Raw genomic sequence first — 144,179 nt, forward strand, 5'->3', positions numbered from 1 at the left:
CCCCCTCTCCACCAAAACCCTTCCCCAACCCTTGCCGAAACGGCTCAGCTGAGTGCATCCAACATGGCCCAGCTATGCGCCATGCTGGCGGCAATGAACGAAAAGATGAATGCGAAAATGATCGAAAAAATGGATGCAAACGCAAATGAAATGAAAAACGAAATGAAAGGCATGAACGAAAAGATGGATACATTCACAAACGAAATAAAACGCATGAAAACTAAAATGGTAACAAACATGAAGGAAGAAACGAAAAAGTTCCGGGGTGAGACGCAGAACATGGGCCGATGCCTGCAGGCGGGCATGAAGGCCGTGACCAGGGAGCTGGGAATGGCGACTCCACGTGTGGGAGCAAACGAGCTGGAAGGGGTGCAACGGCTGACAGGCCCGCGGTGGAGGCGGGTGAAAAAATAATTCGTGGAACGTGTTGGGCGAGGGTCGTGACGATGACCGAAAGGGAAAAATTAAATGGGGAGACCAAAACGTGTGAGACGAGACACGAGGTGACGACAACGGAAATAATAGTTGAGACAAGGGAGGTAAAGGGTGAAGAGTTGGCAGAGACACGGGAGATGGGAACGATAGAGGGAAGACTACACGATGAAGACGGGGTAAGTGACGCGCACGCACACACGGAGGTAGTGGAGGACAATGGGGGTGAGCTCGCGGAGCGTGTAGGGACCCGGTGCGAGCAGCGGGATGGCCTCCTCCAGGAACGAGGGGAGGGAGTATGCCCCCTTGAGGCGAGTCACGACCAGGTGAGTTCGGTCGTGTTTTGCGAGGTTGAGGGGACGAGTGCTGTGGACGGGTGCACGGAGAGCTTGGGGGTATAGAGGCCCCGGAGACCCTTGTGGGGACACGAATCCCCAGTGTAGTTGTCCCTGTGTGTGTGGTGCAAGGCGTGAGTGCGTCCCCGTGTGTGGAAGCGACCCCGTGTGTGAGTGGTGTGGTGGCGATGGTGTCGGAGTACGTGCTTCCCAGCACGCCATGTGTGGATGAGGCACCGTGTGTGAGTGTCGCCGTGTGTGTGAGTGAGGAACCGCGGGTGTGTGCCCCCGCGTGTATGAGTGAGGCACGGAGTGTGAGTGAGGCACCGCGGGTTAGTTCCCCCGTGTGTGTGAGTGAGGCACGGAGTGTGGATGAGGCACCGCGGGTGAGTGGCCCCGCGTGTGCAAGTAGTATGGTTTGTGTGAGTAGTGAGGCACGCGTGAGTGAACGGCCGTGTGCAAGGTCGCTGTGTGCAAGGGAGACCGTGTGTGTGAGAGAGCGGTATGTGAGGGAGATGTCGGTTGGCATGCGGGAGCACGCAGCCGCATCTCCCGGTGTGAATGTGATGGTGTGGACTGTGTGCGTCGTAACACGCAGGTGTGCGTGGGTTGGATGGCGACGACGAAGGCGACATGAGAAGAAAGAAAGCCGAGTAGCGGCTGTAGTTGTTTCGCGGACCGTGCCGGGTTCACCCAGCAGTGAGCACGCGGTTCGTGCTGTGCAACGCACGAGACCGCCACGTGCTCGCTTGCGAGAGTGAAGTCCCGGTCCGGAAACGCACGCGGTGGATTTGCCGATCCCGCGGACGGACAAAGTTTAGGCAGGTAAATGGATTTGGACCGGACGGGTTCTCCACGCGATTGTGTGTGTTCAGCTCCAACGGGCAAAGCACATGTGTTCGCGTGGGAAACCCCTCGAGACGTGGGGCTTGTTTTTTTTTGCGCACGGTGACGTCATGGCTGCACGTGTGGTTGGAATCCGGCAGGAGGGGTATCTCTGCCGGATGGTCCCGTCCAAGGAGGGACGAGGAACACGTGCAGCTGCATGACGTCACGGGCAGGTGCAAAGTGCGCGAGCTCTGAGTTGCCGCGCAGGTGCTGCGCATGAAAAAAAGAAAAAGCAAGCCTCACTTTCGGGTGTACAGGATTCCTGGGCAAGGGGTGAAAGACCCCCTTACCTGGGCACAGGATGGAAACTAGTTAGGGGGAAGGGTTAGCTTAGTTAGACCGACTTCATGGGGCAGGGGTAAGTCCTCATGGAGTCCGTGGAATGGATTAGTTAGAGGGATTGTAGCCAGATTTAGGTTGGGAAATAAAATGATTTATTTGGGGACATGGACAGACTTGTGAATGTGTAGTGGGGATGTAGCTTAGCTACGTAGTGTTAAAAGGAACGTGCTGTAGTTTAAGGGACGACGTGGGAGCACGAGTTAGTTAGAGGATGTAGTTAGAAGGATGGCAGAGTTCAGCGGTGTGTGTGTTGAAGAGTTGGTGAGTTGTGAGGTGAGTACTTGTTGAGTGAGTGAGGCCAGCGGGTCTGTGTGAGTGGAGTGAATGGGGAATGCATGGTGCGATGAGTGATTGGGGGGAGGAGTGACTCCCGCCCAAGGGACCCCGGGGTCAGAGTAAAGTGAGTTAGCTGGGTTAGTCAAATTGAAAAATGGAGGTCGTTTTGCTGTTGGTGGGAAAGTAGGCTCGAGACCCATTTGGAGGGGTGCAGGAGCCCTGTTGACGGGCTTGGGAGCGTGGCTGCGAAAGGTGAGTATCGCTGAGTGCGTACCCCGGGCACCAGGCTAGTCGGCCGCGGTAGGCCATGGGCCCATGGGGGGCCGGGATAGAGTAGTGGGCACGGGTGCGCCTGCTTGGTGCGGGGGCCCGGGGCGCCATTAGCCGCGTGGGCAGTGTTGTGGGCACGGGTGACCCTCGGAAAGGGGCCCGGGAGGCCGGCCTGCCACGTGTGCGTTTCAGGGGAGGTGCCATGGCGGGCACTCCCCGGTGTTAGGGAGCTGGTAGGCTCGGAGGCAGTGTAGTGCCCGGGGGTGCCATAGCGGGAGATTCGGCAGAGGGTCGTGCCTGCCAAAGGGAGCCACGTGTCCCAGCCAGGAGACCGTGTGAGGGCACGGAGAGAAAATTGGGGGGCGAGGCCCGAAATTGTGAGGACACCAACACAGGCGACGGGAATCTGGGTTGTTAGAACCAATACTTTAAGCGAGAGGCGCTTGTTGAAAGCCCCGGGGTAGTTTAGCAGTTAAATGGATAGGGTAGATTAGGAGATGTACCCCTCCGCACCATCCATCCCCTCGCTCTCGTTGTGGGCCGCTGGACCCACTTTGGGTTAGATCGCCGAACTCTGGGGAGGCCATTCTGAGGCTTCGTTGGGCCTCGACACAGGACGTTAGCTCTCCCTTGTTCCCCTCCGGGAAGGGAACGTAGGGGTTGGGAGTAGGCTAGGTGACAGGATAGGTTAGCCGAACAAGGACGATAAAGGGGGTTAGGGGACGATTTATAGTGGGGGAGTAAAAATAAAAACAACAAAAAAATAAGTTGGGGCTAAATTGGGGTTTGACAAATTAAGGGAGTGGGTATGTACAGTGACAGGCAAAGGCGATAGGTTGGGAGGGAGACAGGTAGGTAGGTCCGAGCCCGCCTTCCAAGTGGCCAGCACCACCGCACTCCCTCCACCAACCTCCATTGAACGGCAAAGGCTGGCCAACTTCATCGGCTGGCCGTGTTTTGCTTCAAGGCGGAGGCCGGCCAACTTCATCGGCAGCTGTGTGCTGCAAGGCCTGTGCCGGCCCACTTGATCGGCAGCTGTTGTGTTGCTGCAAGGCCTGTGCCGGCCGGATCATCTGCAGCTGTGGTACTGCAAGGCCTGTGCCGGCCAGTTCATCTGCCCGCTGTGTTTGCCTGCAGCGGCCTTCTTCTGCGGGCTGTGTTTGCCTGCAGCAGCCTTATTCTGCGGGCTGAGTTTGCCTGCTCACCTTTGCCATGCCATGCCCACTGCCCATGTTCACCAGCCCCGTTCAATTTTTGCTTTGCCCCCCCTGTTCATTTCCATGTGCGCCAGGATCCGCAAGGCAACAGTTTGCAAGCTGCAAGAACTGCCCTGTTGGCAGCTACAACACGGGCCTGCAGTGGCGGCCCGTGCACCGTGTTTGCGTTCATGCATCCATTCGTTGTGCTCATTGCGTGTGCCACTCGAGCTGGCACGGAGACTGCGTTGTGCAGCCCAAGCACCGTTGTGGTTCACTGAGTTCAGTTCAAAAGGGAAGGCCTTGGACTGCGTGTGAGCAGCCAGCCACGTTCCCTGTCACCTGCATTGTTTTGAGCCAGAGACTGCATGCGGGCAGCCTGGCTCCCTGCTAACTGCTTTCTTTTTGCAGAGTTCATTGATCCTGGGCCATGGTTTAGTGTAAGATTTGTAAGTTAAGGTAAGATGTACTGTACATATGAGTGCGCCCCCGGCATGTTTGTCTTAGCGCCGGCAATTTTATTTAAGTCGTCCGTGTGAGTGAGTTTGTTTAGATAGTTACGCAGCCCTCAGGTTATTTATTTTGGGGACACGAATACCATGAATGTCGCACTCAGGGATCCGTAGGTAAAGTGTACTAGGGGAAAACTACACATGATGGCACACGAAAATTTGACGACTCGGGACGAGTCTGTAAAAAGGGAAGGGGGTAGTGTTGTGGTTACCAGATTCGCAAACCACCATTCAGGTCCCTTAGGTGAGGTATCTCGGTAAGTGCATGTGTAGTTAGGCCCAAACCCGTTGTCTAGTGGGAATACATGTCATTTATGCGAGCTGCGACTCTTCAGGATAGCCGTTTTTCTTTTACTATCTTTATTTTGGACCAACCGCCATGATCACAACCACAACATCAACCACCGACCACAACCACCGCTTCACCACAACCTTCACGCACACCTCACAACCGTAGCATCGCCACCGTTCTTGCCCCGCTGTGGGTACCGGTGTTGGACTCATGCAGAACGCGCGTCGAACAGCGTGTACAAAATCACGGATTTTCTGCTTCAAAAACGGATCAAAAACGACACACGCCCACTTTTTGCCGTCCAATCGGTGAGCGAGGGGCGATTTGGCCCCGCCCCCAGGGCGATCGATATATGCAAATTTGTGGATCAAAAAGCCTTCACGCCCACTTTTTCTCGGGCCAATGGGGAGCGAGGTGAAAGGTCAAAGGGAGGGGGTCAAAGGCGAAGTTACGGGGGGATAAAAGGACGGTGTTCGTCAGTCAGGAGAGAGTCAGCAGAACGAGAGTCGGAGTCGCAAAAGGAGAGAGAGTCGCAAACAAGAACGGGTCGGAGAGTCAAGAAGAGGAGAGTCGGAAGCAGAGGGTCAAGACTTCGCGGGCGGTGGAGCTGCTCGTCGTGTGCGTTGGAGTCGGAACGGAGGGGACGGAGCTGTGGAAAGGCGGCGACACCAGACGAGGGGGTGCTCGCGTCGTGCAGGAAGCTGCACCCGAGGGAGGCCGACCGCGACCTGGCCGAGGTGGAGACGCTCGTCGCACATAATAAAGATCCTCTATACCCCGAGCATCAGCAACCCCCTCCTGTTTCCCCCCGCGCTGAGATAGTGCGACCAAGGGGGCCCCGTTCCCACCCCCTGCCAGGCACTGTCCACGAGGCCCGCGGAGAGAGGCGCCATCGCCGCTCCGCGTCTCATCACCAGACGGGTAGGCCCGACCTGGTCTCGGCCTCAGGCCTACCTCATTCTTGAGGGTATTTCTTTTCCTTGGTTTTGGGTATGTGTTGTCGGCGCCGTCTGTGAAGTAGAATTGTATAAGTGTTGCCGTGTGCTCGGTAGTCGGTATTAGCTCTGCACTGTGTTTTCACTTTTATGTTTGCTTTTTGTGTAAATGGAATTGTGTTTTCTTTTTTTTGTGTGCATTTGGTGGAATTGTATTTGTGTGCTTCCCGTGTGCCGAGAATAAATGTGCTTTATTGTTGAACTGTTCTCCCGCTTCGCTTCGTCTTTTCCTCCATTGAACCCTCATCTTGCTTCACGTAAAGGGTTGGTAGTGGGCTGAATACGCCCGATAATTAATCGAACCGTCGAGGTCGACGATAACACCGCTCGGTTATTCTGATAGTACGGAACGGGTCGCTTAAGTGGCCCGTGTCCGAAGTCGACCTGCGGCGAGGTGCGATCGCCCGGTCTACCCTCCGCGTGGGTACTTAGGTAGTTCGAATTTGGCGAGCAACCCTATCCCACGCGGGGGCTGATTGGCTCGATCGCGGTGAGACCGAAAGGTCCACCCGTGACTGGTTCCCGGCGTTAGTCCGAGAGGGTCACGACTGGATTGTCCGTCCGGTGGGCGACGTGCCGCGATTCGAGTTACGTGGCCGTCCGCACGCCGGCGGGCGCGAAGACCGCAACAATATATATATATATTTATATATATATATATATATATATATATATATATATATATATATATATATATATATATATATATATATATATATATATATATATATATATATATATATATATATATATATATATATACACACACATATTGTTGCGGTTGTGGAAATTCACAAAACATCATACAGGTTCCCTGGAGATCAGTTATTTCGATAAGTATGTGTTTCAGGTTAGAATCCCCACCGATGTGTAAAGGGGATTGTTCGTGTGCCAGGCTGTGAATCTTTGAAGTCGCCATTATTCTTTTTCTATATTTTATTTTAAAACATCGCAACACCATCATCTCCTACAACGCGAACAGACAACAACAACCGCCATCTCCTCATCCTACACCAACAACGTGAACAAACAACGCCACCTCCGCACCAACCGTCATTATGCGCCGATTGCCATATTCAGATCACAGGATGGCTTCCCGAAACAAACCAGTGACGTCAAACATGGGGTTTCCAGCGAGGCTTTCGAGGGGTGAGAGGTCGAAGGTGAGGAATGGGCAGAGCCCCGGCCTCGGGTGAAAGTTCAATGGGGTGGCTCGCCTAGCCCAATAAAAGGGCGGAGCTCGACGCAGTCGAGCAGAAGCAGTCACCGGGCGAGGAGAGCCAGTCGGGCAGAAGCGGGCGAGGAAGCCAGTGTCGGAGAAGAAGTCGCAGAGTGTTGGAAAAAAGCACTCGCTGGGCAAGGAGAGCCAGTCGGGCAGAAGCAGTCGCAGGGCGAGGAGAGCCAGTCGAGAAGTCACCGGGTGAGGAGAGCCAGTCAGGTTGAAGCGGGCGAGGAAACCAGTGTCGGAGAGGTCGAGTCGCAGTGTGTGTGTCGAAGCTGGAGAAGCGAGAGAAGGAGTGGTCGTCGCAGAGAAGCAGCCAGTCGTGGTGAGAGTCGTCGTCTCGGGGAGGAGAGCCAGTCGGAGGCACTTGGGACGACAGTCGACGGGACAGCGGTGGAGCTTGGTGGTCCGGGCGAACGGCCCTGAAGGCGGTCGAGCGACGTCGCTGAAGTGGTGGACGGGTCACAAATAGCATCAACTCAAAGAGCAAGGACCCATTCACTCCTTCAAAAGCATCGCCGGCTAGGCTCGACCAAAGGTCGCGACGAAAGCCGGGCCACCGAGGAGAACCAAACAGCCGCTCAAGCCGCTCTCACAGCTGCTTAAGCCGCTCCGCCGCTCAAGCGACTGGCGCATTGCGACACGAGGGCCAGGCAGAGACACCACGGGTCGCAGACCCGAAGGCCTTCGAGCCGTCACCAGGGGCGGCCAGGTAACCAGCACGGCCTCTCGCGAGCCTTCGGTCATCCAGGCTCTGGGTTCGAATAAAGGCTCATGGGCCCGTTTCTTTTCTGGGTTTTTGTATGAAAGTCTGTTCTATGGCGCCTTGTCTTTGTAAGTAGAAATGATGGTTAAGTGCATGCCTGTACATAAATGAATATACATCGGCTGTAGGCTTTTCTCATGTCATGTCCCCTTCCCCCATTGATTGCTTGTTAAGTGAATGCTCCATTGTTTGAATGTAAACGGCTCATTGCGTCCATTCCTCCCATTGACTTCCACGGCGCGCTCGGGAAATTAGCAGGCTGTTAAAGCCAATAAAAGTGGTCATTTGGTCCGACGGACCTTGGTGATCTCCGCTTGGGTCACGCACAATGCGGGCACGGTAACGGCTCGCCCCGCTCAAGGTGGGTTGAGCTATAAATTCTCAGTACTTCTGTCTGCGTGGATAAAGGTATATCGAGATTCGGCGATTAACCCTAAACTGCGTGCACAGAATATTGGCATGTTATGGTGCGTTACGGCACCCGCAGCAGGTTTCCGGAGTTGTCCGGAAGCTACGACTGAATTCTGGTTTTTAGCGGACGCGCGACTGCTGTTGGGCCGTAAGCGGTCATGCGTGGGTGTCGAACCGGCGGAATTCGTAATATATATATATATATATATATATATATATATATATATATATATATATATATATATATATATATATATATATATATATATATATATATATATCTTCTTCTTCTTCCTCTTTCGGCTTGCTCCCGCTAGGGGTCGCCACAGCGGACCAACTGTCTCCATTTTGCTCTATCCTCCACATCTTCCATTGACACTCCAACCACCCGCATGTCCGCCCTCACCGCATCCATGAACCTCTTCTTTCCACCTTTCTTCTCTCCATCATATCAGCCAACTCTCGCCCTTTGCCAGTCATCGTCCCAACATTCAGAGTTCCAACTCTCACCTCCACACTTCTACCCTTCCCCCTCTCCCACTGCCTCCGGACTCGCCTTCCCCGTCTCCTTCTCCTCCTTCGCCCAGCAGTAGCACAATTTCCACTGGTACCCTGCTGACCACCGGTACCGGTGGCGGTCGTTGGTAACCCGGGCCTCGACCGATCCGGTATGGAAATTCGTTTTGTTGTCCGCATAATGATTTGGCATAGGTTTTTACGCCGGATGCCCTTCCTGACGCAACCCTGGTCGCCTCTTACGACACACAGGGATATGGTACACCTATTCTAACCGGGGCATACACCGGGCCCAGTACAACTGGTGCTCATTTCGCCGACCTCGGAAGGATGGCAGGCTGAGTCAACCCCCTGGTGTTTTCTACTTGGTTTATATATTTATATATATATATATATATATATATATATATATATATATATATATATATATATATATATATAGATACATATATATATATATATATATATATATATATATATATATACACATAATATATATACACATTATATATATATATATATATATATATATATATATATATATATATATATATATACACATATACATACATATATTAATTCAGTGTCCCAACGGGGCTTGAACTCAGGACCTCTTGGGTCCCAAGCCACTGCCCTTACCACTGCGCCAACACCAGGCTTTATATATATATATATATATATATATATATATATATATATATATATATATATATATATATATATATATATATATATATATATATATATATATATATATATATATATATATATATATATATATATATATATATATATATATATATATATATATATATATATATATATATATATATATATATATATATATATATATATATATATATATATATATATATATATTCATTAATCATGGGGTGTAGCTTGTTCATGGAACAGGTGCAGGACAAAGACATAAGCAGACCTCAGTATACCTTTACATAAATTACATGGACATTCGTAAACAATGGGCAAACACAGAAGGTAAATATGATTTGAAGCTGAGTTCTCTGCATCCAAAGCCAAAGGATCCGTTTGGAAATACAAACTGACAGACTCAAACACAACAGGGTAACAGATGTTCATGAAAAGATTGTCCAAATCGCAAATGGTATGATAAGCCTTTAATTGACGTCATTTGGCGAACAAGAATACGCAGCCATGGAATCAACAGCAACTTTAATTTCAGATTTGAAATCTTTCTTTTTTCGCCCCTCCAAGCTGTTGCTAATTTTCCACGTGTTCCATTTACTCTCGTCTGATATATTGATTTGTTCATTCGAATTGACTTTCGGCATTTGGAGGTTTACTGAATGTTGTGATGAACTTTTAAACATTGTTAATTAACATGAACTTCAATCCAAAGTTGCATTAATTCATTTCTTACAGTTCTTTCTTGGATGCCAGGTATATCATGTATATAATTGATGAAATCATGTCTCTTTGCACCTCACCATAACCTCCCAAGTGTTGTCTGCTTCTGCTTCATGTTTGCTAATCATCTAATGTATAAAACAGTGCAGTGACTGTAGTGTTGGTGCGGGAAGCAATAAGGGTTAGAGGGTGACGTAGTATAGTTATTTCATTCATAAATATTCAGCATAAGACCTACAGTATTTGTATACAAAGATCACAACGTGTGGATGTATGTCGAGACAGATTTAATTGTGATATTTCCAATTGTTATGTGTCTGTGGCCTGATTATCTCTTGTTAAGCCGTTAAATCTTTTCCTCTGTTATTGTTTGTTAATGTTAATGTTTCCTGTGTTAATGGCCCTTAAATGTTTCTTTTTAAAGCACACACACTACACACACACACGCACACGCACACGCACACGCACACGCACACGCACACACACACACGGCCTTGAAGTGCAAGGTGCTTAATGCATGGCATTTAGCATCACTGCATAGCAGGGGGGGGCACGTGGAAAAGTTCATTATGGCACATGTGGCTTTTTGCAAAAGCCATTGGTCACATGATGAGCCATTAAAAAAGGCAGATTGTGCAGAGCTAATAACACCCAGAGGAGCCACCAAAGAGATAGAAGTTTTTTTAAACTCAGATCACAAATCGAATCGATGATTGCGATCAGAGGAGGAGTTTTTAGATCCTCGTGGAGGATCTCTAAGTCTGACTGGCGTTGTTGTTCTTCATCTTCTTCTTGTGGACTTTTTTGTTTCACAGCCTACAGTTTTTATTGAAACTTCCTGAAACTTGGCGTATATATTGTTATGAATTCGTGCCCGCCAGTGTGCGAACTGCCGCTTTCCACTAATAGCAGCAGCTCGCCCACCGGACGGACAATTCAGTCGTGACCTTCCGGAGGTCAGGTCAGGTATGGGAGCATGTGCCAGAACAGCGCGTCGCTGCGTCCACTTTCCGCCGGTACTCCAGGGGCCTCCGTCTGGCCATCCCCCAGGCAGATGCCAGGCCCATCCCCATCTCCTTGAGATGATGGTCAACCTGCTGCAACCATGAGGCACGTGGTCGGCCCACTGGCCTCCTCCACTCATGAGACTCCCTCGCTGAGAGAATCTGGTGAGCAGGATCAGCGTCAGGAAAACGAGCCACATGTCCATACAGCCGCAGCTGACGCTCACGGACTATGCAGGTAACAAATCTCATCCGAGTCTCTCTCAGCAACCGCTCGTTGGACACAAAATCCGACCAGCGATAGCCAAGGATTCTCCGAAGAGACCTGGTACCAAAGGAATTAAGTCTCCGTCTCAGATCCTTGGTCAAAGTCCAAGTCTCGCACCCATAGAGCAAGACTGGAAGTACCAAGGACCTGAAGACTCGGACTTTCGTCCTCCCGCACAGGTACCGGCAGCGCCACACCCCATGATCCAGTGAATCCATGACTCCCCAGGCCCGACCCAGACGTCTATTGACCTCCGGCTCACAACCTGCGGAGACAGGAATATCACTGCCAAGGTAAGTGAATCTATCCACGACCTCAACATCCTCACCACAAACAGACACAGACAGGACAGCAGCATCCAAGATGTCACCGAAAGCCTGGATCTTTGTTTTGACCCAAGAAATCCGTAATCCCAACGGCTCCGACTCCTCATTCAGCACCTCGAGGGCCCCCAAGAGGATGTCTAAAGTCTCCGCAAAGATGACTGCATCATCTGCAAAATCAAGGTCCGAGATCTTGACATTGCCAAACGATGCACCGCAACTTGATCTCTCCGACATCCTCCCAAAAATCCAGTCCATACAAGTGCTGAAAAGTGTGGGGGCAAGTACACATCCCTGACGAACTCCAGTAACAACTGGAAATAAGTCAGAGGCGGTACCACCACACTTCACAGCACTCTCAGTACCAGAGTAGAGTTCAGACATCAGATCGATCAGTTTCGGTGGCACCCCACGAAGACCAAGAATCCTCCAGAGGACATCCCGATTCACTGAATCGAACGCTTTACAGAGATCAACATAGGCTGCAAGCAGCCCCTGCCGAAACTCTCGTCTGCGTTCAGTGAGGACACGAAGAGCAAGGATACGGTCAATCGTTGACCTCTTTGGTGTAAAGCCTGACTGCTCTGGACGCTGGTGCTCAAGCAGATGGTGGCCAACCCTATCAAGAATTATCCGAGCAAAGACCTTGCCCGGCACTGAGAGCAGCGTCACCCCTCGGTAGTTGTTGCAGTCTTGGCGATCACCCTTCCCTTTCCAGAGAGGGACAACAAGGCCCCTCTTCCAGTCAGTTGGGATGATGCCTGTGTTCCAGGCAGAGCACAAAACTGCATGCAACGACGCGAGTGCAGCATTTCCACCAGCCTTGAGAAGTTCAGCATGGATGCCACAGATCCCTGGAGCTTTGCCCCGTTTCAACTGGTTCACCGCAGCCCGTGTTTCCACAAGCGATGGTGGACCACAGTTGATTCGAGGGTCAGCAACAGGGATTGTAACACCCTTGACGTCCAACTCGACAGCTGGGGGATCAGCCTGGTACAACCGCTCAAAGTAACCGGCCCAGCGGGCCTTCACTTCAGACTCCTCTGTCAAGAGCCTACCACTCTCTGCTCGAACTGCAGTGCTCCGAGGGATGGGCTTGGATGAACGTAATGCGCGAATTCCCCTGTAAGCGGGATGAGAATCACCTGTCCACAGGTGATGCTCTTCCCCCTCACAGATTCCTCGCACATCGGCCTCCTTGTCCACCCTCAGTGCACGTACAGTTTTACGCCTCAGCTCCCTGAACAGCTCAGCTCTGCCATTCAGCCTGGCCCTGCGACTCTGGTCAATGGTATCCAGTGTCCCTTGAGAGACAAAATTCTTCTTTGCCCTGCGGTGAACTCCAAGGCATCCACCGGCAACATCAAGGACGGTGGTCTTGAAGGTGCTCCACAACTCTTCAGGACCCCCCAAAGCACCCAGACCCCCCAAGTGTCCACTCAGCCTGTTCGCAAACTCCTCAGCTACTCTCTCATCCCTGAGCTTGGCAACATCCAGCCTAGGCTGGGATGGTACCATTCTCCAGGATTTAAGGTGCAGCTTTAGAGTTGCTACAACAAGCCTGTGGTCAGTATTGAGGAACTGAGCACTCCGGTAGACCCTGCAGTTCTGGATCATCCTCCAACGACCGTCAATGAGGACATGGTCAATCTCCTTTGCCACACCGCCGGCGTTGGAATACCAAGTCCAGCGATGAGCTTGCGGGCGCTGAAACCATGAACCAGCCACCCTAAGTCCATGACTTCTTGCAAAGTCAAGGAACTTAGTGCTATTCTGGTTCATAGTTCCTGACCCATGGGGACCAACACACACCTCATAACCATCCCTATCAGTTCCAGTCGATGCATTGAAATCCCCCAAGACTAGAAGTGTATCTCGTCTGGGGCACTGATCAACCACAGACTCGAGTGTGGCGTAGAATGCATCCTTCACGGTAAGATCACTCGCCTCCGTCGGAGCATAAATAGAGACCAGGGAAATGACACCTAAGGAGTGACGAATCCTTAATCTCATAATACGCTCGTTGACCGGTGTTACCTCAATTATCATTGGGGTCAGCTTATTGGACACAGCTACAGCAACTCCTTGGGTATGGTAACCATCAGAGCGACCAGACCAATAGTAGGTGTAACCACCCACCATTATCTCCCCGCAATCCGGTCTCCGAACCTCAGAGAGAGCTGCAATCCCGATGTCCAAACGCTTGAGCTCAGATGATAACAGAGACAGGTGATCATCCTCTCTTAGGGATAGGACATTCCAGGCACCCACCCGAAGGGACCGCCTCAGGTTAACCCAAGGAGACCGCCGTCTTGTGGACGATACCTCAGCACCACTCCGACACACTCTCCCGCAATCTGACCCAGGGATGTTACCCCGTGGTTTCCCTCCTATCAAAGATTGGGGGTCCCGAAGGCTTTGCCCCAATCCCATCATCCGGTGAGCTGCCCTGCGAAGGGAAGCTGCACAGGAGGTACTCCCACGGAGTGGGTTTTCAGATTTTTTTGCGTTTTTGCGTTTTTGCGTTTTGCGGAATGAAGCGTTTTACGGTGGCTGGAGTGCAAATCCTGCCACCAACCTCCTAATAAGAAGTAACCCAACTGCAGGAGGACGTCCGCAGACACAGTTGGGCACTAGATATGGATGGCCGTTGGCTCACAAGGAGCTCCTCCGCCCTTTGACAGGTTTTGTTTTTAATCCTGCTGGGTGTCCATATCCAAACACCCTCCTCACCAGAAAACCTGGTGGGGGAGACGGTTTAGTCGCCGACAACCCGACCATGGAACAGGTTAGTACAGGTTTACATGGTACCTGTAGCAGGTCACAGATCGAACCTGACCTGACCGTTATCTTCCGGAGATAACGCCGGAAACCAGTCACGGGTGGGTTTCCAATCCCCACCACGGCCGAGCAAATTGTCTACCCGCGCAAGATAGGGTCACTCGCCGAATTCGATATACCTAAGTACCTGCGCGGGCAGCCGACCGGACCTTGACGCAAGTCGGCTTGGGACACGAACCGCTTAAGCGGTCCGTTCCGTTCTGCAGTGATAACCGAGCGGGTATTATCGCCCGACCTCGCCAGATCCGATTCGATTGAACGGGTGTTTAAAACCCAACTATTTATTCCACGATGTATTTCCAATATGGTGAAAGGAGGACGCGACGAACGGGGTACATGTGAACAAAGCACATTCATTTTACACATGCACGTATGTACAGCCAACACGTATACAGGCAAACAAAAGCAAGGGAAAGCACTACGACCGAATATGGTTATTATTAATGGTCACTTAACAGCTTTTACTTGTCAGGACACGGTGCCACAAGATTCACTCAAAAGGAAGGAAAGGGCCACTCTCATAGACGAGAGTGGCAGACAGGGTCCGTGGACCTTTATAGTGCGTGAGCCTTGGTTGACCGAATGGGCTCGCGAGACCGATGCGGCATACCCGCACCCTCGTGGTGCGACGAATGGCAGGTCGTGATGTCTGCTCCCCACGGCCACTAGGACAGTCGCGTCTGATTGCGGCCTTGCGATGATGGGCAGGTCATGACGTCTGTTTCCCACGGCCACTAGGACAGTCGCGCCTGATTGCGGCCTTGCGACGATGGGCAGGTCGCGACGTCTGTTTCCCACGGCCACTAGGACAGTCGCGCCTGATTGCGGCCTTGCGACGATGGGCAGGTCGCGACGTCTGTTTCCCACGGCCACTAGGACAGTCGCGCCTGATTGCGGCCTTGCGACGATGGGCAGGTCGCGACGTCTGTTTCCCACGGCCACTAGGACAACCGCGCCTGATTGTGGCCTTGCCAAGGCGAGGTGATCCAGGACCCGGCCGGCAACATGGTTTGAGAGGAACGAACGGGTCTTTTAGTGCTCTGTCAGAGTTGATGCTCTCGAAGAGTAGATACTCTGACAACCCCGTCCACTCCTCAGCGATGCGCGAACTGTGCCGAGGTCCGATCACCTCGGACTGCCTTGGCGCTGGCAAGCTCTCCCCAGCTGTAATCTCCACGCAGCTCCTTGGCTTTCCCCGACTGACTCTCTCCAGACTTCGGGCTCCACTCGGCTCTCCGACCCCTCCAGACTGCCGCGAAGCTCCGTTCTGCTCGCCCTTATATAGGGCCAGGGAGACGAGATTTGGCCTTTGCTCTCTGACCCTTGACTCTGCGTGGAAAGCGGACGTGGTAGAGATCACCGGCCCTCTGGATCCGATTCTCCGAGAGTGAAGCTTCCACACAGAGCGGACGTGGTGGAAATCAACACCCTTCGACCCCCACAGGCCCCGCCCCTTTCTCTCCTGTGATCCGTTTTTCGAGGCGAAGCTTCCACACAGAGCGGACGTGGCAGAAATCACCTGACTTGCACTCACAACGAAACCTCCCGCGTCGGTTTGCAGCGACGCTGTTCACTGGGGACTCGCCGCGGCTGGTGCAAAGATGGCATCGTTTCGGAGACGAAGGTGAGGCGATGTTTGTGGCGTGGAGATGTTGATGATGACGTGGTTGTTGAGAGGCAGGTGTGGTTGTGGTTGGTGTTGTGGTTAAGGGGAGCGATGTTGGTTGTTGTAATGGTGGTAGAGATGTGGTTGGTTCAAAATAACGATAGAAAAAGAAAAACCTACCTCAAAGGATCACAGCCCTGTGACACGAAGAATACCCATTGAACAACCGTGGGGAAATCTAACTGAACACAGACTTATCAATCTAACTGAACTACGGACCTTTATGGTGTTCTGCGAATTTCCACATCCGTAACAGTATTTACAATTAGAATGTGAGTACGTGTCTAAAGTATTACAATTAGAATGTGAGTACGTCTATAAAGTATGTACTATTAGAATGTGAGTACGTGTATAAAGTATTACAATTAGAATGTGAGTACGTCTATAAAGGATGTACAATTACAATATGAGGACATCAAAAAGTATTACAATGAGAATGTGAGTACGTCTATAAATGATGTACAATTAGAATGTGAGGACATCTATAAAGGATGTACAATTAGAATGTGAGTACGTCTATAAAGTATGTACTATTAGAATGTGAGTACGTGTATAAAGGATTACAATTAGAATGTGAGGACATCTATAAAGTATTACAATTAGAATGTCAGGACATCTATAAAGTACTACAATTAGAATGTGAGTACGTCTATAAAGGATTACAATTAGAATGTGAGTACGTCTATAAAGGATGTACAATTACTGGCTTCGATGTCCATCAGCACGCAAAATTTCAGCCTTCTACGTCACTTGGAAGTGACCAATCATTAATATCAGTCAGTGAGTCTGTCAGTGGTTAGAAAGAGTTTTATATATTAGATAATTTGGTAATTGTAACTATATCGCTGTCAGAGTCAACTTGGTGAGCAGAAAACAAGGCATCTCCAATTTCCTTCTTGAATAATAGTACTACCCCATATCTACTTTTATTAACTTCAGATTAAGCGATTTATGCAAGAATCTTTTCTTTAAGTCTCATTGGATTAATCATGCTTGATATGTCACTTCTGAGTTGTTCAAGCCGATCCTTGTAAAAATTAAATAGATATGATAACTTGAATATGCGGTTGGTACCATCATCCATCCTTTCAATATCTTCTATGTGGGAGATTAGCTCTGTCAGTGCCATTGACTCTGGTCTTATGTCGTGATTCAACGTGCTTGCATCTCGTACTCTTACATGTGATCTGTACATTGTGTAGAGAGCTGTCAAACAGTTGTTTTGCGACACGGTATCTAATGTTGTCAAATCTCCAGATGACAGTTTTGCAAGTAGTTTTGTCTCATAACTTGGTGGGCATTTTTAGGTACCTTAGTATCCAAGTTCATAGTTGCAGCTTGATAAAAAAAAAAATCGTGTTTTATTAACTGGTCACAGAACAAACAGGTATGCAGCTATTCCTGTTCTTGACTATCCATTGAAGGAGAGTTGAAGCACCCTCTGAGCATGCGTTTAACTGGTGAAGGTCCCATCTCAATGTGCTGATCATGGGCTTTTCACTTCTGAGTTCTTTCTACTTGAGTCTGATTGCACAACATGTAACATGTTTGTACCACTTTGCATTACTGTTGATTAAGGTTTCCTCAATTCCAGGTCCTTCATCTGGCCTCGATATGTTTATACACAGTGGAAGGGCATGCAATTAATTGAAGGCTTTCAGATTTTCAGGTAATGTTTAGTATGCATTTGGTAGAGCTTCATTTTTAGCCTTTCAAGGGTTCAACAATGGTGCTTTCGAAGCCTGCTAACAAAAACAGATGGAGTCCAGTCTGTGGGTTGGACACAAGTTGCTAATGGAGGTGCAAGTTTAGTCGTCTTTGAGGACTTTGTGAAACAGTTACAACATGGTAAAGTTTATTTTTTATTTTTTCATTGGTTTATAACTGGACATCAACCAGTAAAGTACTGCTGCCATGAAGACCACCACCAAGTTCTGAATATATATAAAAGTTGAAATGGTCAACACAAATTAATTTTTGCAAAAATAAGTAATATAATATGCAGAATCATACTTAAGTCGAAGTGAAAATATTTCAAACTTTAATGTTTTAATGTACATATTTAAATGTGACTTTTCATCAGAAATGCTTGGTTTAACAACTTGTTTCCATATTTATTTTTTGAAATCGGCTTATGTTAAAACCTTTATGCAAATGCGTGCTCTATCGTTTTTAAGTGCCGAGCATCAAGCAAGGAAGCAACACGTAACATTTGAAAAGTAGGCTTCCAACCGCTGACCTCCCAGAGAGCAGATAATAACCATTATGCCATCAAGTCTTCCAAGAGTTTGATTTGTTTTTTTTTTCAGGATAACATCTCATTTTCAAGTAATTCTGTCCAGCAGTGCAGAAGTGCATTAGTATGTTTAATAATTGACCCACATCTGTGATGGCATTGGTTTTCCAAGAATAATCCCCCACTTTCATGTTATGGTTGAGGTCACCAACCCAGCTTTGCAGAACATTCCCATGCATGCCCTGAGTATAACCACCAAGTTTCAGCACACTTTGTCCCACAAACAAACACGTAGGTTTTAAGAAAAGAGATTGGCTCAGCCGTGATACCGGGCGTAGTGGCGTGCGCCTGTAATCCGGCTACTCGGAGACTTGGGTTGGAGGATCGCTTGAGGACGGGGGCTCTGCGCTGGGCCACTCTATGAGAGGGCGTAGGGCAGCCCGGAATCATGGCGAAACCCAATCCTTATCCCTGTGTCGTCAGAGGTGACCAGGGTTGCGTCAGGAAGGGCATCCGGCGTAAAACCTATGCCAAAATCAGTATGCGGATCATAACGGATGATCCGCTGTGGCGACCCCTAACGGGAGCAGCAGGAAGACGAACAACAACAGATTGGGCCAGCCGTGTTTTTTTCTATGATTTTCAGACGTATACACACCATTATCTAGTTTTCGAGTTTTGTCTAGTCGCGGCCGAATAGTGATAATCATGATAAGATTTCTCCAAACATCCTTACCCTGCACTGCTTCCCAAAGCTCTGGCAGAGACAGCTTGGTGCAACCATTACCTCCATCCACCCATGATGCCAGACTGTATCAAAAGCAAGAGCTATGTCCAGAGAGATGGCCCTGATCTAATGTCTGACATTGAGGGCCTCCATCCATTGTTAGGAGAGTAAAAGCGGCATGTCAAAGGTAGAGTGAGTGACCTGGTCTGAATCCAAATTGGTGATCTGAGATGAGGCTGTTGGAGAAAATGACGAATTTCATATCAACTGCGATGATGGATTCCATCACTTTGCTGATGATTGGAAGTAAGCTGATATGTCTATACTTAAGGGGATTGGTTGGACGGGGTGGGGTGAGGGGATGCTGAAGAGAGGGACATGTAGAAGGGGTGGGGTTGGAAGGACACAGGCTTGTAGGAATTGTGAGGGAGGGTACTGACACAAAGGAGCTTGATGCCATAAAAGAGTCTGAAGAGGGTTTGATTGTTATGCACAGACAACCTCTGCAAAATAGACTTCTCAAAATTACCAAATGTAACATTCTGTGATCACGATCATGGGATGGGTGGGAGGATTTTTGTTGGAGGCATGGAGAAAAGTCTTGCTGTAGGAATGGGAGGATTGATGGATCCAGCACTTTGGTGAAAGACAGGTTTGCAAAAAATGTCATGTGAAGACGAAGAGGACAAGTAGATTGTGGTGAAATAGTGTTACCAATTTGGAAACCTATCGCACACAATATTCAGGTCCGATAGATTAGTTATATCGGTAAGTATGTGTTTGATCGATAGCTTCCTTTCCCTTGTCTAATGGGTAAATAAACGTTCATGCGCTGTGATTTATCTTTATAGTTAGGATTTCCCTTTATTGGAAAACCTCATCTTCCGCAACGACAGCAACAAAATGACCGTTGGTTGCGGCAGTGCTGCAGAGAAGGAGAACAGCCCCGGGATTCTCCGCGGACCGAGTGGGGGAGGGGCACGACAACAGAAATGACCGTTGGTTGCGGCAGTGCTGCAGAGGAGAGAACAGCCCCGAGATTATCCGCGCGTTCAGTGGGGGAAAGGTCAAAGCCCCCACCCACTGATACGCTGGGGAGCGTGCCGAGTGGGGGAGGGGTCACGCGGCACCGGAGAGTATAAAGAAGGAACAGAGCATCCTTGCAGAGAGAGGTCTGGGCTGGTCTTGTCGTCGTCATCTTAAGCGTCTTCCTCCTCCTCTACTGAAGATTGAGCTTGAGAAAGACCATCCACCGCCGGAGCTGGAAGGGTTGCGTGTCGTCTCCGGAGGAAACGGAGTCGAGATTTGGTGGCCAGGACGGGCGCAGAGCAGAGTCAAGGAGGCCGGGTTCGTCTCGCCTCCCAACGGACCGACCGACTTGAAGACCGACAAGGCGGACAGGTCCAAGTTAGACCCTGGTCTTCAGCCCGCCTGTCCCTCGAGCTGAAGGTCCTAATAAAGACCATTGGTCCGATTATTTGGGTGTGTGTGCGTGTGTGTGCGTGTGTGTGTCAGTGGGCCCATCTGATAAGTAGTGATAAGTATTTTCTTCTTTTTAATGAGTGAGGGGTGATGGAGGGGCAGGATAATGTCGAAGAGGACAAAAAAATGTTGGGGTAAAAAAAGAAACAGAAGGATAAGCAACCTCAAAACCGAGACTATTTTGCTCCAGGCTATCTGAAGAGTAGGTCTGAGTTTCACGAAAATTAATTTGACAATACAGACAACAAGGAACGATTTAACTCGATGAAAACACGGAAAATTCGGCGAAAACATAAGCAGCAATATAGGGAAGAAAATATAACAGAAACAAGTATAAGTACATTCAAAGTACACCGCCCCCATACTAAATAAATAAATAACAAATCCTCCAGCGATGACGCCACGCCGCACATAGAAATTGGGAGGCAGCGGTGTACAGTAATTGATTGATTAATTGGGTAATTAAAATAAATAAATATTAATCGTAAAATAATTAATTTCTTCATCAATTGCCTAATAGCATACATAAACCACCAGTTTCATCAAAACCTGTAAGTTTGAAAATTAAGTAATTAATCGAAAAATTGAAAAATTAATAGATTCATTGATTTATCGATAAATCAAAAATACACTTAATAGCCAAATCACTTGTTCGCTGTTATGTCGAAATATCAGCTTCTTTGCTCAAAAGGTGCCTGAGATATTGCTCAGATGAAAAAGAAAATAAATAAGGAATTAATAAATCGATAATAATTAAGGAATTAATCGATTTATTGAGTTATCAAAAAATACCGTTTTTACCCAAGCACTTGTTGACTATTTTGCCAAAATTTCAGCTTCCGCGCTCAAAGGATGGCTGAGATATCGCCCAGACAACCAAGAAAGAAAATATAACAAATGGAGTATGTCCTTTCGGCACACGTCATCGCCGGGCGCGAATGCCTTTGGTGCACAGCGATGACCTTGTGCAGCACCCAGAGATGGAATCGGGAAGGGCCGTGTGTAAAACACAACGGGTGAGTTTCAGAAAACTTCGCTTTGATTGAAGTGGAAGGAGCAGGCTGCAGAATCGACTCACTTGTGGAGTAACCCAAACCAGAATCCTCTCTGTTGACAAGATTTTAGTCTTTTTTTTTTTTTTAAAGACCAGCTGTTTCACTTTCCTTATTCACTGTTTGCAGCAATTTCATCAAGACCTCTTTAATTCCCGCCAACATGGTCGTACCAACAGCATATCTCAGATTGTTGATATCTCTCTTCTCTTCTCTTCTCTTCTCTTCTCTTCTCTTCTCTCTCACTTTGCACAGCTGTTGCTCGCTTGGCACGTGCGTGCAATCGCGAAGGCCTGTTGCTCAGTTCCTGGCGGTACGCGCGGAGCCTGTGTTGCTTTCTCCTTTCCCTCTTCTCATCGTCTAAATGTTTTAGTTTTCGTTTTCTCTTGACCCCTTTCTCCTTGTTTTCTCTTTTCCATTGAGCGAGAGAGAGAAAGAGAGCGCGCACGGTAGGTGGAGTTCGGGTTTCTCAGAACCCCTCCTGGTTTTGAGGCCTGGTTTCCATCCGATGTGTTTTGTTAGTTTTTGACAACGTTTTGGCTCCTTTAAACGATTCTGGGACCGCGTCCATATTATTATCATTAGTATCATTATTATATTCCTCCATTCGCCAGCGTCGCTTGTGTATTGTTTTTTTTTTTTTACCCCGAGGCATTGAGTGTTATTGCGCCTAAATCATGGCGACCGTTGAGCTGTTAGAGTCTTTAAGTCGGAAAAATGGGTTTTCGTGTACGCCACCACCTGAAATCTCAGTTGAAAAAGTTGTTTTGTGTGTCGGAAAATTGATCGGCATGCATCGTGTAATAGCTGCTTCGAGAATGAATCAGCGTGTTGTTATCTTCGTCGCTAAAGAGGAAATGGTGGCGCAGCTTGTGGAGTCAGGACTGACTGTGGAGCCGGATATATTCCTCTTCATATCACCCCTCGATGTTCCATCGATGAAGGTACTCCTGTCAAATATTCCTCCCTTCATCAAAAACGAGCAGGTGAAGGCTGCTTTAGAGCAGCATGGCACTGTGGTTTCAAAAATAACTTTCATTCCTGTTCGGTTTAAGGACCACAGTACAAAACATATTCTTTCCTTTCGACGTCAACTATTTATTATTCCGATGCCAAACATTCGTGAGCTCGACGTGATGTTAAAAATTGAACATGAAAAGTTTACTTACCGCATCTTTGCCACATCACAGACTTTAGTGTGTTACAAATGTGGACAGTATGGTCACATGAAAAATGAATGCCCAAGGGGCATTGAAAAAGAATCAAGTAAAGTTGAAAATGTAAATGAACCTGAGGTCACTGGGGTGTCGACTGAGGCAGGGGAAAACTCTGAAAATCAAACAAATGCAAAAAATGAGTCTGGTTGGGTGACACGAGGAAAACGGAGGCACCAAAGTGCAGTTTTAGTCGAACCTTCTTCATACGCGGAAGCGGTCGCTGTGAAGAGGGTTTCACTCAATCGGAATGAGAGTAACCAAAATCCTTCAGATGTTTATGCCTGCCCTCTCACATGTGATGACGAGGAGACTATGGAGCTTCAAAACAAATAATCAGTAGATGTCCCAGGCAGAGACGAAATTTGTTCTGGACATACAGAAGGTAGTTATACACTGAAGCAGGACGTTCATGCGGAGATTGTGTCTAACACCGAAGAACCAACTGTTGAAACCATAGTCGTGCCTAATACCTCGGAACCAGCAGTTCAGACTACAGTAGAGCCTAATAACTCAGAGCCATCTGTCCAAATTATAGTTGTGCCTAACACCACAGAACAATCTCACCAAACTGTAATTTCACCGAGTACTATAGAACTGCCTGTCACATCTACAGCCACACCCATGACCTCAGTGACTTTGAAGCAGACACCTGGAAAGTTAGAAGGAAATCTGCTTCCTGAGGATTCCTTTTTCGTGAAACCATTTCCAATGTCTGCTATGTCTGTAAAGAAAAAGGATGCTGAATTTGAACACGAGTCGTGTGATTCCGATGATACTTGTTCAATATCAGATTCTTCTGAGTTGGATGGTGCAGCTGGAGATTCACAAGACCACAAGGGCTTAAATGGCCCTGCTCCTGCGAAGGTGATCAAGTTCCTCCACAACACCTTTCGGAAAAAAAATTAAACTAACCGATTTCTTTACGGAACTCGATAAATTTATGCTTACCGCATCCCTTATTACTAAAAATCCGGCAGCCTATGGCGCCAATGAATCCCACGTACACAGATTGAGGAAATATGTAACTCTGGCAAGGAAAGAACTTCAGTAACCAGTACCCACCTATAAAATACGAAAATGGTTCTGTCTCTTGCTTGTTTAAACATAAATGGGGGCCGCGCCCCTATACGTAAAACACACGTTCGACTGTTACTTGATCAAAAGCATATTGATGTAGCTCTTCTTCAGGATGTGCGTTGTGGACCGACTTGTTCTGCAGAGTGGCAAACCACAATAAGGGGTTCTTGGTTTTTCAGTTCCTTTGATTGCTGCAGTGCAGGAGTTGCTTTCTGGTTTGGATCAAGTCTTTCATCGGACCAAATTGTTTTTCACGAATTCATGCAAGGTCATTTGGCTTTTGTGGTTTTTTCTTATGGAGGCTATAAAATCACACTATTAAATGCTTATGTCCCAAGTAATCCTGCAAAAAGAAACGAATATTTTTCCATTCTTGATGATTGTTTATCCCAGATTGATTTTAGTGGTCTCGTGTGCCTCGCTGGTGATTTTTAATTGTACCTTGGAGCCAGCTCTGGACCGTAATGGCTTAGAACCCCACCCTGAGAGTGCAAAAGGGTTTGCGACCATTTTAGCAAAGTATAATTTGGTTGATGGTTGGAGATTGTAGCACCCCAAAGTTAAACAATATTCGTGGTGTCAAGCTTCCAATAACAGGGTATTGTTTGCTCACTTAGATAGATTTTATGTTAATAATGATTTTCGGAACTTCATATTGTCTACGGCAATTTCTCCCTCTGGCTTTTCGGATCACCACCGAGTTTCTTTAAAATTAACTTTTCCCTATCTTCAACGTAGGAGTGCCTATTGGGCTCTAAATGTTAGTCTTTTGGAAGACATTGTTTTTTGCAATGCTTTTAGAATCTTTTGGACTTCTCTTTACGGAAGGAAAAATACATTTCATAGCAAGCTACAATGGTGGGATATTGTAAAAATCCACATCAAAATCTTTTGTCAGCAGTATAAACTTCATCACTCTCGGGATAGTCTTTCAAGGATAACGATTCTAGAAAAAGAGGTTTTAGAATTGCAAAGAAATCCTCTTGAGTTTAACAGAAATCAAGGATTACGTAAAAAATTTATAACTAAAAAAAGAGCTTCTTCACAGTCTTGTCAACGAAAGGGCTAAAGGGGCTTTAGTGCGGCTTAAGATTAAAAATTTGAGTCTTTTTGACACTTCATCAAAGTTTTTCTTCTCTTTGGAGAGGAAAAGTAAAGCTCAACAACAACTATTATCTGTACAATCACCTGAAGGAGAGATAGTAAGTGAACCTAAGATGATTAAAAGAATTGTAGTCGATTATTTTTCTTCTTTATTCTGTGCAAAAAAGATTGATTTGAATGTTGCAAAAGCCTTTATTGAACCTTTACCCAAGTTGTATGAGTCGCAGCGAGCCTCTTTGGAGAGGTTCATCACGCTGGAGGAGTTGGGTCTTGCTCTTTCCAGTATGGCGTCCGGGAAAGCTCCTGGTCTGGATGGAATCCCCTGTGAATTCTACAAAACCTTTTGGGACATTATCGGACCCAAACTTTTGGAAGTACTCAAGGAAAGTTTTCAAGTTGGGGAGCTCCCCCTAAGTTTCCGGCGAGCCGTTGTTTCCTTGTTACCAAAGAAGGGAGACACCCAGTTACTCAGAAACTGGCGTCCTGTCTCCTTACTGAACACCGACTACAAGATTTTTTCAAAGGTCCTTGTCTCTCACTTAAAATTTGTAGTCCAATCTTTGGTGCATCCTGATCAAACCTGTTGTGTGCCTGGACGATCAATATATGACAATCTTGGCGCTGTTTGTGACATTGTTGATGTGTGTGATCTTCTGCATAAAAGTACTGGCTTAATTTTTATTGATCAAGAGCATGCCTTTGATAGTATAGATCATAGTTATCTATTTGCTATCCTAAAGGGTTTTGGTTTTGGTCGTATTTCTGTATCATATATTCAGTTGTTGTATCACAATATTTATAGTTTATTCAAAATAAATAATGAGTTGATTCCTCCCTTTACTGTTACCAGAGGAATAAGGCAAGGGTGTCCCTTATCCGGACTCCTTTATGTTCTTTCCATTGAACCCCTTTTAGTTAAATTGCGTGAGAAACTTGTGGGATTCTCTGTCGCTCCGGACATACCTGCTATAAAAGTTGTTGCTTATGCAGATGATATCTGCACTACAATTCAATGTCAAGAAAATGTATCTGAGCAACTTAAAACTATAAATAATTTTACCCTTGCTTGCTCAGCCAGAGTAAACTGGACAAAGAGTTTTGCCTCCTTTTTTGGATTAGCAATGCATTTTTCCTTCCCAACACTACCTGGCAATTTATCCTGGAAGAATAATAGTGTTTACCATTTGGGTGTACACCTTGGTGATGCTCAAAGTATTCAGAAAAACTGGGATGGACTAACAGACAAAGTCTACTCCAGACTTCAGAGATGGAGGGGCCTTCTGTGCAAATTATCATATCATGGAAGTTTTAGTTATTAACAATTTGGTCTCTTCCATCTTGTGGCACAGGTTTATTGTGTTGCAGCCACCTGCGTGGCTAATTAAAAATATTCAAAAACACTTGATCGATTTTTTTTCTGGGGTGGTATGCACTGGCTTCGACCAGGTGTGCTCAGCCTTTCTCGGAATGAGGGGGGTCAAGGGCTTGTTGTCATCACCAGCAGGATCATGACTTTCCGCATTCTTTTTGTGAAAAAGTTGCTTTATAACCACATGCCTTGGGAGAGTTTGACCCTTTGTTTGCTAAAGCAAGCGGGCCGGCTAGGATATGGCCGTGAGCTTTTTTTGCTCGACCTCCTGAAGATCGACGTGTCACCACTTCCTCTGTATATGCAGAGTGTGATCAATGCTTGGCAAGCTTTATCACTGCAATGTGAGGTCACTTCCTTTACTGCCTCGATGTTCTTAAATGAACCAGTTTTCTACAATCCCTGTTTTACAGGAATCCCATCCTCTAGGGCTTTTGTGCAACATTTTGTGGGGTCCAATATACTTCTTGTGCACAATCTGCTGGATTTTTCAAAAGAAAGATGGAAATCTGGTCATGAAATCTCCACCATTACTGGGTTGAAATCAATTCGGATAATTGGTCAGCTTTTTTCTGCTATCTTAAAGGCATTAATGAGTTTTGGAATGGGTTTCAGGAGTCTTTTTGATATTGTGGATTTGCCCAATCAATATGCCTTCCCTGTTTTGCTTTTGGACTGGGATGGCAAATCTGTACCTTTAAATTCCATTGAGAAGGGGAACCTGTATTTCTTTTGTATTCAGTATATTTTTGCTGATTCAATGGAAAGAACATTTGCCAACTTCGACCCCTCTTGTCCCTGCATGGAGAGGTTTATATACCCCCCCCAATTTCTAAACGTTCGGGCGACCTGCAATGGAGATTAGTGCATTGCATCCTCCCTTATAATATCTTATTGCACAAGTTTTCCAATGAGATCCCGGAATTGTGCCCATTTTGTGAAAACAATGAAACGCTTTGTCATGCATATGTAGATTGCATAAGACTTGTCCCTCTTTTTCAGTTTTTGCATGATATTATTTTAAAGATGGGTCTTTCTTTTTCCTTGGTGAAATTTATTTATGGTTTCCCTATTTCCTTGAGTTTCAAATCTGAGACTGGTTTGGCCAGGTTTTTGGTTGCTGAAGAAAAAATGGCAATTTATAAGACAAGGAAAAAGAAGGTGGAATCTGCGGATGCTTGTTCTTGTGTTTTATTAACCTTTAGAACTTTAGTTGTGTCTCCCATTCAGCTTGATTTCTTTTTCTGTTGCAAGTCTGGGAGAATGCAGGATTTTGTTGACAAATGGTGTGTAAAAAATGTTCTTTGCTCTGTTGTAAATGAATCGCTTGAGTTTCCTTTCTGATTTAAAATGTATGAATCAACCTAAAATGTTTTTTTTAATAATTGGTTGTTCATCTGTTTTGGTAAAATATTTTTTTCTACCTTTATAAATACCCTCTTGTTTGTTTAAATATATTTTGGTTGCTTGCTGTGAAAAACAGTTAAGTGTTGTGCTGACGCCTTTGTCTCATTGGTGAGACACCTTTTTATACTTTTGTAATAAAAGAATATAAAACTCAATCTAGCTCTATCTCTTTCTCTATCTCTCTGTCTCTCTTTGTCCGATCTCTCTCTGTCTCTCTTTCCCGGTATCTCTCTGTCTCTCTTTCCCGGTATCTCTCTGTCTCTCTTTCCTGGTATCTCTGTCTCTCTTTCCCGGTATATCTCTGTCTCTCTTTACCGATCTCTCTCTGTCTCTCTTTTTCCAATCTCTCTCTGTCTCTCTTTCCCGATCTCTCATCTCTCTCTGTCTCTTTCTCAATCTCTCTTTCCCGGTATCTCTCTGTCTCTCTTTCCCGATCTCTCTCTGTCTCTCTTTCTCAATCTCTCTTTCCCGGTATCTCTCTGTCTCTCTTTCCCGATCTCTCTCTGTCTCTCTTTCCTGATCTCTCTCTGTCTCTCTTTCCCGATCTCTCTCTGTCTGGGCCTCACTGGGGTCTGAAGCCGCCATGTTTTTTGGCCTGTTCAACCATGGCTTGACTTGGAACAGGCTGCACTGCTTTCTTCACGATGATTTTTTTTTTCACTTTCTTCACTCAGATTATCGAATGCCTGTTCATCATCACTACAAATCGTTGGGTATATTGCAATGCTTATAAACGCCTGGAGACGCCAGCGTTAATGGCTTTATTTCCTTTGTGCATATGAATAACTGAGGGAATCTCTTAAATTAGCCAGAATTACAAAATGTAAGCTCCAGATTTGGAAGTAACAGCAGTTCTGACTCCCCAAAAAGTGTTGATTTGTCCAATTCGGATATTTCATGGGTGTTTCCGGATGCATAATCGCGTGGACGGAAATTGGTAATCGCTTGCCAAGCCAGGCATTCCATTAGAGTGGTTCAGCCACTTACTGAGCTGTACAGTACCGTTCGTGTCCTGATCGGGATGTACAGTCGACAGTTACTACAAGGTAGAGGTAGGGGTTACAGCAACACGTGTACGTGGTACATATGGATAGATTTGGATCTGTACGGACTCTCCGTGAGTGTGTGGACATGCCATGCCCGTTACGGGTGGCGTGGTGGTAAAGTTTCATCCCGTATCACATGGAGGTTCTTTCAGGTTTTCCTTTGTCCTCGTGCCTGTTTCTAAAACATTTGGGTTATCGGATTTGCTTTACAAAGGCTAAATGTTTCCCTTCAGGCGTTATCAAATATATTTTGTTTTGAAACTCACAATTTCCAAGCCGTTTGCAGCATTTACGTGTTTTCTGAATAACCGAGACAATTTCTTTTTTCCACCCATCACACACAGTTGTTTAAAAAGAATAATGTTTGTGAACATATCTATAAATGTAACATTGTTTTTCGGTGAAAGCTGCTCAAGGTTTCTGAGTTGTATTCAGGGTGTACTGTCGTCAGTAATCAAACTGACTCCAACTTGCCGATTCCTGAAAAATTGCCGATATCGGTCGTGTGTGTGTGTGTGTGTGTGTGTGTGTGTGTGTGTGTGTGTGTGTGTGTGTGTGTGTGTGTGTGTGTGTGTGTGTGTGTGTGTGTGTGTGTGTGTGTGTGTGTGTGTGTGTGTGTGTGTGTCTTCAGGATCGTCACTGAACCCCGGACAGCTTCCAACTGTAGTTAGTTTGCAATAATATTCCCAGGAATGGTTTTTCGCTCACCTGTAAAATAGTTCCAGGGAGCTTATGGGATAGCACGTCGTCCATCCGTCCATCAACAAATATTTGCATCTTCTTCCCAGAAACTACACACGATTTCAATGAAATTGACCACAACCTTCATCACCTGTGATGGCATAAACAAACACAAAACTGGGTCTGAAGGGGTTTACAGACGGAGTTTATGGGGGGGGGGGGGAGTGGGTTGCCTCCCTAAAGAGGTATTTGCTTTCTTCTGAAACGATGCACACAATTCTGATGAAACTTCATGACAACCTTCATAACCCATGATGTACCAAAGTTTGTTCACAACATCACAAAAAATTGGTGTCAAGGAGGGTCTATGGGGAGAGGGGGTTTGCCCCCTAAAATATGTATTTGCTTTCTTTTCTGAAACCACACACACAATTTCGATGAAACGTGACCACAATCTTTATCACCCGTGATGTCCCAAGGTTTGTTCATAGCGTTAAAAGAAATCCACAGGTATTTACTTTCTTCTCCATTATATATTTTGTGGGTTATCCATGCCTACCAGTGGTTGCCTGGTTATCTTATCCAGCCACTACCAGATGAGCACCCAGGGGTACTGCCCCTATGTTTAATATCTCTGAGGTTCTTTGTCATCATTCCTGTCGGTCCATCTATCACTGGTCCAACTTTGACATTCTTCATCTTCAAGAATTTCTCACTTCGTTCTTGAGGTCTTGGTGTTTGGTCATTTTCTTGATTTCTGCATCGTTTTGTCCAAGCTATTAACACCTCAATAAGCAACACCTTCTTCTCGTTTTTTTGTACCTAAGTATGATATGTGGTCACAACGCTTTGTTTTCGATGTTCACCCTCGATGGGATCATTAGTTCGTACGTGAGTGGAAGGTACTTCCATGTTTTCAGTGATTACTTCTGCTTCATGTTCCCACAAATTTTCTCGAACTGGGACATCAAAATTTTTGGAGATGTGCGAGCGGATTACTTTACAAAGTCTGTTGTGTCATTGTGTGTTCAGCTGTTCTGACATGTTTGTTTGAGTGTGTGTGTGTGTGTGTCTGTTTGGGTGCGTGCAGTCATTAAGCATAACAAATCATTCTCTTTACTAACCCCACCTCCACCCCTCACCTTTCTCTCTTCTTTTTTTTTTTCATACTCCTCTCACCCTCTCCTCGCATCCCTCCCTCTCGTGGTATAGCAACGTTTGGTGAGGCATAGCTCTCCCAACCTCCCCCCACCACCAACTACCTCGCTCTTCCCCCCTTCCTAACTTCCCCTCCTTTCTTCCTCCTCTCTCAACCCCCCCCCTCCTTAATACCCCCCCTCACCGGTTAACGAAGTGGCGGGTTGTATTTGCTAGTAATAAATAAAGAGGTTTCCAAGTATTGTATGATGGGAGATTGTCACATTCCCTTTGGGATTTGGAGCTATGTGCTTCAATTCTGATGTAGGTATACCATACTCTGGTGTAGAATGTTGGTGCTGTCGAAGTAGTTTGTTGGCAAGGGTTAAAGTGGGTGGTTTGCCATTGCCCTTCCAGTAGTAGATTAGGAGAGGAAATTTAGAATTTGGTTATGGTGCCGGCGGTAGCGTGCCGACTGTTTGTGAATTACATCATGGGATCTCTAACATCCAACTGATATTAGTAGACAGGACACTCAGTTTCACATCCATCCGAGGGACGCCATACACATTTATGAATCAACCTCCCTGAGAAACACTGGGATGGCAGTTTATAGCTGGATCGAGATTCAGACCCAGGCTTGACAGTGTACAGGTGAGTGTGTACACATGCAGACCATCCAACCAGCCCAGACCTACATTAGGATTCCCCAAATTCAAGTGCAGCAGGCAGCCTGCACTTGAATTACAATCAAGGAAATGTCCATGAAAACGAGAAATTCTAATTCAGGCGTGAGCAACCCTGGCACAGCAACATATGATCCTCGCTTTGGGAACTCCGAGAGATGCCTTTTGTAGCTAATTCCGTTTAGAGAGGACAAAACCAGGATTGACTGTAATGATGCATTACAGGAACAAAATTAATTATAGATAAGTGAGGTGTGGTTGGTCAGCACGACACAAAGATGTTGAGAAACAGAATGAAATGAAAGTACCAGCATTTAATCTCAAAGCCATCACTTCAAAGTGATATATTGACTTTCCCATTCACACAGGCAGCCATATTGTCACGGTGGTGGGAGGTGAGGCTGCCATTAAGTTGGAAATGAAACCTTGAACCCCCGAGTCCAAATCGGACACATGCCCCACTGAGCTCCACACACACACACTGAGAGACAAAGAGAAAACAGACATGGCGTAGGAGTGATTACGCACAGCAGAATGAGATCCCTATCCGTTATGGAAAACTGGTGGAAGAGGGAGGGTTAGTGTGAGAAAAAGTGTGCAGAGGAGTTGAATATGCTGAAGGCTGGGGGAAGCAGCTATACCTCGGAATTCGAACCAGCAAGTGGGGGAGTCGAAGAGAGTGTTTGGTCCAGCGGGGGGGGGGGGGGGACAAAGATAATGTTTAGCCCATAGGGCTAGTGGAGGGCTCCAAGCGAGGGCTTGCCACAGAGGCGATGGGGGCATGAGGAGGGGGTGTTCCAATAGATGGTCTGGTCGAGCGTAGGAGTGAAGTCGAAAATCCATGACTCATCCGCCTTGGCTCTTTTGTCACGTAGGTAGCAGAACCTCACTCTGAATTGCTTTGTTTGGTTTGCTCTGGTTTCGTGCGCTGTTGTTCACGTTACATTTTAGATTGGTTCAAATCGGTGTGGCTTCTTTCTTTCTTTCACATGTCGCCTCATTTTAACACCTATTGATCCTCCAAGAACAAGGACAAATCCAAATACAAACATAAGTTTTGCAAATTCAAGCAAGCATTTTTGTTGGAAAGGTGGAGATGGAGGAGTTTGGCAAAGCCTTATTTTTTTTGGCTTCCAAATATCAGAAAAACAATGGACGTGGCCAATCTTCGAGCATCAATAACAATAGATAAGCACGTTGTTGGCTTGACGGTAAAGGCAGCTTGGCTTAAGATCTTAGGGTCATGAGTTAGACCCCCTATATCGTGCGGTTAAATAAAAGCAGGTAGGTTGATTCAGCCTGTCATCCTTCCAAGGTCGGCAAAATGAGTACCAGCTTACTGGAAACAGGGGTCTGCATCAGCAGCAAAGCCACAATCCCAGAAAACGATGCAACCAGCAGCCACAGGTTTCACATGAAATCAAACAACAATACACAGGGCCAGTCTTCAAGTCTCAAAAACAATGAATGGACCAGTCTTAATGTATCCCAAACAAGGGTTTTGCCAGTGTGAAGAACTAAAGTATTGGAAACAATGGATTGGCCAGCACTAAGAACCAAGGTATTGGAAACAATGGATTTACCAGTGCAAAGGACGAAGGTATAAGAAACAATCAATTTGCCAGAGCTGAGGACCAAGGTATTGGAAACAATGGATTTTCCAGTTATAAGGACTAAGGTATTGGAAACAATGGATTTGTCGGTGCTAAGGACAAAGGTATTGGAAACAATGGATTTGGTCACTCTTAAAGTGCACCAAACAGTAGTTGGAAAAGATTGTTGATCTGGATCCATCATTTCAAACTCCAGGTCTTCAAATCCTTGTAACGTGCAACCGCCCCCAGCAGTCGACCTCATTCAGAGACTGCTGCTGCCTTGCGCCTCGAGTCGATCCTTCAAAATGTCACCGTTTTTAAAGTGTGACGCACTGCCCTGCCTAATCGTACCCACAATACTGTGCACAAATTTCACGAGCCTGGTGTGACGTCACTCAACTTTCCCTGTGACGCAGTTACCTTTTACCACTGCTGTAAAAATCATGATTTACTGCGTCGTGGTCGGGATTAAAAGGAAAATCAGTGACTTGAACAAAATACACAAGCAACTCAGTGTGAGGATAATACATATATAATTTTTAATAGAAAACATCTGAAGAAAAGAACAAAACAAAGTTTATCATGTCAATAACGAGATCATATTTGTTCCTCCGTAGATTCATGAGCGACGCACAATTGGTTGAAGGGGTTGGGAAATGCAGTTGAGGATTCCATTTGTATTCCATCCTACAAAGGATTACATGATCATTATATCAGTCATTTCGTATATGATTAAGTTAATTATGTCCATTGCTGCAATCTATTTTCTCTGTATCAAACACAATCTCAAGGTCATAATAGTGTTCATACATTTTTTTTTAAAACGTCGAAAATGGCATTCTTTCTTCATTCCCATCACAAACGCTACGGTATAGTTAATTATACTAAAAAAGGCTATTAACCACTCCACAGCAGGGCTTCCCAAACATTCACAGCACAGTTTACAGGTCCAGACAGATAAATCTCTGCTTCGATTGAACTCCAACACCAACGACAGTACAATTGCCGGTGCAGGAAGAACAGCATTGACATTCCAAGTGATTCGCATCACTATACGAGAGCGATCCCGGCGAAATGGGACACGGACGACCCATATCCACGGACCAGGGAAGAGCAAACTTTTCTTCTTATTTTTATTTAACTAGTGTGCTCTGCCCCCTCCCTGCAAGCCCCGCTTCTTCTTGCCCATCACTTACACGTTGTCCCTCACTTCAGCAATCAGAGCGTGACCCGTCATGTGCAGATACAATATACACAGCACGTGCTACAATATTATACACAGGAGATTATTGTGTTCACAGTTAGTATTAATAGCTAGTTATCGTCCAGGTACGGGTCTGTATAATCTTGGAAAGGAACTCCAGCTGTCCCATTATTTCTGAACCTGCATTATCACCGTATATCAGGCGCATTGTTCATGCCTTTCACCGCAAATTGCATCGTCATCATCGGTGGAAGTTGTGCGAATCCATTAGCGTAACTAAGGTGTTGTATACGTGATCATTATTCTGGGAACACATTTTACCACTGATGGAATTTCAGATATTTATCTTTTCTTTTATAAAAAAAAAAAGCTCTCAGCATTATATTTCGCTCTGATTCTTCCACCAGGCAATCTACCAACGCCGCACACCTACACATCGCTCATCAATTTCTATCATTCTAGTAATAACCACACACCACTGACTTTGTAATAATCACTTACATTCCAAACAAACGACATAATTCGCATGTTCTCCCAAAACTGTGCGTCATGAGACATTACAAAAGTTGAGAAATGAGTGGTGATGACAAATGCAGAATTGACGGTCGATCGTTGGTCCTCGTTTGTGACGTACTTAAAAACAAATGCACTCGTACAAATAAATTTATGCAAAGTTTGAATCCCAACACAAATCCTGCTGGCAAAGTAGAACCCGAAACGATCTCGTGTGTTTTTTATGGAACTTTTCACTTCATAACAAGTTTTCGTACGTGCACACACTTCCGCATTCCCTTCATAATTCCTCACAACACTGTATGAGCATGTCACGTGATGCACTGTACCTTGTGTCAATGACCCACATTCAGGGGCTCCTATTTTGGATTATAGTGCGTTTGTATGCATACATACACATATGTGTAGGAATCAAACCCAAGTCCGCGAGTGAACCGAACTGGTACTGGTACGGTTCATAAGAGGACCTGTGTTTAATTCCCGGCCTGGGCGCATAGTTTTCCTCCATACATGAGGTGTGAAGGGACACAGGAATAAAACGAGCACAGACGGGGAGGAGGAGACATACAAACATCTACAACACATCTGCAAGACCCATTGTTCGAAACTAGACACGCCACATAGTATTCGCATTGTTTGGTAATAAGATCGAGGTCTCGGACACCGCATAATCCAGCTGCTGGACCTATAAGAGATTGTGCTTTCGTTGTGGATGTCCTCGATACAGATTAATAAGGGTCCGATGTGGATGTCCTCGAATCTCGACACAGATTGATAAGGGTCTATACCACCGCCTTGGATTTTGGAAGAGCCACCAGAACCAGAGCTTTGGCAGTGACGTGAGCATCGTTTGTGACGTCATGGTGGAACAGCTTGCAACCAACGGAACATGATCCACCGAATGAGAAGCGAAACCGAAGTTTGGATTCACAGCTATATATTATTGGACGCCCGACGAATGCATATACTGTACACATAACTTATGGACGAGCATATATAGTTGTGTGAACTTGCAGTATCATGCCATGATCGATCCTTCATGGAGCAAACATAGCTGTAATTTTCACGTGGAGTCTGCTGAACATCACATGATGGCACCTGGGGTCCGTGACACATTGAGGGGAATCAATCCCAGCCATTTACATATTACCACATAAAATGGTGCTTTAACCTCACCCTCTCACCACCGCCCCCACATGCTGTGGATATTTCCCTTACTCCCCCCGCCCCACCCCCAATACTCTCACCAAATTCCAACCCCCATTCTATTTTTTTTCGAAACTTACTGCCACCTCACCCTCCTTGCATATGTACTATGTATATTGTCCCCAATTTGAAAAAGGAGGGATATTTAGACCATCTGTATGAAAACGCCAGCTGGTAAAACTGCACTTGGATGATGAGCACAGGCTGGCTGTTTGTGAACGACAGAAACCATATACGCAAAGTGAGCTCGGGGAGGATTAGGGAAAGCGCATTAAACTTAGGGACAAGTATATTCATTCGCCGGTTGTTTCAACTGCCTGTAGATCTAGCTGTTGTGTGCATGTCACCAACACCGTCATCTGTGGCTGTTACCGAAGCGAGGACATGCATGGACCCCGAACCAATCCGTGAGTTCTATCTCCCTGTGCAAACGCTGCTGCAAGTATCGCAGCAGCCCAAATTGGGTGTGAGTACCCATAGGTGTGATTATTTATTTATTTGTTTGCTTGTTGGCATGACATCACCGAAGGCAAGCTGAAGCCAGCGATGGGCAAATGATGAGGGAAAGGGGGGGGGGAGGTGGTGCATCTGTCCAGGACCATTATCGTCGTCAACACCATCATTCGGACTTGCTGTCCCACGTCCATTGCTCATTGTCCAGCTCGCCTGCAAGCTCCGGGTCGCGTTACTCCCTTTCCGATTGCTTCTTGTACTCCGAGCAGAATCACGAAAAAAAATTTGAGGTTTTCTTTTGCAACATCCCACCTACCCAAGGATTAAACACACCGCCGGTAATTTGGTTGCTCCCAATATTTCAATGGAAATCCTTGCAAATAAACACGCAATGATGGTCTTTAAAGCAATGGGCTCTGCTCCAGAGGACCTTGCATTAAGATGGAAATGGTTCGCCAGCACTGATATCCCAAAAAGGAAGATACTCCTGGATGACCATGTCGATGGTGTATGGAACGATCAAGGATGGGGGTTGAAGAGATGAAGCAGGGAGGAAAGCGTTGACTATTTGAAATAGTCACCCGTCAGATGCAGTAGACACGGCCATTTGCACACTCTTTGCTACCACCCGTCTCCACGGTTCTTTTCAAACTTATCTGGGTCCATTAAGCCAGTGTCACGAACTTCGCTCTACATGTAATGGATCTCCTCACATGAGCGAGCACTTCCCACGGAGTCGCTCCCTCTTTCTGTCCTGCTTTGACTTGCTTCCCTCCACGTGCAGGCTCATGGTCCTGTGCTTCTCCAGGTTTAGAAGCTCCTGAAACAGCTCCTTCACGTTGTGGTTCATCTTGGCTGAGGTCTCCATGAAGGCGCAGCGCCAGGTCTTGGCTTGGGCATCCCCGTCACCAGCGGCGACCTCACGCTGGGTCTCATCGCACTTGTTTCCGACCAGCATGATGGGGATGCCTTCGGTATCGCCCTTGATCTGGCAAATCTGCTCGAAGATCGGTCGCAGCTCCTCCAAGGACTGCCGGCTGGTGACGGAGTACACGAGGATGAACGCATGCCCACGTGAAATGGACAGGCGCTGCATGGCAGGGAACTGGTGACTGCCCGTGGTGTCGGTGATCTGCAGTGTGCAGATGCTCTTATCGCAGCTGATCACCTGGCGGTACGTGTCCTCGACTGTGGGGATGTAGCTCTCGCGGAACGTGCCCCGCACGAAACGTAGAACTAGTGAGCTTTTCCCCACACCACCTGCGCCGAACACCACCACCCGGTAGTCGTTGCTTTGCTCCGGCATGGCTTTGATGACTGCAATGGAGGCACAGCTAAAGGAGGTGATTTGGAGGAAATGAGGATGTGATCAGAAAGAAGGACAGACACAAGAAATAGCTTAAGATAACAACACACACACACACACACACAATAAGAAAAGAGTGGAGAAACAGGTAGGCCATGAATCCAAATAATTATGATGATGACATCAATGATTAAACAGAGAGGGGAAGCAAATCCTATAAACAAACACCATTAACAGACACAGGATACGAATCAAGACAGACCTGCGGACAGGTAGAGCTCCTTGCCTTGGTTAGTACGTGCGGGACTCTTTGTTCTCGGTTCGATGGTCTGCCTACTCTCCAGCCCACCCAACCGCCGTACTGCCCGATCCCGAGCTTGCGGACCGTTCAGTTCATCCACCCCCGCAGCATCAAGAACAGCGGAGCTTCTGAACTTCCCACCACTGCCGCATCATCGCTCGAGCTGCGTTCAACCTCCTTCAAAGGGCTACCATTCCTCCTCATCGACCTCCCCCGCTCCTAGCCACACCGTGTCTAACATCCCTGGGCAAGGAGACGACGCGCCTTGTTCACGGGCGTGTCTGCCGCGCGATGTCCAACCATCCGCCCCGGCACCTGCCAACAACCGGCCTCAGAGCTCTCCTTAGGGGTCACGGAGCCCCTCTTCGAATGTGCTGCCAGGTAAATGGATTACGGTATATATTTATTCGACCACCCGCCGTTCTGGCTGTCTATTTACATTCAAAAATGGAAACCGTATATTATTAAATGGTCTCGCGCGAAGGGGGGAGGGATGGGGCTGATAATACCCAGAAAAGAGGCACTATAGACACTTTTGTTTCGATGAATACAATCCTGCTCCGGATGAATAGGTATAAATATATGAATCACAAATTACTCCCCAAACCGATTGAAAATGGAAATATCCATCGGACCATATATGGCAAATGGAACGTCATTCGGTGCTTCCATTTTGTCCCGACAAGGGGGTGGAATGTTTTGCCTTTTCCTGCAGGGAATGGAGGCTCGTGAAAGAACAAAAGGAAAAGATGAATGAATAGAAACTGACGGGGGAGGTCAGTGGACATACACATATCAATTGGGAATCTCCATAATCTCACAAACCTCAGTTGGTCATGTTTCTTTTTTAATATATAATTTTTTTTTAACTATAAATGATGTCATCCACAAGCGTGATCTTAAAAAAAAAAAAACACCTTTTGTTAAACGAGGTCGTCAGGTGCAAATTGGTCTTCATTTAAAAGTAGCGAGTACGAGGTGTCCGATGATTTTCTTTTTCAATTGCAAATGGTTCTTGAGTCCAGACATCTGAACCGCTGGGTGATGATCCATTAAACCCAGGTTCAAATCCCACATTTGGCTATTGTCTACCGTTTTAATCCCACAAAACCATACGTATTTGTCCATTGTCGACTAATGCCTTTGTGAACTGTACAGAAGTGCACTAACATCTCCAAATGTCTTTGTCCTGCATATAAAAAGAAAAAAAGAAAAAAAGGTCAAGCTAGACTCTGAGCCTAGATTAGATCAAGACAAAAAAAAGAAAGTCATTCCATCAACCACTTTTTATTATTTAACGAATTCAAACATGATCCTGCAACTGGAGATAAAAATCAGATTCATTGTTTTTAAAAATTGCGACGAGTCTTACTGCTCATTCGAATGCATTTCATTCACCGAAAATGTCTGGTCCATGACCCAACGGATATCATCCAGCACATGATTACACGATCACAACCATTCGGTGGACGACGAAAACCATTCCCTCGGGGCGCTGTCCGTGGTGCTGTACCCAACCTCATGATGATAATCCTCACAGTGGTGTACCTGGGTTCCATTCTTGGCCCAGCTATAAACTGGCATCCCAGTGTTTCGCAAGTAGGGTATGGCATTTATATGTGCGCCATCCGTTGGAAGGACATGAAGCCGCAAGACCCACTGTACTGCTTGTTGTTGGACGTTAAAGATTGCACGGGATCTTCTGCGAAGTGGAAGCGGGTCATGACCGGTACCCTGTACGAATCGCAAAATTAATGCTCCAATTTACAGAGGGGGCACTGCTTCAGCGGCATACGAGCCAAACTCTCAGGAAATGAAGTAAACCAGCGGCCACGTGCCATAATATGACTGAACGGATCTCCTCCGCAACGGATCCGGCTCTGAAGTTCGAGCGAGCCGGATTAAAACTAGACCGGCAGCAGCCATGGTCCATTGGGAGTGCATTACGTCACAGATACAAGACCGAATCATCGTGCCACCAAAAGGACAATGATAAAGCATTCCTCAGCAGACGGTCGCAGATCGATCGTGTTCCAAGCGTTCTCGTGGCATCCCCATTCCATGAACCACATGTGACTTCTCCATGTGTATGTACGACCCTTTCTATTGAAATAACGCACTCGTAGCTCTGTACCCGTCTCGTTTGGTTTTGCTCGCTGCGGTTGCAAATTACGAGTCAGGCCAATCGTGTCAACAAAGTGGTTAAAAACATTGACGCAAGGAGGATGAGGAGAGGGATGGGGAACATGGGGGCGTGTGGGAAGGAAGGAAGACGTAGAAACCTGAAGTCGCATCGCATATGATGTCAAGATCCACCCAACATTGCACAGCTTTCCCACCGAGCAATCTAATCTCCACGCTGTAATACAAGGAGCAATCTCTCATCAGACGGGGAGGATTAGAAAATATCACGTAAACCCGATTCACAGGAAACCAACACCAGGGAGGAATTCAAAATGTACATCTTGCATTTATAAAATAGATCCTTGGATACAATTTAGATCATAGACCACAGAAGTAAAAATAAAGCACCGGGGGTGGAAGGATGCATGTGCTATGCTGTCCAAAAGGGACATGTCCACACGTAAGAGTGCTGGCGGTGTGGGACATGCAGCACAGCACCAGCAGGCACAACCATTCCCATGAGATCATGGCCACGGTGCATTAGCAAATGAAAACTCACCTATCACCATGAGCTATTGTGGAAAGAATGCGAGGGGGTGGAACGTGGGATGTTTCTATTCTTGATCAACTCCCCATGCCAAAAAAATCCCTCCCCCTCTCGAAAGCCAAACCGGCTGGGCTTCAAAAATGTCCAAAGCAGCAGAGCTCAGCGGACGGCAATATTCACTATGCTGATGTCCTCGTAGGGCTTGTCTGTTTTGGGGTGTGTCTTGGTGTTCGAGATGGCCTGGACCACCTCCATGCCCTTCACGACACGCCCAAACACCGTGTGCTTGTTGTCCAACCATGGCTGCAGACAAGGGACGGGGAATACACGAGATGAGCTTTAAACCTGAATAAATGGCAGAACAGCTACAGGCATGTCAACGTGTTGAAATTTGTCCAACAAACTCACACTCATCCATCTGGCGAACTGCGTGATGAACCTCAAATTGTAACTATAAAAAGAATTCCCTTTGCTCCACACACACACACAGACACTCCATGGTCGTTTGGCATCCAAGTGTTGCAGCATTCTCCAAGCAAAGTTTGCTTCCACTTTTGGGATGCTCACGGTGATGCTGGCAAGCCCGAAGGGCATTCGGATACAGCACATAACAAGTGGCGATTACGGGTACAACTCAAGGTTTTGAGCAACAAGCCCCCAAATCGATATGTTTGAAGGAGATTATTGGACACAACACATTAACAAACGATTGCATTCAATTTGACTCATCCTTTAAGGAGGGCACATGTGCAGCAACCAAACAAGGTAAGCCTGGTGTTGGCTTGGTGTTTTGGGTGGCTGGCTTGGGATCTTAGGATCCTGAGTTTGAGCCCCATTTTCCACTGAATCAACACCAGGTGAGGTTGACTCGGCCGGTCATCCTTCTGAGGTTGGCAAAATGAGTACCAGTGTACTGGTAGAGACGCACAGCATCAGCGGCACAGCTGCGCTTCGAAGAAATGAAAGCGACGCGGCAGCTAAGCTGCCAGACGCAAGAACAGAACCAAACAAGGTGGTTCGATTTCAGTTCACAAGCAACACACCATTACAATCGATGCTGCTACAAACCTAATTTTGCACAGATTTATACTCAATGTAAATTGAAATGCAAGTCATAATTTCATTTATACTCGCACAGAGAGGGAATATAAATTAGAGTTCGTTCTCACAACTTGTCCAAATTGATTAAATGCATTTCCTGTTACTCAGCATTTGCAGTGAAAGAAAAATTCTTACATTAACAGTCCAAAGAACTTTAATTCTTCCAGCAGTTTAGAAATGAAGGCAGTAAAATCAAGGTGGAGCTTGTACTTGTGCAATCAAGGTGTACAAGGCTGCGGGGTAGCATCACTGGCTGAGGGTGCGGTTCTGCCACTAGTGCAGTGCCCTCTAAGTTAGGACAGGAATTTGTTTTACATCAACAAACCAATGCAGGCAGATGGGACTCCTGTTTAATGTTGCTCGGATGGACGGTACACACACTGATGAAACACTCGACTTGTGAAACGCCGGGATGATAGTTTATAGCTGGGCCGAAATTCGAACACAGGCGAGACAGCTTAGAGTCGAGTGCGCGTACTTCTAGGCCATATTACCAGCTATTTTAGTGGGGTAGGCCAGGGGGTTCTGATCCAAGTCTTTCTGGAACCAGCAGGCCCGGCCTGACATTAAACACGATTTTGTAATTTGTTCAGGGTGCCAGCGATAACTCGCCCACTCTTTATGAAAGTCAACAAAGGAACTTTAACGTTGACCAAAACCACCAGTGTTGGCAGACATGTCCTCTGGCTCAATATTATTCCGATGGACGGCCCACACCTTGATGCATTGCCCTGCATATAAAACACCAGGGTGACAATTTATAGCTGGGTCAAGATTCAAGCCAAGGTGAGAGAAATCAGAGACAAGTGTGCATACTTCCAAGATATTCCTCAAGCACACAACCCAATGCCTGATAGTGGGGTGCCCAGACCCTCAGCCATTTCAAGTTCGTGCAAAAATTTACTTTTCAGTATCGGCTTGTAGGTTTGGGTTTGTAGAACATTTTTGGTCCAACTGGACAACGATCTGCCCCCATAGGGACAATAGAGGGTACCCGACCCCATCGGGTGAAGGTAAAATCTCGAAACTGTTCCAACTTTTGCACTGATGATATGACCTGGACATATGAGATGTCTATGGATTTGAGATGAGTGATAGCAAATTATATATTGTTGCGAATTTGCGCCCGCCGGCGTGCGAGCGGCCACGTGACTCGAATCGCGGCACGTCGCCCACCGGATGGACAATTCCGTCGTGACCCTCTCGGACTAACGCCGGGAACTAGTCACGGGTGGGCCTTTCGGCATCACCACGATCGTGCCAATCGGCCCCCCGCGTGGGATAGGGTTGTTCGCCAAATTCGACCTACCTAAGTACCTACACGGAGGGTAGACCGGGCAATCGCACCTCGCCGCAGGTCGACCCTGGACACGGGCCACTTAAGCGACCCGTTCCGTACTATCGGGATAACCGAGCGGTGTTATCGTCAACCTCGACGGTTCCGATTAATTATCGGGCGTATTTAGCCCACTACCAACCCTTTACGTGAAGTAAGATGGAGATTCAATTAAAGAAAAGACGAAGCAAAACGGGAAAAACAGTTCAACATGAGGCACATTTATTCCGCGGCACACGGAAAGCACACATATACAATTACAACAATTATGCACCAAAAGCAATTGCAACAAAAGAAGCACAACAATGCAGATCTACTACCGACTACGCGAGCACACGGCAACACTTACACAGTTTAACTTTACAGACGGCGCCGACAACACATATACTCAAAGGCAAAAGAAAAAGGGCCACCCTCAACGACAAGGGGACAGACGGGGCTGTGGGCCCGAGACCGGGCGGAGCCTACCCGTCTTGTGATGAGCCGCAAATGGCGCGGCGGTGCCCTGACTCTGCGGGTTTCGTTGACACTGCTTGGAATGGGGTGGGAACGGGGCCCCCTTTCCGCACTATCTCAGCGCGGGGGGGGGGGGGAAAGGGGGGAATTGTTGATGCTCTGGGGAAAGAGGATAGCTGGCTTGCTTGGGTCCCGCGACGAGCGACTCCACTGCGACCTCGACCGCGCTCCCGGCTTCCCCTCTCTGCAGCTCCCCGACAGGCTCCAAACCCCGACAGACTCCGACTCTCCTCCAGACCCATCTTGACTGCTGCTGCCACACTACGCCGCCGCCACACCTCTCCAACTCGCCCGAGCCCAAAAAACTGACTGAATGACAGGAGAACCCATATGCAAATTTCCGGATCAGGATAGGCTCGGGGGCGGAGCCACGCTCGCCCATTGGAAGGAGGAAAGTGGGCATGAACCTCCCCTGATCCTCGAATTTGCATATATCGATTCTACTCCGACGCGCCTGGAGGCGGGGCCAAATCGGCCCACGCTTGCTGATAGGACGGATCGGAAGTGGGCGTGTATCATTCCTGATCCGACTCCTCCTCGGAAAGGCCGCACTTTGTACCCGTGGCTCGGCGCGCGCCCTGTAGGAGTCCAGGACAGCCTGACGCTCGGCGCCAACAAGCGGCGCGGGAACGGCCGCAGAAGGAGAGGTGAAGGTGGTGGAGGGCCAAAAGTGGCGGTGATGGCCATGGCGACGCTTGGAATGGCGGTGATGCGATGTTTACGGGAGCGAGCCGTGACGGTAAAGGTCGTGGCTGTTGGCGTTGTTGTTGTTGTGAAGCAGCGTTGCGGTTGGTGGTTGTTGTGTGATGGCGGTTGAGACGTGGTTGGTTCAAAATAAAGATAGAACAGAAAAACGGGAGGTCCTGCGGGAAAACGGGGAAAAAAAATAAAGATCGCAGCTCGAATGAATCACATTTATTCCCTCTAAACAACGGGTTTGGGGCTAACTACACATGTACTTACAGAGATATCTCACCTACAGGACCTGAATGGTGGTTTGCGAATTTCCTCAATCACAACAATATATATATATATATATATATATATATATATATATATATATATATATATATATATATATATTGTATGTACTAGAAAAGTACCCACCCATGGGCGGGTACAGTTATCTGTTGAATGGCGTTGGTCCCGTTTCGATCGGATGAAAGAGAAATTGACGTTATCCGGTGACCTTGATCCCGTTACCTTTGACCTTGACCTTGACCTTGATCCCCTTATGTCCGTTCCCAAGGATCACATATGCCAAGTTTCATCTCATTCTATCCAACGGTTTGGCCGTCTATAAAGGACAAACAAACATGAAAAATTGACGTTTTAGTCTTTACAGACGTGACCTTTTAGTCTTTACAGGACGTCATAACTCGAAAACCGGAAGTCGGAAGTGAATGTTGTCAATCAACTGTCATTTAATTTTGATTATCTGTCGAACGGCGTTGGTCCCGTCTCGATCGGATGAAATTGAAGTTACCCGGTGACCTTGAACTTGACCCCCATGTCCGTTCTCATGTCCCAAGGATCACTCATGCCAAGTTTCATCTCATTCCATCCAACGGTCCGGCTGCCTCGAAAGGACGAACACACATATATATATATATATATATATATATATATATATATATATATATATATATATATATATATATATATATATATATATATATATATATATATATATATATATATATATATATACAAACATATTCTGTTTTTTTTTCGTATAGTAGATATATTATATAATAAAAATAAAAACGATCTCTTATAATGCTTCATCTTCCTCTTTCACATGTGTGGTTCTCATTACTGTATCATAATTCACTACTCTTCTTCTATTTCCACAGACTGTTCTCAATTAGACCTTTCATTCATACCTTGTCTAAAAAAAATCCAACTGTTACGTTTCTTCTCTCCATTCTCTTAATTCGCCTTTATTGCATCCTCAAGGAATGTCTAAAGTTGCATTTCTGAACTAAAAATAAAAAAGAACATTTTCCTATTAATATTCACTTTCCATCAACCATTCTTCTTTTTTTCAACTTCAGTGCCAATTCACCCCTCTCACCCCTCCCTCTCAAAGCAACAATCACACTCTTCCTCCTCCAAGATTCTCTCTCACCTTTCTCAAAAACCTCCCCTCACTTTTCTCCCTCAACTCTCCCTACTCACCCTTCTCCCACCATTCACCCCCCTCACTCACCCTTCTCAAAGTTGCCCCCCCCCCACTCATCCAGAAAGCAGCCTCCTTCCCCTGTCCGCTCTCCTCCATCTCATCACTCGACCACCTCAAATCCTCAACTGCCTTCTGCCCCCTCTCAGATTTCTCCCTACTGTACCTCAACCCAGCACCACATAGCCATTTCTCCTCCTCCTCCGACCCCCTCCCCGAGCTCTTCTGCAATCCCCCACACTCTTTCAACAACTCTCCTTAACTCTCCCCCTCCTCCCTTGTCCTACTCTCCCCCTCCCCTCCCATCCCCTGCACACAAAGCCTCTTCCCCTACCTATTCATTAACAGTGTGGACTTCAAATATTTGGGGCCTTCGCTGAAACCTTTCAGATATTTCCACACAGGTAGCCACTGACAAACCAGACATAATCTGCCTCACAGAAACTTTTCTCCCTCAAGACTTCTATGACTCCCAAGTATCTTTCCCTGGTTACACCCCCCTCCGATATGACAGACCTGAGCCTCGTTCTGGTGGAGGACCCGCTCTCTTCATCAAAGACTCTATTCCTCACTCTCCATGCACTGCCCTCACTCCCCCACACCCCAGGAATACCTCTGGCTACGGCTTCCACTCCACTCCCACCTCATGTTTATATGTGTACTGTACTGTCCACCAAACAGTGTTGACTCCATTTACACCTCACAATCCAAAAACATGGACCAATTTCTATCCTCTCATCCCAACTCTCTCTTCTTCATATGTGGCGACTTCAATTGTCATCATGCCAGTTGGCTAGGTGTGGGTACCTCTCTCACCTGTCATGGCACTTCAGCAAAAGACTTGGTGCGACTCATTGGGACTGACTCAATCAGTCAACTTCCCAACCCGTATCTCAACCAATGGTCCTCCATCTCTTCTGGATCTGACTTTGACAAATTTCCCTGAAAATATCTGCTGTTCTTCCTCCGCTCCAATCAGTTCTTCTGACCACGTCCTTGTCAAAGTAAACATCTCTCTTGCTGTTATTAGAGAACCACCTCAGCGCCATTGAGTCTGGCATTTCACTCAGGCTGACTGGCAGAGTCTCCTAGCAGCCCTCAAACTTATAGACTGGTCTCCTATCGCTACTTTCTCCAACATCAACTCATCCTGGGAATTCTTTCAACGAAATTTGCTCTCCCTCATGCACAGATTTAAACCCCGGTCGTCTTCAGTTGTCGAACCCTCCTCCCGCCCATGGTTCACTGAAGCTTGTGGTGAGGCAGTTGTCCTGAAACAACTTGCCTTTGCCTCATGGAAAGCAAACCCAACTGAGGGTAATCTCAGTTCCTTCCATAAAGCTCAGAGTAAGTGTGTGTCTACCCTCAGGAGAACAAAAAAGAATATCTTTCAAATCTCAAGTCTGAACTCTCAAACTTCTCTCCCTCCTGCAATTCCTGGTGGCATCTAATCAAATGTGTTTCTGGTGTATGTTCCCCCTCCATCTCCTCCCTTACCTCAAATGGCCGCACTGCTGATACCGCTCGTGAAAAGGCTGAATGCCTAAACTCGGTGTTTGCATCTAAATCTTGTGTCCAAGACCTATTGCTTTCTGTACCAACCATACCCAGTCGCACCCAACTGTCCCTGGACTCTGTGTCCTTTTCTCCTGACAAGGTGGAGAGCTTGCTGTCAAACCTAGACTTAGATTCTGCAACCGGTCCAGACGACATCAGCCCACGTGTCGTAAAAACTCTATATATATATATATATATATATATATATATATATATATATATATATATATATATATATATATATCACACACACACGCACGCACACACGCACGCACGCACGCACGCACGCACGCACGCACGCACGCACGCACGCACGCACGCACGCACACACACACACACACACACACACACACACACACACACACACACACACACACACACGCACACACGCACACACGCACGCACGCACGCACGCACACACGCTTGCTCAAGATCATCTGCTTGGAAATCAGCAAACATTACTGCTCTGCATAAAAAAAGGTGCAAAAACAGATCCCTGCAACTTCAAACCAATCAGCCTTCTCCCAATCATCAGGAAGGTTGTGGAATCCATCATTGCTTCAGACATTAAATCCTTCCTCTTCTCCAATGGCTTGATTTCCGATCATCAATTTGGCTTTCGACCAGGTCACTCTACCCTGGATATGCTGCTTCTGCTCTCCCAACAATGGATGGGGGTACTCAATGCCAGACATGAAATCAGAGCCATATCGTGTGCTTTGAAAAGGGTCTGGCACCCTGCCCTGCTCACCAAACTCTCTTCCCATGGTATCCAAGGCCATCTCCACTCATGGCTCGCACACTTCCTCTCCTGTCGCAGTCAAAGTGTGGCCCTAAATGGAGTTCTCTCATCCCCTCTTCCTGTCCAGGCTGGAGTTCTTCAAGGTAGCGTTCTGGGCCCTGTTCTTTTTCTGGTCTTCATGAATGATCTCTCCGACTCTGGAAAATCCTCTTTATCTCTTTGCTGATGACTTCACCCTCTGCTGTACCATCTGTCATCCCTCAGACCGGCAAGCAGCAGCTTCTTCGCTCTCTGTAGATCTGGATAAAATCACAAACTGGTCCAACACGTGGAACATGTCTTTCAATCCGGACAAATCTCACACTCTCACTATGTCTCTCCGGAAGGACCATTTGGAAACCCCCCACATCCACTTTCTCAACAATCCTCTGGAAGAAATCCTTTCTTTCAAGCTTCTAAGTCTCACTATCTGCCATGATCTCTCCTGGGAAAGCCACATTTCCAACCTGGCCTGCAAAGCCAATCGCCGACTGGCAATCCTCCGTCGTGCAGTCCTTCCTAAGCTCCTGACCACATTCAAGGCTTTTGTCCACAGCCTGATGGAGTACTGCTCTCCCCTCTGGCCTGGTGCTCCTGCCTCCCACCTTTCTCGGCTTCACGCTGTGGAAACCAAGGCATTTTGGATCATAGGTATCTCCCGCGATGAGGCTGAGTCTTTGGGCCACTCACTCTCACCGCAGGCTGGTCGCTGGTCTTTCTGTCTTCTTCCATCTCCTTTCTGGTCTCACCCCCCCTTGCTTTGTCTGTGATATATCCCCACCATATTTCCGCAGTGCGCTTAAGGTCCGCCAACAACCCCCTTCTGGTAAAACTACCAAAATCACGAATCACTGCTCACCTTCACTCGTTCATTCCTTTTTTTCCTGCCTTTGGAATAAACTCCCACACTCTCTTCAATCCCATTATTCCCTCCAGGCCTTCAAAACAGCTGTTCACCACCACCTCTTATCTTCCCCCATCCAAAACCTCGATCTTTTCTACCCCGGTTAATCCACCTCAAACCCACCTCCTTCAAATTCCCTACTTTCTTTCCTGAAAGTCCCCATAATGTCCATCTTGTATACCCCGTGTTCCCCACCCCATCCCTCTCCCACTGTTTTGTTTTCCCTTCTCCCGCCCCTCTTGTCTCATGCCTCCCCCCCCCCGCCTTGCTGTGCGTTCTGTGGGAGCTCTCACACGAGCCTCCACAATATATACAAAAAAAAATGAAGAACTTGTCTGTCCCTTCATGAACCCAGTTTCTGTATGTAAAAAGGGGCCTACATGGACATAATCAGCCTTGTGGGTCAATCCAGAGTCGTTGGTGCTGCCCCCCACCCAGACGTGGAACTTCCAGATGAAGCGTCCATGCGGGAGAATTATGCGTCCTGGAAAAAGACCTGTCATCAGCATTACAAGAGGTAAGCACTTGACCATGCAAAAGGGTGTTATTCTCAAGGGTGGTCTTCTGCAAGAAAAAGAATCAAAGGAATCTGGTGAGGAGTCAAATGCAGCAAACCAATTTTTCCAGAAGTTTAACCTCACCAAAGACAAAGACATTCATGACAAGGCGGTTTCGTTGGAGCAGGATCGTCTTGTGGTGCTCCTTACGGAAGGCGATTTGGTGAGATCAAAGGAGGGCAATCTGGTATCATCAGAATTGCAGCACAAGATTCCGCTGATGGCATGATGCGATGACCCAGAGTCGTGAATAAGTCAAAGCCAACGACAATATCAAGGTCACAATCCAGAATGAGCTACTCCAATTAATCAAGGAAGAAGTCACTGGAGGCCTTAGAATTTTGTGCTGCAAGATTTGACGGATATGATGACTGACATATCGGAACAGCATGGAATCGAGAAGACGGTGAACCGCACATGCTTGAAGGAAGGAGTACTTGAACACTTCACAATTTTGACAGAGGAGAAAAGGATCCGAGATCGAGTATTCCTCGCTTGCTCAAAGACGGCTCGGAAGATCAACTCAAATGCAAGTCAAACCCCAGAGGAAGAATCACGTACCCTACTTTTGCCAGCATATATTCTCCATAAAGCAGTTTTTTTAAATCATGATGCTGCTTTGAGTTTCCAAGTGTCATTCCCCAACGTTGGTGAAGAATCAGCTGTTCCAACACGGATGAAGTATTTCTTTCATCAACTCCTCGCAGGACCTAAATTGTCACTCATGGAAGACATTTCCTGGAAGACCTCTCTGTCAGCCAGATGGCCATGCTCAATAAGACTTCTCTTTCTATGAACCTGAAGTGTGAGCCTCCCCCTGCAGTGTTGTTGGCCCTCAAGTTGTACCACTAGTCCAAGAGCATTAGGGTTTAACCTGGACATTTTTGGTAACAAGCTGATTTTTTCAGGAAAGGTCCAGGAATGTGTGTGAAATAACATACTAAAAGTCCTCATGAATCCTCCTTGAGCATTTTCCACAATCCAAGATGGCGTCCAAAATGGCCGCCATTTCATGTTTTTCTCTTAACTTTGCAAGTAGGTTTCCCCAAAACGCACTTTAGATGTCTAAATATATGTTTTGAAGTACAAGGAACTCAATAGAATACATTATAAGAGATGTAGAAGCACACAAGTGCCAATGCCATCACATGATTGCCATCACATGATTCTGCAATTTCTATAACACATCACAATCACAGTACTCTATAGCATGTTTACATATTGATACCTGTGAAGTTAAATTACGGATGAATCAACTCATTGTGGGGTGCCAGAATGTCTGGTAGGAATTGTATTGGGCAGAGAAAATCTCGCAAGGAAACCCGAGAGGAAAATGATGATGATAGTGGCTACTCCACAGAAATTCACTGCCATGTAATATGTGACTTGAAGACTAACTTATTTTGTTATCCCGAGATGTGCACTGCACTTGTACTGTCGCAGCCTGGTAATATATTTTATCTCCTATGACAACCAGGGATGACATCTCATAGCACTTTGTATCCAATGGAAAAGGCACTTTAAAATGTCTGCTATTATTAATAATGAATGTATACTAGCATATCACAATATATGTGATATGCTGTGACACACACAAAAAAGGAACCTTTTATACAAATACTGCATACATGTACCAATAGGAAGGAGTGTCATACACTCTCTGATTTCTATCATACTATAATTCTTTTCATCTGCATGAAACAAATAAAATGATTCAATACAATGTTTTAGGTGTAACGATAGACTACTCCACAGAAATTCCCTGTCAAGTGATATTACACAGTACTGTGTAGTACATGCATGAAGACACAAATTTTGATCATGCATTTAGTCTGGGTACCAAAAATAATAGTTTTACTTCCTTAATGATAACGGAATGTTTCAAATAGAACTCACCTCATGGTAGACATCAACTGCATCTTGTTGGTAAAAAAAGGTTAGCACCAAGTTTTCAATTTCCGAGCTTTAGGTGACGAAAATGGACCATATGGCAAATTTATGTCGCCCTGTCTGTTTAGCATCAAACTGATGGTACAATGTTTCCCTCGTAATGTCATAAGTGATTAAGGGCACACTTCTAGACTTTAACATTCAAATTGATTTGAATACTGTATGCACAGCAACCACATTTATAATTGAAATCTTTGTTGAATATTTTCAGGATGAAATATCACAGTTAATTAAATAATGATAAATATTTAAACAATTTTGAGATAAAATTGTTAATGACGGCCATTTTGGACACAATTTTGGATTTTTGGAAGAGCTCAAACAGTTTTATTGGTACTTGCGTGCTTCAACATCTCTTAAAATGTATTCTATCGAGTTCCTTATACTTCAAAACATATATGTAGACATTTAAAGTGTGTTTTGGGGAAACCTGCTTGCAAAGTTATGAGAAAAACAGAAGAGGCGGCCATTTTGGACGCCATCTTGGATTGCGGAAAACGCTCAAGGAGGATTTATGAGGACTTTTAGTATGTTATTCTAGACATATTCCTGGACCTATCCTGAAAAAAATCAGCTTGTTACCAAAAATGTCCAGGTTAGGGCCTATTTTGACCTAATGCTCTTGAACTACACCTTGTTGCTCCGTGTTTGGGAATACAACCAAGACACGAGTATTGTCTGAGCATGTCGTATAAGAGAGTCCTCAGCATTGAAGTTAGCTTTGCACAGGCTATCGCTGACCAAGCAAGGGCCTACGCCAATATAATTTGTCCTATAAATCTGCGTTAGCACATCTTTAGGGTTGCGGCTCTTGACAACCTGCATCGTAATCCCACATCCAGAACAGCTGGATGTGGGATTACGATGCAGGATGTGAGATTACGATTACGATTACGATGCAGGATTACGAACAGAACCTCTTTTCCTAGTATGGGAATTTACAATTTTCAGTCTCCTTCATCAGATCAACCTGGGTTTGACCAAGAACCTTGACAAATTGACTCATGGGCGCAAGGAGCAGGCACCAGTGGACCCATCCTGCCTCATTCGTACACACATGTTTATATTACCTGGAGGCCAGAAACTTCTCACCCAACCTCTGCTAAAATATATGCAGCCAATGCCAATGAGTTCATTTGATGAGGAGAAGCAGCATGAATAGACATGGATGACTGTGGCACATCAAACGTGCCCTGAAGTGTTTCAATTCCAGCAACTGGGAAACAGCCAAAAATGCTGCGAGACGGCGAAAGGCAATTCAAAGTGACAAGTTTTCGAACACCTCGGATGAGATCAGAACAGCTGAGGGCCCAGAAGGCAAATATTACCACTCAGTTTGCCTCAGTCGATTCTGTGCTGTTAAGAGAGGAGCATCTCCAAGTACAGAACCATCTGAACCACCTCAGAAGAACACTCGTTCAAGTTCCGATCATCCTTCTACCAGCACGAGAGGCGTCCTTGGACAGGAATGTCTTTTTCGTGGACAGAAGAGGAAGAGGAAGTTGCAGAAAAATGAACCCCTCAGCCAATGTTTGACCACAGACGGGAGCAAGGCAATCCTTCTTGCTGCAAAGAAAAAGTGTGATACTGGGATCATTGGACTAGGGGAAGATCTTATTGCAAAGGAAGCCAAATACCATAACACTTGTCGTCGTGACTAAGTAAGAATGGAAATGACGGATGAAGAGCAAACGTCGAATCGGAAGATGCATGTTGAAGCCTTCAAAAACTTGTCGATGTTCCTCGAAAACGAAGTCATCAAAAACAAAACTCCCATGTTGGCGTCAGTAATTTTCAATTTCTACAAAGAAGAGTTTCTTGCTCTTGGAGGAACACAGGATGACATTGAGAGGGACACTACACAAAGTCTGATATCGAAGATAAAGGAACGATTCCTGGAAATCCTCGTTGACAAACGAGCAAACAAATCTGGAAACCTTGTATTCCACTCATCACTGACGTCTGCTGAGGCATTTCCTATGCTGACTGATTCCAATGAAAAGATTGAAGAAATCAGGTATGCTGCCATGGCATCGCGGACAGAAATTCTTGCAATCCCCCAATCAAAGACCCCATCACCCACTTCAGTTCATACCCTGAAGGAAATTTCCCCAAGTATCCCCGATCTGACTCTCCTGATCTTCCGTACTCTCATCGGTGGGTTGCAATCAGAAATTGGTGTAAATAACTCCAATAGGGATGTGATCGAGAGAAAAACATTAGCTGGTGCATTTGATGCTGTGTTCAACTGTACCAGAGGAAGAGTTAGGCCTTGGAACCATCAAGCCCTTGGGCTCGTGTTGGGAACACTGACAGGATCGAAAACAGTGTTGACCACCCTAAACCGCTTTGGTCATTGTATCAGCTACGATGAAGTGAAGCGGCTCGAGACTGAAATGGCCTACACCTGCTCTGTCTTGGAACAGGAAACTCCTGCCGGTCTCCATCTGCGCGATGGATGAGGAACAGGTAATAATAATAATGATAATAATAATAATAGCAATAATAATACAAACAAGTATGAAGACGAAGATGGTTCACGAGTGGTATTTGACGATGTAGATTGTTTCAGAAGTCAAGGATGAGACAATGTGATAATGTTTGACCAAGTTATAAAAATTATCAACATGATGTGGTACGAGTGACAGGTTATTAGCTGCAAAATGTCGAAAACCCGGTTTCGTTCAACAACTTTAAACAATTTGACCTTTGCATAACCTTTAAAGGTCACAAAACAATGTTGTGGACATTAAAATAAGGAAACAGGATACGTGCTATAGCTTATTGGAGTTAGTTCGTCGAAGAAGGTCGAAAACCCGGTTTGATTCCCACAACTTTGAAAATTTGACCTTTAAAGGTCAAAGGTCAAGGATTATGACCTTTGGTGCAAAACTTCCTCTGGAACATTCCAGGAACAATATAACGTCATATAGGCTATATGGCATTTCACATTCATCGGATTATCCATACTTTGATGAAATCAGCGTAAAAACAAACTTGAAGGGGGTGCCAGGGGCAAGGTGTTCGAGATAGAGCAAAATGGTTTCAAGACTTTAGGTGGGGAATGACCTGAAGATTATGCATAAAAATATTGTCATCCTGGCTCTCAAAGTTTGGGCGGTCGTATGATTTTATGTCAAAATTTGAGATTTTCTAAGTTCATGACCTTGTGACCTTGATCTTGGGTCGGAAAAAAAAAAAAAAAAAAAAAAAACGAGCTCCGTGGGGCTATGCAGGTGCCATTGGGCTAACCAAATACCGAAACCATTGCCAGATTCGACAAACCCCTCAGAGAAGATGGATTTTTGTCAAAATCGCAATTTTCTAAGTTCGTGACCTTGTGACCTTGACACGAAAATGAAAAATCAAGCTCTGTGGGGCTATGTAGGTGCCATTGGGCTAACCAAATACCGAAACCCCTGCCAGATTCGACAAACCCCCTAGGAGAAGACGCAAATTGAAATCGGCTACCCCCCAAAAACACAATTCGCAATTTTCTAAGTTCGTGACCTTGTGGCCTTGACCTTGGGACGAAAATGAAAAATCGAGCTCCATGGGGCTATGCAGGTGCCATTGGGCTAACCAAATACCGAAACCCCTGCCAGATTTGACAAACCCCTCAGAGAAGAAATTTTTTTTATGTCAAAATTCGCAATTTTCTAATTTCGTGACCTTGACCTTGGGACGAAAATGAAAAAAAAATAAATAAATAATCGAGCTCCGTGGGGCTATGCGGGTGCCATTGGGCTAACCAAATACTGAAACCCCTGTCAGATTTGACAAACCCCCTAGGAGAAGATGCAAATTGAAATAGGCTACCCCCTAAAAACATGTTTTTTTGGGCGCGGCTATGCCCATAATGGGCGCACCACGCCCCTTTTCAGGAAAACACAACGACATCATGATATAAACCTCCCACCAAAATTTTGTGAGGATCAGATCAAAACCCACGGAGCTATGCTCGGGACAGACAGACAGACACATACAGACAACAATAACGAATATAGTGGTCACTTATTTTTTTCGTGAAAATATTTTTTCGTGAACCAATACACGTTTGTGGTGAAAATGTTGTGTTATTACCTTTTTGTATATTTCAGCATTAGCCTGGGAAAATTATGATGTTAACACGGTGATACGAAATGGCAAGGACTGTTTTTATTCAATATTAATAATTACGAATTATTAGTTAGAATATTAAATGATGATGATGATGATGATGATGATGATGATGATGATGATGATGATGATGATGATGATGATGATGATGATGATGATGATGATGATGATGATGATGATGATGATGATGATGATGATGATGATGATGATGATGATGATGATGATTCTTTTTCAGCATTAGCATGGGATAACTACGATGTAAACACGGAGACACCAGATGGCAAGAGTACTCTGCATTCAACAGTAGGGATATGTTACCAAGATCAACTTCCATCTGAACCACCACCAGACCCATCACATAATGTGGATAAACCATGCATTTACGTGGTAAACTATACATTTTATAGCCATATGCATAGCATCAGGGTAATGATTGACCATGAAAACATAGGTATGGACACCTTATTGGTGATATTATCATGGATAGTTTGCTTGATATTGAGGAAATTAGGTTTTTCGGTCATGGCGTCACCAATTGAGTGATTTTGGGGGGAAAGCCACGGGTCAGACCCGGCAGCAATGCATTTTTGTGATGTCGGTGGATGACCCCATCAGCCCATGAGGTCAAACGTTCCGGCGCTTTTCACTTGAATAAATCTTCTGGGCTCCTGGACTATCTCTATCTCTCAACATAATATACACAGTGCCTACAGAAAGTCAACACCTCCTTTCAAAATTTTCGCCTTTTGTTGCCTCATAGTCCGGAATTAAATTGCATCAAATCAGAATTTTTCCCACTTTTTTTAACAAATTGTAGTCCACAATTTCCAAGTGAAAAACAAATTCTACAAATTTCAGAAAATTAATTAAAAATACTAAACTAGAATATCTTGTTTGGATAAGTGTCTGCCCTCCTGAGTTAATACTTGGTGGAAAGCACCTTTGACAGCAATTACAGCTGCGAGTCTGTTGGGAAAGGTCTCTACCAACTTTGCACACCTTGATTGGGCAATATTTAGCAATTCTTCTGCACAAAACTGTTCAAGCTCGGTCAAGTTGTGTGGGTAGTATTGATGGACAGCAATCTTCAAGTCAAACCAAAGATTTTTGATTGGATGTAGGTCGGGGGCTCTGACTGGGCAACTCAAGGACATTTATCTTTTTGTTCATTAGCCACTCCAGTGTAGCTTTGGCTGTGTGCTTCGGGTCGTTGTCATGCTGAAAGGTGAACTTCCATCCAAATTTCAGCTTTCTTGCAGAGAGCAGCAGGTTTTCCTCTCGGATTTGTCTGTATTTTGCTCCATCCATTTTCCATTCTATCCTAACAATTGCCCCAATCACTGCTGATAAGAAACATCCCAATAACATGATGCTGCCACCACCATGCTTCACAGTATGGATGGTGTTCTTTGGGTGATGTGCTGTGTCAGGTTTCCACCAAATGTATCATTTTGCATTTTGGCCAATAAGTTCCATCTTCGTTTCCTCAGACCACAAAATGTTTTGCCACATGGCTTCAGAATCTCAGGAGTGGTTTTTTTGCTTACCTCAAATGTGACTCAAGGTGGGCTTTTTTTGAATAATGGCTTCCTTCTTGCCACCCTACCATGCAGGCCTGACTTGTAGAGTGCTTGGGATATTGTTGTCACATGCACAGAGTGATCAGTCTTTGCCATAAAGGAATGTCGCTCTTTCAAAGTTGTCATGGGTCTCTTGGTGGCCTCGTTGATCAGTCTCCTCCTTGCTTGGCCATCCAGTTTGGAGGGACAGTCCTGATCTAGGCAGGGTCTTGGTGGTACCATATGATTCTTTTGACTCTGCTCCAAGGGATATTCAAGGCTTTTGAAATATTTTTATACCCATCCCCTGATCTGCGACTTTCCACAACTTTAATCCTGAAGGTCTTTTGAAAGCTGCTTGGTGCTCATAGTTGAGCCTTTGCTGTGAAATGCACTACCCAGCAGAGGAATCCTGCAGGAACAGCTGATTTTATTCTGAAATAATCAAAATCACTATAATTTAACACAGGTGGAGGCCAATTAACTTGGTGTGTGAATTTGAAGGCGATTGGTTACACCCGAGCTAATTTACATTGCAATACAAGGGGGGTGGACACTTATCCAACCAGACATTCTAGTTTTGTATTCTTCATTAATTATCTGAAATTTGTAGAATTTATGGGTTACAATGTGCAAATAAATGTGGAAAAGGTCTGATTTAATGCAATTTAATCCTTTCGACATTTCCATCCGAGTATTTAATCACGGTGTTGTGACCCCCAGGTTATTATCCAATATGTTCATTTGTCCGCAGTTTCCTAATTTATGCAAAAATACATCTCACATCCTTGTCCAGCACATAATATATTACATGCTGATAAATAAATAAAAGATTAAATGAAACGAATGAATAAATAAAAACAAAAACAAAAATATATGTTCTAACTCTCGATTTTAAAACGTTTAGAAAAATAAGATTTCATCAAAATATAGTACGATAAGAAGAGTTTTTATTTATGATAACTTGTATTCATTATTTTGAAAATTGCTGAGAACCACCAGGTTCGTCTTCTCCTCAACATTCAGTGCAGTACAAATTACCTCAACAATGCGAGCTGAAGAAAGGCACTGCATGACGCGTCGCCTGCCAGCTTCCTGTGGACATTTTGATAACCGAGCCCAAAAATAATTATGTTTAAACACAGATCAAGGCTCATTGAAGAGCGGACAGAGCGGTGAGAGGCCAGCATCAACAATGGAGCAGAGAGGAACAAGCAGACGAGGGGAGAATTGTGCATCAAATAAACAGGAAAGATACGACAAGGGAACGGGAGCAGACAATCTAACTTAAAAAACAAAAATAAAATACAAACCCTTCGGAAAAGCAAATATTATCCACATATTTATAGTTTGTGGATTAAGGAGGTTGTAAATGGTAGCTGTGATTCCAAACAGAACATTCTCTGCATTGCCAGATTCAGCTTTTCTCCACAAAAGAGCAACAAAGGGATCAAAATAACAATAAACTAAAAAAATATAATTGGACATGAATGCATCAATGGATACGCCTCTGCCCACGTTGGATGTGAACCCACTGTTATGGTTGATTTCAATCAAAGGTCAAATTAAAAATTCAGGAAACTGTATTTGCTATTTGGCAATTAGTACAGAATAGTGATGGTGTACGTGAACTGATGAATACGAATTGATATTTAAACCAAATTTGATCTTTGACTTTTTGAAACACAAATCGAATCGGTTCATCTTTGTATCACAGGTCACAATTATGCCAAGTTTGGTTGAAATCCCTTCAGTGGTTCACAAGTTATTGTGGTAACAAATGACTGACAACATACGGAGGCACGGATGGACAGCCCGAAAACATCATGACTTCGGCTTTCGGCTGCAGAGGCATCTTCACGTCATCAGTTATAAAATTGGGGTTTGATCCCAATGAACTATAATAAACAAACAGAGGTTGGTGGATTAGTGACAATGCAAAAATTATAAAGTCAACCTGCTTCTGGAAGAAAATAATCAAAAGGTTAATGGAAGTATAGTATACAACTAGATATCTGCGACCACAAAGTGATCGCCAAGGGTAAGCCTTCCCTGGTGCCCACAATTCAATCAATGATAACCATATTCTTTTCGGACCGCCATATGACTTTCACCTTCAACATTTACCAATAGAGTGTAAATGAAGAAAATGCGTCCCCATGTACATATATGTCCCCATGTATACATATGCACATGGGGAAAATGTCCCACATTTAAAAATAGATGAAAACATGTGATTTGTTTTTATCTATTTTGGATAAAGTAAAACAAATCTATCCAAAAAAAACTCAACATCATGAAAATCGCAGGAAAATTATTCAAGTTATGATCAAAAAGACGTTCTTTTTTGTTAATTAGGTCACAATCTGAACATTGTAGGCCAAGGACAAGAAACAAATATCAGGTGCATAACTTCAGTGCAGGTCCACTATTATGTTGGAAGAACATCTTGGAAGGCCAAGTGGTCTTTGAGATGATGCATTGGCCAAATTGAGCAATGACAAAAGAAAAAAATCCCCCCAGACCACCATTTGACCTCGACCTTTAACTCGAAGGCGCATAATGTAAATGAAGTGTAAATGCGCCACACTCTCGGAGTCTAGGCTATCCAGAGAGGGAAATTTTGTTATGATCGGACAAACCTACGGCAGGTTATGGTGAAGAATGTTTAAGTCTATAATTAGGTCATGACCTAAAGGATGTCGACCCGGAATACTTTATATTTACATTATTGATGCAAAATTTCATTCCGAAAGTCCCAGCCAGCTCCAAGATACAGCTTGGGAATTTACAGAAAAAAAAATACCCCCGAGCGGGAGTGCCGGTCATCTCTGCCAGAGGTCGGCAGAAGCAAAATCAAATTAAGGGGCATCTATAATCAAAAGGTGAATTTCAGGTCGAATTAGCTTTATTTCAGTGTCGATCAAGTCGTATCTTGGCCACAGAGTAGAGGAGCGCGATGACGTCAGCGCACACACGCAAAACCTTTACGTGACTCAATGACGCGTCTGTTCTCGCGCGTGGTGTCACGTGATGAGCCGTGACGCGGCGGACGAAATATTTTTTTATACAATCATTAAATGTCTCTTTTGCACCGGAATTTTTACAGAGACCTGTAAAGCGTGTTCTAAAACCCTCAAAAATGTAAACATTAATCTCCCAGACCCCAACAGTAAGCATTCCCGCGAGGAGACAATTCTCGGCTTCATCCCGTGCCTGCCAGAATCGGTGGCATCTTAGCACCCACACCCACCCAAACAACGCATTTGATGCATATCCCTCATTAAAGGTGAATTCCAGGTCGAATTCGCTTTATTTCAGTGTCGATCAACCTTATGCAGTGCGAAAGGTGGAAGCATAATTGAATTTGAAGTTAAAATCAGCGCGGGAGACCGTGTTGAGGTCTCCGGCGCACCACAAGGCGGATAAAAACTATAAAATCGGAACGAGAGCAAATTTCAAAAAAATGGCTCGTGTTGTTCTAGACAATAGTCCATAGTATCTGAATCACTAATAACATTTGATCTCTCTTGATAAATGAGGGAGGAGATACGATTTGAAATCGACGATTTTCGCAACTTTGACAGCCTCGTGACCTTGACCTCGACCTTGGACGACCTTGAAACTTATATCGTTGTGCATGTCTCATCGACCTCTATCCATTCCACTATTGGTTATTTGTCTCCACTCGGTTTGATTGTGGACGGACGGACGGACGGACGGACGGACAGACTTCGAGACTGGCTTTATTAGGTCATCTCTACTGAGATGTAGAGATGACCTAAAAACAAGAGAAAAAAATGCTTTTTTTTCTTTTCTAAATGGTGGTTTAATACTCCTGACGTCCAAAAAATACTATCCGGTACAATTAAAGATTGGAGGCACTAATTGTAGAAATAATCCTACAACAGGTACAAGCCTCCTCATATCCTATAGGAGGCTTAAAAAGTAAGAATCCAGCCATCACACAGGCAGAGGGCTTTATAGTCAAAAGGTGTTGAAGAACATCACTCTTGTAAGCCATTGGAGATGTGATAACCAGTTAAACGTTTTCCATCAATGGCATGGCCCACAATACTGCCCAAGGAACCGCAGGGCAGCAAAAGTGTTTTCTCATATCAAATGCCTTTGTGAAGCCAAGCCACTCCATACAACTCAAAAGCACAACTTAAAACATAAAATCAGAGCTGCCTTGCCATTATGAGCTGTGTAGCAGGAAACTAAACTAATGGGAAAGATCCAGCAGGACAAGGGGAATATCAGACACAAATGCCGATGATCTCCAACATCAGGCATCTCTGACTGACAGCACACTATAAGAGAGCAGAGAGAGAGAGAGAGAGAGAGAGAGAGAGAGAGAGAGAGAGAGAGAGAGAGAGAGAGAGAGAGAGAGAGAGAGAGAGAGAGAGAGAGAGAGAGCGAAGAGAGAAGAGAAGTGATAAAATATAGTCTAACGAGATCAAAACAGACGTATACGGGAGAAGGGAGAGTCGGACGGAAGTTGTGGGAGAATGCAAGTGGAGCACCTGGCAAAAACACGTACACGCACATACATGGACACGCACACGCGAGTCTTTATGGGATGAGCCAAACATGTAGCCTTCAATTAAAATGCCATTGGTGGAAGTGGACATTGTTTGGTTTGAATAATATGACCCTTGTTCAGTGGACAAAGGTCATATTATTGATGATTTCTTCATATTATTCAGTCCGATGATTTGTTCATTCCTGAACACTGAAAATAATTGCCTCCTGGAGGGAATCTTTCTTTTATCCTACACAACATTATAAAACTAGAATAGCACTTGGTAGGGCACATACCTCCACCAGGCTGAACAGTTTACATTTTGTAATCCCACTGATAGGCCAGATCTGCATCCGGACCTTAACCAAAATCGAATCGGCTTATTCTCGTCACCTACCCAACTCATCCACCTAATTTCATCCGAATCTGTCAACAACTTTTTGAGATATTGTGCTATATATCGTTTTTAACCCCATCTCTCAATGGTGAAGAATCACTTTAAAAATTCTAGTACGAGTATCCCGATCCAGATATTCACCAATATCTAATCAGTTCATCCTTGTCACACACCCAACTTGTCACCACACAAAAGAAGAAACCATCACCCAACCTGTCAACCAAGTTTCATCCAAATCTGTCCACAACGTTTCGAGATATCGTTCTCTACTGCATATCGCCTTTAGCCCCATCTCTAAATGGTGAAGAATCACTTAAAAATTACATTATCCAGATCTGGATCTTCACCAAAATCTAATCACTTCGTTATTGTCACACACCCAACCTGTCAATCAAGTATCGTCCAAAGCTGTCCATAACTTTTTGAGATATCCTACTCACAGCAGTGGTGGAGGTAATAAGCTTTAATGTTTAAATAATCTCACCCTCATTTAGCAAGACAATATAACCAGGTATAAACAAACATATTGTTGCAGGGACAGCCATTGGGGCTAATGTGAGTAAGATAGAATAGACATTTCATTAATAAATGTGGAGCACAAGTGTTTGGTTTCTGTTTCAAATGAAAAGTCACGTGTCGAAGAGCGTTTTAGCAGAATCCAATGTGGCCCCCACCATTATGTAGGTGTCTGTCTAAGCACCTACCATCCCCGCATCTTAATTCACAAAATTGTTCCTCTTCGGTATCTGTGCTTTTAACCTTCTCACCCTCTCGAGCACGGACTAGTGCAGGTGAACGCCATCATGAATCATGCATAGGGACGTGGCAAAAATTGACCTGCCACTGATGCTTATAATCTCCTCGCATCTCAAAGCCATGCCTGCTCGCTGACATGTTATAAAAGGCGGAGTGCAGCATACATCGGACTATGTGTAAGATGGGTTTGAGTGGCTTGCCGAGGCGAAAACGAAGGATCGCGGCTGCAAGGGGCGAAACCGGATCTGTGTGAAGCATGGGGTAAGAAACGGCTCCATGTCCACCAAACGGCACCATAGAGGATGCAGCACATGACCTGGCAAAAAGTCCATCAGCAGCCCTGGACCAGGATGTGACGTGACTCTCCCAAAAGGAGCTCACCACTCCCGTCGCAAACACAACCACCATGCGCAAACATAGCAAATGGGCAGGTTTCTTTCAGTCTTGTCTCCAATTTGTGAGCTCATTAGCCATTAACTCATTGCATAAGCAGACAGGATATTCGTAGGAGCAGGAGTTACAGTCCATCCATGATTTCCATTTGCTGTAACACTGCTTTGTTGTCCTCCCTCCCCTTTTTCTTGAATAAACCATGCATTTCACCAGTGAAGTGTTGGTTTGGTGCATCGTCTGGAATTGGGAACGGGAAACCATAGCATGAGTAAAGCCACAGCCATTGGGAATTGGTGCAAAACCCTCTCATTGAGAGTGTACAAACATGGTGGTTTGTCGAGGGTCTCACTCGGCCCCCAATCCTTTCGAACCGACAAACGTATTGCAGACGGAAGAGTTGGAGTTACTGTTATGTAGGAAACCGAAGTAAAGATCTTTTGAACCTTCCCGGCAGATGATGTACGATCCAAAGGACTACCCGTCACTTGATTGGTGACTGTCCAGGTGAGAGATTTGACCATGTCCACCAAGTCAAGATAACCAGGTTTTAATTAACATATATTATGAAGCTATTTACGTTTTATTAAGTCTCTCTCTATCGAGTGCAGCCTATGGCTGCTGGTTGCATCATTGGTTGGAACGCGGCTATGCCGCTGATGCAGTGTCCCCCTTAACAGTGCACTGGTACTCATTTTGCTGACCTCGGAAGGATGACAGGCTGAGTCAACCTCCTGGTGTATTAATTCAGTGGCCCAACGGGGATTGAACTCAGGACCCTAGGATCCCAAGCCACCACCCCAACCACTAAGCCAACACCAGGCTTGTTTTATTAAGTTAAATAGCACAACTATCTGAGATGCCAATATAACCTGGGATTTTTTATTTTATTCCATCCACCAGTTTTAAGGCTGAACAAATTAAATAATAATAAAATACCCATGTCATCTTTAATCGCGGAAATGACGCAACACTTTGAACGCATTCGAGAAACCCAGGAAGTTTACTCCTTTAATTTTGTTTGTCCTCATTATTACCCTCGCCGAAGGAGAGGGTATTGCATTTGTGTCCGTTTGTTTGTCTGTCTGTCTGCTTGTCCTCACAGAACTTTAGTGTTTTTCTCTGCAACCACTTGTCGGATTGAGACAAAATTTTCACTATATGTGCGACGACTCGTGTAGAATGTTTTAATCATAATGACGTCATAGTGTTGTGGGCCGGGGGTCGGTGGTGAGGAACGGCCGCCAGGTGGAGCAATAGAGCAGTCTCCCACCGAACACCCGGAATTGCAGGTCATAACCTTCAAACAACTCCGATGGTGACAGGTCACTTAAGGACCGTGATCGCCAATTCTCTGACGGTGTGGGGTAGGATTAATAGCCAAATTTCAATATACCTAAATACCCACATCGTCAAATTACCGGGGAAGTCACCCTCAACGGACTCTGTCGAACCGGATCGCTCTAGCGACGTCAATCCGGTGTAACCGAGCGGAATTACCAAAGTCCGTTGGTCCAAACGACAACTTACAGCCCAATAGGCTTACTGGTTTTCAAGCACGAACCGTGCTGGGTCAATAATAGAAAGCACAACAACGAGCTGGTACATTGAACAATCGGGGTTTATATATACTGAACAAAAATATAAACGCACCAACCTAAATATCTAAGTCAAGATTGCCATTATGGGAAAATGGTCAAACCGATGATATGTTTGAGCAATGGTTCCTTTGTTTTGCTCAAGACAGATGTTCCCATTGAAATTGACCACTCTGAGTGTGTGGACTCACACGTTGAGTAATCCTTCCCATGAGCACCATGGGGCTTGACAGAGTGATGGTCAGTGAGCGTGACCAGGACACAAACACTCCCTATAGCTTGCCCTATAAAAGGCCTCCCCAAAATGTGGACTGGTGCCAAATGTCAACATGCCACAGATGTCACAAATCTTGAGGGAGCGCGCCATTGGCATGCTGAATGCTGGGACATCAGTACGGGCCGTTGCAGCACACTTCAATGTCCACCACTCCACCATTAGCCGCCTGAGAACGCGCCTCAGAGAGACTGGAAGCACCGTGAACCGCCCACATGCCCGGCGACCACGTGTGACCACCGCCGGTCAGGATCGTCACATGAGGCTGCAACATCTCCGGGATCGACTCCGACCGGCCACGAGGACTGCCGATGAGACTGTCGGGCTGCATAACAGGCGCATTTCAGCCCAGACGGTGCGTAACCACTTGAGGGAGGCCAACCTCCGAGCCCGCCGACCACACCGGGGACTCGACCTCACTGCAGTCCGGCGTCAGACCCGACTGAACTGGGCCAATGTTCACTTGCGCTGGACCTCGCACGATGGAGGAGAGTGCTGTTCACCGATGAGTCGCGGTTCCAGCTGTATCGGGCTGATGGCGGACTCCGCGTCTGGCGTCGGGCTGGGGAGCGCTACACTGACGCCAATGTCCTTCGTCGGGTGTCACACGGTGGTGCCAGTGTTATGGTGTGGGCAGGCATATGCCATGGAGAGCGCACTCGGCTTCATTTCATTGAAGGCAACTTGAACGGGCAGCGGTACAGGGACGAGATACTCAGACCCATCGTCGTGCCGTTTGTGCGCCTTCACCATGTGACGTTTCAGCACGACAATGCTCGCCCCCATGTTGCCAGGATCTGCATGGACTTCCTCGGTGAGGAGGACATTGATGTCCTCGACTGGCCTCCATATTCTCCAGACATGTCGCCCTTCGAGCACCTTTGGGACGTTCTTGATCGACGCGTACGACAACGTTACGCAGTCCCAGAGAACGTCCGCCAGCTCCGTGTGGCTCTCCAGGAGGAATGGGAAAACATCCCTCAGGCCACCATCGATAATCTGGTGATGTCCATGCGCCGGAGATGCACCGCTCTGCGCGACGCCAATGGTGGACACACCCGCTACTGACTATGTGAACTCTGACAGTGACACCTCGGTTGTGTCGGCTGTTGTAGCGCAAAGACTGTCGCCAGAATTCTCAAGGAACTCTTTGAAATTTAATGCTCAATTGTCATGGATTCTATAACCAAATTGTTGTGAAGATTTAGTAATTAATGAGTTCGAGGTAAAATAGTAACAATCGCTTGGTGCGTTTATATTTTTGTTCAGTATATTATGGGGCAGGGGAGCACAAAGAGCAGAGTTAAAACCGAATATGAGAAATGCAATTTATATACAAACTAGAACGGGCACTCAGTCGAGCGCATACCTTCACCAACGCTACATTTTGCCCCCCCCCCCCAAGAAACCTTTGATTGTGAGGGTATTTAATCCCATACCACATCTGCCTTCTCATATGTGTTATGATGGCTTAAAAACATTAAATTTCCTACTGTTTGACACCGATTCACGTACATTGTACAATTTCTGTATGAACTCCCTGACCTTTTTGGGTGTCGGTGTCAAGTCAATCTGATGACAACTGGTCACATTAAAAGAAATTATTTTCTGGCATTTTAGGGGCATTTAGCACACACGAGTTTCTGTTTTTCTAAATAAGTTATTTATTGTGAACAAGCAAACATTCATTGTACAATTAAAACAGTTAATTGTTTTGTATTATTTGAGAACAACTGAGAAACTAACAATGCACGGTTCATACAAAAATTAATCCTGCAAAAGTACAATGCCCAAACTGGTAACCAAAGGGACATATTAGCCTGAAAAGGACGTATAAGAGTTCGTCTGAACTAACTACGTACATCATTTGACAAAACACGAAACATGGAAGAATGAAGTCACTGTCAAATATTACACATCACAGGATAGGGAATTTAATTCTAAACATTTTGAATCTACTTACATGCAAATGGTATAAGAATTGACCGCATTATGATAATAAAGGTCGTTGACCCCCCTGACCTTTGACCCAAACCGCTAACAAAAGTAATGACGTCATTATGTCATATCGTACATCACAAGATTGTGCATTGAACTCAACATTTTGGCATTGGTTGCATGCAAATTGGATAAAAATCGACCGCACTATGGCAAAATGACGATTTTGACCTTTTCATGACCTCGACCTTGACCTTTGTACTCTTAATTTTGTAATTGGTATTAGAATGTGGGGAACAGAACAGGCAACATTTTGGTGTTGGTTTCATGCAAATCGGATAAGAATTGACCGTGTTATGACTAAAACCGCACATTTTTCAATGTCGTGACCCCCCCTGACCTTTGACTCCCAAACGCGAATAAGGGTTATTATGTCATTGTGTCATGTCACATATCACAAGATGGGGGCATTGAATTCTGAACATTTTGGCATTAGTTGCATGCAAATTGGATACAAATTGACTGCGCTATGGTAAAAAGACGATTTTGACCTTTCATGACCTTGACCTTTGACCCGATCGCTCCCAAAATCTAATGAAATTGTCCTCGGATAATAACCAATCATCCCACCAAATTTGCTGCGATTCAGTTCAATACTTTTGGAGTTATGCGAATAACAAACAAACAAAGAAACACAAACATTCACAAATAAATAAATAAATAAATACACAGCAATCAAAAAATAACCCTCGCAACAAAGTTTGCGAAGGTAACAAACACTTAGCAATTTCTACTTAAGGACGGGGCCCACTCAGACACACACACACACACACACACACACACACACACACACACACACACACACACACACACACCACACACACACACACACACACACACACACACACACACACACACACACACACACACACACGTCAATGGTCTTTATTCGGCCCTTCGGCTCGAGAGGGAAGGCGAGCTGAGGGTCAAGGTCTGGTTGGTACCTGTCCGCCTCGTGCGGTCTTTACCGACCCGTGCTTGTGGAGGTCAGATTCCATGGAACGAAACGAGATCCTCAGCTTGCTCGCTCCCACATAACCCGCCTCGGTGGGACTCGAACCCACACCTCCAGAATCCAAGGAGCGACTTGGCCAGCCACGAACGACGATCGGTGACCCGAGCACTACGAACACGAACACCAACCAGGACGAGCGCCAACTCCGACCAGCACGACCATTGACCAGGAGCCACGAACTCAACCAGCAGGAACCAACCAACTTCTCCACCGCACAAGCAGCTCGCGACCTTTCTTATCCCTCCCCCTCGCGGGGTGGAGGTCTGCTCTGAGGTAACTCGCCTCTGGATTGGTCGGGGACGAAATCCCATCTGGCTGGGCCGCCCTGAGGTAACTCGTCTCCGGATTGGTCGGGGGCTTCTGAGGTACTCCTATCCCTCATTGGTTGCGAGACACACCCATGTCGGTGGGCGGAGTCGACCTCACCCCGCCTATGCCCGTGGCCCCGAATGGCGTAATGGCGATGATGAAGCGAAGGGGAGATTTAATGCAAAAAACCTGACTATAAAGAAACCCGCAGCGCACACATGAAATTAACCCATTAGACAGAAGGACGGGACCCTGACTATAAACACGTACTTATAGAAATAACTGAACTGCGGGGACTACTGTCTGTTTGTGTGCAAATGGCTGCCAGATTTGTAACAATAGGTCACGTGGAGTGGCAGCCATGTTGGAAAAACAAAAAATTTGGACTTCTTTCTCTGAAACCGCACCATGGAAAAAATTGAAACTTGACTCATAGCAAGTACTTCTCATGGGGAATGAGTGATTTTTTTTGTGACGTCAAAGGTGCCTTCATTATGACGTGATAATTGCATATACGGAACGCTACATCGGATCAGTGTGAAAATTGAGGGTCATCTTGGGATAAAATGGTCGACAAAAAAAAAAAAATTGCTGATGTCATCGGTCACGTGATTCGGTAGCTATATTGCTTTTTCTTATTATGTTTTTTAAACCTTCAAAAATCTTCTTCTTTAAAATGGCTGAACCGATCGAGGTGAAACTTTACAAATATGACTGCTTATCCATGAGGAACAAAAGGTTCACACATATGACATCATAGGTCACATGGTTTGGCAGCCATATTGGATTTACCCTGAAACATAGAAAAATCTTCTCCAGAACAGCTGGATAGATCAAGGGGAAACCATATAAATGTTGCCCAAGGCATGTATATTGAAGGTTGTTAAGGAATAATTGATGTCACATGATTTGGCAGCCATATTGGATTTAAGAAAAATATTAAATAATGTTTTCTCTGGAACCGCTTAATCACTGAACGTAAAACTTCACAATTGTGTTATAGTAGTAATTTGGGAATACATATTTTAAATTTCAACTTGGTCGGACACATGGTCTGGCAGCCAGAATTATTTGATTTTTTGATGTGGGTTTATTTATTTCTTTATTTATTGAATAAGGCTCACTTAGCTGTGCCTGGATGGGTTTGAGGGGAGAGTAGTGGCAGCTGAAATGCAAATCCTATCCAGGTTCCTCGTGATGACTTCAACTTTTCTTTTTGCTTGTTTGGATTCCTTCTGATTACTCCAATGTATGACTGTACCCATTTGGTCTTCCATTTGATCTAAATTGAATTCATGTTCATCCCATTCTGAATTCAATTAAATAATCATAAAAAAACGTCATGGGTCAGGGACAGGTGTCCGATCAAACCAAGACATCTTGGTACCCGGTCATCACTGCCAGCAGTTTTAAAGTGGCAGTTCTAATTATGTCTCTTATTATGAATTAAGTAACACACCAGTACACAAACGCCACACAACACTCCACAAAACAAGTCCTGGTGAGGGTCGACAATCTCCTATTGCTCTTTTTCTTGTTCCTTCTGTGTGGTGCAATATCATTTGATACCACCACCTTCTCACAGATAATAGCGAACGTAGTGAGCTTCACACTCAACGCGTGCACAAGAGAGAATAGGAAACAACAACACAATACCCTGGCAATTTGGAATCCGTGTTGTCGGCTATGACCCCTTTTGCTTCCGGTTTTTGTCATGGGGAATGATGCATGCCGGGAGATCATGACCGGAAGTGTGCATTTATTCAATTATTTTTTTCCCAAAGTTAATTTTATACTTCCGAAAGTGATTTTTTCATGACAGGAAGTGTTTATTTAGTATTTAACATTACCGGGAGTGATTTTGAAACTCTTTCCGGAACATTTAATTTCTTTTATTCTTGACCAGAAGTGATTGTTAATTTATTTATTTATTCAATTATTTTTTTCCCAAAGTTAATTTTAATAAAGATATCTCCCGCATCATCAAAAACTAATTTTTAATCGTGATTTGCATTATTTTAATCGCTGATTCCGAATCCAGGCCGAAGTAACCGGAAATTGCGTCAAAATCATGAGCTGTGCGGCGCTTACATGTACCACGCACGGTATAGTTGGCAAGTACACAGTTGTGAACAAGTTATAGGTAAAGTCAGAAGCGAATGTAAGAAGTCTACGTTCGCTTCGAGGCTTTGCCTATTCCATATTATGGCTCCAAACTTGAAATACTGTCTATCAATACATTTACTCCTTGGTTTCCCACTCAGTTTGCATGCATGGGCCCATCCATGAGCCTAAACCCCTGCAAAAATGAGCAAAGCAAATTGCAGTATTATTAAAAGTAATCACGTCAATTGAAATAAAAAGTACACTTGTTACATACGGTGGGCACAACAATGATGAAGAATTGCGAGCCATTGGTGTTGGGGCCTGCGTTGGCCATGCTCAGAGTATACGGACGATCATGACGGAGATTGTGGTTGAACTCGTCTTGAAACTCCCCTCCCCAGATGCTCTCACCATCCATGCCTGTCCCAGTCGGATCACCGGTCTGCACCATGAAGCCCTGCAAAAGAGACAAAGACAAGTACGTGTTTTCTTTGTTTGTATAAATACACACAAGACAACAAGGGATCCCACAATAGGATATAAATCAGCAGCCACAGGAGAGTTGATAATGGGAAACTGGTGAAATAAATGTGCCAAAAGACCTTGATAACCCGGTGGAAGATGTGTCCATTGTAATAGCCATTCTTGCTGTGGGTGCAGAAATTCTCGACCGTCTTCGGACATCTACGCAAGAAATTTTTTTTTACGCAAGAAAAAAGGAAACTGTCACTTTAAAAAGTTCACCTGCACGAGGTGTACAGCACATGGTAAAATTCTGATGGCCTTCAATGCAGAAGCGGTCAGGAGGTACAGAGACACATATCTCCAAAGATGACTACCCTCTAGTGGAAGTGTGCAACTTAAGAAGTGTGTGTGTGTGTGTGTGTGTGTGTGTGTGTGTGTGTGTGTGTGTGTGTGTGTGTGTGTGTGTGTGTGTGTGTGTGTGTGTGTGTGTGTGTGTGTGCAGCTGTGTGGTGTAGGTATATCTAAAATATATATTGTTTTTTTATTTTTGAATCGTGAAAGATCCCAACCACACCAAGCCGAAAGCAAAATAAGAGGTAAAATTAAAAAAAAACAATGACCACGAAGAAGCAGTGTTCAAGTTCAGCATTTGACATGTGCACCTTGGACACGTCTGCTTCTGGGTGTCATCAGCAAGATAGTGAAAAAGATGTAAACTGCTTACTTTGCCAGCAAAATACCATCACCCAATAAAGTCTTTCCACATCAGATGCCTCATCATCATAATCCAGGAATCGGCGATAACATTTGTTCTTAACACAAAACAGAACTTGTTTTTAAGAATTTGCAAATTCCACACAAGCTGTCAATTCATCCACGTGTAAATACGGAGATCTTTAAACAAAAGAGCGTGATGAATTATGCTAAACAAGTGACTAAAACTGATCAAAAAGAATTCAAACAGTTTATAAAAAAATATATACAAGTGTGGACATCAATTTTTCACTGGCTAACATTCTGCAAGTAAATTAAAGAGATCTCCTTACTCCACTTGGAATAGTTTGAGGTGGATGTCTCCAAGAGTGGTGTGGATGACGGCAGCGTCAGACACCTTTCGTACACCCTCAGATTGGGCCACTGCCATCACCTCTTCCTTGCTGGGCCTTTCGTTCAGGATATCTCGTTCCGTGCCCTTCACATCATCCAACTCCCGACGTGTGAACTGGATGTGCAGGGGTGAAATATTTGAGTGTTAGCAGTGAGTGGGGAAGGGGAAAAGAGGGGGGGAGGAGGATTGGATAAGAGAAGGAGGAAGAGTAGGTAAGGATAACTTCCCCCAAACAACAACAAAAAAATTAATACTTTCTTTTGTCTTTTCATCATAGGATTATGGGTATTGCTAGTATTTATCACCCATCCTCAGTTGCCCTCAAGATGGTGGTGTGCCTTCTTAAACTGCTGTAGTCCATTTGGTGTAGGTACCACAACAACATTATCGTGTAAGGAGTTCCAGAATTTATATCCAGTGAGGACGAAGGAATTCTGGTATATTCCGTCAAGTCAGGATAGAGTACACCTCAGACGGGAAACTGGAGGTGATGGCGTTCCCATTAACCTGTGCCTTTGTCATTCTCATTGGTGAAGGTTGCAGGTTTAGGAGGTGCTCCCAAAGAAAACTTGGCAAGTTATTGCAATGTATCCTGTAAATAGTATGCTTTTGGCTGCATGCACACTGGTGGTGAAGGGGGTGGATGTTGTCGTCTTTGGGGATGGTACCAATCAATATTGTACAAGTACTGTATATGAAAGAGGGATCCTTCCACCACTGGGAAGAGTTTGAGGTGGATGTCCCCAAGACCACTCACCACAGAAGAACCCAGTCACAGACCCACTCTAATAGCCACAGAATATATGTGGCTGTTTCAGTTGAGTTTCTGATCAAAAGTAAATAATTAGTGGAGGACTCAGTAATGGGAATGCCATCAAATACCATGGGGGAAGTGGTTTGGCTCTCTTTTGTCAGAGATGGTCATTGTCTGCTACTTGTGTGGTGCAAATGTTCATGTCGACTTATGAACCTCAGAGTTGTAGAGTTGTTATAGAGTTCCACAACAAAACATTTATGAATTTTCTTAAAGATAACGATATTACATTATACATTACCTTTAATGAAGGAAAAGCTGTTGTTATTGAGCATTTTAATCACACTTTAAAAGGGAGACTATATAAAAAAATTCACTCAACTCGGTTCTCACCAATTCAGGACTTTTTTTTTTACGGATGTCCTGCTCACACAATGGAAGACTCAAAGGTGCTGTTTGTGTGAGTGGCTACCGGCTGGTCTCGCTCTGTGAATGCGTGAGAGCATCAAGCTAAGGTTCTCTGGTTTGACTCCTCATCCTTGAACTCCGAACAGCCCTGCCGTGTGAGCCATGGAACCGATCACGATCCGCCTGCAGAAGTTGGAAGTGTCTCTGCTGTTATGGAAGTGCCCATTGTGAAATCAACTCCCAGGGACTGCTGGTTGTTACAGGGCTCACACGGTCCACCATCAACCCTTTTTGGTGAAACTACCCAAAGCCACGATCACTGCTCACCTCCACACATTTGGTCCTCTTTTTTTTTTTTCCTGCCTGTGGAACAAACTTCTACATCCTCTTCATTCTCAATATTCCCACCAGGTCTTCAAGACAGCTGATCACCAACATCTCTCAGATAGTCACCAATCCAAAACCATGATCTTTTCTACCCTCATTAACCCTACCCCAATCCCTAGCAAATTTCTGGTTTTCCCTCCTTGGAGTTTCCTTGTGTGTCCATCTTGTCCACCGCATGCATGCATGTTTTGTGTCCTGTGTTTTGTTACGTCCTGATCCGTTCAGTGTACTAGCTCTTCCACGAGCCTCAACTGTGTGTATATAAAAAAAAAAAAAAAAAAAAAAAAAAAAAAAACTCCACATCTGGATGCTGTTCAGGTCTTGCTGCATGCAGGCATGGAGTGCTCCATTATCTAATTAAGATAATAGGAATGGAGCTGAACACTGGGATATCATCAACGAACAGCCCCACATCTGACCTTATGATGAACAGGACATTGAAGAAGCAGGTGAAGATAAGTTGTGCCTCGGACACTGCTGTGAGGAACTCTTGCAGCGATATCCTGGGGCTGAGATGAATTGGCCTCCAACAACCACAAACATCTTCCTTTGTGCACGGTACGACTCCAGTCACGTAAGCGTTTTCCCGGATCCCCATGGAATTCATTTTCACGCGGGCTCCTTGGTGCCACACTCAGTCAAATGTTGCCTTGCTATCAAGGACAATCACTCTCACCTCACCTCCAGAATTCAGTTATTGTGTCCATGTGAAACGACATCTGAACATTGGCAAGCAGGTAATTGGTGGGTAAATGCCATTTGGTTGCACTGTTTAACGAATCCTTCCGTCACTTTACTGATGATTGGGAGTAGACTGACAGGGCAATAATTGGCTGGGACTGACGAGAAGCTGGGACATTCGTCCCACTTTTTGTGGACAGTCCACACATGGGTAATTTTCCAGATTGTCAGAGTGATGCTGGCATTCTGGCTGTACTAGAATAACTTAGCAAGGGGTATAGTTAGTTCTGGAACACAAGTCTTCAGCACCACAGCAGGGATGTTGTCAGTGCCCACAGCCTTTGCTGCACGTCATATACTCACAAATCTCTTGACACTACGTGTAGCAAATTCAATTTGCCCAAAACTGGCATCTGTGAAGGAGGGGACCTCAGGAGGAAGTGTGAAGGATCATCCCTATGGTACTTCTGACTGAAGAGAGCTGCCAATGCTTTGAAATGTTACCAGACTCTGCCATGTGTACTGTCTACCATCAAAATGTCCCCCACCACCACCACCACCACTTTTATCTGGATCGTCCTCTTGCACATACACACTGTACTCATTTCGCCCTCCCTGCCTTCATTCTGTTTCTGCTACAATATCTGCCATGATATCAGGAGAATGGTTTGTTCTTTACACAAAACAAAAGAGTTCATTTTAGAATCTGCAAGTTTGAGACAAGCTGTCAATTCATCCATGAATAAACAACACAACCATTAAAAAAAAAACAGAAAGAACGTGACATGACCCTTTTCTTTCTCTCTTCTATGCCATGTCTGAGGCTGCTTTTAAGGCTCATGTGTGGCTGGTTATGAACACAAAGCCAGTATTTATTCTATTTGCCCCTTTTCTTTTAGCAGTCCGAGAATCGCTTGGGGGAACATTTGACAGAGGGGACGCGCACACCTCAGCTGTTCGCATCATTATCATCATTCGCGTGTGACTGGTGATCGAGACAGCCCACATAGCTAGGCCACACCCTGTGGGAAGGCACATCGAAATCAGATGGACGCCATCACCCTGATCATGGAACAGACTCGATGACGCGGATGACTGAACAAATCATGCCGAATGGATTAAATAGTTATTTTGCACAAATGGATATCAGAGCACAATACAACATATCATTAACTAGAAGGGCACTTGGTAGAGCGCAAACCTCCACCATGCAATGCCTGATCAAATAGAACATATCCGACGCAATAATTGTTTGATATATTGTGATGCACATCATTTTTGGCCCAATCGCTCAATGGTGAAGTCACTTTTAAAAATTAAAAAAATTCTCATATCCAGATCTGGATTCGGATCTTCACCAAAATCGAATCAATTCACCTTTGTCACACTCCCAACCCGTCCACCAAGTTTTGGCCGAATCCATCCATAACCTTGTGAGATATTGTGCCATGTATTATTTTTAGTCCCATCACTCAATGGTGAAGAATCACAAAAATTATCGAATCCAGATCTGGTTTCACATCTTCACCAAAATCGAATCAATTCATCCTTGTCACACACCCAACCTGACCACCCAATTTCATCTGAATCGGTCCACAACTGTTTGAGACATCCTGCACCCAAATAGACAGATAAATAAATGAAAGAGCGACACTTGGCAAAACAGAACAAAGTAGAATGGCACTCGGGAGAGCGCATTACTCCCTCTGCCAGGCTGAGCAGTTCATGTTTTGTATCCCACTTATGGGCTGGATCTGAAGCAAAATCGAATCCCCTTGTTGTCGTCACCTCACCAACTCATCCACACAGTTTTGTCATAACACGTCCACCACTTTTTGAGATATCATGATAAATATATGCCTGGTGTTGGCTTAATGGTTAGGGTGGTGGGCTTAGGATCCTAGGATCCTGAGTTCAAATCCCCCTCTGCTGTTGAATTAATAGCAGGTGGGATTGACTCTGCAAGGCATCCAGCCGAGGTCGGCAAAATGAGTGCCAGCATGCTGGTATCCTGTGTCGGAGTGGTGACCCATCCAGGATTGTGCCCGATAGCCAAGGAGAATGGTTAGGCAGCATCAACGCTCTGCACAGAGTATGGTCCCAATGGATGGATGGATGGATGGATTGATGGATGATAAATATATGCCTGGTGTTGGCTTAATGGCTCGAGTGGTGGGCTTGGGATCCTCGGGTCCCGAGTTCAAATCCCGCTTGGCTGTTGAATTAATACCAGGTGGGGTTGACTCAGCCTGTCATCCTTCCGAGGTCGGCAAAAATGAGTGCCAGCTTGCTGGTATCCTGTGTCGGAGTGACGACCCGTCCAGGATTGTACCCAACAGCCCAGGAGACTGGTTAGGCAGCACCGACGCTCTGAACAGAGTATGGTCCCAATGGATGACAAATATAGTTTTAGGTCCTATCTCTCAATTTCATAAATTGGGCCTTTGTTGACCTTTTGACCTTAAAATAATTGGTGGTTGAATTAATTGACTTGATATGCAAATCCTGTTCAAATTTCAAGTCAATCGGATGAAAATTGAGGATTTTAGAAATTGCACCGAAGTTGTTGACCTTTGGCCTCTGTTAAACTTTTGGCCTATTGATGACCTTAAAAATAGTTGGTGGTTGAATTCAGTGACCTGATATTTGAATTCTCTTCAAATTTCAAGTCAATCAGATGAAAATTGACAATTTCAGAAACAATTTTAAAATTTGGCCTGTGTTGTGTTGACTTTATCAAGGAGTCCAACATGCGCGTGGACCAAAGGCTCGAATGAAACCCCAGAGGCGCAATGAAAGCGTGCAGTCGGCGGCTACATCGGGTGGCACGGGTGCGGTGCTTCTCGGGTCTGGTGGCATTGGAGGGTCTTCCTTGCACTCCACCATTGGCATTTCCTCTCTGGGAGCCTCTCTCATGCCATTTCGGCTGAACTCGCTGGCAAGCGGCAAGGCATCCCTCGTGCTTGTGCGAGCCACCATAGGGTAGGATCCTAGTTGCCTTGGCTGCCTTGGCAGGGGCGAAACGAACCGCCGGCTCATTATACATCTTACGTTCCTACATTCTCCGTCTGGCACGAGCTTCTGGAGGCACAGGCACAGGTGGACGGAGCCACAGCATACTTATTGGTACCCGAAAGATGGTGAGCTACACCCGGGCAGGGTGAAGCCATGGGAATCCCTGGTGGAGGCCCACAGCAGTTCTGTCATGCAAATCGACCGTACGACCCGGGCGTAAGCGGCGAAAGACCAATCAAAACATCTAGTAGCTGGTTCCCTCTGGATAGCTGGAACTTTCGTTGGATGTGCAGTTTTGTCCGGTAAAGCCAATGACGAGAGGCATTGGGGCCAAAATAGTTACAACCTATTCTCAAACTTTGAATGGGAAAGACGTCCGGCTTGCAGATTTGGAGCTGGGTGCGCATGCCGCTGACACTCTCGTAGTGAACGTGGGCACACGCCATTGCGAACGTGGAAACGTGGAACCCAAACAAGCAAAAAGCAAAGATGAAGTCATCAGGAGGAACCTGGATAGGATTCACATTTCAGCTCTACTACTCTACCCTCAAACCCATCCAGGCACAGCCAAGTGAGCCTTATTCAAAATAAAATAAAATGAAATAAAAATAAAATAAAAATTAAACAAAAAGAACCCAGATCAAAAAAAAAAAAAAACCATTAAAATTCTGGCTGCTATACCATGTGTCCGATCAAGTTGAAATTTAAAACATGTACTCCCCATCACTACTAGATCATGAAGTTTCACATCCATTGATTAAGCAGTTCCAGAGAAAACAATATTTAATATTTTTCTTCAATCCAATATGGCTGCCAAACCATGTGACCCATCAATTATTCCAAAAAAAACTTGTACACCCAAGGCTTGGGGAAAATTTGTGTGAAGTTTCCCCTCGATCTGTCGAGCCGTTCTGGAGAAGATGATCTTTATAGGTCTTCGGGTAAATCCAATAAATCGTCAACCGAGAATTAACAGGGTCCAACTACACTTTTTTAGAGTTTGAGAAAAATGAAATCAAAAATTCAAAGTGGAATTGCCGCTATCTCATAACTTTTTATTTTCATATCGCGTGCTACATAACAGGTACATATAAAGGTTACATAAAATAATCTTACTTAGTTTCCTCTGTTGCCCTTCTACATGGACTTCTTCTAAATTTGAATGAAATGTCAGATAGACCCTGTTAATTCTCGGTCGACGATATGACTGCCAAACCATGTGACCTACGACATCATATGTGTGAACCTTTTGTTCCTCATGGATAGGAAGTCATACTTGTAAAGTTTCGCCGAAGATTTTTGAAGTTTAAAAAAACAAACAAAAAAAACAAAAAAACAATATGGCTGCCAAATCACGTTACCGATGACATCAAATTTATTTTTTCTGTGGACTCTTCTGCTAAAACACACAATTTCGATGAAGCTTATCCACAACCTTCATCACCCGTAATGTACTAAAGTTGGTTCACAACATTAAAAAATTAAATAATAAAAAACCAGGGTCTAAGGAGGTCTAAAGGGGGTTTGAATGACTGTTGCTCCTGATCCAGGTGAGCTTCAGGACATGCGGTCCTATTTTTAAAGTCTTTGGTATGACTCCGTCAGAGTTGGGTTTGAACTCCTGAATTACCACACTCAGAGCGGTGCTCCAACCAAAGTACGACAAAGTCTGGTATCGGTCTGAGGCTCGTCAATTCCTCAATCCCCTCTATTACACTTTCATTGGTTCTGATTGTCTGTGGGCTACACAGTAGTTTATGCCATTATCACAACTCAAAAGGCTGGATTTTCCTTTGATTCATTGCATTTAAATGTTCATGTTTCATACAAGTATGTTGCAAACTGGAAAAATTAGGGCTTTTCTTTTTCTAATCTTGATCGATTCACTGATACTTCCGTCGCTTTGTCATCCCACTCAATAATCATTTTCTCATTCCTATTCTTTTTTGTTTGTTCTACTCTTTTTTGCCCCTCAGTGCAGTTGTAGGTACCAATCACAACTACAATTGTTAGGATGTGGCCACTGTCACTCTCCTTTGGAGACACTATCAAGGGGCTTTGCAGATGAGTGAGGGGGCTAGGTCTTTTGTTCCCTTGCTTCCACCAGTGATAAAGTTGTACCTCCCAGTAAGATCATCTTATCGTGGGAATCATGCTGGCCAGGTTGTCCTAACATCCTGAGCTGGATTAAGGACCTATTTGCTCCTATACCAAGCGCAATTTGGAATGCCCATAGCCGATTGGGAACAAAAAAGGAATGAAAGAGTGAAGGTGAGCAGCGATTCGTGATTTTGGTACTTTTACCAGAAGAGGGTTGTTGGCAGACCTTGAGCGCCCTGTGGAAATATGGCGGGGACAAATCGCAGACAGAGCGGGGGGGGGGGAGCGAGACCAAAGAGGAGACGGGAGAAGACAGAATGACCACCGACCTGCCTGCGGTGAGAGAGTGAGAGGCTCAAAGACTCAGCTTCATTGCGGGAGATGCCAAATGCCTTGGTTTCCACAGTGTGAAGCCGAGAAAGGTGAGAGGCAGGGGCACCAGCCCAGAGGGGAGAGCAGTACTCCATCAGGCTGCTGACGAAAGATTTGTATGTGGTCAAGAGCTCAGGTGGGCTGAGGAAGGATTTTGCACGATGGAGGATTCCCAGTCGGCAACTGGCTTTGGAGGCCAGGTTGGAAATGTGGCTTTCCAAGGAAAGATCATGGCAGATAGTGAGACCCAGAAGCTTGAATGAAAGGACTTCTTCCAGAGGATTGTTGAGAAAGTGGATGGGGGGGGGGGTCCAAACGGTCCCTTCGGAGAGACATAGTGAGAGTATGACATTTGTCAGGATTAAAAGACATGTTCCACGTGTTGGACCAGTTTGTGATTTTACCCAGATCTGAAGAGAGTGAAGAAGCTGCGACTTTCCGGTCTGAGGGATGACAGATGGTACGGCAAAGGGTGGAGTCATCAGCAAAGAGATAAAGAGGATTTTCCAGAGTCGGAGAGATCATTGATGAAAACCAGAAAAAGAACAGGGCCCAGAACGCTCCTTCAGGAACTCCAGCCTGGACAGGAAGAGGGGATGAAAGAACTCCATTTAGGGCCACACGTTGACTGCGACAGGAGAGGAAGTCTGTGAGCCATGAGTGGAGATGGCCTTGGATACCATCGGAAGAGAGTTTGGTGAGCAGGGCAGGGTGCCAGACCGTGTCGAAAGCACGCAATATGTCCAGGGATATGGCTCTGATTTCATGTCTGGCATTGAGGACCTCCATCCATTGTTGGCAGAGCAGAAGCAGCATATCCAGGGTAGAGTGACCTGGTCTGAAACCAAATTGATGATCGGAAGTCAAGCTTTTGGAGAAGAGGAAGGATTTCATGTCTGAAGCGATGATGGATTCCATAACCTTGCTGATGATTGGGAGAAGGCTCGTTGGTCTGTAGTTGCAGGGATCCGTTTTTGCACCTTTTTACGTAGGGCAGTAATATTTGCCGATTTCCAGGAAGATGGCAGATGACCTTTGAGCAAGTGAGAGGGTGAATAGAACAGAGAGAGGGTGAGCAAGAGCAGAGGAGCAGGTTTATAGGGCACGTGGGCTGATGCCGTCTGGACCAGTTGCAAAATCTGAGTTCGAGCTTTGACAGCAAGCTCTCCACCTTGTCAGGAGAAAAGGACACAGAGTCCAGGGACAGTTGGGTGCGACTGGATAAGCTGGGTACAGAAAATGATGGGTTTCGGACACAAGATTTCGATCCAAACACTGAGTTTAGGCATTCAGCCTTTTCACGTGCGATATCACCAGTGCGGACGTTTGAGGTGAGGGAGGGGATGGAGGGGGAACAAACACCAGAAACAGATTTGATTAGATGCCACCAGGATTTTGAGGAAGGAGTGAGGTTTGAGAGTTCAGACTTGAGCTTCGAAAGATGGTGTTTTCTGGCTCTCCTGAGGGTAGATACACACTTGTTCTGAGCTTTATGGAAGGAACTGACATTACCCTCAGTTGGGTTTGCTTTCCATGAGGCAAAGGCAAGTTGTTTCAGGACAACTGCCTCACCACAAGCTTCAGTGAACCAAGGGTGGGAGGAAGGGTAGGACAACTGAAGATGAGAGGGAATAAATCTGTGCATGAGGGAGAGCAAGGTGCTTTGAAAGAATTCCCTTGATGAGTTGATGTTGGAGAAAGTAGTGATGGGAGACCAGTCAAGAAGCTTGATAGCTGTTTGGAGACCCTGCCAGTCCACCAGTGAAATGCCAGACTCAACGGTGCTGAGGTGCTTCTCTGATAATAGCCAGAGAGATGTCCACTTTGACAAGGACGTGGTCAAAATAACCGATTGGAGTGGAGGAAGAACAGCAGATATTGTCAGGGATATTTGTCAAAATCAGATCCAGAAGAGATGGAATGCCATTGGTTGAGATCCGGGTCAGGAAATTGACCGATTGAGTCAGTCCCAATGAGTCGCAGAAATCTTTTGCTGAAGTGCCATGATCGGTGAGAGAGGTACCCACACCCAGCAAACTGGCATAATGACAACTGAAGTCACCACATTTGAGGAAGAGAGAGCTCAGATGAGAATATAGAAGTTGGTCCATGTTTTTGGATGGTGAGGTGTAAATGGAGTCATCACTGTTTGGTGGACGGTACAGTACACATACAAACATGAGGTGGGAGTGGAAGAGAAGCCGTAGCCAGAGGTATTCCTGGGGGTGTTGGGGAGTGAGGGCAGTGCATGGAGAGTGAGGAATTGAGTCTTTGATGAAGAGAGCAACTCCTCCACCAGGACGAGGCTCAGGTCTGTCATACCGGAAGAGAGAGTAACCAGGGACAGATACTTGGGAGTCACCTTTATTCTAAATCGCATGAAATAATTTGAAATATATCTGTGGGAGTGGTTCGGGAGGATCCACATTATTCTTTTTAATAATGCCAATTATTGTACTATTTTTATTGTTAATATGATTATTTATTTTATTATTTTTCAAAATGGTACTGTCATGTTGATATTATTATTATGTTATCATTATTCTTGTTATTACTTTTGCCATTTGAAGTGGCCTTTGAAAAATGCCACGATTAGGTAGAACGATGCTCAAGCTGCTTCATATTATACAATTTCCCAAGGTGGAAAAAGGCAATACAGTAAACCATGGGAATTCCTCAGGATTTTTTTGCAGTCAAGTGAAGTCAAAAGCAACATAAGCTAAGAGAGTGTGAAAATAATACGGAGTAATCTTACTCGTGATACAATTGAGGGTTCTAAAATGTCAACAATACTACCCTCTCCCACCACCACTTCCAGTGGTGGGACTACGGTACACATTTACGAAGATAATTTGCATCCTCACACCTTCAGAACTCCACGTGAGGGGTGGGGGAATGCAGTCGCTAAACATTTGCCGTTTGACCCGTAGCCCCCTTGACAAGTTTAGTTTTGGTTGAGATTGCATAATGATAAGTAACGAATGAATACATCGACAAAGAAGATATATCGAATATGTTGACGCAAGTGGTCACACAGACTATCTTGGACCAATATTTTGGTGCCCCTAAGGGGCTTTTGGTGGCATTTAACACCCAGAGCACCGCTTATTTCAAACCCTGATCAAGATCGATTGTGCCCAATAGCCAAGGAGACTGCTAACGTAGCACCAACGCTCTGCACAGAGTATGGTTCAATGGATGGATGGATTAAGATCGATGCAATCACTCCCACTTACATGAACAAGTCTTTTTAAAACAACTATCACACAAAACTATTGTATACTCACTTCTTTCTGATGAAATTTTTCTCATTATATATTCCCACAATGTCTCCATATTTCCACAAAATTTTGTGTGTAACATGTTTACAAATACAGCGATTTAAGAATGTGAATATTACCGTCTGGATTCACATGCCCAAATCTGGCTTCACACCAATTCACACATGTGGCAACAACTTTCTAGACATTCACAACTTTCACATGTCCATAATAAATGCTACAAAATCTTTAGACCTGGCTTTGGATCGGACTTGGAGCAATACCTGGCCTCGGAACTGTCTGATCGATCTCAACCATATTCATGGACGGCTTTGCTTTCCATCATTGGAAGCCTCAGAAATGACCAAGGAAAAGGTATTGTAAACAAGAGCAAGAATTGCTTTGCAATACACGTCCCCTCCTGGTCCCAATGAATTTTCGGGAGATAAAAATTTGTTTGCATTTAACACACGCTCGAGCCGATACTGAAACCAAATGAAGAAGAAGATACTCTCTGATGCACCCTGTTTGGGTCTATTTGGCAAAATAAAAGGAAAACCAATTTTCATTTACGAATATATATTGCAGACGAGAAACCAATAAAGACTACTTGGCTAACAAACCGGATATAAAAATGAATTTGCTTGAACACATGCTCGAGCTGATACTGGAACCCAAAATGAATAAGAAACTCGAACCCACCATGTTTCGTTTGTTTTTAGGATTTGTCAATTTCATACTAAAAATAATCCAATGTACATACATGAACCCAAAACATGTGTATGGCTTATATGCATATAAAATACATTATGGTTAAATACCAGGGATCATTCCAATTAAACTGGGCCATGGACTAACACCCAGAGCAAAAGCTTGAGGCCTGCCAATCTGTGCTGCTTCATGGAATGGTGGCACATTATTTTATTGGCATAGAGTCAGGCCAGCTGTCCAGCCAATGGGTCTAAAGCAGTGGTGTGGAGTCAGAGCAGCTGAACACTGAGCCGTGTATAATATGTGATATTTTCTAAATCCAAAGAGGGCATAACTTGACGAAAAAACGAAATTGACGAAACACCCTGACACTCGAACTTATCACAATAAAGCCATGTACCAAGTTTTAGTTGAATTTGTTAAAGGCTATTGGGGGGGGGAGTCGGAAAAGCCACATGTGGGACTGACGGACGGACAGAGACAGACGGAGAGCAAACATATAGCCCCCTCTGGCGAAACCGATAAGGGACAAATAAGGTTCACGCAACGGAGGCTTCAGACCTTACCATATAGAAGCGATTTTTCTTGTATGCTGAGCAGAAAAGTGTTGGGTCACCAGCAGTTGCCTGCAAAGCAGGGTTATCAGAGGCTTTCATCTCCATAGTGAGTGCAGCTCGAAAGGCATGGGTTGGGCCCTGGCACAGCGCCAGCTGCAGCACTCGTATATTGTCCTGCTTGCCCAGAATGCGTACGCATCTGATGGGCACACACCAACACATAAACTCAAGCATGATACAAGCAAGCCAACTGCGACCACAATCACATCATCATAAAACCCTCTGTGATTTATCTTCCATGGGCTTAGATTTTTTTTTCACTTCTCCAAAGTCATTAATCAAAAAAACATGCAAAACTTTTACAGTGGGCATCTATATAGGGTGTCCATGAAGTCTGTGCAACTTTGAACTTTTATAACTTTTGATACAAGGGGAACAAGGAAATCAGACACAGGTGGAGGCCATTCAGCCCATCATGCCTGCACGACATCAACACAACACGAATTATCAACACGATATCCAAAGAAAAAAAAATGCGTAGATGTAGAGATGATAGAAACAAACTATAAATGGCATATAAACACATAATGACCTCCGTCACCGAAGGTGGACAGAGGTTATGTTTCCAATACCATTTGTCCGTCTGCCTGCCTGCGAGCAGGATATCTCAAAAAGTTATACACTGATTCGGACGACATTTGGTGGACAGGATGAGGGTGTGACTAGGACGAAGTGATTAGATTTGTGAAGATCCTGATCTGGCTCCTTGAATTTTTTAAAGTAATTCTTCATAATTGAGGGATAAGGCCAAAACGATATATAGCACAATTCTCAAAACATGGACGGATTCGGATGACACTTGATGGCCGAGTTGGGTAGGTGACAAGAACAAGCCAACTCGATTTTCGTTAAGGTCTGGATGCAGATCTGGCTTACCAGTGTGATACAAAATGTAAACTGCTCAGCCTAGAGAAGGTATGCGCTCCACTGAGTACCATTCTAGTTCATCAAGGTTTGTTACTGTTAATGCTGTTATTAGTATCGCCCTGAAGGGGATGCGAGACTATTGCAATGCCCCTATCTGTTTGCCTGTGTCCGCATCTATATGTATATTTTTGCTTTAAAAATGGTTTTCTTTGCAACCGCTTGTCTGATTTGTGTGAAACTTTAAACATAGGAGACTCCCCATGGGGAATATTTTGTTGCTCACTCTGACATCATAGGTCACGTGGTATGGCAGTCATCTTGGATTAAACGAAAAAAAAAATAATAATATCTCTGAAACCGCAGATCGGAAAAATTTGAAACTTAGCACATTAATTTCAACTGCCAATGGGAATTAGATGCTTGGAATGATGACATCATAGGTGAAGTGGTAGACTAACTGATTTGCTTGATATCCTTGTCTTAAAAATCTGAAACTTCATACACATAATCTATGACCAGACAGAAAAGAAATTATTAAAATTTAAGAGAAATGAAATCGGGTGCAGGCAGTGGTGGAGGTGCACTGCAGTGGTGGAGGAAGCAAAGTGTGGCTATGAGTGGAAGGATGTCTTGCTGGGAGGATGCAAGTTGCGGGGTACCTCAGGGATCAGTATTCAGACCATTTGTATTCATTATCTACATCAACAATTTGGACAATGAGGTAAAGAGTAGGCTTTCCAAATTTGCAGTTGACACAAAGCGAGGGGGTGGTGATCAGATTCAGGAAAGTATTGATACTTGCATAGATTGGGCAAAAGATTGGCAGACGCAACTTAACCTAAGCAAGTGTAAGGTGTTGGTGATGGGTAAGAACAATGGAAATAGAGAATACATGATGCAAGGGGTAATTTTGGAGCGTGTAACACAGGAGAAGGATCTGGGGGTGGTAATAGATATGGGAGGTAAGCAGGCAGCACAGTGCCAGGCAGCTATATGTAAAGCAAATAGGGTTTTAGGTTTTATTCGGAGGGGGATCATTTATAAATCAAAAGAGGTGGTGTTAACATTGTACAGAAATTTAGTGAGGGCCACGTCTAGAATATTGTGTGCAGTTTTGGTCACCACAATTCCGGAAGGACATGGATGCCAGAGAGAGGGTTCAGCGCAGGGCTGCCAGATAGATTCTGGGCCTAGCTAGACTCAGCTATGAGGAGCGCCTCAAGGAGACAGGGCTTTATACACGAGAAAGGAGGTGGTTACGAGGAGATATGATAGAGATGTATAAGATAATGAAAGGTATCGATAAAATAAGTGCAGATGAATTCGTCAATGGAGTAGACAGTGATAGAACCAGGGGCTATAGCCTGAGAGTAAAGAAAAGAGTTAAGACGGTAGTAAGGCAGGGAACTTTTACTCAGAGAGTTGTTAATGCATGGAACGGCCTCCCTGGAAAGGTAGTGGCAGCAGAAACAGTAGATAAGTTTAAATTAGAATTAGATGGGTACCTGGAAGTTATGGAGATTAGAGGGGTATAGGGATGTTGACTGGACTTTTCAGTAGTTTGAGTGAGCATTGATGGGCGATTGTGTGCATGTGTACAGAGTGCTGTTAGTGGGGGTCTTGTCAAGGGGTGTTGTGTGGTTGATGTATGGTTTTAACAAAACCCATGCCCCCTCCCCTGGGGAGAAGGAAAAGAAAAAATAGATACAATAACTTTAAATAAATACTTTAAAATAACTTTAAAATGAATAAGGAATTTAAAAAAAAAACTGATAATTTTTTTTTCCATTTTCTTCCTTGGATCAATGATGAGCTGCACTCACTATTGAGATAAACTCGTACGGTGTTCACACAAGCATGATGGCCTAAACCTGTGTTGGATTTCCTTGTCTCTCCTTGTATGCTGTCATGTGCTTTGGCAGCCACATTGTTTTTTGTTGTTGTTGTTTTTTTTTTTTTTTAAGGAAAGAATCTTTTTCTCCAGAACCGCTTTGCAGGTCGAAGTGAAACTGCACACAAATGATCGACTATAGTCATGCTGCATAAAGTTTGAAAACTATGACGTCATAGGTCACATGTTCTGGCAGCCATCTTGGATTTACCCAAAAACCTTCAAAAATCCTCTTCTCCAGAACAGCTGGACAGATTGAGGAGGAAACTTCACAGACATGTTCCCCATGACTTGGGGATACTATGGTGATAAAAAAAGAATTGATAGGTCACGTGGTTCGGTGGCCATATTGAATTGAAGAAAAATATTAAATAATGTTTTCTCTGGAACTGCTCAAAGCAATATTTACCATCTAACACCATTGCTACATACAGTGTGAAAAAGGTCATGTGGTGTGGAAGCCATATTGGATAGAAAAAAAAAAACGAACCTTATCCAATCAAGACGAAACTTCACACATGTGATCCCCTACCCAATCATGGGCAGAGTGAAAATTTTCAATGGCAGAGGTCACGTGGTTTGGCAGCCATGTTCGTTTGAAAAACGAAACTTAAAAAACCGTTTTCGCCGAAACCGCTTAACACATCGATGTGAATCACATCACATTACATGGAGCAAGGGGAGTGGATCATAACTGCAAAGTTTCAAATCGATTGCCGCAGCAGTTTCTGAAATACAATTTTAAATATTTTCCTTGAAACCAATGTGTTTGCCAAACTACGTGACTGATGACGTCATTGTTAAATAAAATATGCACATAAGGGTAGTTGATCATCACTGCAAAGTCCAGTTTAATAGGTTATTTGATTTCAGAGAAATAATTATTTTATCATATCCAATAAACGACATCTTATATACTACAGAGAGCTGTTTGTGTCTGTCGGTGGGTGGATCATAAGCGCTGCCATTTTGCAGGTGATGGCTTCCCTCCTCTCTGCAAACGTCACAAGCACCGCCTTTGAGCTAGGCCATGCCTTTCCCTCCAGCCACCCAGAAATCGTGGCCATATTTCTCTCTTCACAGAGCTCAGTATATTTCGAGGCCTCATGTACTTTTGAAGACTGAACAACGCGTCTTCTGTCATTAAATAAAGGCACCGTTTTGAGGAAACAAAGGAACATTTTGATTGCAACTCAAATGCGGAAATGCATGTTTTGTTTGCCATGATCGTGGCAGCGGTCCAAGAGACACCACCCAATGAAGATGAATTAATTCTCATAATAAGCAGAGGAAGGAAAATCGTAAGGTCTTTCATTTAAAATACTTTACGTTTTCACCCGGGTTTTAAAAGCTTATAAACAAACTGATGGATATATAACACACGTTATGTGAAGTGAATGAACATTAACATCGGCTTCATCTTGATATACCTGCATCTGTAATTAATTAGTTGGGAGGCCGCCGGGGAAATTGCCGAGAGATATTTATTTATCTGTACATGTGCACTTTTGTACACTCAACATTACGTCAGAGCTTATGTACATTTTAAAATCTAAAACAACGTGTTAAAACTGAACAAGGTACATTTTCATTGCAACGAAAATCATCATGATGAATATTTGACATCTTTAATTTAAAACAAAAAAAATTGTCCTTTTGTCGGCATTTTTTTATGCACTGGATGATGTTGAGATGTGTTACGTTACCAAGTAGCGAGCTAGTGCTTGCCAAGCCAGCCATTCCTTATCAACGGTTTTGAATGGAGTGCTTGCTTGAGTGCTTAAACCATTTGGCGAACTCTTCACAAGAAACGTGAAACTGAACACAAGCAATTACACTTGGTAACTAAAGGCCCTGTCACACCTTGACGATTTAGCCAGCGTATGCCGATTTATGAAAAATTTGTCTAAAACGCTGGTACACGTCGAATACGTTATGGGTATGTTTTGTATTCCTTAATAGCACACTGAAAAACACTGCCATACGTCGTAGTACGCTGGCTTTAAACGTTGTACTTTTGGGTTTTCCTCAAATTTTTTCATGCTTGAAATTTTACGACGTATGCCGGCGTATGACTCACACGTTCCGCTATGCTGGCCATAAGTTGTAGGCACGTTATGCGATCGTTGACACACGTCGAAACACGTTAATGTAAGTTACTCAAACATGTCGAGGTAATGTTTAGTGTACCCGAAACTTATGAGTAACGCTTTGTAAGCACGCTCCACGAACGTTGTTCACACTTTGCAACACGTTACTTGAAAGTACTACTACTACTACCACCACCAACATCACTAAATTCTCTCGAATTACTACTACTACCACTACTAACATCGACATCACAAAATTCTCTTGAACTACTACTACGACTACTACCAACATCGACATCACTTTATTCTCTCGAACTACTACTACTACTACTGCAAACATCGACATCACTAAATTCTCTCGAACTACTGCTACTACTACTACTACTACTACTACTACTACCAACATCGACATCACTAAATTCTCTCGAACTACTACCACTACCAACATCGACATCACTAAATTCTCTCAAACTACTACCACTACCAACATCGACATCACTAAATTCTCTCAAACTACTACTACTGCTGCTACTACGACTGCTACTACTACTACTACTAATAACATCGACATCACTAAATTTTCTCGAACTACTACTACTACTACTACTACTACTACTAATAACATCGACATCACTAAATTCTATCGAACTACTACTACTACTAATAACATCGAAATCACAATTCTCTCGAGCTACTACTACTTACATCGACATCACTAAATTCTCTCGAACTACTACTACTGACATTGACATCAACTCAACATGGAGTATGGAACACTGACGGGTTCCTCTTGTGAAGCCCATTTTTATATACCAATTCCCCTAAACGCTGCCAATACGCCATTATACGGTAGCTGTAAGTTAGAAACACGTTCAGTAAGTTCTGTGGTCGTCCGGAAGACGTCAATCAAATTCGTCTACATACGCCAATGTGCGTTTGAGATACGTTACACATAGGTTCAAAGCACGTTACTCGTAGGTTAAAAATTAAGTTTCGGGAACGCTAAACATTACCTCGACGTGTTTCGACTTATGAGTAACTTACAAGTAACGTGTGGCCGACGTGTGTAAATGATCGCGGAGCGTGCCGAGAACTTATGCCAGCGTATGCGGAACTTGTGAGCCATACATCGAGTACGTCATAAAATTTTCAGCATGCTTGAAATTTCACGACGTACTAGACGTACCACGTAATATGCCAGCGTACTTCATTGTTTTTCAGCATGCTCCTAACGTATACACAACTTACCCATACCGTATTCGACGTGTCCCAGCGTTTTACACATTTTTCATAGGTCGGCATACGCTGGCTAAATCGTCAAGGTGCGACTGCGATGTTGACACTTCCAATTTTCAGGCGGTTGTGATTTAAATCGGCGTGCGGCAGGTTTTTAACAGAGAACGCCACGAGTTTGTCGGCGATACGTGCAGTGCGCTATGACTAAGTTAAACTATCGTTGGGCATAGGTTGTGAACGCCAACAACAGGCGAAGCATTCGTTGGTCTAAGTTATCTTTAACACAATGAAACGTTCTGTGCCCGTTACCAATACGTTATGCAGACAAACAACACGTTATGAATACGACCAAAACTTTAAAAACCCTCAAAACTTAAGCGTACGCCAACGTTTTACGTGCATTTTTATACGTTGCCATTCCTGGCTAAAACGTCAAGGTGTGAAAGGGCCCTAACGGAAGGAGGGGAAGGCGAAGGGTTGGGAATCTAGAAGTACTGGTGTGTGATGATGAAGAGGTGGGATTGGAGGAGGCAGGGGAAGAGGTGGGATTGGAGGAGGCAGGGGAAGAGGTGGGATTGGAGGAGGCAGGGGAAGAGGTGGGATTGGAGGAGGCAGGGGAAGAGGTGGGATTGGAGGAGGCAGGGGAAGAGGTGGGATTGGAGGAGGCAGGGGAAGAGGTGGGATTGGAGGAGGCAGGGGAAGAGGTGGGATTGGAGGAGGCAGGGGAAGAGGTGGGATTGGAGGAGGCAGGGGAAGAGGTGGGATTGGAGGAGGCAGGGGAAGAGGTGGGATTGGAGGAGGCAGGGGAAGAGGTGGGATTGGAGGAGGCAGGGGAAGAGGTGGGATTGGAGGAGGCAGGGGAAGAGGTGGGATTGGAGGATGCAGGGGAAGAGGTGGGATTGGAGGATGCAGGGGAAGAGGTGGGATTGGAGGAGGCAGGGGAAGAGGTGGGATTGGAGGAGGCAGGGGAAGAGGTGGGATTGGCGGAGCCAGGGGAAGAGGTGGGATTGGAGGAGGCAGGGGAAGAGGTGGGATTGGCGGAGCCAGGGGAAGAGGTGGGGTGGGAGTCTGGAGGGACGCGGGAGGGAGGAAGAAGGTGTGGGCTGGGAGGACGCAGGTGATGACGAATATATGATAGGTCACGTAGTTTGGTGGCGATATTGGATTGAAGGAAAAAAATGAAATAATGTTTTCTCTGGATAAAGAGGACGTTGTGGGTCATGTCCGATCGAAGCAGAGTTGTATCAAAGTGGGGTGGCATGGTACCTGGCCATAACTGCTAGCAGTTACAAAGCATAGCACCTCTAGTTGTTAAATTCATAATTCACTTGGATTTCTGACGAGGCAACGTCAACTACAATTACTAGATTTGGGTGAGAGAAAAAGCTCAGGAAGTCTGACACCATTAAAGACACACACCAGTCAATGGTGAACGTTAATTTGCAATGTTGCACAATTTCTTTGTTTCCGAATTACAACTTTCACATATCACCTTGTACCAGTAAGACTGGGGTCCCTGCCACTCTGCTTGAAATGTATGATGGTTCTTGAATAAGGTCTTCCTAGGCAAGTGGATCAGTAGACATGGACCAATTGCTTGGCCACCTCATTCACCTGACCTGACCCATTGGACAACAATTTATATTGCGATGTAAAACTGTTGTTTACTCATAAAAAACACATTTGCTTTTTTTCACTGGATGAATATTCGCTGCACGAACTTAGTACTACGATGACAAATGCATTTCAATAAATTACTCAACATCAACTGAAGAATGTTTTTAACAAGCTGGAAAATCAGATTGAACGATGTATTACAAAAGATGGCAATTATGTTGAAGCCTAAAAAATTGAACTGTATTGAGTAAGAAGTTTATGGATTTTGATTCCATACACTATTTAGAGTTTGTTTCTGTCATGTGTACATGAAAAGTTATGAAAGCTCAAAGTTGCACAGGGACTTTATGAGCACCTTGTTTGTACTATAAAATCAGGCCAAATGTGAAAATGCAATTTACTCTTCCAAACTTCTTACCTGTTTGTTTCTACATTCACTACTTTCACCCCCAACATTGTGCCATACAGCACAAAATGCCCTGTCTCATCGAAAATTATGTTGGAAAAACGTGCTGCATCGACTTTATCAATCTCCCTCTCTGTCGCTATGCGCCGTCCAAATTCCATATCGGGAAGTTGCTGCTTCATCTGTTGCAACTCGGTGAACATCTGTAAAGAAGTAGGAGAGGCCAAAAAGCTATCACAATGTGCACAACATGGCATTTAAATGAATGTCCAACAACATAAGTTTATGTTGGAATTTTTTGAAGTTACACAAGACATTCCAGAAACTGATAATTACAAAATCTCTCTCATCCTTATGCCACATCCCATTAGGTTGCAGTTGGCAACTGTAGAGCATATGTACTTGGACCAAGTCTTCCATGAAATGGCTGGTCTGGCCCGTCATTCGATATAAAATGGACAGAAATTTGTTTGTGTTGTCGGCAATAACTCTGCCTCTGTCGAAAGATACCACAAAATATGGATCATCCACCAACTAACGTTAGCAAATGAGTCCCAAGCTTCACGTCCTTCTGAGGGATGCCCTGCCCAAGAAGCACCAGATTGACAGTTTATAGTTGGCCCAAGAATAAAAGCAAAATTAGACAGGCCAACGATACATGTGCTAGTTCTCATGCGCAATTCTTTTGGACTGATAATTACAAGATGCTTGGTACTACAAAACTTTAATATAGATACAAGGGTAATTCCATGGGAAAAGTTACCTGGTGGCTATTTTATAAAAGTACATTTTTCATTCAACCTTATATACCATATGACAGATCATGAATTGAAATAATTGAATTTTTGCAATATTCGCTTCATCAAGCAGTGTCTGTATACATTGCGGTAGCATCTCCGGACGTTTATTAAGAAACGTCCGGAGATGTTACGTCCGTTACATTACATTTTCCATCGTACTGCCTATTCGGTATCATTAATTCCTCAAATAAATACTGGGAGTACAATGACGTACCTATATCAAGCTGCTATGCCAGATTTAGTCTTCTGTCGTAGACCACTTCACAGAAATTTGTGAGCAAAACGACCATCATGCTAAAGTGGGTATTTTGACGGTTACGTCTGTTACGAAGATTCATCATACCGTAGCACTCAGGCAAAAATTCTTAATCTCATATAATTACCATTTCCTGGCACCTTTGTGTTCACTGCACAAAATAAACTCATACATTTGGTACGATAACGTTGTTCTTCATGAAATATTTTTCAGAACTGCCAATAAGTTCAGTCTGAATGTAACGTCCATTACGGTGGAATTACCCATAAAGAGAGACATTTTGAAGGACATCATCATAAAAAGAAAACCACAAAGCTTTTTGTTGCGCTTTCACCTGAAGAGAGCACAACGAAAAGCTTTATGATAATGTCCTTCAAAATGTCTCTGTTTATGTCTATATTAAAGATAATTACAAGATTGAATCATGATCAAATTTTACATTTTAGATTACTATGTAAAAAGAAATGAAGTACTATTAAGCAGCAAATGTGACTTCAGCAATCTGTCAACTCTTGCTTTTGAGGAAATATATTTGGCTGTGATGCACAACATGTCACACATGCTCCTCAACCAATTATAGACAACATGTGACTTCCTCCACATAATTTACTGGGAAATTCACTTTGCTGCTTCATGGTACAAATTTTTCATGCATGGATATGAAATGGAAAATAAATACATGGATGAAGAGCTGGAGTAAATCTTGATTTATGTATTTTTTAAACTTTTGTTTCATTTGAAGTTTTCACTGGACTTGAGCTCGTTACAGCACAGTACAAGCTGCCACAGGTTCCATATATGTGAGGCCCAACATCTATACATCAGGCTTACGAGCCAATTTAACAAATGATCACAAGTAACATACAAAACACAAGAAACAATTTTTGTGTCATGGCCAATCTCTTCGCACCTTCAAAGATTCGTCAAACACTCGAATAAGTTTTCCTGTGAGGAAGCGAAAGACACGCACACGTCGGTCAGCCGTGATCGTGGCCATCCTACGTCCATCTGGTGAGAAGGCCAGGCCCGAAGGGTATGTTTTGTGCCGAGCAAACTCGTACAGATCTGTGTCCGTTTTGTATTGCCAAGATATGTTTGATGGAAAGCGAAAGTCATGCAGCAGGCCAGTCCAGTACTCGAGCATGCCGGTTCTGTCTGCAGAAACAACAACCTGTGAAAACGGCAAAACAAAATCCAAAGCACTCCATTACTCAACAAGATCCAGTCCCAAAATGCTGCACAATCAATTAACACTCATATAAGCATCGCTCTACACAAAATTATATTTTTTCCCTCCCAGTGCAAGTACGTTATTCTATCAGGCTGGTGCATGGATAGCATCCTTGCCTTTCACTTGTCTAATCTGGGTTTGATTCCTCGCTCAATCATAAATTATTGTATTGGTACGTTACATGCAGATGTTGCCTTGATACGTGCACCAATATTGGTTGGAGCATTAACAAGTTTCTTTCATTAAAAGGGCAATTCCGTTTTAGAACATGATAAAATGCTAAAATTAAGAATTGCTCTAAAGGGTCAGTCAATGCTGAAATGCTTTTGCTGGATATCCAACCCATCCAGAACAAATGAATATCTTTACCAAAATAACCTTTGATATGAATTTTGGGGGTGAATTGATAGAAACTGGCATTTTTTTCAAATTTTAAAGTTTTTACAAATTAAATTTCAATGTCTATTAATTAATAGTAATTAGGATCCAGCAAATTTCTAAATATTATTGACAACGAAATGTGACATCATTAATGCCCCGACAAATTTTAGAAAAACTCTCATCGTATTTGTGGATGTGAGATAGGATATGCGGCAAGCTTTTTAAGAGAATGTCCCAAACAACACACGGAGGTCTAAAAGTTTTGACCATGCTTTAATTCTTCAAGTTACAATCTTGGAATTAAAAAATTTCTCACTTCGACTTGAAAGTAACAAAAAAAAAACCCCAACCAGAAATTATTCCACAAATTTATCTAAATATAATAAGCTCTTAAATTTTGTCGCATACAACACATCACGTGTCGTACGGGACATATGCCATAAGACACGCTTTAATGTTTGTATATTATAACATGATTTCTTTAGTGTATATCCGAAAGATGTTTGATTACAAGTAAGGCAGTTAAGCTGTATTAATCAGATGTGTATCAGCCTGAAAATTTGGGATATTTGCTGGTGCAGACCCTCATTTGTTACTGAAGGAATGAAAATTTTACACTCGATGGAGATCAATCATCTGGCTGAAGTATCTTTGTACATGGATGCAGGTAAATAATGAAAAAGGCAAAACATCGGGTGTGTGACAAGAACAAACTGATTAGATTTTGGTAAAGATCTGGATCCGACTACTGAAATATTTAAAGTGATTCTTCACCATTGAAGGATAGGGCCAAAAACTATGTATAGCATGATATCTCAAAGAGTTGTGTACGGATTAGCATGAAACTTGGTGGACAGGTTGAGTGTGTGACAAAGATGAATTGAATCGATTATGCTGAAGATCCAAATCCGAATGCAATAATTATTTAATTTTTCTAAGTGATTCTTCACTTTTGAGAGATGAGGCCAAAAACTATATATAGCATGATAATTGAAAAAGTTATTGGGCTTGATACGATCCACTGGATTAGGCATTGCGTGGTGGAGGTATGCGCTCTACTGAGTGCTCTTCTAGTTGATGCAGTATTTATATGATATATTGTATATTATGGAAGATAATTTATACTTCATGTGTTGGCTTCGGCCTTTACGCTTCATTATGTACAGGTCAAGTAAAATGCTACATAGATCTATATTGATACTGCATGTCCTTCTAAATGTACAAATGTTCCATGTGAACTTCACTTAAATTCAGATCAAGGCCAGGCTACTGAACTTGATGAAACATCTGCATTGGGTACAAGTACTTGTTTAAATTTCTTTATTTCTCAACCTTCAAACCACAACATTGAGTGAAAATTTGCCAAATAATATTACACTCTTTCATTCCAGTGAAACAAAATAGTGTTTTCTTCTTAAATTCAAGTCATGACCGAGAATATCAGTAAGGAGCTCGTGTTATCACACAAATATAAATGCATTTTTTATTTAAAACAAAATTTGATCAATGTTTTCACAAGTAGGGTACTACACGTATATTTCAGTATCAATTCGATAAATAATTTGTTCATTTTTAGTAAAATTAAAAGTCTTTAATTGCAAGTTAATAAAACAAAACAAACAAACAAAAAATATATAAAAAAATAAAAAATAAAAAAAACTGTGATGGGTTATGAAAGTTTTAAACCTGATGATGTTATTACCGTTAAATATCCTGAAATGTTATGCTTGTTGATGAATATAAGGGAGTGATGCTTCCTATTTTTCTTAAATTCCATCTGTATTTTTTTCCATGTTGAGAGATATTTGGACCAAACTGGGGGCAAATAAATGTAGCCTATTGCCCCCATGTATTCTTAGAAGTGTAAACAGTTGACTGCCTAGTTTTAGTTTCCATTTCATTATTAATAAAAACGTTCTTCATGTATTCGTACATGTATGTACGTATATGTGCACTTGCATTCAAGTTGTGGCGTATGACACATTTTCATTTTTTTTTTTGAAATAAAAATGATATTTTAATTACAGCAGTTGCTTATTAGCTATCACTTTCCACGTTTTTTGTTGGATTCTCTTATATTTCAGATAAACCGACTGTTTTGACCCTTGTTAAACTATAATATTTGACATTTTTTAGAGAAGTCCCATACGACACATTTTGGATGTCCCAAGACACATCTTTCTCAGAAATGTTTATCTTGTTTACCTGTTCATTGAAAATGTTTTTGACTACAGTTAGATCTAACTCTTCTTTGGTATCTCGGTTAAAATTTGAAATGAGTTTCAATAAAATTTTCATGTACAACTCAAAGTTTTGGGAATAAGTTAATTTTTTTCAAAAACATGGTTTTTCTGCATCCTGTACAACACGTCACAATTTTTCACCTATTTCACAAAAAAAAAAAGATTGATCACTCCAGCTGACCAACGATTTATATTGCCTCGTGGTAGTACTGTGTTATTGCCACAAAACAGATCTTCATTCCTTATTTGTATGGTCAAAAGGCTGGAAAGTGTTGGCCAAATGGCCCGCACAACACGTGCAGAATCGCCCGAAAGATAAAATGAATCATCAGCGGCACTGGCAAAACTCCAAATTACTGCCCCAAGTAGATGTAGATGAACATCTGGCCTGGACAACCTGTTCGTGGCAGACTTGAGCCAAACATGCATGCTCTGCAAACTAACAACCCCATATTATAGACCTGGTGCAGAGACGACGACGATGGTCTAGTGCCAGCATAGTAATGATCCATATTATTCATGAAAAAGCACTCCAATGCAGTAAAACTTGTTTGAGAGGTGAAAAAAAAATGTTTAAAATGTTTGAGGTGAAAACTGCCAGAGGGCTGCCAATTTCACACTGCTGTCACCTCAATTCCTCATCTGTCGGTCCTGAACTATCAAAAAAAACATAGTGAGACTTTGCCACCAGAGATGGTACCCATATCTGGTCTGGCCCATGGTCTATCCAGGGCCATGATCTTTTCTAACCTCGTTGCCCACTTCATCCCCCTTCACCAACCATCACCCCAATCTCTCCTTCCAAATTTCCAGTTTTCCCTCCTGAGAGTTTCCTTTTGTATCCATCTTGTCCACACCATGCGTCCTCTCCTGCCCCTCATCACTCCCCACACCAATTGCTTGTCCAAGTCTCCCTCTGTCTTGCCTTCAACTTGCAGTTGGTGTTTTCTCCCTCTCGCAATTGTTCATTTTGAGTTGATGCGTTCAGTTTACTAATACTCACTCTTCCATGAGCCTCGACTACATATACAAAAACTTGGAAGTGAAAACTTGAATACAAGCTTTGACAAAACAGAAACAGCTGTGGTTTTGTCATCCAAGTGGCATAATTCCAACACATTAACAAAGCGGTGAAAAAGAAGAAGAAAATCATCCTGCCACCGACTTTACTGCAAATCCACTTTTGTTCATCATATCCACCATGAATGACTGCTGATGAGACAGCATAATGTGGCCAATAGGAAGGATATGTGAGCCGCTTAAAAATATTATACAGTCTGTTATGTGCTGCATGAAAAATAGAAATATAGAACATGGTTATGGACGACAAGTTTTCAGCTTTTACAAAATAGCTTTTCACTTGCTGATTTAAACAGAAACATGACAAAGCTGAAACCAATGACACATACCATTTCAAAATACAATGGTGACTGTATTAACACAGACATTTCACGAAATTGGATGTATGGAACATCATTTTACCTTTCAACCGAGAAGAATGACTCAATGCTCCACCAATATGAACTCCAACAGAACTTTAGTGACTTGTTCAAAGGATATATAATGAGCTCATAACTGTCCTAACACTTATTTGTACTCCCAACTGCACTTATTTGTGCAACATGCTTTAGTGTCCATCTTGATTACCACATGTACTGTGACACCCCCCCCCCTTCCTTCCACAGATCTCCTAATGTCTCTGTTCCCTACTGGTGTTGCGCTTCCCTCCACCGCCCCTCGTCTCCTTCTCCCTTTGTTATATGTTCTGCGTGTTGGCTCATGAGTCTCGACAAAGTATACAAAAACAAAAAGGGGGGGGGGGGGAAAAATCAACAAGTACATGCGAGTAATGAACTTTAAATTTCTAGAGCCCTGATGCCACTTCAAATATTTTCACTTTGTGGTGTATACATTTTATTTTAAAGAAAAATCTGAATCTAAATCTAATGGTATGGACTTATTTTGTATAGAATACAGGATTAACAAATTGAGACAGAGGCATCTTCAGCAGCAAGATGCTGGGGAGTGAGATGCTTCGAGGTCTCTGATAGACAAGGTCTGAAATGACTAACACACTCAAACTTTATGCCAATGAAGTTTTTCCAATACAGAGAAAAGGCACTGCCCATCCTAGAAAATAAACAAAAGACTTGGGCAATGAGAATCACCAACACATTGTGAAGACTTTTACAGATTATATTTTTTTGGAATACAAAGCCAAGGCTAATGGAAGAGCAAGGTGACAAAGAGTTTTAAAAAAAAAAGGCAATGTGGTGACATGCATATAGTCGTGGCAAAAAATATTGGCATCCTTGCACTTTTTTCAAATGACACAATTTTCTCTAAGTCCAAGTTGAAATTGACAAAAGTATTTGGTCTCCACAATTCATTATTTCACTGTTAATATTACAGAACCTTTGTTTTTGATTCAGAGCTTAACATATGTTACGAATCTGGCAGCCATGAGCATACAACAGACAGGTCCTATAGATCAGTTATATCGGTAAGTATGTGTTTCTAGGTAGTGTCCCGTCCTATGTTTAATCAGTGATTAATTGTACGTGCGCCACGAAATTCTTTTATAGTTAGGATTTTTACACCACCAACAACGACAACAACGCCCATCTTCGCTTCTTCACCAACTACTACTACATCCACTACAACAACGCCACCTTCCAGCACTCGACCAGTTGCCATTACGCACGTGTTGTTGGCTGGGGACGTGGGCGGAGCTTTCCTCCGCTTCGAGGAGGGGGGGAAAGTGTTTCCTCCAGCCAATGAGCGGAGGGCGAGCACCACACGAGCGCCCCAGCCAATTGGGAGGCCGCCACGAGTCGCCTGGGGCGGGGGGGGTGAAGAGAAGAGCGGGTGTGCGTGAGGAGGTCTGGTCTTTTTCCCTTGAGTCTGTCCAGAGAGGATCGCCTGCCTGCGAGTCTGTCAGGACGAGAATCGCTTGCCTGTCTCCTCTGCAGGCGCTCGCTGTCTCGTCGTGTGCCGGAGGAGCGTGCTGGAGCCCGACGCTGCCCTCCGTACCCGGCGCTTGCAGCGGCATCGAGTTGCAGAAATCATCAAGTTGCGGCGGCATCGAGTTGCAGCGGGTTCAAGTCCCGCCGAGCCGGATCGTCAAGGGCCGCACGAGGCGGGAAGGTCCAAGCTAGCTCTGGTCTCCAGCTCACCTTTCCTCGGAGCTGGAAACCTTTAATAAAGACCCGACGGGGTCCATTTATTTGGGTGTGTGTGTGTGTGGGCCAGTCTTCAAGTAGAATTGTGTAAGTGCTTTCTTTTGCTCATTGTACATTACATTCATTATTCGTGATAACTCTGCTCTACGTTTCCCTCCCCGATTATTGTTATAAATAAATATCCCTTTTGTTGAATGTACCAGCTCGTTTGTGTTTCTTTCATTGGTTTAGCACCTGTGTATTGAGAGATAGCGGGGGTAAATTGTTCATTTGGTCCAGCGCGGCTCTGGTAACTCCGCTCGGTTGCGCCGGATTGGAGTCGTTACCTGCGACTCAGATCGGACAGTCGGCCGAGGGTGTGGTTCCCTGGTAGTTAGACTGCGTGGGTATTCAGGTCTATTGAAATTGGCAATTGACCCTACCCCACGTGGTCGACCTATTGGCAATCTTCGGTCCGATAAGGGACCCGTCGGCTCCGAGTTATCCGGAGTGACGACCTATAAATTCCGGGTGTTCGGTGGAGCCGACTCTACTGCTCCCCCTCGCGGTCGTGCTCGCCACCGAGACTTGGCACCACAACAATATATCCTTTTATATCACAAAATAAAAATAAATGGCATTGACAAAACGATTGACAACCCAGACTTAATATTTGGTAGCACACAGTCTTTGGTCAAAATAACTGCAGTCAAGCACTTCCTTGAGCCATGAATGAGTTTTCTACACCTCTCTACTGGCAGTTTAGCCCACTCTTCTTATACAAACTGCTCTAGTTCTCCCAAATTTGAAGGGTGCCTTCTCCCAACTGCTGTTTTCAGAACTCCCCACATGTGTTCAATGGGATTTAGATCTGGACTCATTGCTGGACACTTCAGAACAGTCCAGCATTTCCTCTTGAACCATTCCTGGGTGCTTTTTGAAGCGTGTTTGGAGTTATCGTCCTGCTGCAAGACTCATGACCTTCGACGGAGACCCCGCTTTCTGACACTGGGTTGAACATTTCGCTCCAAATCCCTTGGTAATCTCTTGATTTAATGATGCCATGCACACATTCAAGGTACCCAGTGCCAGAGACAGCACAGCAACCCCAAAACATCACTGAACCTCCTCCATGTTTGACTGTAGGGAAAGTGTTCTTTTCTTTGAAGGCTTGTGCTTCTCTCAGGCTTCTTTTGTTTTGTTTCTTTGAAAACTTCTCTCAGCAGTGGGGTCCGCCTGGGTCTTCTACCATAGAACCTGCTTTCATTAACTTGGCGACGGATGGTGCGAGTTGAAACTGTCGTATCTTGTGTCTGAAGGTCAGCTTGAATCTGTTTGGCAGTTTTTTTTTTTTTTTTTTTTTTTTTTTTTGTATACCTTGGTCGAGGCTCGTATGAGAGCTAACACACAACTCACAGCAAGGAGGCATGAGACAAGAGGGGCGGGAGTGGAAGGGACAAAACATTAGAACAGACACAGGTGAACTGTGGAAGGAGAGGGATGGGGATGGGACGGGAACATGGCGAGGGAAGATGGACATTAAAGGGACTTTCAGGAAGGAAAGCAGGAGAATTGAAGGAAGTGGGCTTGGGTGGATTATCGGGGTAGAAAAGATCGAGGATTTGGATGGGGGGAAGATAAGAGGTGGTGGTGAACAGCTGTTTTGAAAGCCTGAAGGGAAGAATGGGAAAGAATAGAGTGAGGAAGTTTATTCCAAAGGCAGGAAAAAGAGGAATGAAAGAGTGAAGATGAGCAGTGATTCGTGATTTTGGTAGTTTTACCAGAAGGGGTTGTTGGCGGACCTTGAGCGCCCTGTGGAAATGTGGTTGGGACAAATCGCAGAGAGAGCAGGGGGGGGCAAGGCTGGAGAGGAGTCGGTAGAAGACAGAAAGACCACCGACCAACCTGCGTGTGATTGAGTGAGAGGCCCAAAGACTCAGCTTCATTGCGTGGAGATGCCAATGATCTTAAAAGCCCTGGTTTCGACAGCGTGAAGTCGAGAAAGGTGGGAGGCAGGAGCACCAGCCCAGAGGGGAGCAGTACTCATCAGGCTACGGACAAAAGCTTTGTAAGTGGTCAGAGCTCAAGAGGCCGAGGAAGGACTTGGCACGACGGGAGGATTCTCAGTCGGCGACTGGCTTTTGAGGCAAGGTTGGAAATGTGACTCTTCCCAGGAAAGGTCATGGCAGATAGTGAGACCCAGAAGCTTGGAAAGAAAAGACTTCTTCCAGAGGATTGTTGAGAAAGTGGATGGGGGTTTTGTAAACGGTCCTTTCAAGAGACATAGTGAGAGTGTGAGATTTGTCTGGATTGAAAGACATGTTCACGTGTTGGACCAGTTTGTGATTTTATCCAGATCTGCAGTGAGCGAAGAAGCTGCTGCTTGCCGGTCTGGGGGATGACAGATGGTACGGCAGAGGGTTGAGTCATCGGCAAAGAGAAATAGAGGATTTTCCAGAGAGTCCGAGAGATCATTGATGAAAACCAGAAAAAGAACAGGGCCCAGAACGCTACCTTGAGGAACTCCAGCCTGCACAGGAAGAGGGGATGAAAGAACTCCATTTAGGGCCACACGTTGACTGCGACAGGAGAGGAAGTCTGCGAGCCATGAGTGGAGATGGCCTTGAATACCATGGGAAGAGAGTTTGGTGAGTAGGGCAGGGTGCCAGACTGTGTCAAAAGCACGTGATATGTCCAGGGATACGGCTCGGATTTCCTGTCTGGCATTGAGGACCTCCATCCATTGATGGGAGAGCAGTAGCAGCATATCTAGGGTAGAGTGACCTTGGTCTGAAACCAAATTGATGATTGGAAATCAAGCCATTGGAGAAGAGGAAGGATTTCATGTCTGAAGCGATGATGGATTCCATAACCTTGCTGATGATTGGGAGAAGGCTGATTGGTCTATAGTTACAGGGATCTGTTTTTGCACCTTTTTTATGCAGGGCAGTGATGTTAGCAGATTTCCAAGCAGATGGCAGATGACCTTGGGAAAATGAGAGGGTGAATAGAACAGAGAGAGGGTGAGCAAGAGCAGAAGAGCAGGCTTTGAGGACACGTGGGCTGATGCCGTCTGGACCGGTTGCAGAATCTGACTCGAGGTTTGCTCTCCACCTTGTCAGGAGAAAAGGATACAGAGTCCAGGGACAGTTGGGTGCGACTGGGTAAAGTGGGTAGAGATAGTGATGGGTTTGGGACACAAGATTTAGCTGCAAACACCGAGTTTAGACATTCAGCTTTATCACGTGTGGAATCAGCAGTGCGGCCATTTGAGGTAAGGGAGGGATGGAGGGGGAACATACACCAGAAACAGATTTGATTAAACGCCACCAGGATTTTGAGGAGGGAGAGAGGTTTGAGAGTTCAGACTTGAGATGAGAAAGATGTTGTTTTCTGGCTCTCCTGAGGGTAGCTACACACTTGTTCCGAAGCTTTGTGGAAAGAACTGAGATTGCCCTCAGTTGGGTTTGCTTTACATGAGGCAAAGACAAGTTGTTTCAGGACAACTGCCTCGCCACAAGCTTCAGTAAACCAAGGGCGGGAGGAAGGGTAAGACAACTGAACACGAGAGGGGATAAATCTGTGCATGAGGGAGAGCAAGTTTCTTTGAAAGAATTCCCAGGATGAGTTGATGTTTGAGAAAGTAGTGATAGGAGACCAGTCTAGGGCAAGTTTGATGGCTGCTCGAGACCCTGCCAGTCGGCTTGAGTGAAATGCCAGACTCGACGGCGTGTGAGGTGGTTCTCTGATAACAGCCAGAGAGATGTCCACTTTAATAAGGACGTGGTCAGAAGAACCAATTGGAGCGAAGGAAGAGCAGCAGATATTGTCAGGGAAATTTGTCAAAATCAGATCCAGAAGAGATGGAGTACCATTGGTTGAGATCCGGGTCGGGAAGTTGACCGATTGAGTCAGTCCCAATGAGTCACAGAAAAGCTTTTGCTGATGTCCCATGTCAGGTGAGAGAGGTACCCACACCTAGCCAACTGGCGTGATGACAATGGAAGTCGCCACATAAGAGGAAGAGAGAGTTTGGATGAGAAGATAGAAGATGGTCCATGTTTTCGGAGAGTGAGGTGTAGATGGAGTCATCACTGTTCGGTGGACGGTACAGTACACATATAAACATGAGGTGGGAGTGGAGGGGAAGCCGAAGCCAGAGGTATTCCTGGGGGTGTGGGGGGGTGAGAGCAGAGCAGGGAGAGTGAGGAATAGAGTCTTTGATGAAGAGAGCAACACCTCCACCAGGACGAGGCTCAGGTCTGTCATACCGTAAGAGGGAGTAACCAGGGAGAGATACTTGGGAGTCAGACACGTCTTGGGAGAGGAAAGTTTCTGTTAGGCAGATAATGTCTGGTTTGTCAGTGGCAACCTGCATGGAAACATCTGAAAGGTTTGAGCCAAGGCCCCGGATATTTGAGGTCCACACTTTTAATGAAGAGGTAGGGAGGAGGCTTTTGGTGCAGGAGGTGGAGGGGGGCGGGGGAGGGTCGGACGAGGGACGAGGGGGGAGGTAAGGAGGGTTGCTGAAGGAGTGTGAGGTATTGCAGAATAGCGAGGAGGGGGCCGAATGAGGAGGAGAAAAGGCTCTGTGGTGCTGGGGAGAGAGGGGGGGACAAGAGACAAGGAAGATGGCAGTTGAGGATTTGAGGAGGTGGAGTGAAGAGATGGAGGTGAGAGGGCAGTGGAGGGAGGCAGGTTGGTGTATGAGAGGGGGGGCAACTTAGAGAAGGAAGAGTGAGGGGGATGAAAGGTGGGAGAAAGGTGAGGGGGGAATTTTTGAAAGAGGTGAGAGGGAGGCTTGGAGGGAGAAGAGTGGGATGGTTGCTTTGAGAGTGAGAGTGAGGGGTGAGGGGGTGAGTTGGCACTGAAGTTGGAAAAAAAGAATGGTTGATGGAAAGCGAGCATCCATGGCAAACTGTGGTTTTTAAAACCTCAGTTGTTTTTAAAACAGTTGATCGAGGAGTTTTCTCCACCACTTGAACAATCCTTTGCTGCAATCTTCGATCAAGTTTTCTCTTGCGGCCACGTCCAGGGAGGTTAGCTACAGTACCATAGGCCTTAAACTTCCTGATAACATTGTGTCCACACAGGAACATGAAGGTCTCTAGAGATGCAGCCTTGAGATTGTCCATGCTTGGCTTCAATCTCGTGTCTGACCTCCTCAGACAATTCTCTGGTTTTATTTCTTTTCTCCATGCTCATTGCAGAACACACAGTGACTCAAAACAGCAAAATAACTCCTTTTCTCTATTCAAACTGGTTGAATAAGTGATTTTTATATTGCAGACACCTGCAACTCACCATAGGTGAGTACAATTCCAAAGTAAAGGAGAATCACCTGCTTGAAATCTAATTATTTCAAACAACTTCTAAAAGATGCCATTAATATTGTCCAGGCCATTTGAGGAATTATGTGTGAAATAAGTACAGATTTCATAATTATTTTCAGCTTTTTTTGTTTTGTTCCACTGCAAACCAAAGAAATACATATGTGGATAACAAAAGATTTTTTTTTAATTTCAACAATTTTCTCAAAGAAATGGTGCATTATTTGAAAAAAGTACAAGAGTGCCAATATTTTTGGCCACGACTGTTCAAAGTCAAGGCTCATGCTAGTACACAGAATAGATCAACACAACAGAACAAAAGGAAAAAAAAAGAGAGAGAGAGAGAGAGAGAGAGAGAGAGAGAGAGAGAGAGAGAGAGAGAGAGAGAGAGAGAGAGAGAGAGAGAGAGAGAGAGAGAGAGAGAGAGAGAGAGAGAGAGAGAGAGAGAGAGAGAGAGAGAGAGAGAGAGAGAGAGAGAGAGAGAGAGAGAGAGAGAGAGAGAGAGAGAGAGAGAGAGAGAGAGAGAGAGAGAGAGAGAGAGAGAGAGAGAGAGAGAGAGAGAGAGAGATATATATATATATATATATATATATATATATATGAAGGACAAAATAGAGGGAGACTTGGACAAGTAATGGTTGTGGGACAAATGAGAGGGGAAGGGGAGGATGCATGCGGTGGACAATTGAGATACAACAAGCAAGGGGATGAGTTAATAACAATGAGAGAGAGAATAAGCATCGTAACTTTCATGTAAGAGAGTTGTGCTAGTGGGTTAATAGGGGTGAAAAGGATTGAAGGTAGGGATGGAGGACATGAGATGGTGGTGCGCTGCGAGCTTGAAGTAGTGGAGGAATGGTATTTAATTGAACCATCTCAGGAAGGCAGTTCCACAAACAGGAAAAAGAATGAAAGAGTGGAGGTTGGAAGAAAGCTTGCACTTCAGGATTTGAAAGTGGAAGGGGGGTGTGACTGAAAGAACACGTGCTTCCAGAAGGATCTCTGGAGGGTTGGAGACCTGAGAGAGCAAAGTGAGCTTCGCCAAGGATGTTGAGAGTTTTTCATGCCACAGAATTCAGGAGAGTATTGCGATGCTGGCACCACAGCTCACAAGCAGCTCGAGTGGTAATCCATTGAGCTTCGTACAATAGCCTTATAAGGATTCATACAGTTCTGATTTATAAGGAATTTTTATTTTGTACTTGTTTTTGTTTTCAATGTCAAGCCTCGTGGAAGAACTGGAACATACAATAGATCAGGATGTGACGGAACAAAAGGTACAGTAGAAAAAGAGGGGGTGTAGCATGCTAACAACAGGGTTAAAATGACCGTTTTTACAGCCATTTTTCCCTGCTGTGCAGGGGTTGGGCTTTTTCTTGAGGCAATGTTTTATGGCCGGATCCCCTTCCTGACGCCAACCCTGGTCGCCTCTTACGACACACGGATATGGTACACCTATTCTTACCGGGGGAATACACCGGGACCAGTACACTGGCACTCATTTCGCCGACCTCGGAAGGATGACGGCCTGAGTCAACCCCCTGGTGTTAATTCAGCAGCCAACGGGGCTTGAACTCAGGACCCTGGGATCCCAAGCCGCCACCCTCACCACTAAGCCAACACCAGGCTTTAACAACAGGGTTGAGGGACAAAATAGAGGGAGTTGGAGAAATAAAGGGTATGGGGAACATTGAGGGCTAAGTAAGGTCACAAGGGGTGAACAAGATGGATATAGCTACAAAAATACATGTAGGGGGGGGGGGGAGGAACAAATGAGTGGAGGTGAACAGCGAGTCTAGATTTTGGGAGTTTCACCCAAAGGGGGTTAATGGCAGACCACATGCACCCTGCAGAAACATGGGGGAGGGGTGGAGGGACAGACCACGGGGAGAGTACTGAGTGCAAGACCAGAAGGGAGGTGGTGGAAGAAAGAGAGACCACTGAACTGTCGAAGATGGGAAGGTGAAAGGCCCATGAACTCAGCTTCAGCATGAGAGATTATAATGATTTTGAAGGCCTTGGTTTCCTTGGCATCAAGCTGAGCAAGGTGTGAGGCAGGGGCGCCCGCCCATAGGGGAGAGCAGTACTCCATCAAGCTGCAGATGAAGGTCTTTTTGGTGTATAAGAGTTCAGGTGTGCCAAGGAAAGACTTTGCACGACAGAGGATGCTCAGTCGGTGACTTGCTTCGGAGACCAACTTTGAAATATGTTTTATCAAAGAAAGATCATGGCTGATAGTGAGGGCCAAAAGTTTTCGTGAATAAGAGTTTCAGTGAATACTAGGCAACCCGTGAGCCTGTTGGGTTCCCGTTGTGACAGCGGTTGATGACAAAAATAATTTCAAGAAAAAAAAAAGATAGCTCCAGCGAACTATACTGCTGAGGTTGTTTGCATTGATCAAATTCTCCAAAAGAGTACTTGACTGAATAGGGAATTGATTTTTTAATAATTTTTTCATTGCCCGATTTGAATGAAACTTGATGCTGCACACCACAGGTGAATGGTGAGTAAGGTGGCCCTAAAGTTTTTGCGCTATCGTGTACCGTTTTGGCTGTATTTCGGGAACATACATACAAGATAAGAGTTTTAGTAATATATAGATAATAAACTTCTTTAAGAGAATTGTCAAGAAAGTAGATGGGAGAGTTTGCTGGATGGTCCTTTACCAGAACCGCAATTTTTCAGTAAAAGAGAAGCTCGTGTTTCAATCCTTTCATTGACCAATATAAAACACAAGTTTGACATTTAATCAAAAACTACAAATTGCTGCTAAACTATGTCATACAAACAGACTATTGTAACTGTGATTCAGAATGATGCAATAAAATAATCAAATCAGCCATGGTCCTCCAAATCTCTATTAATCTTTGCATGTGCAAGCAAATTCAGCACAGCTTGGTCTTTCTCACACCCACCTTAAAAATAGGGTTGAATCGGATAAGGGAAAGAGGATGTGAATGCACTTTGTCGAGTTTGTGGATGGGCTGGTTGGACCCCCGCCCGTCATACACGAAGATCTGACCACTTGTTTTTTCCGAGCAAGCAACGGCACAAATGGCCTCCCCAGGAGAGTATATCCACTCGCAGCAGCCTGGGTGGAACCTGGTCCAGGACAACAAATGATACACACTGCCCTGTGTGAGGTCCTTCAAATAGAAAACGACCATAACGACAACCACATACTGCATCGATTTGTCCATGCACATCTGAGTTGACCAATGACAGAGGATGCCCATGCAATTCACGGGACATTCACAAGAAAAAAATAAAATACAATTAGGCCATTGGCCAGATATGGCCACTGTAAACCCCCCCCCCACCCACCCCCCAGCAAACCTATGTTTTTCTGAATCCCCTGGATATACTGAACACGAATATGAATGTTAACATTGAAAATTTTGGGATGCACTACCTGTTTTGACCTTTTGAATAGGGGTACCCTAAAATTATACTTTTATCGATTTGCGTCGAATTCAATATGGCATGCAGAAGGCCCAAATGACATCCAATATACATGTATGATGTATCAAATTTAAGATAATTGCATTCTGATCATCTGTATATGTTTAACAGTGTTGTACATTAAATCTAAATGAAATTATACACATTTGAATATATATTCCCTATCTTTCGAATAAACACAAAATCAACACTCCGTATTCCTCAATGAATATATTTGACATTATATGAATTTTATTGCAGGTACAGACAATTTAATGATAGTGAGAAATGGTTTTAATTTCCTTATATTTCTTGAAATGAGACATACAGGAATGGTGTCGTTGTTGGAATGGGCTGTATCCTGAATGGAAAGCGAGTCGTCACAGTCGATATTTGTTTACATATTATTTAAGATATATTTCCAAAACATTCACGTTGAATGTTCAACTGAAGATAACAAGTTACTTTAGATGTATTTTCTTTCTCATGGTATGATTACTGATAAGTTATAATTAATGGTAATTAAGTTAATTAAGCAAGGAAATTAAGTTATATATTCCAGTCCAAATCAGAAATATTTAAGAATGCGATACAACATTGCAATAATTAACACCGAATGAAAATATGAAGTTTCAAGTCCTGTTTCCTTCTATTTTCAGGTTCGTACGAGCTGTGCACAACATAGTCAACTGATGTCTGACCAGCAAGCAGCAGAAGGCGGCCAGGAGTGAGAAGACCCACCTCCCAAGCGTCGGAAAGATGATAGCCATGGAGGCTCGAAGTCCCGATTGGAGCTCGAATGCATTGTGCACATCCCTGGGTTTCAATATGGCCCTATGGTGCCATTATCCACAACCAAGGATTCCACAGCCCGACTAGCAAGGTTGAAGGAGATCCGAGACAAGAGACTGGCGCAACCACATGGATCAGTCCAACGTATGACAAGTACCTGTGATGCAATACCAGATTCCCTTAATGAGTGTCACGGATATCACAGAGAATGCTATCAACGATTTACCATGAACCTCAGGTCCTCAGTCACCTCTCCACTCCTTCAGATCCATCTACTCCATCATGCTCCAAGTTAAGTTGGAGGGATTCATCAAGGGACAAGGTACTGTTGTCATCTGATTGCATCTTCTGCAACTCAAAGGGGAGACGAAAGGTCAAGAGCAAAGGGACACACACCACTGAAGGCTTAAGCCAGTTTGAGTGTGACGGATGGCGAACAGTTCTCGAAGTAGCTGAAAACAAATGTGACGAGAAATTACTCACACGGATAAGAGGTCATGATTTGTTTGCTCCAGAAGTGAAGTATCACAAATCCTGCCGGGTTATCTACACACAGAATGCAGACAAATGGAGAAGTACAAGCACAGAGGACAAGGAGAAACAAACAAACCTGGCACAAGCAAACAGTCAGGCCTTTGCAGAAGTTCAGAAAGTCATAGAAAGAGATATCATTAGAGGCAAACACATGATCAAACTGTCAGAGCTTTCAGCATTTATATTGGCAGCCTACAGCATACGGATTTCGCCAATCCCAACTTCCGTGGGGAAAACCTTACAGCCAAGTTAGAGAAACATGAGAAGTACAAAGACTCATTGGCGTTCTGTAGATTACACTACACAGGAAACTTCCAAACTTACATAGTCTACAATGCAGACAGTGGCACATGCGACACGCTAAGATGTGCATATGAACTTGGTTCTCTTGACATGGTCCAATAATCTGGTAGATATCTGCATCGAATGATCCTTGACACTGAAGCCACTGAAGACCCTTTCTAGGCTGCCCAAGTTTATACCAGTTCTAGCTAGATTAGGAGACATGTGGGAAGTACCCGACGACCTGATGGATGACCTGGACGAGTTCACCTGTGCGTTATATGGAAGACCTCGTACTTGGAGCGTCAATGAGTTGCGGTTCATGAAAATGAATGAGCTGTATGTGAAAGATGATGACCGTCTCTCCCTTTCGAGCACAATTGACATGGGCACTCTCCCTCCATGCAAGAAGAGCCTGGAGCAACACATCCCGAGAGTCAACTTCCAACTTGGCATTTGGAAAAGAGCCCATGTTGCAAATCTTGAGATCCCTGAGCCAAGTGATGGACATGGGTGGATTTTAGTTGAGGGGAAGCTGGAGCCTCATTGGTATGAGGGAGGGGTCCTGCCACAGCAGTTGGCAGACATCGCTGAAGATTCAGCGAACATCAATGATTCAGACTCAGACTCGGACATTCCAGACGAATAGGACTATCTTAATGGAGACAGCGCAGAGTCTGACAATGAGTAGGATTAGTTGCAATTCAAGTTAACGACAGGAACATTCATTTCTATTGGAGTATACTTCTGTTTTGAATTGTTTAGAATATGTTGTATTTAAATACTTACCATGTTTGAGATTTGGTTATGTTATTTAGTTCCGTGAATATTGTATTCAATATGATGCGGATATAATGCAAATATAAACACTATTTTATTCACTCTGAAACGTATGCTTTCTGCAGTCTGCATTGGCACTGTAAGTTGTAGATGTATGTTTGGAAATATGATGGATGACTATGGGAAGAAATATGAAGGATAATGAAATACTGCACGTAAAATATTCTTGTATTACAGGTAAGGCCTTAGTTATTTTATAACTTGGTTTACGCAGTTCTTCAGCTAAAATGTAGGGTCAGTAGGTCGAAATATAAATATAAATATAATTTCAATTTTTAGAAATTATATATTCTAATGATTTTTTTTCAGATGTTCCATGGAAAATACAAGGGTAGGTGGGGGGGGGGGAAGGGAAAAATATAAATCCCGGACCAGGATGATCTAAGAAAACATTGAAGATGGAAAACCATTCAAATGCAGGATGCCGTTGTTCACTGTATCATCTGATGTGAAAAACAATAAAGAAAGATTCAAACTTGTTTTTACAATGTAGTCTGGCATGTTTTTCTTATACGAACCTGTTGGATCATCAAACAAATGGAAACAATGCTGAGAAAATTACTGTCCAAGTCGTAGATGTGTGCGTGCACACCAGTGCATAGTGCTGGATATGATTAAAAAAAAAAGCTGTCTACTCGGAGTCAACACTCTCAAAACGGTCAATCAGAGCCATAACCAGCTTAGTTTTCAGTGGGTATCTGATCGTACCGTCTCCCCATCCCCATGAGCACATCAAAGGCTGATTTCTGGTCCATTGAAGGCTGAATATCAGCATCTCGCAGGGAAACTTTGACGTACTTGGCACCGAAATCTTTCAATACAAACAGCAGTGTACAACTTGACAGAAACAAAATCGGCACGATCGAGAGTAGCGTGCGAATCATCCCTCCTGCTGCACTGAATTGATGCAATAGTTCGGCCAGAATATTCGTCGTCAAGATGTTGCGCGATTAAATCACCAATACAGTCACTCGAATTTATACCGCTGACATACTTCTGAACAACTCATGGCTCACAGACTTCCTCTCCTGTCGCAGTCACCGTGTGGCCCTAAAAGGAGTTCTTTCATCCCCTCTTCCTGTCCAGGCTGGAATTCCTCAAGGTAGCGTTCTGGGCCTTGTTCTTTTTCTGGTTTTCATCAATAATCTCTCCGACTCTCTGGAAAATCCTCTTTCTCTCTTTGCTGATGACTCCACCCTCTGCCGTACCATCTGTCATCTCTCAGACCGGCATGCAGCAGCTTATTCACTCACGGCAGATCTGGGTAAAATCACAAACTGGTCCAACACTTGGAACATGTCTTTCAATCCGGACAAATCTCACACTCTCACCAAGTCTCTTCGAAAGGACCGTTTAGAAAATCCCCCCATCCACTTTCTCAACAATCCTCTGGAAGAAGTCCTTTCTTTCAAGCTTCTGGGTCTCACTATCTGTCATGATCTTTCCTGGGAAAGCCACATTTCAAACCTCGCCTCCAAAGCCAGTCGCCGACAGGGAATCCTCCGTCATACAAAGTCCTTCCTCGGCCCACCTGAGCTCCTGACCACTTACAAAGCTTTTGTCCGCAGCCTGATGGAGTACTGCTCTCCCCTACCTTTCTCGGCTTCATGCTGTAGAAACCAAGGCATTTCGGATCATTGGCATCTCCTGCAATGAGGCTGAGTCTTTGGGCCTCTCACTCATTCACCGCAGGTTGGTCGGTGGTCTTTCTGTCTTCTACCGTCTCCTCTCCAGCCTCACCCCCCACCCCCAGCTCTCTCTGTGATTTGTCCCCACCATATTTCCGCAGGGCGCTCAAGGTCCACCAACAACCCCCTTCTGGTAAAACTACCAAAATCACAAATCACTGCTCACCTTCACTCTTTCATTCCTCTTTTTCCCCACCTTTGGAATAAACTCCCTCACTCGATTCAATCCCATTCTTCCCTCCAGGCCTTCAAAACAGCTGTTCACCACCACCTATCATCCCCCATCCAAATCCTCAATCTTTTCTACCCCCGATAATCCACCCAAGCCCACCTCCTTCAAATTCCCTGCTTTCCTTCCTGAAAGTCCCTGTAATGTCCATCTCGTATTCCCCATGTTCCCCGCCCCATCCCACTCCCTTCCACAGATCTCCTAATGTCTCTGTTCCCCACTGTTTTGTCCTTCCCACTCCCGCCCCTCTTGTCTCATGTCCCCCATGATGTGCGTTGTGTGTTAGCTCTCACACGAGCCTCGACAAGGTATACAAAAAAAAACAATCACTTTCGCCCCAGAAACCACAGTCAATCTGAACCACGCTGGCCACTGCTCAGACGCCATGACCGAAAACGACTGCGCAGCTCTACTGCGCAGCTCAGTTAAAGGTGACTCGGCATTTTGGCACGCACGCACGCACGAAATTATATTTTGAAAATAAATGCCAACATTTACATTTCGGGTTTTGAAACTTTTGCACCTTCGGCGGAAAATGTATAAATATAAAAGGCTAAAAATGTGTTTTATATTTATATTTCATTTCGGCAAATATACCGTCGGCAGATCCGTAAACCAAGTTATAAAATAACTAAGGCCTAACAGACATGATCCGGATTACAGAGATATGGACTGGAAATGCTTATGTGCAATGAAATATCTTGTAGTTTGGTGATGCTGATGGTGGCCATCTTGGATTTTTTGGTTGCTTTCAAGCTATACTATTAAATAATATTTTGTGTGGTATTATAACCAATTCTCTGTAAGCATGGTAATAGTTTGTCAAGTAATGTTCCATAAAAGTGACCACAAATGTGTTTCGTCAAAATGTGGTTGATTGAAAACATTATTTGTCTGAATACCCGTTTGATAACATTGTATATTTTCATAATAGCTGCTTGATATTTTTGAAAAATAAAAGGTAATTAATACCGTTTCTCACTATCATTGAAAAGTCTGTATCTGCAATAAAATTCATATAATGTCAAATATATTCATTGAGGAATACGGAGTGTTGATTTTGTGTTTATTCAAAAGTTAGGGAATATATATTCAAATGTGTATAATTTCATTTAGATTTAATGTACAACACTGTTACACATATACAGATGATCAGAATGCAATTATCTTCAATTTGATGCATCATACATGTATATTGGATAGGATTTTGGCCTTCTGCATGCCATTTTGATTCCATCCATAAATTGAATTCGACGCAAATCGATAAAGTATAATTTTAGGGTACCCCTATTCAAAAGGTCAAAACAGGGAGTGCATCCCAAAATTTTCAATGTCAACATTCATATTCGTGTTCAGTATATCCAGGGGATTCGAAAAAAACATAGATTTACTGGGAGGTTGGGGGGGGGTGCACTGTGGCCGTATCTGGCCCATGGCCTAAATGCCCTAAATTTCAAGTGTTTTCCAGACAATCTCAAATGTATTGCCATAACTAGCCCGTTCCCCGTGCAGCAGAAAACGGGTTTTTGCAATCGTGTGTGTGTGTGTGTGTGTGTGTGTGTGTGTGTGTGTGTGTGTGTGTGTGTGTGTGTGTGTGTGTGTGTGTGTGTGTGTGTGTGTGTGTGTGTGTGTGTGTGTGTGTGTGTGTGTGTGTGTGTGTGTGTGTGTGTGTGTGTGTGTGTGTGTGTGTGTGTGTCCCCGAGCCGTAACTTTTTTACCATTTGAGCTTTTGTCATGAAATTTTCAACAAAGCTTGATTATGATAATATGGAGAAGAAAAACTAATAATTTTGTTAAAATAATTTCCATTAAATCATTATTAATGTTCAACAATGAACTACAACCATGGTATTAAATTGTTACAATAATTATATTCTGTACAAACTGAAAGTATTTGAAACACATTTTTTCACAACACAGCCAATTAATAATCACCAGTCATTCTCACCAATACAAAGAACAATAATAATACGTATAAATAAATAAAAAGTACCAGAATAGTTACCCCAGTTTAATCATGTTTATCATGTCAAAATTGACAACATCAAAGATCTTCATGGCTTTGTCATCACCGATGGAACAGAAGAGAGCACCCTCCGAGCTAGTAGCCACACCCTCAATTGTACCTAGAAGCAACAGTTAAAAAGACAAAAAAAAATACTCAAAATTGCTTTACCTCTCCAGATAAACAGGTGTGCAACCATATAATTAGGAAGCAGGTAGGAACACTTTGATAGAACATTTTACCCAAATGGCTGCGGAAGTGTTTTACAAACTCCACTCCTTCATCTTCCTTCTTCTTCCAGAACTTCACGTGCCCATCTTGACTTGCTGTGATGATGAAGTCTGTCCTACAAACACAAAACGTAAATTTCTTCACAATTATCCATCGTCATTGTACCATACGGAGTGTCGGCACTGCCGAAGCAGTCGAAGCAGGCAAGGATCTTGCTCGGTAGATTGCGATTACCTTCCAAGCAGCAGAAATTTGCAATTTGTCCAGGCTACTAGTGATAACAACTCTTCATGAAAGACACCAATGGATGTTTTACCACTCACTGACAACCAGTGTCGGAAGATGGGTCCTCCAGTTTAACGTCCTTCCGATGGATGGCACACACATTGATGAATCGCCCTACCTGCAAAACCCTAACACCTCCAGACTATCATGCCAGTCCTGATGATTATTACCACTTTGAAAGTTTCGCAAACTTCCAGCCGTGCCGACACCTGGTCATAAACACGACTCCGGGTAGCAGATGAGATCAGGGAGTCAAGGAGACTGAGATTTTTTTTTCTCACAACTTTAACAATGAAAAAAATTTTGCAAACATTATGGAAGGTATAACCTAAACGTTCTGGAATTGGACAACATGGATACACAATTAAAGAGGCACCAGTGAAGCAGCGCTGTAAACCGAGTCGTGAGTGCAGACAGAGTAAAGGAAATAGCTTGGAAAGCTTGAAGTAATTAAACAATTTGGTTAACATTAATGGCAAGAGACATGAGAAAGGTGCGTTTTGGCTGTAATGAGGAGTGAGGGGACATCATACTTCGTAATCACAACGTGCGTGATGATGTCTCGGTGCATGTAACTGTGCTCATACATGCTGGCACTGGGAAGATTATCCAGGTACAGCGATTCGAACTGCAGAACTGAATGGTGGCGATATCACATCATTGGCACGTGACAGAACAGCATCAACATATTTATGTATATATCAAATGCAATATTTAAGAATTTGAAAGTCACAATCCGCAAGCACAACCCGCTCGAGAGGCCGCTTGAGAGCACACCTCTTTGCATCCACACAGGAAATTTTGGCACAGGAGGTGGCCATTCGGACCATCATGCCTGCGTTGCACCAACCCCATAAACCATCACCCATCCACACACAAGCTACCTAGAAATCCTGCCAATATCCCCACACCTCTATTCTCTCCAATACAACTAGGTACCTATCTACCCACTTTACTTGCACTAACTTTCCAGGGAGACCATTCAATGCTTAACTCCTCTCTGACTGAGAGAACCCTGTCTGACTGACATCATAAATCACATCTTTACCCTCAACCTCTCAACCCCATTGTTCCTGGTCCTAACACTCTCATCTGATGGGAAAAAGACCTTCGCCAAACAAATCTTATCCACATCCTTCATCATGTTACACAATCTCTCATATCCCCCGGTAATCACCTCCTTAATCACACACACACACACACACACACACACACACACACACACACACACACACACACACACACACACACACACACACACACACACACACACACACACACACACACACACACACACACACACACGATTGCAGGCAGGACGGCCGGCTTAACGTCCTCTCCTTGGGACAGGGTGCCAGCCGTCAGTGAGCATCAAGTTTCTTGATGAACTTTTACAGACAACGTTTAACTAACCCTTCCTTTTCTTCATCTGCACGGCCTCCGAAGGCTTAGGACCAAAAAATTCTTCTTCCACCTCGTTATCATCAATCTTGCTCTCGTTATCATCAGTCTTGCTCTCTTTATCATCAGTCTTGCTCTCTTTAGCATCAGTCTTCCTCTCGTTATCATCAGTCTTGCTCTCTTTAGCATCAGTCTTCCTCTCTCCTTGCACCTCTTCATAATTTCCCCTCGTTTTTTTCTCCACCTCTCCCGACCCCATTTCTCTGCCCGACTGACGCCTCTTCTTCGCCTGCTCCGCCATGCTCAACACTCTCGCTGGATAACTTCGCACGGAAACTACACTTTATTTTCAAGATAATTTAATTTAATTTCGCTGCAGTTCTCAGTATATTCCAATCGCAAATATGTATGTATATATAAGTAAATATATATTTAAATGTTAGCTGTTTAAAAATAAAAACTTTTTTATGCACCGTCCGAGTTACCACTCGCCTGATTCTTGAAAAAAAAAAAGTCAACGTATTTAAATCGTTCGTATTTTTCATAATTAAAATATCATAATATTCTGAACCGTTTTGGGATAATTTAGTATAGTTGTGGAGAAATTACAAAGACCGATGAAGATCGCGATGTAATAACGGCGGTGTAAAAGCTGTGGTGGAGCAAAAGCGTTGATCTGGGGATTGGTCACGACGGCTCCGTGCGTGAAGCCACCGGAAGTGCACCGTCCGCCATCTTGTCTCCCCCAAAAGAGGCGAACTGACACGCAACGTTGAACCAGGCCCGGCCGGTTTTGCAAAATATATTTCTTAAAATATATTTCAACTTCTGTCTAATATTTTTAATGGATTTTGAAGTAAATTACTGTTCCTATTACTCAATCGAATTCTAGAAAATTCTCTTGGAGCTCCTTGGCAATTGCAAGGAGGCGATCAATGCATATTATGAGGTAAGACACAGGGTTGGATCGGAAAACAAACATAGGCGTAACATCCAAGTTACATTAGACTCCAGGTCACTTCATTATTAATAAAACAAAACTAAAGTCATGTTTTTTGGGTAGTCGATCTCGTCGAAAGAAAAAAAAATTCAAACAAAAAAAATTGAAATTTGTTCTCCCCTTATTTTCAGTATTTAAAATGGCGATTTCAGTAAATACAATGGTGATTTCGATGAAACTTGGTTGGTAGGTTCATACCATGACAGAGTTGTGTGCAAATGAGAACCGTTGCTATGGACACCACCGTTGCCCAACAACGGGACTTTGAAATTTTTGAAAAATCATAAAAAAATTATTTTTCCGAAAATCAAAAATCAGGCCACGAGCGACTGTGTGCAGTACATTCAGCCATATTGTCAAAAATTTCCAGCCGGATCCTATGATATGAAAACTGTCGGAGAAGATAGACTTTGAATGAACCCTGGTTGAAAACAATAAAAAAACGAAGTTCGTTATATCTCAGAGACTATGAGTCAGATATACATGAAACTGGTATGGTAGGTTCATGGTATGTCCTAGTTATGTGTGAGAAAGAATCGTTGCTATGGTCCCCTCCGTTGCCTAGCAACGGCCGAAAAACCTCAAAATGTGGGGGTATTTTAACGAAAAAAACAATCTGCAGCATTAACCCTTGAAGCTGGAATCATGAATTTTCTTGTGCTTAATCCTCAGGTCATTCCCCATCGAACGGGCCCATCGCGTCAGTTTCTATTGGGTAGGCGACTACCCATGTCCGCCTACTGGCTTGTTTTTATGTTATTTAAAATGTTTTGTTATTTTAGGCAATTTTATGTTATTCTACGTTTCTTAAATGTTTTTAAGGATTTTTTTAAGTTTCAACTTTCTTACGTTCTTTAAGGGATTTTAAAAAATTCTTTTTTTTTTTTTGCTGTTTTTAGTGTTTTTTAAGGTTAGGTTTTCCTCGACATTTTTGTAGCAGGGGAGGGCAAAAATGGTGGGGGGGGGGAATTTTGGTTCAACATAAGTGGGAGGGTCAAAACTTTTAATGTACAAAAGAGAGTGCAGGGGAAATGATTTTTTTTTTGTGGGGAAAATTTGTTTTCGCATAGGCGAGCGATTTTGGGGAAGGCATGTGTGAATAAATTTCCAAACTTAAAGGGTTTCATTTGTTGGTTTTTAATCTGTCACTCTCCAAATTAAGAGGTGTACCATTAGATTTTCAGGGGAGCACGGAAGTTTTTATGGTAAAAAAAAATCTTCACCCGCGAGTCGAGACCCCCCCCCCAAAAAAATCCTCACCCAATTCTGCATAAAGGTATACATATAAAAACTTATTCTGCCCGACGCAAACTTCCATCCCCACCCCCCAATAGTCTTACATATTATTTCATTGCCCTTAACATTTACAGAACACTTTCAAAGAAATGAATTGGCCTAATGCAAAACATGTATGTAAATAATGAGATGAAAATCACATAAAAGCTTGATGAGTTAAATTGCTTTAATTTCAAGATGCAGTACCTCTTACAACAAATATCAAAAAGACAACATTTACATAGTACACTATGTAGATTCATTCGAAAACTTTACCACATACGTACATGGAAACCAGCAAACAAAACATTTTTCCAAAGAGTTTTAAAAATGTTTAAATGATATAATATATTGAGTCTGTATAAGACTATGAAAACGTTTTAAAATAAATATTATCAAAGGATGTAGTCTAAATGTTAGTGTAAAACATTTTAAAATAAATATTATCAAAGGATGTAGTCTAAATGTTAGTGTAAAACATTTTAAAATAAATATTATCAAAGGATGTAGTCTAAATGTTAGTGTAAAACATTTTTGTCAAATATTAATAAAAAATATTTTGTCAACTTTGCAATATTATGAACAAAGATTTTTGAAACCATTTTGAAAACATTGTAACATATTGTAAAAACGTTTTATAACCTTCACTAAGCTCAGCATTTAAGGGAAGGCGTCTTTTAGATCGGTGAAACACGCTGGTCACCACTTAAATTCAGGCGAGTGCAACATCCCAAGCTAAGCAATTTCACCCCGCATAATCTCATTAAATTTGAAACTTTTTGAATTGCACCAATCTTCACAAACTCGTCAGGATCTAGCGGATTTCAAATAATTTGTTTTTTTCACAAGTAACAATATTCTTCAGATGTTTATATTAATTTTAGTTTCTTTAATTGACTGTATTAAGAATTATGACACTCAAACAAGTGTGAACTTTCTTTTTGCGCAGTGTTAATATCTTTTTTTGTAAGGGACCAATCAATAATGCAGGGGGATTATAGGGAGAACCTTCAGGATGTAATCTGAAATTTTTGTTTGGAACATGAAGTATTAAATGGAGACAATTTTGAAAACACGGGGGGGGGGGGGGGGGGAGAAAAATTTGAAAACACAGAGGGGGGAGCTTAAAGTTGGTTAGTGGACATTAGGACATTAGTGGACACCAACATTAGTTGGTGGACGCCATTAGTTGGTGGTTTTTGCAAAGAGTAGGTGAGCTATCACCAACCCTCTGAACAAATTCCAAATTCCTTCCCCAACTACTGCTGGGAAGGCAATGGCAAACCACCCAGCGAAATGAATCTTTAAAAAATGCCATTGTGTCTCTGTCTCTCTCCTCTCCTCTCCTCTCCTCTCCTTTGGTTTTTTAGAAAAAAAACTCCCATTAAACCTGCTCACTTTGGCTGACTCTTCCAGTGCAAGTCAATCTAAATGTCCAACCTGACTTGGAGAGTACTGTACTGTATTTTATTTTGTTCTTTTTCTCCAGAATGTCCCACACAACGACATAATCCACCCCCTTCCCCCAATCCCTCCTTCCCCCACAACCCGGTGACCATGCTGTCATTGGAATTCTAGGTGGGGAGGGGGGTTGGATCGTAGATGTCAAGTGACATGCACGTAAGTGAGTTGCAGTCGTTTTCCTTTGTGGCAATGTTTGCACAGCTGCCTCAAAACAATGGACCATGCTTTTAATTCTCAAACCTCAAGTGACTTCCTTTAATTGCGCAGGGAGATATCGATCAAGACAACAACGGCAAGATATAATTAGTATAATATGATGTTATCCAGCAAACACATGAAGCAAATATTTTTGACTAAATTCGATATATCTACATTCTACGACATACAAAATCAAGAAATTGTATCTTCCATAATACCTACCCCCCTTAGCTCATAACAGTATGTCATCCTTTGGAGGAGACATCAAGCGAGCTGTACTGTCTGCGAGTGAGCATTTGCTTGTGCCAATCACTGTTAGATCTCACAGTTCCTTTTGAAAAAAATGAGGCCAGCCATTGTGTGCTGGAACTGAAGCCAAATTTTAAAATCCTGCCATAATGTATCGAGGCACTTGGTGGGATGACTTCGTCATCGGATCCCAGTGCAATAAAACTTGCGAGAATGAGGAGACCAAGTTCAGAAATAAATAAATGTTGACCTTTGTGCTGCCTGCACAGAAAGATGGGGGCAGTTTGTTGATTAAACACCTGAATCAATGAAATTTCAATTCATGAATCACTTCACAGTTGCTAATTTATTGATCACCTTTATTGTTTATAATTAGGAGACCGTTTCGATAGGTGGTTTGAGAGAGAAAAATGCAGAGAAATAGTTTGATTGAAAAGCTTTATTGTCAACTGATACGAAATTGTCATTATCTCCCACTTGTTTTTATGTATACACACAAAACATGTGGTTTGGGTGAAAGGGGGTTTGGGGAGACTATATCGAAATGATTGAAAACGGATAAAAGATAGTTAATTTTTAATAAAGCACATTACTAAGATAGAAATTTTGGCAGAAAAAATAAATTCCTATCCTTGAATAAATGCTTCAGCAGAACTGAGGAAGCACTTTACCCTGCAGAGAGTACTCAGGTTGCATCTGGCTCTGAAGACGAGCTTAGACATGTCGTTTGTCCTGGAAAGATGACTTGTTTTATTTATTCGTATGCAGCCTGTGGCTGCTAAGCTGAATCATTTTCTGGGGGTGCGGCTGAGTCGCTGATGAAATGCCCATGTTACCACTTACCAGAAAGCTGGTACTCATTTTGCCAACCTCAGAAGGATGGCAGGCCGAGTCAACTCACTTGGTGTTACTTCAATGAGAAAAACAGGGGCTTGAACTCAATACCTTAAGATCTTAAGCCAACACCAGCCTCGAGGTGGCTTATGGAAAGGCACATAAGTTCTATGGAATAACAGGATAAAAAACACTCCATCGACACTCTGACTAACAGGTCACCACTCTGACACAGGATACCAGCAAGCTGGCACTCATTTTGCCGACCTCAGAAGGATGACAAGCAGAATCAACCCCACTTGGTATGAATTCAACAGCTGAGTGGGATCCCAAGCCCACCACCCAAACCATTAAGCAACATCAAAGGTGGTTCCATAGGTGAGAAAAAGACGAACAAATGAGTGGAGGTGAGCAGTGATCCTGAATTTAGGTGGTTTCACCAGAAGGGAGTTGATTGCAGACCATGTGAACCCTGAAGAAACCTCAGAGGGTGGGTGGAGAAGGGACACCAATGAGTGTGATTTTTTAAATGACATCATAGATGCCCTCGTTATGTCATAATTGCATTTGTAGAATGCCACATCGGATCAGAATGAAAATTTTTGAGGGTCATCTAGGGATAAAATGGTCCGCAGAAATTTCTTTACTGACCATCGGTCATGTGATTCAGCAGCCATATTTGAAAAAAACAAAACCTTCAAAAATCTTCTTCTCTGAAATGGCTGAACAGATCGAGGCAAAACTTTACACATATGACTGCCTATCCACGAGGAACAAAAGGGTCACACATATGATGTCATCGGTCACATGGATTGGCAGCCGTATTGGAGTTACCCTAAAAACTACACAAATACACCACTCAAAAGAAGCGCTGGCGAGGGTTTGTCGTGTCTGATTACTCTTTTTTGTCATTTTGTTTCAATGGAATGAAAATGTGGTCTCGATGGGTACTCTGTTTATCAGAGTCTGATAGTGCTGAGTATACCAATAAACCGTGGAGACATGGTAACCTTTCCTCCTTCATTGCTGAGCTCCTCCATGACCCTCGATATGCTCGTGTATGTATTTATAGCTTTGTGCCTAAGTAGTTTATTACAAGCCACCAGTGATTTGCAAAGTTTTTAAGAAAGGCCTTGCTGGTCAAACAATAAAGCTGTCAGTGTATGGGTTTATCATCACTGAAAATGTGTAAGAACATTCAGAGATATACCTGGTGTTGACTTAATGGTTATGGTGGCAGGCTTGGGATCCTAGGGTCCTGAGTTAAAATCCTGCTTGGCTGTGGAATTAATACCAAGTGGGGTTGACTCAATCTGTCATCGATTCTAAGGTCAGCAAAATGAGTACCTGCTTGCTGGGATGATTGAGCAATTCGAGTATCCTGCGTCAGAGTGGTGACCTGTCCAGGATTGTGCCCAATAGCCCAGGAAACTGCTTCGGCAGCACCAATCCTCTGTACAGCGTATGTCCCAACGGATGGATTCAAAGATGATCATTGTAAGATTTGCATTCCGGCCACCACAAAACACTTCATTCCGCAAAAAACACACTTAGGTGTGTGGCGGGATGTTGCTGAGGTGTCGTCCACCAGACGGCGGTCTCCTCGCGTTAAATTGAGGTAGTCCCTTCAGATGGGTGTCTGGAATGTCCTATCCCGAAGAGATGGGGATAGGCCAGGCAACTGCTTGGGGGATGGCCAGACAGAGACCCTTGGTGTACCTGAGGAAATTGGATGCAGCGACGCACTGTGAAAAGCGCATGCTCCCATTGTATGTATGCATGTTTGTATGTATGTATTCTGTATGCATCATTCAAAGACCATACCATGCAGCAAAAATAAAGCACCACAAATATTTGTGGCAGAACAGTTTTCCAAAAACAGTCACATGAGTTTTCACACAAAACTGTAAAGCAAATGTGCTATTTTCAGAGTGATGTTTGTAAATACCTATTATATCATAAATAACTTTCAAGGTCTGTATTTGAAAGGAAACAATTGCAGTTGAACCGACCACACCCTAAAAAGGTGACATCACCAAATAAATAAAGTGGCTGCAGACCCAGCAATATCTTCTGTAGTTCTTGGATTTGTGACATTTAAAAACTTCGCTTTGCTCTAAATGTGCAAAATGTGTGCGTAAAAGTATACTTTACCGATTTATGTGACAAAAAATGAATTTGCAAGAAGCGATATTGCCAGAAAGAAAGGCAAGGTAATATATGGTAGACCGTTTTGAGACTGACAGGATTCGAGCTGTAGAAATGTTCCCAGCTTGTTTTTGTCTTTTCTTTCATTGATCCAGCATGGTCCGTATCCAAACCTAGCTGGGACTTTATTCCCAACGATCCGTTCCTTTTAGCCGGCACATCCTTGGCAGTGTTGCTCGGCTGCATGTGATCCGTTTCGGACAAGGGATACTCAGGGCATGTCTCCCCGGTAATTAGGTCACATGATTAATTAGGTAACCCGATTAACCCATAGACAGAAGACCCTAAGTCACGTGGCTGAGTTATTGGCGTGCAGGGTCGGTTAGCCACCAGCCACGTCACTGAATTATCCGTGTGCGATGGCCTGCGATTCCGCGGAGTCTGATGGGAACCCGAGATAGCTTGTGGTCTTCCCCTCGTGCCCCCCCCCCCGTTGTCTTCTCACCTTGACCCCCGGTCGCAACAATATATATAATATATATTTTTATTTTTTATATATATATTTCATATATTGAGCCTGGTGTTGGCGCAGTGGTTAGGGCAACGGCTTGGGATCCAAAAGGTCCTGAGTTCAAGCCCCGTTGGGCCACTGAATTAATACACCAGGGGGTTGACTCAGCCTGTCATCCTTCCGAGGTCGGCGAAATGAGTACCAGTATACTGGGCCGGTGTATACCCCGGTTAAAATAGGTGTACCATATCCCTGTGTCGTAAGAGGCGACTAGGGTTGCGTCAGGAAGGGCATCCGGCGTAAAACATGTGCCAAATCACTATGCGGATCATACGGATGATCCGCTGTGGCGACCCCGAACGGGAGCAGCCGAAAGAAGAAGAAGAAGAAGAAGAAGAAGAAGAAGAAGAAGAAGAAGAAGAAGAAGATATATTTCATATGTTGTTTTTTTATATGTTATTACATATATTTAAAAAAAAAAATATATATATATATATATATATACATATACAGGGTACATATATTTTTGGGAGCAGCCAGGAGCAAGTTAAATATTAAATAGGACCTGCTGGCTGAACAGTGTAAAATTGAGAATGGAATTCTCTTCCTGGTATTGACTGCAGTACGTTCCTGCAGAGATGGAGGGGGCTGTAGCTCTGCTTCGCTCATCAAGGGTGCTCCCAATCTGAGGTGGACTGTTCTAAAATTGAGAATTTAATTATCTTCCTGTTTTTGGCTGAACTTCAATCTGACGGAAATTTGGCGGGGTTTAGCTCTGCTGAGTTCGTGGATATTTCCTCTCTGGAGCGGGCTGGTCTATAAAATTGAGAATTTCATTCCCTTCCTGGTATTGGCTGTCACACAATCCTATGGAGACTTAGGGGCATGTAGCTCTGCTATGCTCATGTGTGACAATAGTCAAGCAATTAGACCATAACATCTGCCTCCAGCACATGCGTAATCGGTTCCAGATGGCTACAGATATTGCCAATGATATCATTAGAATAAAGTAATGAACCATTTACTCCACATTTACAATGAAAAGGTCTTGCCACGTTTTATCTGCAGTGCCGTCAACTTTATCAAGGCCAGATCATAATGCACAGGCATCATTTTCCATGCAACAGTAGTCAGCCGCACACAGCTAGGGTCACACAGGCATTTATTCGTGTTAACACCATTCAGGTGGTCGACTCACCTGCCAGATTGCCGGACATGAAACTCACTGAACACTTGTAGAACGAGCTGAGTCACTATGTTTGATGTCAACTCAATCTACCCTGCAGCATTTCTGAGTTCATACAAGCCTAATGACACTACTGGATAGCCATCCCAAAAACTCTGGTGAGATGTCTGTGTTTGTCAATGCCATGATAAGTACAGGCATGCATCAGAGTACAAAGTGGTTGCACATTATATTGAGCTTCAGTGACCCCTCCTTCATTTGTGATGTCACCTCCGTTTGACTTCCCGCCAATGTCAGTGTGAAACCTTCACTTAGGTGAATGCGCATCATCTACATATATATACCTACTATATACCTCCTAGTATAACAGATATTTTAAACACCAAGGATTTAAAGGTCACAAGTAAAGCACAATGGTGATGTTGACCATGGTTTCACTCTTGTTATAGGCTCATCAGGACAACATACCACATAATCGTTTACCTGTGAACTTTAAAATAGACTCCAGTACGTTGGAGGCGAAGCGGTATGCATGTGCACATTGCGTCTAATGCCGTGTTGCATTTATCCAGTCTGAAGAGCTTTGTATATATATATATATATATATATATATATATATATATATATATATATATATATATATATATATATATATATATATATATATATATATATATATATATATAAAACAACAAATGACCTATCATATTGGAATAAATTAAATCAAAACTTTAGGTTGTGTTATTAATGCAGTTGACCGAATGGACTCAGTAATGGAGATGACAGGATGGCCTAGGGGTACGCACATTTGCCTCTCAGCTGTTGAACCTGAGTTTGAATCCCAACCGAGCTATAAACTGTCATCTCGGTGGTTCACAGGCAGGGTGATTAATCAATGTGTGCGCCACCTCTTGGATAGACATTAAATGGCATTTTGTCTGCCAGCATTAGTTGGTGGATGCTAAAGATCCCATGGTGTCCTTTGTGAAGAGCAGGTGAGCTATCACTGACATGGAAAATTCCAAATTCCCACCATCAGCAGAGGGCACAGCTACATCAACAGCACAGCTACATCCCTCAGCTAGTGATATTACCCCGAAATAATTGTGCTGCATATGAACAAAGAAAAAGATTGAGTCATTTGATTAGTTACATTTTAGCGATAATTTGAATTAGGAAGAATGATTTATTTGAATGATATTGGATATGTGTATTGTTAAGCAGTACAGTATTGTGGATGAGTGTAAGTGTGGTACTACACTACTGCTTGTTCTTTTAGCATCCTGCTTCATTCTTCAGATGTCACGATGGCTGTATTAAATAAACAAATTGAAAAAGCTGTGAGGCCTGTACAAGCACATGGCTTTCTCATCATCGTTCATGCCATAATGGCAATCCACTGATGCCTTTCACCTCCCCCCTCCCATATCTCATCCAACCTCCTTCTCCTGCAGTGTTCATGTTCCTTTTCTGCCTTTCCACACCACTACTGCTCTGTCCTTCTTGCAGGATACATTGAGTCTTGGCAAATGTGTCCTCCGCAGTTGTTGTTGAAGGCCCCTTTGTGGACGAAATGTTGGATCTTTGACCTCTGAGCCTTTGTTCTTGGATAAAATACAAAATTGGTTGTGCTCGTGTGTTCATTTGTTTGTTGCTGTTCGTGTTGCAATCTCTGTATTATTTTAATTTATGCCTTTTAAATATCTCCAGTACATTTTGGTCCTGCACAGCGTGTTCTTTTTACTTTTTTTCAAGCAAGGTTCTGCCTTGAAATTTTTTTCCAGAGAAGTTTATCGACAACATTAATGGAGTATGACCTACAAACACCCTGAAACCAGACGGCTATAGAGTCTTGGCTTGAAGGCCTATCCTTGTTCAAAACTTAGTGTGTGAGAGCAATCCACTTATTATGAGTTGAAAATTGTGGTGTATTGACCTCATCCCTCGTTCCAATGGATCGTGTGTTCTACTCTCTTTAGTTTACGGGGGCCAATATGCTAAAAGAGGCCTTATTACGGAATTTGACTACTTATACTAGAAAATTTTCATTGCCACTCGATGTTCGGTACATATGCGGGGGGCATCAAGGTGGATGTAGATCCAGGAAATGGTGCAATTTTTTTAATTGGCTTTGATAGATTAAAACATGTATGCCAACGACAATACAACACAGGCTGGTTTTTGTACATTTCTATCAAATTTAGTGTTTAACCTCGGGGCTTCAAGCTGATGTATGTGACTCAAATATTCTTCTTCTTCTTTCGGTTGCTCCCGTTAGGGGTCGCCACAGCGGATCATCCGAATGATCCGCATAGTGATTTGGCACATGTTTTACGCCGGATGCCCTTCCTGACGCAACCCTGGTTGCCTCTTACAACACAGGGATATGGTACACCTATTTTAACCGGGGTATACACCGGCCCAGTACACTGGTACTCACTTTACCGACCTCGGAAGGATGACAGGCTGAGTCAACCCCCTGGTGCATTAATTGTGGCCTAACGGGGCTTGAACTCAGGACCTTTTGGATCCCAAGCCGCTGCCCTAACCACTGCGCCAACACCAGGCTTTGTGATGTATGTGACTCCCGATGTATGTGACTCAAATATAAAAGTGAATTCATCATGTGAGAATTTAGAAATTTTAAAGAGATGTTTTTTTGTTTTAAAGTGACTGAACGATCCAACATGCTAAAGACTTCCACGAGAAATTAACTTTTGAAATGAATATTTTACAAAAGATTGAAATTTCTCTTGTCCAAATGATTTTTACAATTTAAATAGCCTGAAATGCCTTCTTTTTAATGATTTGCATAATTCCAAGTGAGTACTGTTGACTCCATAAGCATAGGCAATGTGAAAAGCTGCTCACAACAATCCTTATGACTACCTTACATTGACCAACAAGGTCAGTATCTTAATGTAAAGTTCTGTAATCAAGATAACAAAGGAGAATAAGGTGAATGATAAAAAATTTCAAAGGAACCCCCACTCCTCCATGAATCATATGGTATTAAGACGAGAACAACATTATTTCCTCTTACCTTAATTAGCTCCTGAAAGATTTATTAACTGCACACACGAAGCAAAAAGCGGGGTGAAGCAATTGGTTCGCTTCTGTCTGTCTGTCCTTCCTTCTATAAACGTCAATTTATGATCGAGGAATTCAACTCAATTTTAATTGAATGTTATTTTGAACATGAATCTGAAACGAACCTGTAATTTATCAGTACTCTGGCTCTGAATCCAGCCTGATCGTACTTGCACACAGAGGATGATGTTTTTTTAATCAGTCTGCCTGTCTGGCAGTCAAACAAAATTGAAAATCATTCCAAACAGGAAACTTACTGTTTTTAAAGACGTCAAAAGGACACAAACAACAGGCACGAAGAACTAATATAAGGTGATAAATAAGGTGGTGTCTAAGACGCTGCATCAACGGCGGTAAACTTCCAAAGAGAATTTCCTTTAAATCTGTATTTTATTTCAATTGGATGATATAATTGAACACTGCAGAACACAAATTGCCCTATTGGCACTTTCAAAACCCTTCCGTTTAGCAGTACTTGTACAAAATATTATGGCATTTTAGATCATAAAAACAATCAAATTTGCTGCTCAGAGACCTCGCCCATGTCGTTGTTTCTCAAGACAACATGGGGTAATATGTTCTATGAACTCTCGAGTTACAACTGGAATCTATACTAATAAATGGCAGCATGTGTGTCATTGCGTGTGTGTGTGTGTGTGTGTGTGTGTGTGTGTGTGTGTGTGTGTGTGTGTGTGTGTGTGTGTGTGTGTGTGTGTGTGTGTGTGTGTGTGTGTGTGTGTGTGTGTGTCCTCCTCCATAACTCCAAAACCATGAAACCTAGCAGCCTGAAACTTTGCATGCATACTAAGAAAACTCCAAAGAAGTGCATGACTGAAAATTGAGTGTTTGGGTAAATTAAAACACCCCTTTTGAAGATAATTACTGGCCTTATTTAATTATATTCTTTATCAGGTGATCCTTGGACACCTTGCTTTATGGAGTCTTAAGGCGCCATGTTTTTTGGGCTGCTCAACAATGCCTTGACTTGGAACAGGCCACAACGATTGTTTTTTTCACTTTCCTCACTCATATTATCGAATGTGTGTTTATCATAGCTACGAATCGCGGGGTACATGGCAATGCTTATAAATGCCTGGAGACAGCAACGTTCATGGCTTTGTTTTATTTGTTTTTACAGTAAGTACAAACTCGAGGTTATTCTCGAGATACCTCGAGAATCTCTTAAACTAAGGAGAATAACAAAATTTAAGCTCCAGAATTGAACTTAGCAGCAGTTCTGACTCCTTTAAAAAGTGTTCAATTGTCAATTCAGAAATATTTTGCATTTTGGGCATCTCCGGGAGGTGTATGTTTATTATGATGCTTCGGTGATTGCTAATCGCATGCCAAGCAAGCCATTTCTTATCAAGAATTTTGTTGGCGTGCTGAAGCCACTTGGCGAGCTTGGCAATAATTGCACTGTCACTGAATACTACATTGATTGATTTGAACAAAGTTCAGGGGGCCACTCGTGTGCATTGGCCACGTGTTGTTATGCGGTGCAACAGGCGGTGATTGGCTCGCTGAAAATGTGTAATTATATTTTACACGACATTTCCCCTTTTTGTACGAACTTCCATTATATGACCTTATATGACATTATATGTCACTTCGGCAAAGATAAATACAAATAAAAATCAAACGTTTCGTTTTAAAAAGTTTTTTTTCAACCGTTTCGTGGAGTGTTTGGTGAAGCCAATTGGTGAGCGTTCTTCAAGCTTAAATCAATGGCGATACTGCGTTTCGATCCCGGGGCTAGGAAGGCAAAATAAATTACATGATCACAATGAGTAAAAAATATTTTCAGTTGTTATAAAATAATCAATCGCCACATCATGGCAGCAAAGCCAAAGAGGTATGCATGCTCGCTCTGTGGAGCCTGGAATCAAATCCTGACCCAGCTATAAACTGTCATTCTGGTGTTTCACAGGCAGCATGATTCATCAATGTGTGTGCCGCCTCTCAGATGGACATTAAACTGGGAATCTCATCTGCCAAAATCCCTCTCTCCCTCCCCTCGCTCTACTCTCTCCCTCTCTCACCCCTCTCCTTCTCTCACTCCTCTCCCTCTCTCACCCCTCTTTCTCTCACTCCTCTCCCTCTCTCACTCCTCTCCTTCTCTCACTCTGCCTCTCCCACTCCTATCCCACCCCTCTCTCTCCCTCCCAACCCTACCCCCATCCCCCGCTCCCTCTTTCCGACCCCACCCCTCTCTCCGACCCCTCCCCTCCCCCTTTCCTCTCTCATCCCTCTCTCTCCACTCCTCCATCTCTCTCCCCCACCTCTCCCCCTCCCCCTTTGTTAAGGGGACTGTAGCATGTACAAATCAGATTCTGAGTGAGCCGACTGGAGGGGTGCAAACTACATGTACGAGTATGCATGCGTGCAGGCAGACCTTTGCCAGGTAGATAGTGTGGGTATTAAATGCTCCCACCCTAGGTCTCTAAAGTATCCGTGTGTGTGTGTATGTGTATGTGTATGTGTATGTGTATGTGTATGTGTATGTGTATGTGTATGTGTATGTGTATGTGTATGTGTATGTGTATGTGTATGTGTGTGTGTGTGTGTGTGTGTGTGTGTGTGTGTGTGTGTGTGTGTGTGTGTGTGTGTGTGTGTGTGTGTGTGTGTGTGTGTGTGTGTGTGTTCTTGCATTTAGTCATTAAGCATAACATATTGTTGCGGCTGTGGAAATTCACAGAACACCATAAAGGTTCCTTAGATCAGTTATCTCGGTAAGTTGGTGTTAGATAGGTTTCCCCACCGTTGTTTAGAGGGATTTCTTCGTGTTCACAGGGCTGCGACCCTTTGAGATTGTGTTTTTCTTTTTATATCGTTATTTTGGACCAACCATACCTCACAACCAGATCGCCACCACCGACATCGTTACAAAACGGCCACAAACAAACCACCACCACCTTCACCCTTTTTTACCTCCACAACCATCAACAAACCCACGCCACGAACAGCCTCACCTTCGTTCCGAATACGACGCCATCTTCACTGCAGGCAGAGGCAAAGGGTTCTCTCGCCATTTTGAACGCTGGTGATTTCTTCCATGCCCGCTCCCCGGGGGTCGGAGGTTGAACAGTCAGATCGTGAATGCCGGTGATTTCTACCACGTCCGCTCCCCGGGGGTCGGAGGTCAAAGTGCGGAGGTCGAATCTCGTCTCCCCGGCCCTATAGAAAGCCGAACAGAATGGAGCTTCGCGTCAGTCGGTGGAGCCGTGAGTCTGGAGGGGTCGGAGAACCGAGTGTGAGTCAAGGGCAGTCTGCAGCGGTCAGGAAGGATCGGAGAGCCTGGAGAACACCAGAGGGCTATGTGGAGACCACAGCGGGAGAGAGCTTGCCAGCACCAAGGCAGTCTGAGGTGATCGGACCTCGGCGCGATTCACGCCTCGCTGAGGGACGGACGGGGTCTGAGAGGGCATCAACTCTTGCCGAGCATTTAGCCTGAGAGGGCAACAACTCTTGTAAAGCAACCACGCTGAGAAAGCGTCGGTAGACCCGTCCGTTCCTCTCAACCGCGTTGCTGGGACCCAGATCACCTCGCCGTCGCTGTCCTAGCTGCCGTGGGGAGAAGGCATCACGACCTGCCCATCGTTACGAGGCCGCAAACCAGGCGCGGCTGTCCAAGCCGCCGTGGGGAGAAGGTGTCACGACCTGCCCATCGTTACGAGGCCGCAAACCAGGCGCGGCTGTCCTAGCCGCCGTGGGGACGAGACGTCGCGACCTGCCCATCGTCGCACCGCGAGGGTGCGGGTAAGACGCATTGGTCTCGTGGGCCTGTTCGGTCATCCCGGCTCCACGCCACATAGGGTCCACGGATCCCGTCTGCCACCCTTGTCTTTGGGGGTGGCCATTTTCTCTTCTTTTGAATGCGTGTTGTGGCGCCGTCTATCAAGTAGACTCATATAAGTGATTGTGCATTCTCATTGCTTATATTCGGTTTTATTGCTTTCTTGCCTGTATACGTGTTCCACTGTGTTGGCTGTACATATGTGAATGACAGTCTTGCCTGAATACGTGCAAATCATGAATAAATGTGCTTGTTGAAATGTTCCCCGTTTGAAAGTGCCATCTTGCATCGTGGAATACTGTAATTGGTTTGGGTTGTAAGCACCCGGTGAGTAAAATCACATCCGGCGAGGTCGGGCGATAATATCCGCTCAGTTATCACTGCAGTACGGAACGGACCGCTTAAGCGTTTCCTGTCCTAAACCGACCTGCGCCGAGGTACGGTCGCCCGGTCGACTGCTTGCGCAGGTACTTGGGTAGATCGAATTCGGCGAGCGACTCTATCCTGCGCGGGTAGACAATTGGCACAACCATGGTGAGGTTAAAACCCCCACCCGTGGCTGGTTCCTGGCGATAGTTCCAGGAGGGTCACGACTGAATTGTCCGTCCGGTGGGCGACGCGGTTGCTATTAGTGGAAAGCGGCCGACCGCACGCCTGCGGGCGCGAATTCATAACAATATCATTCTCTTTGCTCACCCCACCCTCATCCTCTCACATTTCTCCCCCCGCCCCACTCCCTCTCTCTCTCTCTCTCTCTGTCCCCTCATCGCTCTTCCTGCCTAATTAAATGCAGCACTCTCCTCCCACACCTCTGTCTCTTTATGTTCTCTCTCCCTCTTACACACCCACTTCCTCACGTACCCATCCCTCCTTCAGTTTATAGCAACGTTTGGTGAGGCATCACTCTACCCACCCTCTCTCCTTTCTTCACTCTTCCCCTCTTCCTACCCCCCACCTTTCCTCACCCCTTGGAGCCTCCCTTCCCTCCTCAACCATCCCCTACCTCCCTTCCCTCCTCACTCCCCTCCCTCCTCTCTCCCCTACTTCCTCTCTCTCTCCCCTCTGTCCTCCCTTCCCTCCTCACTCCCCTCCCTCCTCTCTCCCCTACTTCCTCTCTCTCTCCCCTCTGTCCTTTCTTCCTTCCTCTCTGTCTTCTCTCCCTCCCCCCTCTGTCTCTCCGACCTCCCTCATATATCTCTCTCTCTCTCTCTCCCCCGTCCTCTTTCTTCCGCCACCCTTAATATCCCCTTCAACGAAGCGACGGGGTTGTATTTGCTCATGACCAACACAACAAGGCCACCAATTTCAAACACAGGTTGTGTGGAGCATCATTTCTCCCACAAATTTGTGACCTTTTGGAACAAAGTTATCATAGATAATTTCTCCAATATTTGCTTATCAGTCATGGTGACATTGCCTTTGAGGTTCCTTCTGAAAGATTCAAATGTGAATTAGCTAATCTCCAGAATTGGTGACTGGTGAGTACAGCATTTTGTTGCTGCACATTTAAATGTCACAGAAACATGCATCAGAGAAGATATTGTGGTTTTTACAGCATGTACACATTCTGGTAGCACAATTGCTTTTATAACCACACTTTGAAAATGTTAGTTGGGTTTCTGTAGCTGGTTGAAGCGTTGTCAGCTTTAGAAATAAAAGGTGGCCGTTCTCATTTAATATCCTTCTGTTGTTCACTGGAGATGCTGCTAGATCCTGCACTGTAGCATTTGACCAAATGTAAGCCTGGTAGTTGGCGCGCTTTGTATAGTGCTTGAAAGCATCCATTGTGGGAAGCAGTTTTTCACTTGTCTTGTTTTATTGGCAAACAAGTCATCACGAATGGTATCCAGGAATATCTCGTCTCTCCCAGAGAAAATAATGGACACAAGAGATGCATACCGCTGCTTCAGTTGCAGGGCCTTCCTGAGTTGCATCTTTCCCAAGACCCTTACGTCCATTCATCAGTTCCAGGTGTTCTGAGACAGTTTTCATCCACCTTTCCTTCCCCATTCCATTGAAGGCTAATGTCGAGTCACATCCGCTGAATGCATGAATGGAAGGCAATACTAGAGATCTGTCTTCTCCTAGTTCTTCTGTAATAGTGTGCATTGGCACAAACCTCTTCTTATGGCCGGTGCCAGTCTGGAAGAACAGCTCCTTGACTCCAGTTATAGAGCTGTATCGTGGACACATACATGCTATGTACGAATCCAAACTTCGCAAGATAACCCCATCAACCCCCAAAGTTTCCTTTGCATGTACGATGTGCAGAAACATCCAGGAATCAACTTCTTCATGATTAGCTGTAAGTTGAGGCATATCATGATGGCGCCCAGGGTTTACTCTGACTGCTCTTTTATGTCATGAAACCCACCAGACAGATAAGAGTTTGCAGCCCAGCATAAGTGTCTCCTTACACTTCACAATTCAGTCTTCCATAAGAAAGTTTGCTGTATTTGCTTTGTTTTGTTTTTTTTTACAGTTGACATCATCTTCAGCTCTTGTTTTGGAAGGGGTGTCATCCACGAAGGATTTCAAATTTCTTGCATCTGTACACTTCCACTGCAAGCTCTTTCTCCTGATTTGATAGATTCTTGACTGGAGTAGATGTCACCAACAATTGCAATGGACTTGCATTTCATTCCAAGGATTCTGCTCAACAGCTGATCAGAAAGCTCTCCAAATGCATTGCAGGAGGCAGTATCTGTGCAGACCATTCGAAGGAGCATCATCAGGTCCATCATTCCAAATGTTGTTTCAGATGAATCAGGGAGACCAGCAGAGCATGATCTTTCCATATTTTCCACATTGACCATTGACTGCTAGTTTACTGAATATTTGTATCTCGATATTCAGCATCTCTATTGCTATCTCTTGATTTTCAATAGTTTGTTGAAGCTGGCAAATTATTTCACGCCTGGTTTTTTGATAGGATCAAATTAGTCTTTTGTACCTGTTTGCAACCTATCGGATATGAACTCCATCATTCAAGTTGCTTCATTGTCTCTCACTTTATTGAGACATTCTGACATCCTCTGGAGCCACTGGAGATGTTGCAATATTTACAAGTGGTTGCTTGTTCTGTGGGCTTGTTCCCTTGTCAATTTCAAAGGGATTTATCATTCTCTCACAAACTACAGTCACTGTGTCTTTCACTGCAGATTCATCCGTATGTATGCGCTTTACAGTGCAGTACTTACTTTGAGGATGGCAATTAAATTTGGTGGAAACTGATAATTAAATTCTGTAGCCTACTAAACAACTATGTACACAAGTATATTTACAGCACATCATTTCAGTCGTGTTCATTAGTAATAATAAGTGCATTTTCAATCAATATACCATCTCGCATATTTTCGACAGCATTGATTTTAAATTGGTATCCATTAAATCTTCATCCAGATATTCTTGAGTCAAAATTTCTCGATAAAAATGTACAAAACTAACACAGAGGTCAACGCATGGGAGGGACTACATGTGTCCATCCATTGGGACCATACTCTGTGCAGAACATTGGTGTTGCCAAGCAGTCTCCTGGGCTATAGGGCAAAATCCTGGACAGGTCACCACTCCAATACAGGATCACAGCAAGTTGGTAGTCATTTTGCCAACCTTGGAAGGATGACAGGCTGAGTCAACCTCACCTGGTATTAATTCAACAGCCGAGCAAGATTTGAACTCTGGACCATAGGATCCCAAACTCACAACTCTAGTCATTAAGCTAACACCAGGCATACTATATGGATGAGCATACTTTATTTCTCAATTAAAAAAAAATTTGCACCAATTTCAGGATCTACATCCACCGAAGTGTTACTGTACCCCATAGGCCTAACACCTGACAACAAACAATGAAAAATTTCTCGTGCACAAAGTATCCAAGACCACCAGAAATTGGGTCTGGGCCTGAGCCTACTCTTCCTTTTTACTCTAATTGGGACCCTACTTGTTTTCCTTTCCTCCCACCTACATCCAAACTCCACTTACCTCCTCCCTCATCTCTCTTATCCTATTTTTTTGTCTTCCTTTTCTCATTTCTATTACCCTCGCCAGAGGAGAAGGTATTATATTACTTTTGGGTCCATTTGTTTGTCTGTCTGTCTGTTTTTATCTTGCCAAAACGAAGTTTTTGCAAGATATGTTAGTCAGCTTGTATGTTTTTTTTTGTTTGTCTGTAATCACGTATAAAAAATTCTGCAGAGCACAGTTATCATTGGAAATTTTTGTATAGCATATCAGAGGCCTATAGAGGTCCCTTTCAGCGCACAAAATTTTGAAGGTCAAAGTCAAAGGTCAAGGTCACTTTGTCGCAAATCAGGAGAGTCGACGAAACCCTTATTTTTTGAGTAATTTTGATCGGATCGTCTTCAAACTTCATGGGAATATAGTCCATGGTCTGGTGCTCAGCTGATTAATTTTTGGTGGCGATTGGCCTTGACCTTCATGGTTAGCGCCTCAGGTCAAACATATTTGACCCCAAGGTCAAATTTTAAAGTTTTAGGAACCATATCGTGAAGTACCTCAAATTGAACACCTCGATGAGTGCTTTCTAGATATGTCAAGCTTGAGACATTATGACGTCATTTGGTGACATTATGAGGCAAACACATATTTTTCATGGTTACTCTGTAGAACGATTCTCATCGGAATCTCTCGTAGGCAGATATTCCTCAAGGAGTCGCTCCTGGTGGATAGCAGCTCTGTTCACCTCAGTGTGACCTTAAAGAAGTCACACGTGGTCACCTTTTGGCAAGATACGGGTCACCCTGCGGGTGACATTGGTTTATTTGTTTGTTTGTTTGTCTGCACAGAACGTGCGTGTGACTCCTATATACCTTTTAGACCCCTTAAGACCCATAATACCTTTTAAGACTCTTAAGACCCTTTAAACCCTAACACCCTTTAAGACCCCTTACACCCCTCAGACCTTCTATGACCCTTTAGAAACCTAAGATACTGAAGACCCTGAATATCCTTTTGATCCCAAAGACTGAAGACCCTTAAGACCCCTAATACCCAAAGACCCTTTAAGACTCTTTAGAATGCTCAGAGTTTTTAGACCTCTAAGACCCTTCAGACTCTTTAGACTCCTATGACTCTGTAGACCTCTAAGACCCATAAGACCCTTTTAGGCCCCTAAGACCCCTTATAAGCCAAAGACTATTTGAGACCCCTTAGACCCTTTAATACCTCAAAGACCCATAAAACACACAAGACCTCTAAAACCTCCTTCAGTCCCTTAAGGGTCTTTTGACCCCTGCAACCCTTCAAAACCCCTAAAACCCTCTAGATCCCAAGGCACTTTAGACCTCTAAGACCCTCAAATACCTCTCATAACCCGAGGACCCTTTGGAATGCGAAAACCCTTTAAGACCCCTAAGATCATTTAAGACCCTTTAGGACTCCTTAGACCCCAATGAACCATTAGAACCTTAATACCCTTCAGACTTAAGACCCTTTAGACCCCTAAGACTCTTTTGATTCCTAAGACCCTTTAAGATCCCTAACACTTAAGACCCTGTAGACCCCAAAAACCCTTTAGAACCCTGACACTTTAGACCCTGTAGACCCTATTCGACCCCTAAGACACCATAGACCCAGTTACACCTTTAGAATCCTGAGAGTTCTAAGACCTTTTAGATCCTCTTAGACCCTTTAAAACCCATAAGACTCTGAGACTGCTTTCTGCATTTTAGACCCTTTTAGACCTTCACATCCTTCAGACCTTTTAATACCCTATAGACCCCTTTGACCCTTTTTAGACGTTTTAAGACCCTTCCATCCCTTCAGATAATTCCAACCTTTTGGACTTTATATTACACTCTTTAGACCCCATCAACCTTTTAAGACCCTTTTGACACTTTAGACCATTTCGACCCTTTAGACCTTTTCAGACCTTTAGACAGTGACAACTTATCAGACCTTTGACCTTTACATATTTTCACAACTACACCATTTAGACCTTTCATTTGCAATCAACGACCTTTCATTTAGTCCACCCTTCCATTTATTTGCAACAGGAAATACACCACACAAAACAAGTCCGAGCCAGGGTCTACAATCTATGATTACTCTTTCTAGTTTATATTTGTACACCTTCCTCTGTCTTGCATACAATTTTGTAGATGGCTCAGGATCCTTCTAGGTCACATTTGAAAAGAGATCGGACAACTGGCATGAAATATTCTCTGAAGGAGGATATTCTTTATGATGCAGTATCAGCTGCGACTGTAATTAATCATCCTGAGAAAATGGAATCGGGCACACAAAAAACTATAATTTTGATAGCAAGCACCCAAAACATATTCTGTGCTCCTACCTCCAGCAACCTCAGGTCACTCCCATAGAATATTACCAATTAAGACCCTCTCTTACACCCCACCCACTGACTCAAACCTTTTATCAAATAATCATCACTAATTATATAGTGATCCGTTTCACTTGTACCATCGGTGATTATACATCCCAGGGAGTCAGTCACCAGAAAAAATATTTTTGAACATCTTTGGGTGTTTTCATGTATACTAGCCATGCCGACCTGTCGCTTCGTTGACGGCCTTAATCAGAAGACAGCACGCTGCACTTCACAAACATATTGCATATGTACCATATCTGTGGGTCTCAATGAGGATATAAAATGAAATGAAACACGAAAAAAGGATATTTTACACAATTGTTGTTCTTCCTGTAGTTGTTGTTTGTGTGTTTTTTTTTCCGTGTCCTTTGATGTATATTTTTTTCTATTGCTTAAAGAAGTATTGTTACGGATTTGGAAACCTTGTGCACACAAACAGCCAGAGTCCCTAAGCTTAGTTATTTCGATAAGTATGTGTACAGTTAGAATTCATCCCCTTCTGTTTAATGGGAATTTCTTGTGTGTGCTACGAGTTATTTTATAGTCAGGTTTAATACATCCTCATCAACAACAACAACAACGACACCACCCTCAATCGACCCGGTCGCCATTACGCACCTGTTTGGGACCACGGACGTGAGCGGAGGTTTCGTCACCTCAGGGCTGGCTCCGCCTTAGCCAGATGGAGTGTTCGGCTCGACCAATGAAGGGCCGCCACGAGTCGCCTGACAACCGACTGTCCAATCAGGAGGCGAGTGGTGAGGAGAAGAAACCCCTCCCACCTCAAGAAGAGTAGAGTGGTTATCTGGACCAGTGTTGGGCAGACAAGTGTGCGTTCTGCAGGATCATGGCGATTGCGGTCTGCGGTCTTGGTGGCGAGTGCGGCTTGGCCAGGGTCGTGGGTTCGAGTCCCACCGTGGTGGTTTCCGTTGGAGCGCTCAAACTGGGATCCCCGTTCCCGTCACGGACTCCGAGCTCCACAAGTGCGAGTCCGGTGAAATCGCATGAAGCAGGGAGGTACCCGAATAGGCCCCTGCCCTCAGCTCGCCTTCCCTCCAAACTGAAAGGCCGAAATAAAGACCCACGGGGTCCAGTTTTGTGTGTGTGTGTGTGTGTGTGTGTGTGTGTGTGTGTGTGTGTGTGTGTGTGTGTGTGTGTGTGTGTGTGTGTGTGTGTGTGTGTGTGTGTCCGTCCGTCCGTGGGCCCTGTCTGTAAGTAGAATTGTTAAGTGCCTTGTTCATTGTACATTACATTTCTTAATCATGATAACTCTGCTCTGTGTCTCCCTCCCGATTAATGTAAAATATATCCCCGTGTTAAATGTTCCAGTTCGTTGTTCGTGTTTTCCTTCATTGGCCTAGCAAGGTACGTATTGAGAAATAGTAAGGCCGTTCGGGCCGGTAAATTGTTCATTTGGACCGATGAATCTTGGTAACCCCCGCTCGGTTTACACCCGGATAGGGCTCCGTAATGGTCCGTTCAACCCGAGGTCCGTCGAGGGTGTGGTTCTCCCCAGTAGTTTGATGACGTGGGTACTTAGGTATATTGAAATTCTGCCATTAACCCTACCCCACACCGTCAAAATATTGGCGACCGCGATCCGCTAAGGGACCCGTGAACTCTCAGACTTATCCGAGAGTCACGAACTAAATTCCGGGTGTTCGGTGGGAGACGACTATACTGCTCCACCTAGTGGTCATTTATCGCCGCCGAACCCCGGCCCACAACAGTATTACTTGATATAACTTTGTGTGCTCCTTCCGTGTCCGTCATGTTATATTCTAAAGGGTTCCTCATCCTGCTTCTTCTTTTTTCCTCCATTAAGGAAAGACTGGTTATAAAACAGTAATTTTTATGATTAAATGGAAACTAATTTTTGTTCCAAGTAAATTGATTGTTAGGTTTCCAATGGTACCATTTTTACCTTCGCCACCGAAGGTGGATGGAGGTTGTTTTCACCCCTGTCTGTCAGTGTGTTTGTTACTTGGCGAAAAAATTATAATTTTTATTTTTTGCCAAGTTTGTTGGTCTGCAGCGTTTGTTTGTTACTTACAAAATCTTTAGATTTTGTAAGTATATTGATGACTTCCGTCCTCTGTTTGTGTGTGTGTGTGTTTGTGTATTTGTCGGCACGATAACTCGAGAACGGAAGAAGCTACCAATGTCATATTGCACCACGTGATTCAGGAGGGTGATGGCTAGCGCTGATTAGATTTTGGTCAAAATCGGTCAAAGGTCAAGGTCACAGTGAGGTCAAACATAATTCCGTAAATTCATGTGGAGAAATGGAGTATTTTTGCTTCGGTCGACGTTACGAGTTCGTTTTAACTTCGATTTTAATTTTGTCTTCGGTTTTTGCGATCGCTTAGGACGATTAACACTCGGTTGTCGAAATTCTGGTAAATATCGAATGTTTTGGAGACGTTTTAAGATTGTATAAAAAAAATATTTCACTCGCCACATCACGACTCGTCACGTGGTGCAGCACGCTCGAGCAGACGCGTCGTTGAGTCACATAAAGGTTTTGCATATGCGCACTGACGGTGTTTTCGATAAAGATGGTGTTTAAAAGTCATTTTTTATCCCAATAAAGGTTTCCGTCGCATGCCTGACTCGCTAAGCCGTCGGATTATATAAAGATTGTTGGTGGATGGCCGAATATTACGGTTTTGTGACTTTGATAAAATAATTGCGTGGAGAAATGGAGATTTTTGCTTCGGTCGACGTTACGATTTTTGATGGTTTGGTACAGAATCATCGTAGAAACTTCTGGTTTGCGTCGCTACCTTCTCTCAAGACAGCTTTTATTAGACAAGGTCAGAGGTCAAGTTGACGATTTCATAAGTACCAGTCTATGACTGCTTGTTTGTCTGTTTGTGAGAAAAATATCTCAAAAAGTGTGGATGGATTTGGACAAAATTTTGTGGAGAGCTTGGGTATGTGACGAGGATGAAATTATTACATTTTGGTGAAGATCCGAATCCGGATCTGGATCTGAGAAGTTTTAAAATGATTCTTCACCATTGAGAGATAGGGCCAAAAATGATGTATAGCAGGATATCTGAAAAGGTTGTGGACGGATTCGGATGACACTTGATGGGTGAGTTGGTTCTGGACAAGAACAAGCTCATTAAATTTTAGTTCAGGTCCAAATCCAGATCCAACATATCAGTGGGATACAAAACATAAACTAATCAGCCTGGTGGAGGTATGCTCTCCACTGAGTGCCCTTCTAGTTATAACTGAATCTATGACAACAGGAACCCTTTCAATAAAAGCGTGACAGATGCTTCAACTTTTAGTAATTCTATATGTCCTGTGTTTCATTATTGTTCATAAATGCTTTCACATAATGTATATGTACAGTATTTGGAGTGTAGCGAATCATCGCTATGATGTACACAGTGTCTCAAAAATCCCTCAGCCCCCAATTTAACAGGTTATTTTTGTTTGTTCCAGATGAACAATCTTCTTGAGTTTTTACTATAAAATACATGAAAAATATGTGACACAAGTATAACTAGAAGGGCACTCGGTAAAGTGCATACCTCCACCACACAATGCCTGATCCAGTAGACCATATCAGGTCCAATAAACCTTCGACATATCCTGCTATATATCGTTTTTTATTTGGTCACATCTCTCAATGGTGAAGAATCACTTTGAGAATTTAAAAAAAAACCTCATATCAGGATCTGGATTAGGATCTTCATCAAAATTGAATGAATTCGTCCTTGTCACACACCCAACCCATCCACCAAGTTTCATCCGAATCTGTCCATAATTTTTTGAGCTGTCGTGCTAAATATCGGTTTTAGTCCGATTATTCAATGGTGACGAATCACTAAAAAAAAATCATCGGATCCGGATCTGAATTTAGATCTTCATCAAAATCGAAACAAATCTTCCTTGTTCCACACCCAAACTCTCCACCAAATTTCATACAAACCTGTCCACAACTTTTTGATATATCCTGCACACACAAACAAACAAGAAACAAACAGAGCACGACACTTGCTAAATCCTGAAAACAAATTTGACCTTAAAAATAATTGGTGGTTCAATTAATCAACCAAATATGAAAATCCTATTCAAATTTCAAGGCAATCAGATGAAAATTGAGGATTTTAGAAATTGCACCCAAGTTGCTAACCGTTGGCCTATGTTGAACTCAAAAACAATTGGTGGTTGAATTCAGTGACCTGATCCTCTAATAGTCTTCAAATTTGAAGTCAATTGGATGAAAATTGAGGATTTTAGAAATCTGACAAAGTTGTTCACTTTTAGCATATGTTGAATTTTTGACCTCGAAAACAAAAGGCTTCTTACTTATGATGATGAACTCTACCAGGTGGTGAAGTTTCATGAAGATTGGTTTAAAATTGTGATCTGCAGATGATTGACAGGCAAACAGACAAACAAACAAAGACATAATGCAGAGCATGATACTTGTGAAGTCCCTGAAACAAATATGACCTTAAAAATAATTGGTGGTGGAATTCAGTGACCTGATGTGCTCACTTAAATCTCTAAATTTAAATCTCTAAATAAATAAACTTAAAGCTCACTTAAATAAAAGTTGATTTATTCTGCTCACTTAAATCTTGTTCAAAT

The 144,179-nt window shown here is 44.0% G+C and overlaps 2 protein-coding genes across 5 annotated transcripts; both read right to left on the reverse strand.

Annotated features, from left to right (window-relative positions):
* Positions 1-33,274: 33,274 nt before the first annotated feature.
* On the reverse strand, positions 33,275-38,864 carry DIRAS2 (DIRAS family GTPase 2). Of its 2 annotated transcripts, none has more exons than XM_085884465.1 (2): positions 37,729-38,864; positions 33,275-37,470 (listed from the first exon to the last, which is right to left on the reverse strand). In XM_085884465.1, the coding sequence occupies exon 2, from the start codon at positions 37,440-37,442 to the stop codon at positions 36,846-36,848; it is 597 nt and encodes a 198-aa protein (XP_085740591.1). In that variant the 5' UTR covers positions 37,443-37,470; positions 37,729-38,864; the 3' UTR covers positions 33,275-36,845. The 2 variants fall into 2 exon arrangements, with proteins under 2 accessions (XP_085740591.1, XP_085740590.1); XM_085884464.1 differs by having other exon boundaries at positions 37,705-38,864.
* A 150-nt stretch (positions 38,865-39,014) lies between these two features.
* Positions 39,015-117,795, reverse strand: PPWD1 (peptidylprolyl isomerase domain and WD repeat containing 1). Of its 3 annotated transcripts, none has more exons than XM_085884462.1 (12): positions 117,472-117,793; positions 116,592-116,694; positions 115,785-115,888; positions 115,543-115,663; positions 108,647-108,833; positions 94,296-94,556; positions 92,342-92,532; positions 84,172-84,361; positions 71,856-72,031; positions 70,947-71,028; positions 70,619-70,801; positions 39,015-40,717 (listed from the first exon to the last, which is right to left on the reverse strand). In XM_085884462.1, the coding sequence occupies exons 1-12, from the start codon at positions 117,758-117,760 to the stop codon at positions 40,574-40,576; spliced, it is 2,031 nt and encodes a 676-aa protein (XP_085740588.1). In that variant the 5' UTR covers positions 117,761-117,793; the 3' UTR covers positions 39,015-40,573. The 3 variants fall into 3 exon arrangements, with proteins under 3 accessions (XP_085740588.1, XP_085740587.1, XP_085740586.1); XM_085884461.1 differs by lacking the exon at positions 39,015-40,717 and adding an exon at positions 43,455-44,230 and having other exon boundaries at positions 94,356-94,556; positions 117,472-117,795; XM_085884460.1 differs by lacking the exon at positions 39,015-40,717 and adding an exon at positions 43,459-44,230 and having other exon boundaries at positions 117,472-117,795.
* Positions 117,796-144,179: the final 26,384 nt, after the last annotated feature.

This window comes from Eptatretus burgeri, chromosome 6, assembly GCF_056783735.1.
Source record: "Eptatretus burgeri isolate ZD-2024b chromosome 6, Ebu_testis_v1, whole genome shotgun sequence".
Taxonomy (NCBI): domain Eukaryota; kingdom Metazoa; phylum Chordata; class Myxini; order Myxiniformes; family Myxinidae; genus Eptatretus; species Eptatretus burgeri.

Bases quoted from the DNA above. Each gene is read 5' to 3' on its own strand.
- DIRAS2 (XM_085884465.1), bottom strand. From the start codon at position 37,442: ATGCCGGAGCAAAGCAACGACTACCGGGTGGTGGTGTTCGGCGCAGGT.
- PPWD1 (XM_085884460.1), bottom strand. From the start codon at position 117,760: ATGGCGGAGCAGGCGAAGAAGAGGCGTCAGTCGGGCAGAGAAATGGGG. The intron at 115,889-116,591 runs GTATGATGTCCC...TTGTGTTTGTAG, and splicing joins ACGCACGTTGTGATTACGAA to GACAGACTTCATCATCACAG. The intron at 44,231-70,618 runs GTATGTAACAAG...GTTTTCCCGCAG, and splicing joins TCATCATTGTTGTGCCCACC to GACCTCCCGTTTTTCTGTTC.